This window comes from Dipodomys spectabilis, unplaced genomic scaffold (genome assembly GCF_019054845.1).
Source record: "Dipodomys spectabilis isolate Male_0828 unplaced genomic scaffold, ASM1905484v1 ptg000165l, whole genome shotgun sequence".
NCBI lineage: Eukaryota > Metazoa > Chordata > Mammalia > Rodentia > Heteromyidae > Dipodomys > Dipodomys spectabilis.
The window spans coordinates 418749-562927 of record NW_024870842.1 but is presented as its reverse complement, the minus strand read 5'-3'; the positions used below and the strand labels follow the sequence as shown (position 1 = coordinate 562927).

Sequence of the window (144179 nt, the reverse complement as noted above, 5' to 3'; positions counted from 1 at the left end):
TAATGGAAATGAATTTGGTTTTCTCAGGCCCATATCATGGCAAAATGTAAATGGCTATTCCTACAAGGTGGCAGTTGTATTGTCTCTTTTTCTTGGATGGTTGGGAGCAGATCGATTTTATCTTGGATACTCTGACTTGGGTTTATTAAAGTTTTGCACCGTAAGATTTTGTGGAATTGGAAGCCTAATTGATTTTATTCTTATTTCAATGCAGATTGTTGGACCTTCAGATAGAATTAGTTACATTATAGACTACTATGGACCCAGACTTACAGAAAAACACAGTTAAATTCATAGATACTTTAAAAGAGAAAGAGAATTGAGCCTCCTTGATTTTAACAGAGAATACCCAGTGTATGGATTTCCAGATATTCCTTTTTGGGTTCAATGTGATCATTTTTTTCAGTGTGGGTTTTTGTTTTTGTTTTTGTTTTTGTCAGTCGTGGGGCTTGAACTCTGGGCCTAAGCACTATCACTGAGCCCTTTAGTTCAAGACTAGCACTCTACCACTTGAGCCACTTCTGGTTTTCTGATGGTTAATTGGAGAAAATAGACATGGACTTTCCTGCCTGGGCTGGCTTTGAACTGCGATCCTCAGATCTCAGCCTCCTGAGTAACTAGGATTACAGGCGTGAGCCACCAGTGTCCTTAGTTAAATGTATATTCTCTGGGCACTGGTGGCTCACATCTGTAATCCTAACTACTTAGGAGGCTAAGATCTGGAGGATTGTGATTCAAGACCAGCTTAGGCAGGCAACCTCAACACTCAATCTCCAGTTAAAACACACTAGCGGCGTGGCTCAAGTGGTAGAGTGTTAGCTGAGCAAGCACAAGGTCCTGAGTTCAAACCTTGGTGCCACCAAAAAAGAAGTAAATTATTCCTAGATTTATTTAATAATTCTTTGTTTATAAGCTGTATAATAGTCTTTCTGAGGCTTCTGTCTCTACAAGATGGATAGCTTTTTATTCCAATATTGTTCAATGTCTCTTACAAAGGCAAGTTGCTACTTGTCATTTTTTTCTCTTATGAAAAATAAAGGCAAAACCTATACAAAAACAAAAACAAACAAAAGACCAGAGGCTGGATTGATTCATAAGCAAAAGACATGTATTTCTTCCAGTTATGGAACCTAGTAGTTCAAACTCAAAGTGCTAGCACTCTTTCCAGGTTGTAGATTGCCAACTTTCCATTGTAGACTTACATGGCCACAAGAAATCAAGGTTTCTCCTGGGGCCGCTTTTGTAAGGGCACTAGCACCATTCCTGTGGTTTCTACCCAGGTGACCCTGTTGCCTCCTAAATGCCCCTCTTTCTGACACCATTGTGGGAAGCAGGGAGTGAGTACAAGAGGAAAAACATTCAGTCCATAGCCCTAGGCAATCCCCAGCACATCCTGACAGATCAACAGGATTATTCAGGATATTTCTGGCAAATCTCAACTATAACAGGAAGCCAACACTCTTCACTTTCAAAACATGAGCAGCCCTTACAACCAAGATCCACGTTCTTGGCAGATTCCCCGGTCCCCTCCCAATTCTCCAGCTTCATCTGGTACTTTCTCCCTCCAGTCACACTGCTTCCTCCCAACTTAGACATTTTGCATATGAGCTTCTTTTTCCTGATGTCTTTCCCTTCTCTGCCATTCTTCAAATCACATCCTAAACACAACTTTCTCAGGACAACTCACCAGAGCTACAGATCCACTCAAGTCTCTACCATTCTGAGGAATTCCACTACAAAGCATAGTTTATAATTACGTACTTTGTGTAACTATTGGGTTAATGATATGTCACTTCTGTCTTACGATAGCCTGAAATATAGGCCCCAATTCTTTCCACTTCCCTGTTTCTCCATCATTGCCATGGGATTTTGTGGTCGCCCCCTCCTAGCTTTGAGCTCAGAAATATTATTTTCTTTGGACAATGTAATGTGGGTAGAGGTGATGAACTGCCCATTCTAAATGAGACAAACCCACCCAGTTGGTTCACTGACACAAGTATATGGATGAGAACCAGACTTCATCTACCACTTAAAACTGTCCCATTGAGCCAAACCTCTAGGCAAACCACAGAGGCAAATAAAAATAAACATCTTATTCTGCATGCCACTGAGACATTGAGTTAATTATGTTTCAATAAATGACTAATGTACCCTCACTATCTGCTAAGCTTCTTTAAAGCAAGAATCAAATGTATTCAATATTGAATCCTTATGACTTTATACCTTAGTGGACCCTTAAGATGTTTGCTGAAGTCTGGAGGGTCCTTAGAAAGCTAAAGATTGACCTCCCTTACGACCCAGTCATACCACTTCTAGGCATCTACCCTGAACAAAAGGAACCAATATACAAGGACACGTGCACCTCCATGTTTATTGCAGCACTGTTCGCAATAGCTAGGATATGGAAACAACCTAGGTGCCCCACCACAGATGAATGGATCCAAAAATTGTGGTATCTATACACAATGGAATATTATGCAGCCATTAGAAATGACAAAATAATGGCATTTGCAGGGAAATGGATGGAGCTAGAAGGAATCATGTTGAGCGAGGTAAGCCAAGAACGAAGAGACAAACGGTACATGGTCTCCCTCATAAGTGGATGCTAAATCCAAAAGGTTAGGTGATACGACAAAACTAACAGGACTTAAGAAACAAAGAACTCCCGCTCATCTGGTTGAACCACTACTAAATATCCTCATGCTGCTGATCACAAATATGGTATATAACATGTGAACACTGTTATATATTACAGACTGTGGTAGACAATTTGCTCCAGGGAAGTTAGAATGAACTTGTGACTTTGAAATTATGTAATCATTTAATCACAATCAAAAAAAAAAAAAGAACCTCGGGGAAGGGAGGGAGGGAGGGGATGGTAGGGGGAAAACAATGGAGGGGGTAACAATGTTCAAGAGGAAGTGTACTCATAACCTCACTCATGTAACTGTAACCCTCTGTATAGTAGCTTTACAATAAAAAAAAAAACAAAAATAAAAAAAAAAAAAAGATGTTTGCTGATGAATAAGCAATTTGTGAATTAGGTCATGGAAGCAGTAACCTGCAGCCTACCAAAGCATCACCTGCACTACCAAAGCATCACTGGATTTCACCAAGTCCCATAACCTTCAGCCAAGTAGAGGGGCCTGAGCTTCTAGGAAACAAGCAAAGATGAAAGTAGGTACATTAGAATTTCCCTGTGCCTCTTTTCTCTGAGCCCTCTGCTCCAGAACACCAAAGTTTAGAGCCAAGGACTATGACAGAATGAGTATGTAACCCCTCCCAAGTATCAGAAGATTCCCTACCATCATTTTTATAATCATCAGCCTGAGTCTGATTTAATACCTAGAAGTATCTTCCCCCTTTGGCTTATCCTTATTTGGATCAAGTCAGCAAGGCCAGGAATAAACTGATGATATTAATGATAATGGACACATTCAATAAAAGAATACAAAATGTATGCCAGCAAGCACCAGTGGCACACACCTATAATCCTAGCTACTTAGGAGGCTGAGATCTGAGGATTCCAGTTCAAAGCCAGCCCAGGTAGGAAAGTCTGTGAGACACTTATTTCCAATTAACCACCAAAAAGCTCAACGTGGAGCTGTGGTTCAGGTAGTAGAGTGCTAGCCTTAAGCAAAAAGTTCAGGCCCTGAGTTCAAGCCCCAGCACTTGCAGAAAAAAAAATATGTGTGCCAGCCACAGGAGTTACAATACACTACCTATTAGTTCCTGACATTTAAATAAGGTACATCTGGTTTGACAGATAAGGAATCTGAGCTTTAAAGTACCTCTAACATGTTCCAACACATGCAACTAGGAAGGATCTGAGAAAATTCAAAAACAAGCAGTCTGAATTCAGAGCCCATCCTCCTAGCCACTGACCTACGCTGTCAGGACAGTGGCTGAGGAGCCCTGAGATTCAGCCCCAGTCCCAGCCCACATGATCCACGTAAGCTCAGACAAGTCTTCCTCTTGTTGAGTGTGTTTCCCCTCCAACCTATATATAAGCTATACTTCCTCTCCTCTCTCCTACACCTGCTGCCATCTCCTGAATATTCTCTCAGGAATATCAGACAAAAACCCTCCTCAGAGACAGCCATTGACAGTGGGCACAGTTTTTCTCATTGCCCATGTGCAATGTTAATGAGAGGCAGATGTATAACATGTAAAGTTCTTAGGAATGTTCATAACAAAGCAGGCATGGTAATACATACCTGTATACCAGTACTTGGAAGGCAAAGGCAAAAAAGATCATGAATTCTAACCTGGCCTATAAAGCAAGACCCTGGCCAGGCGCCGGTGTCTCACACCTGTAATCCTAGCTACTCAGGAGGCTGAGATCTGAGGATCGTGGTTCAAAGCCAGCCTGGGCAGGAAAGTCCATGAGACTCTTATCACCAATAAACTACTAGAAAACCGGAAGTGGTGCGTGGCTCAAGTGGTAGATCACTCACCTTGAGCTGAAGAGCATAGGGACAGCGCCCAAGCCCATAGTTCAAGCCCACGACCGATAAAAAAAAAAGCAGGACCCTGTCTCAAAAACAAGTGCTTGGGGGCGGGGATGGGAGGGCAGGGATGGGAAGGGGAAACAAAGGAGGAGGCAACAATGCTTGATAAGAAATGTACTCATTATCTTGCTCATGTAATTGTAACCCCTCTGTACAGTATTTTCACAATTTAAAAAACTTATTAATTTTTTTAAAGTGCTTATTACATTTCCCTGAGAGAAAGATCAAAAGTGAGGGCAGATGGGCTAGAGAGTACTAACTACCATATACAAGGCCCAGGGCTCAATACCAAGCAGCACAAGAAAAAAAAATGCTTAAAAAAAGTGAGCACACAGGACTTAAGAAACAAAGAACTTCCACTCATCTGGTCGAACCACTACTAAATAACCCCACTGCTGATCACATGTATGGTGTATATGTGTACGCCATTATATGTTATAGACCATGATAGACAATTTGCTCCAGGAAAGTTAGAATGAGTTTGTGACTTTAAATGAGCATCACTATCCCACAATACTGTGAAATTTGGGAAATTATGTAATCACTTAATCACAATAAAAAAAAAAAAAAAAACACCAGAAAACTAGAAGTGGTACTATGGCTCAAGTGGTAGAGCATGAGCCCTGAGCTGAATTGCTCAGGGACAGCTCCCAGGCCTAGAGCTCAAGCCCCACAACTGACAAAAAAAAAAAAGAGAGAGAGAGAGAGATCTTTCATGCGATTGTTTCTAACATATTTATAAGATCATGTCTTTGTTGCTTTGTATGTCCCTCCCCCATGGTCTAACCCCTGCTTTCACTATTTGATGTTAGTATATGTGGAGGGGAAGGGAAAAAACAAATCGTTAAAACAGATACAGGAGGACCCATTGCAACAATGAGATGTACAAGTTGTTATGTCGAAAAATGAACTTTACAACTTTGGTTGGGGGGGACGGGAGGATGATGCAAAGGGATGGTAAGGGGAAACAAAGGAGAAGGCTACAATGCTTGATAAGAAATGTACTCATTATCTTGCCCATGTAATTGTAACCCCTCTGTACAGTATTTTCACAATAAAAAAAAGTGAGCACAAACAATGTTTACAGAAGCATTATCGTAAAGAAAGCCCAAACAACTCAGTGAGACATAACAGATTGTTTTAGCGGATAAAAGTACATCACTGAAAAGGAATACCATGCAACCTTTAAAAATGCAAAATGGCTCATAGTTGATGCTATTTATCACAGCATGATTCAAAGAGAAAAATATTGAGAAAAACATTTTAACATCCATTGCTATTGAGCTGGTTGTAGATTGGATGACTGTAAAGTGGCCAAAGGAAATGAGGAAATATTCTATCTTCTTGCTATAGCAAGCTTCACAAATCCGTTGTGACGTATGAGGTAGCCTGTCTGGCCCTTCACTTCACTTTGAGGACATCCTCACTGTGGGAACTTGTCAGCAACTGTTGCGGTCACCGGGCTGACCTCACACTTCATTTTTTAGCCTGTTAAGTTTAATGCCCCTCTGCTTAGTGAAGTAAATGGAACAGCCTCTCCTTGGGGCTGTCCAGTGGTTTAAACCTCTCCAAGATTCTGCCCAGACACTCAGAGCTCATGTTTATTCACTGCATGCAGCAGGGGCTGGGGTCAGTCTGCATGGCTTAACTTGGGGGCTGGGGAACTATCAGGACAAAGGATCCTTCACACCTGAACATCTTTCATAAAAGATTCCCACTCCCCCCGTACTCCACCCCATTAGCCCACACCAGGAATCAAGAATTCAAGGCTTTTGGCAGAGCGTCGGTGGCTCAAGCCTGTAATCCTAGTTGAGATCTGACGATCACTGTTCATAGACACCGGGGCAGGAAAGTCAGTGAGACTCTTATCTCCAATAAATCACCAGAAAACCAGAAGTGGGCTGTGGCTCAAGTGGTAGGGCTCTAGCCTTGAGCTGAAGAGCTGGGGGACAGCCCTTAGACCCAGAGTTCAAGCCCCATGACCAACAAAAAAAAAATTTTTTTTCAAGACTTCGTCTGTGATTCCTCCTCCCTTGTCCTCACAGTCCTTGGACAGGACATCCCATTCCACAGATTTATCCTTCATGCACATTCGCTGTGACAGCTTTCATCAGCTCTCCCTGCACTGCCATGTCTTCTTTTTTTGCGGGGGAGGCCCCGGTCGTGGGGCCTGAACTCTAGGCCTGGGCGCTGTCCCTCAACTCTTCAACTCAAGGCTAGTGCTCTACCACTTGAGCCACAGCGCCACTTCTGGCTTTTTTCTTTTTGCTTATGTGGTGCTAAGGAATCGAACCCAAGGCTTCATGCATGCAAGGCTAGTGCTCTACCACTGAGCCACCTTCCCAGCCCCTGCCATGTCTTCTATCTCCATGCCCATCCCATCCATTCTACAAACGGAAACCAGAGAAACTTTGTAAGCAATAAAATAGATCATGGGATACCTCTTCCCTGCTTAAAACCCTTCAGGAGCTTCCTACGCACTTAAAATAAAACCCAAGCTCCTTGTCCTGGTCTACAGACCCTCACATAACCAGGTCCTATCCAGTGTTCTGGCCTCCCCTGCTACTGAAGACTTTCTGCTCCTCCTAACCTAGCAGTCCTCTCCATTGGAGCCTCCTTCAGGCAGACAAGGATTGAAGCATGCGTAAATGTGAGCATGATGAGGGAGTGGGGAAGTGGAACAGAGAACAGAGGAAAGCCAGTAACTGGCATATTAGAGAGTCAAATGGAACCAGGTACCGGTGGCTCACACCTACAATCCTAGCTTCTCAGGAGGTTGAAATCTAAGGATCAAGGCTCAGAGCCAGCCTGGGCAGACAAATTGATGAAACTGTTATCTCCAATTAAGCTGCAAAATACTGGAAGTGGATGTGTGGCTCAAATGGTGGATCCTTAGCCATGAGCAAAAAAAAAAATTCAAACCCCAATACCAGCACAAAAAATAAAATAGAATAAAATAAACCTCTATGGACAACTAGAGATCATTTCTACTGAAGATTCTCCATGTTGTCCCAGCAGGGAATCTGGAGACTTCATCTACCCTGTGTCATCCTTCAATGTAGTGTCATTCTGGGGATGCAACTTCCCAGAACTCTGTAGAGAACAATCTGAGTCTAGAAAACACTCAAGAGGCAGAAGGGTACAGGAGACCCTGGCTCCCACCAAGAGAGATGGCAGCAATGTAAGGGGAACACCACCTCTATGACTTCAACACTACTCACTGTGTGATTCCCCCAGCAGCTGCCACACACACACACATTGTAACCAGAGTGTGAGGATGAGCTGAGGTGTACAAGCAAGGATGCCAATAAATGACATCACTAAGCACACTGATGGCTCTGCCTACCAGGTTTTCACAGCAAAACTTTTACAAGGAAGGACACCATGCATTTATTTCTATGACATGATCTCTGTGAAGTTATTTTCCCCTTCCCATTCTTCCCATGGTTTACATGGCCCTGCCTTGGGGAAAAGTTTCCCTGCTTCTTATTATGATTTGGATCTGAAATGTCCCCCAAAAGTTCATGGACTTGATCTCCAATGCAGCAGTGTTCAGAAGTGAAGCCTTTGGGAATTCCTGGATCATCAGGGCTCTGGCCGGGAATGAATTAATGCATTGACAGACTCACAGCTAAATGGGTCTGGAGAAGGGGTTTTGTTGTAACATTTGAGCTCTATCTTTGCTTCTTAGTTGCCTTCAGGTGAGCAGTCTACTCTCCAGCTTTTTGATGGTTAATTAGAGAAAAGAGCCTCACAATCTTCCCTGTCCCGACTGGCTTTTCCAAGATCCTCAGATCTGTCTCCTGAGTAGCTTGGATTTTAGGCATGAGCCACCAGCACTCCAGCTCCTATTCATTTTCTTTAAGGTGCTGTTCCCAACCCATGCTTATTCTAAGAATTTGTTAGTTTATCTGTTTTCCATCTTTGCCAGTTTCAGTGCATGCATGTTGAGGTGCTCATGTGCATGCTCCACAGGGACAGGAAATGCCCCTAGTCATCATATCATAGCACCAAGCTCAGAGCTGATCCTGAACAAACACTGCTAGGGTGACTACATTTGCAACTCACATCCATTTCAACCTCCTTATGATACCCTCCTCCCACCAAAAGGTGCCCAGTCCTGATGTCCTTCCCCTAGCGTCAAGCTAGAGCTCAACTCCCCATCTCTATCATAATGCTCCCAAGATATGCCCCCAAAGCCCAGATCACCTCCTGTGGTACCCACATCTTCCTAACAATATTTCAACAGTTGATGTCCCAGGCCAGGTCTTTTCTCCATCCCTTAAATTGGATGTCAGCTCCTTTGGAGCTAGGGAACTAGAGATACAGCACTCTAGCCCTCAGCCCTGACACTCACCATTTGTGTGACCTTGAACAGAGGACTTCATCCCCAAAAGCCTCAATTTCCTTTTCAGAGTTGTAAGAATTCAATTCAATTCAATTGAATACCTTGGCTAGGGCAGGGTTTCTAAACTGGCACTATAGACATTTTGAGCTAGATACTTCTTTGGTGGGGAGAGAGCTGTTCTATGCCTTGTACACTGTTAGGCATCTCCCTGTTCTGACCCACTTAGTACCATTAAACTCCACTGCTTCCATGTGGTCACCAAAAACATATGTCTCCAGATTGTCAAATGTCATTACTGATTGTTAGCCCTTGGTACAGAGGTGTGTGTGTGTGTGTGTGTGTGTGTGTGTGTGTTGGTTCTAGAGGTTGAACGAAGGCTTGGGTACTGTCCCTTAGCTTTTTCACTCAAGACTAGCTCATGATCATTGAGCCACATCTCCACTTCTGGGCTTCTGCTGGTTAGTTAGAGATAAGAGGCTCATGGAGCAGAGGGGAGGGATGGTCAGGGGAAAACAAAGGAGGAGGTAACAATGCTCTATAGGAAATGTACTCATTACCTTACTCATGTAATTGTAACCCCTCTGTACAGTATTTCTACAATAAAAAACATTTTTAAAAAAGAGTCTCATGGATTTTTTTTGGGGGGGGGTCCAGTTATGGGGCCTGAACTCTGGGCCTGGGCACTGTCCCTCAGCTCTTCAGCTCAAGGCTAGTGCTCTACCAATTGAGCCACAGCGCCACTTCCAGCTATTTTTTTCTTTTTGCTTATGTGGTGCTGAGGAATCAAACCCAGGGCCTCATGCATGCAAGGCAAGCGCTCTACCACTGAGCCACCTTCCCAGTCCAGTCTCATGGATTTTTATGCCCATGCTGTCTTCAAACCATGATCCTCAGATCTGTCTCCTGAGTTACAAGTAAAGAGCCACTGGCACCTAGCAGTCTAGAGTTGTTAACACAGTACCTGGAACATGATTGAACCATAATTTACTTTAATTTTTTTACATGTAAAATAGGTATATGTAGATGATGTCCAAAGTACAGTTTAGTAAAGTCATTAAGTAAAATAATGTTTGTAAAAGACTTAATAGAATACACACCATTGCAGAGTGTTTTTTTTAATTCTTAGAAAAGCAATCTTTATCATTAAAGCTTAGTTATCACTTGCAATTATTACTATTTTATTGGATCCCTGTTTGACCATTACTTTGTTTTCAAACCAATCACACACACACACACACACACACACACACACAATCATTTTCCCAAAAGGCCACATTTGGAGCTGGGAAGGTGGCTCAGTGGTAGAGCGCTTGCCTTGCATGCAGGAGGCCCTGGGTTTGATTATCCAGTACCACATAAGCAAAAAGAAAAAAAGCCAGAAGTGGCACTGTGGCTCAAGTGGTAGAGCGCTAGCCTTGAGCTGAAGAGCTGAGGGACAGTGCCCAGGCCCAGAGTTCAGGCCCCACAACCGGACCCAAAAAAAAAAAGAAAACTAAAAGGCCACATTTACATCACATCCCCAGTTGCCCTAGGTACTGTGGTTTGTATGTATGTTTTTATCCAAACACATTTCTCCACTTAATCCCAGTGCAGCAGCACTGGAGGAGGTGATTGAGCCATGAGGCTCTACCCTTATAAATGGGGTTCAAAGTCCATAATTTCATAGAGGGCCTGGTACCTTTTCTCCCTCCTGCCCCCTGCTCCCAAGGATACTGCATTCTTCCCCTCCATAATTCAGCACTTGAGGCTTCACTTTAGAAGCAGGGACTGAACTCTGTCTCAGCAGACAATGGTCCTGCTATCACTCTGATCTCAGACTTCCCAGTCTCCAGAATGTAAGAAAGAAAACTCTGTTCCTTGTAAATGTTCCAGTCAATGGTATTTTGTTATAGCCGCATAAATTGATGCTGAGGAGTCCCTGATGTCACGATACCAGCTCACCCTCTAAACCCATATAGTTGTTTGTACTGGGAGCCTCGTGTCTACCTACCGCTGAAGCACTTACTTCTTTCATTTTGGCAACTAATCTGACAGTCTGTATTGCATCTGAGTATTAAAAATTAGTGGTCAGGCTGTGCACTGGAGGCTCGGGAGGCTACTCAGGAGGATGAGGTCTAAGGATCACAGGTCCAAGTCATCTTGGGCAAGAAAGTCTATGAGACTCTTATCTCCAACTAGCTACCCAAAAAAGCCAGAAGTGGAGCTATGGTTCAAGTGGTAGAGCACTAGCTTTCAGCAAAAAAAAAAAAAAAGAAAGAAAGAAAAAGAAAAACCACCTCAGAGAAAATGCCCAGGCCCTGAGTTCAAACCCCAGGATCAACACACACACACACACACACACACACACACACAGAGATTAGTGATAAAGGTTCCAGAATAGCTTGATTTGTCTTCCCAGTTGAAACTTGTTCACTAGTAAAGCCTACATTGGGCATCATACCCTGCTCTCATTAAAGTATTAAAAATTAATTAATTAGAAAACATTGCAGACTAAGCATGATGGTCATTTCTATAATCCCGGTACTGCTGGTCTAGGGGCTAGTCAGGGAGTTGGGAAACCTGATGGATGACAGTGATAGACGAGAGTGGTGATAGGAAAATCCTATCCTGGACTTCGGTTAACAGTGATTCATGACATGCAACAAGGTCTGGCTGACCCACAGCCCTCACACATGACAGCCCCAGTCTGACCACTGAAGGCCAAAACATGTAGGAGGAGTTTGTTACTCATAACCAACTCTCCATAAGTTAGTCGCACATTACCCAGTTTTCCAGGAATGACCATCCCCAAGTCCACAGACCCCAGGAAAAGCTTGAGATCTTGGGAGATCAGAACAATACTCCCTCTTGAGCCTGTCCACACTTCTGTTGCAGGATGCACTTGCTTTCACTCTGCTGTGCATTAATAAACTTCTTTCTGTTGAAGTCTCCTCTGTGTCTATCTTTAAATTCTTTTTCTGGTGAGATCAGAATTTCTAGCCCCTGGACCTAGTGATCCAAATACAGTGACATATTTTGGTGAACCAAACCAAAAAACTTGAAGACAACTTTACTCAGAAGCAGATCTTTATTTTTCTCTGATTTTAACAAGCCTACCTGATTTCTTACTGATATGGGTACCACCTTTTCAGTTTTACTTCTAGCCTTCTGGACTATTATCTTGCTAAAGTTGCCCAACAATGGAGACTTACCAAGATTACTTTGTCTGGGAAGAAAATCAATTTGCCTCTTGAATCCTAAACTGCAACTACAGGGTTACCATACAGAGATTTGGGGGTCTGTCTATGTATTTTCCCTCTCCTCTGCCTTGTTTTGCTTGTACTTAGACCATTTTGTAGTTCAAGTTTGTTTGGAAGTTTTGTTATCTTAGCCAGCCTTAGCTAAAATGCAACATTCTAAAACTCCTAAATTCCTATCATGGCAAAAGGGGAAAACAATGTAAAGGCACTTTTTAAAAACCCAAGCATCAATAACATCTACATAATACCTATAGCTATGTGTGAACAGGTGTACACAGGTATCATAGAGCTGCTTGACTATAGCTAAATCTAGGTAGTTGTAAAGTTTTAGGACAATCACCCTGGACCATCCACAAATGTTTCCTGAGCACTTGGGTCTGTCAAGGATGTGTAAGAGTGGATCAAAGCTTTGGAGAGCTCGCATTGAGAACATGGCTAGGAGACATTACCAGTTGGACTATCAGAAAATGCATAAAAGGTTCAGAGTACACACTTTATCAGGGCTGGACAGCTTCAACTGAAGGTTTTAGTTTTTATCTGGAACACGTTGCCAGCTCTGAGGCAGAATCCCTGAATAGGGGGAGGAGTAGGGAGGGCCGGTAATGATCTACCTGTCAACCAGGTTGTTCCAACACGATAGGAGTTAGAGGTGGGAAGAGGAGGTGATTGGCTTCAACCATTCTTGCATCCATGCGATTAATATTGAAGGATAATTTAATATGTACAATGCACTGGGCTAGGCACATTTGTAGAGATAGATGGAGGTCGCTGCTCTATGGACTTGAATTCTAGTAAGTAAGAAGTCTACAGTTAAATAAAGCAGATAATTAGGAACAGTGAGAAGCAGATGGGAAAGAAGCGTCTTCAGATTGGAAAAGAAGGGATAGTCTTTCCAAAGAAGTGGCATGAGAGGACATAAAAGGCTGAGGAGGAGTGATGTAAAAAGAAGATTGTCCCAAGCTTGAGGAGTAGTGTGTGAGAAGATGCTGAGGAGCTCCAGGCTGACAAAAGCTATTTTACACCTGGCAGGATGTTCAGCAGAGCTGTCCAGGAGAAGCACTACAAAAGAGACTTGATAAGTAATTAAGACCCAAGAGTAATTAGGCAGCGGCCTCCCATGTGGCTTTGGTGCTAATAGCTGAGAAGGGAAGAAAGATGGAAGTAAAGGGAAGTTCCAAAGGACCTGCTATGACTAGATGATTCTAAAAATTTGTTGATAAACATTGATATAGTAATTGATAATGAGGGCATGATAAAAAAAAAAAAAAGAACAAGACACTAAGCTGTCAGAGAACAATGCTGCCCCTGGTCAAAGTATGTAGTCTTTCTCATCATTGAATAAAAGACAAAGGGACCAATTGCAGGTGGTTCACACCTGTAATCTTAGCTACTCAGAAAGCTGAAATTTAAGAGTCATGGTTCAAAGCCAGCCTGGGCAAGAAATTCTATGAGCCTCTCATCTCCAATTAACCACCAAACAAGAAATGGAGCTTTGGCTAGGGTAGAGCCCCAGCCTTGAGAAAAAAAAGCTGAGGGACAGTACCAAATCTTTGAGTTCAAGCTCTAGTACTGACACATATGCACTCACACAATACACACACACACACACACACACACACACACACACACACACACACGCACGCGCACGCACACACACACACACACACACACACGCCAAAGGGGATGTTCTACACCTTATTCTCTTCCTCCTGACTGAGAAAGGACTGAGACCCCCAAAGGTATTCCTGTTGGATGCCACAGTCTCTGCTGGGACCAGAGGCATCATGATGCTCAAGGCTTCCCTGACTCTGACGCAACTGTTGTAGTCCAGCCCAGTGGCAAGCAGATTGCATGCCTGCTTCCCTCTTGACTATGAGCTTCTTGAAAGCAGAGCCAGGTGTAAGCCATCACCGCAGTTCTAGCACCTCTCTGGAGGAGTCTAGAGGTGCAGTAAATATTGCTGGTGGGAGAAGTGAAGGAATGCATGGACAGAGAAATACATCAAACACCCATCTCAAGATAGGTCTAAGTACTCAGCTAAGTCATCGATAAATAGCTGATTTATTTTGACAGACAGGGCTAGGGATGTGGCTCAGTGGTAGAGTGCTTGCCTAGCATGCATGAAGCCCTGGGTTCAATTCCTCAGTAGCACATAAACAGAAAAAGTTGGACATGGCACTGTGGTTCAAGTAGTACAGTGCTAGTCTTGTGCAAAAGAAGTTCAGGGACAGAGCCTAGGCCCTGAGTTCAAGCCCCAGGACTGGCAAAAAAAAAAAAAAAAAAAGTATTTGACAGACAAATTATAGGCTTCAATAAAATAGGCTAGACTTTGAATAACTGTCTCTAAGATATTGGTTAAGAATAGCCTAGAACTGCTCCTCAACATTTTTTTATCAAATGCCAGGAGCTGGTATCTCACACCTGTAATCCTAGCTACTCAGGAGGCTGAGATCTGAGGATCATAATTCAAAGCTGGCCTAGACAGGAAAGTCCGTGAGACTCTTATCTCCAATTAACCACCAGAAAACCAGAAGTGGTGCTGTGGCTCATGTTGTAGAATGCCCAAGCCCAGAGTTCAAGCCCCATGACCAAATCTAGATAGATAGATAGATAGATAGATAGATAGATAGATAGATAGATAGATAGATAGATAGATAGATAGATAGATATAGAGATATAAAATAAATGTAATATAGTGCTATTATGATCTGGATCTTGAATATCCCCCAAAGCCACATAATAAAGGCCTGTCCTCCAACCCATGGTACTGTCAGGAGATAGTAGAACCTTTAGTAGATAGGGTCTAGAGGGAGTTAGGTCATGTGAGCTCTGGCCAATGGGTGTGTGCTCTCTCTCTCTCTCCCCCTCTCTCCCTCTCTCTCTCTCTCTCTCTCTTTCTCTCTCTCTCCCCCCTCTCTTTCTCCCTGCCTTCCTCCATGAAAAGAGCAGTTTTACATTACCATGTGTTCTACACCCTAATGTTCTACTTCACCATAGGTCCCCAAACAATAGAGCTTACCTCTGGAACCGTAAGACAAAATGTATCTTTCCTCCTTCAGATTGAGTTAACGCTGGGATTTTGTCACAGCAATGGCAAGCTAAACTAACACAAATGTAACAGGTAAAGACCACTAAAGACCACAGGTGGTAGCCCAGTGCTGCCACCTTCTAGGTTCACAATCTTCTTTTAAGATTGTTTTGTTGCTATTATAAAGGTGATATACAGAGGAGTTACAGTTAGGGAAGTCAGATAAACAGTATGTTTCTTTCTGGACAGCAATACCTCTTCCCTCGCTCTCTCCCAGTTTTCCCCTCCCATCTCACCCACAAGTTGTATGGTTCATTGACAACATAGTGTCTAGTGAGCACCACTGCCGCATTTGTTCACCCTTTGTCCCTCCATTCCTTTCCCCCACTCTTACCTTCCCAAAGACAGATAAATGAACAAACAAGACAAAAAGAAAAGAAAAATAGCAACAAAGGAAAAAACTTCTTGTTTTCATTTCCTTTACTTCATTTCATTAAATATTCTTTTATACGATCAGATGCACATAGGCATTGTGCCTTTGTGTTCCTCTCCTAAGAATAGAACTCCTTTGGTCTCCTGTGTGTGCTAGGTTCACAATGTTAAGTTTCCTTATAGAAGTCAAGATGAGGACACCTGTCTCACACAGGTATAGTAGGTGATTCTTTCTTAAAGAACTTTGTAATAATGTTTATTTTGCTTGTTTATTGTTTTTTTTGTTTCAGTACATTTTTATACTTGTTTAGAAAGAAATCAAAGATAGTAACCTTGCTCTGTAGAGCCACATGGTCTAGCTGTTAAGATAGACTGAGGACCGGAATGTGACTGCTAACTATATGACTACTTGGCTGGGGTCTCAGTGTCCTAATTTAGTCCAACATTGTTCTAGATGCTTCTCCAAAAGTTTTTTTTTTGGGGGGGGGGTGGTTATTGGATGAGAATTAACATTGAAATCAATTGAAGTTTTTGTACAGGGAATTGAATACAGGGTCTTATGCCTGCTTGGCCAGCACTCTATCATTAACTTATGCCTCCAGCCCTTTTAAGAGATTTTTGTTTTGTTTTAAAACAGAATCATACTATTTTTGCCAAAGCTGGCCTCAACCTCATGATTCTCATACCTCTGCCTCACCAGTTAAATAGAATTCAAGATGTGCCCACTATGTCCAGCTAAATTCAATGGATTTTGAGTAAAGCTTATTATCCTCTGTAATATAGGTGGACCTCATCCAACTAGTTGAATGCCTGAATAAAGCAAAGAATGATCTCCCCTATTGTATGAGAAAAAAGTAATAGAGGACTGAATTTGATCAAGGTAAACTGTATGTATATGTAGAGATATGACAATAAAGTCCTTTTACAATTATTATTGTAATTGAGAGGGGGGGACGAGGGAGGGGGGTAGAAACTAGAACAAAGAATGACCTCCCTTAAGCAAAAGATAATTCTTTCACTACATGGTCATGGGGTCCGGTCCTAAGTGCACCATCTCCCTGGGTTGCAAGCCTGCCAGCTCCCTTCAGATTTTGGACTTAGTTTCCACAATCATATGAGCCAATTTCTTAAAAATCAGTCTTTCTAGGTGGGTTCTAGTGGTTGATGACTGTAATTCTAGCTGCTCAGCAGGCTAAGATCTGAGGATTATGGTCCAAAGCCACCCTACTCAAGAAAGTCTGTGATATTCTTATCTCCAATAAACCACCAAAAAAGCTGGAAGTGGCGCTATGGCTCAAGTAGTAGAGCAATAGTCTTGAGCACAAACCAGCTCAGGACAGCACCCAGGCCCCAAGTTCAAGTTCCAGAACTGGCAAAAAAAAAATCAATTTTTGTTGTTGTTGTCTGTCATGGGGATCGAACTTAAGGTCTAAATGCTGTCCCTGAACTTTTTCACTCACTCTATCCAGTTTTCTAGAAGTTAATTGGAGGTAAGAGTCTCATGAACTTTCCTGCCTGGGCTGGCTTTGAACCACAATCACAGATTTCAACTTCCTGAGTAGTTAGGATTATAGGTGTGAGCTACAAGTGCCTGGCTCAAAAATCAGTCTTTCTATGTTCACACAGTCCATTGGCTTCTCTGGAGAAGCCTGACTTACATGGATGCAATAACACCTTAACAAGCAGTATGGTTTCAGGATGGCGCCTGAAGAGAGCAGCTCCAGTTGGAGAAATATGATGGGAGATTTAGGGTATAGGAGCTAAGTTCATAATAAGATATAAGAAAAGATCTCTAAGCATCACTCATAAGATCAGCTCACTTTCTTCTTTTTCTAGCAGTTGTACAGGTTTTAACCTCAATTCTTCCTCAAAGATTGGCTCACTCTTGTAATTGAGATTCAAATCTAACCAACCGGCAGAAAGTCAGAAGTAGTGTGGCTCAATCAGTAGAGCACTAGACTTGAGCGAACGAGCTCCAGGCCCTGAATTCAAGCTTAGTACAGCACACATATCAAAAAAAAATGTTTCCTTTTCCAGCTATTCATCCTGTGACAGGAACTCAGCATTGTGACCCAAGGACATACACTAACTGATCTGAGCTTCAACTTCCTCTATGCTCAAAGCCTACTTCATGAGGTGCAGGAAAGCACTTGGCATACCTCCAAGGACCTTGCAATTCCCTTTTGTTACCAAAGTGTTTAGTAGACTCACACCCTTAGGGGCATCAGCGACTTTTCAGACCTGTGTCCCAGATGAGGACATGGGCCTCAGTCCAGCAAGCACTATTTAAACTGCCAATGGATAAAGGCAATTATTCAACAAAGTTAAAGAATCTAATGAAATTGTAAAAATTAAGGAATTTTGTGTCCTGGAGTCCTTTAAATAGATGTGTCTTTTTACGTGTGTGTTTGTGCCAGTACTGGGGCTTGAACTCAGTCTGTACACTTACTGTTCCTTAGCTTTTTCACTCAAAGCTGGCACCATTTGAGTCACAGTTCTGGCATTTGGCTGGTTAATTGAACATAAGAATCTCATGGACTTTCCTGCCTGGGATGACTTTGAACTTTGATCCTCAGATCTCAGCCTCCTGAGTACCTAGGATTATAGCCATGAGCCACCATCACCCAGCTAAACAGGTGCATCTTACATCCCTCAAAATGTACAATTGGATGTACAGCCCAGATGTCTGAGCCCAAAACCAGTGTCAGAGAGAGGCTTGCCAGGCCAGCTGTGCTCTAATATTAGGAAAGCATTAGCCATGGAAGGATGGGGTCTTCTGAACCACTCTTCCCACTGTGCAGAAAAGCAAGAATTAATGAGGATGCATCTTCCTGGCCAGAGACCAGGATAACCTGGGAGAGCTGGGTAACTGCAGAAAGCCCCATGCTGTCATTAGGTCTACAGAAGCCAACTGCAGACTCCTAAGTATTAGGAGACCATGCTGATGCAAGCCAGTCATTTCAGGAATAAACATCCTTACTTGTGCTCCTTGCTTACCCCAGACCCTGCTGAACCAGAGCTCTCTTTCAATAACCAGTTTTATTGTTTACGGATGAGAAAGAAAGCCCTGTGGACAAGAGAAGCTAAATCCCTGCAGAATTCAATTGGCTGCTGCCTCCATTTAGAAGATTAAAAATATACCGAGCACATATTGTTTCCCTCTTATGAGGAGCAAGCTACTAACTAGACTACTCCAGGGACATTCTTTAAGTCTCAGGCCAAATTAAAGGCCAGACACACATTCCAGAATTGAAAAATGCATGCATCTACAGCCTTGTACTAGAAAAGGAGAAAACACATATAAAGAAAAAAAGAGAAAGAAAAGCAAGACATCCTCACAAATAGTCAGAGATCAAAGTTATATTATGGCAAGAGTAAGGGTCTTTTGAGTCCTTTTTGAGTTTCAAGGCCTGAGTTCAAATCTTAGTTCTACCCTCTGCCTCTCCTTACCCTCCCTTTGCTTAACAAGTCTAGTAATAGCTACTTTTTAGGAATATCATGAAGCCAATGGTAGCTCATGATGGTAAATCCAGCTCCTCAGGAGGCTGATATCTAAGGATCAAGGTTTAAAGCCAACTTGGTCAAATGAATCTGTGAGATTTTTATCTCCTATTAACCAGGAAAAAGCCAGAAGTGTCTCCACTTCTAGCTTCTGGTGTGACTCAAGTGGTAAAGCATCAACCTTGAATGAAAAAGCCAACTAAGAGTATGAGACCCTGAGTTCAAGCACCATTACTATCACAGGTACACACATGCATGAGCACACACCGCACGCGCACACGCACGCACACACACACAAGATTACAAAATAGCTAGAAGAAGCTGGGTACTGATGGCTCACACCTATAAACCTACATACAGGAAAGCGCATGAGATTCTTCTCTCCAATGAATCAGCAAAAAGCCAGAAATGGAGCTGTAGCTAAATTGGTAGCATACTAGCCTTGAGGAAAAAAAACAAACAAACAAACGTCCAGAACAGCCTCTAAGCCCTGAGTTCAAGCTCCCCAGACATGTAAGAAAGAAAGAAAATGAGGGGGGGAAGAAAAGAAAGAAGGAAAAAAGGAAAGGAAGAAAGAAAGGAGAGAGAGAAAGGGAAGGAAGGAAGGAAAGAAGGGAGGAAGGGAAGGGAAGGGAAAGAAAAGAAAAGAATAGCCGGGGGCTGGTGGCTCACACCTGTAATCCTAGCTACTCAGGAGGCTGAGATCTGAGGATCATAGTTCAAAGCCAGCCTGGGCTTGAAAGTCTGTGAGACTCTTATCTCTAATAAGCCACTCAGAAAACTGGAAGTGGCACTGTGGCTCGAGTGGTAGAGCCCTAGCCTTGAGCTAAAGAGCTGAGGGACAGCGCCCAAGCCCAGAGTTCAAGCCACACAACTGATGAAAGAAAGAAAGAGAGAGAGAGAGAAAGAAAGAGAGAGAGAGAGAAAGAAAGAGAGAGAGAGAGAAAGAAAGAGAGAGCTAGATGAGTGTATGATGAATAGTAATATTTCAATAAATAATCATATTCTATTTTGCAAAAAGAAAAAATGGTTTTTTATGTTATATTCCAACACATTGGATAATAGTCTTGTAACACAAACAGCAACTAAATTGTAATGGAAGGAACAACACAGCATGCACCAGGCAGAACCTCTCATTCCGTGCTACCACTTGGTTTAAAATGCAATATTTTCATCTTTATTTTATGCCCAATGCAGAAATGCCTCAAGTTTATTTACCAACTTGACACTAATGTACCTTCTAAAGAAAATGACCCTCACCAGGGCCCAACTATGGTTGTAAAGCATTAAATAACGAATCAATTCATGTACGAATTCTTTTGCTCTTAAATAAAGATTACAGGGATAGTGTTCATAAAATAAGTCAGTTTCGGATCTGTGCTTTGCTCTCTCCAGCCCATCTCTACAAACATGGGTCCTCCTGTCCCCATAAATCCTAAACTTGTCCAAGGCACCCAACTCTTGGAAAGAGACTACAAATGATCGATTACATCTCCGTACATAAAGGCAAAGGCTAAATGTATTATTGCTCACCACAGGCTGACCCTAACCTCAGGATTAATGCCATAAATAAAAAAAAAAAAAAAAGGTGAAAATAGAGTGAAGTCTATGGAGGGATCAGTTTGAGTCTCCAAAGAATTATGAAAGAGAAATGATGACCCCTACCGTTAGAAGCAAGAACAGCCAGCCTGGCTTGGGAATAAGCGAAAGGCAGGTATAGTAGGAGTTGCTTGCTCTGACAGCTGAGGTGAAGTTGAGCAGGACCCCAGGGCTGTCCCTGCTGACTGATCCCTGAGCAACAAGGAATCTCCGGTAGTATTTGTGTTTGTATGGCATTTTTATGGGATGGCATTTGTATTTGCAAAACAGAGGCTGGATGGGAGAGGATGCTTGGGTCCTATGTGGAAAGCCTAGAGTCAAAAAGGTTCCTTTCATCTTCATATCCCCAAACAGGGTGAGGTGTGAGGACTGTGCCACCCACCTCCCTTTCCATTACAAATTGGCCACTCTTGACCTCTCAGTCCATAGTCATCTCCCACTTCAGAGGCTCCAGTCTCCAGTTGTAGATCCCACAGCAATGGAGAGGGACTCAACGTCCCTCAAAGGAGGAACAGTTAACAATCCAGTGATCCAGTCTCTGGACAGTGCTTAAAGGAGCCATGTGCAATGCCATGGACAATATTATAACAGCCATCAACAGGGCCACACAAAAAAAAACACCTGTGGTAGTCAGTGGTGCTATTGGCCAAGTAACCCTGGCCCTCCCTGTCTGGGCACATGCCGGGACTATGCTTTGTGGCCTTTGTGATCACCCTGTGGCTGTGTAGGACTGCAGCAACAGCTCCAGTCAGTGCTTTCTGAGTAGAATGAGCACTGTTTAATTATGGTGAGAGGCTTTCCAGAGCTCTTCGACCATCATGAGTGTCTCCAACCCCAACCCACAAGTAGAAACAATCATTTGATTTGAGGCACATTTGTGATGATTCTTCACTCATTTCAACTCTTTATTCAAGGTCACAGGGTGGAGAACCTTGTCCTCAGGAGAATTTTGAAAGCCAAAGAGGATTTATGGGGATGCATCAGGTAAGCCAGCCCTTAGCTTCTTCAGGAACTGTGAACTATAGTCACATTGATGCTGGTGCTAGCCTACTAGGGCAGGTCCCTGCTCCCACAGTGACACCTGTAGAAAATATTTACAGAGAGAGAAGATAGGAGGGGAGAGGGGAGTGAAGGAGAGAAGGGAGAGAAAGGGGAGAGGAGGGAGAGGAGGAAGAAAAGAGAGGAAAGGAGGGGAGGGCAGAGGAGAGGAAAGCAGAGGAGGGGAGGGAAGGGGAGGGGAAAGGAGGGGAGAGGATGGGAGGGGAAAAGAAAGGAGAGGACAAAAGGGGAGAGGGGGAGAATGGATGATGGATAGATAGGATATAGATTAGATTATAGAGATATGATAGAAGGTAGATATGATAAAGATAGATTAGCCAGAGATTAAAGAGATAATAAAGGACAGATAGGCAGATAGATTACACTGGAGATAAACTAAAAGGGAATAGAGAGTATTTATATAGGATTTGGTGAAAACCTTATTTAATTTACTTAAGGTTATGTTATTATATATTATAATAGTCCATTCTCTCAGTAATGCCTGGGTAAAGATACTTTACAAAAGGATATTTTGGTTCACAGTTCTGGAGACCAGGGGTGCAAGAACACATCAGCATCTGCTCACATCCAGTGAAGGCCTTGTGCTTCATTATAACATGGCATCCAAGGGGGAAAACAGAGCGGTGCTGCAGAGGAGAGGAAACTAGAGGGAAGCTTTGCTCCATAACCATCCTTCCGGGTGCTAACAAATCCCCGGCTGTTAGCTGGGCACCAGCGGCTCACACCTGTAATCCTAGCTACTCAGGAGACTGAAATCTAAGGAGCACAGTTCAACGCTAGCCTCAGTAGAAAAGTCCCCATGAGACTCATATCTAATTAACCACTCAAAAACTGGTAGTGGACCAAAGTAGTAGAGAGCTAGCCCTGAACAAAAGACAACACTCAGGAAGTAGTAGAGAGCTAGCCCTGAACAAAAGACCACACTCAGGAACAGCACCCAGGCCCTGAGTTCAAGCCCCATGACCAACAAAAATAAATCCTAAGCTGAGACCTGAGAACTGAGTCTTGTAACAATTAACCTAGAGAAAGACATCCGTTCTTTCTGGTGAAGCTTCAGCTCTCAATCCAATGGCAATTACCTTTCAATATGAGTTTCAGAGAGGACAACCCATCTTCAAGCCCTAACTCTGCATGTACAAATCTCTTCTTTCTTGTTTTTTGTCAGTTGTGAGACTTGTACTGGGCCTGGACACTGTTCCTGAGCTCTTCAGCTCAAGGCAAGTGCTCTACAACTTGAGCCATAATGCCATTTCTAGTTTTCTGGTTTTCTCATGGATTCTCCTGTCCAGGCTGGCATTAACCATGATCCTCATCTCTCAGCCTCCTGAAGAGCTAGGATTACAGGCATGTAGGATTACAGGCATGAGTCACCAGCTCCGGCATCTTAATTCTTTAAACAAGGAACTTACACTTGCTTTGGTGAATATAACTTTATACCTCATGCTTAAAATAGCCATCATTTGACTGTGCTAGGGATTGAACCCATGGACTTGTGCATGCTAGGCCAAGTAGTCTGCTACTTGAGCCATGCCTCCAAGTGATAAAATATTTTTAATATTTTATTACAATTCCAAAATTGTGGAAATTATTTAATGGTTATTTTGAATATTCAAACGTCATTTTGTTGTTGCTGTTTTCCCTTATGCTCTGTCCCATAGCTTTTTCATTCAAAGCCAACATTCTACCCACTTCAGCCACAGCTCCACTTCTGGCTTTTTGATGGTTACATGGAGAATTTTTTTAAGTCTACAGACTTTCTGCCTGGGCTGGCTTCAACCTTCAATCCTCAGATCTCAGCCTTCTGAGTAACTAGGATTATAGGCATTGATTACAGCCATCAGCATCTGCCTGTTGAAATATTTTGCAATCATGATTTTTTTTTGCAGATTCTTTATTGTGATTAAGTGATTACATAATTTCACAAATTTCACAGTATTGTGGGATAGTGATGCTTAAAGTCACAAACACATTCTAACTTTCATGGGACAAATTGTCTCTTGTGGTCTACAAAGTTTATGAGTTCTATGAGCTTTGACAATAGTTATTTCTTTTACATTGGGTGATAGTAATTATGAATTTTTAATTCAATATAATTTCTCATATTTCACAATGATGAAACTCTGGCTTCCAAATCGCATATAAAGTATAAGAGTAACCATTTGGGGGGGAGGGGGGAGGCTGGGAAGGGATGTGAAGGATAAACAAAGGAGGAGGCTGCAATGCTTGGTAAGAAATGTACGCATTATCCTGCCCATGTAACTGTAACTCCTCTGTACAGTATGTTCACAAATAAAATTAAATTAAATTTAAAAAAAAAAAAGAGTAACCATTTGGCTAACTTGGATAGCAGTGAGAGAGTTCATCAGACAGAAATAGGCAAAAATAGCCAGGGCAAGTGGCTCACGCCTGTAATCCTAGCTACCCAGGAGGCTGAGATCTGAGGATCTCGGTTCAAAGCCAGCCCAGGCAGGAAAGTCCGTGAGACTCTTATCTCCAATAAACCACTAGAAAACCGGAAGTTGCGCTGTGGCTTAAGCGGTAGAGCGCTCACCTTGAGCTGAAGAGTGCAGGGACAGCACCCAAGCTCAGAGTTCAAGCCCCATGACAGACCAAAAAAAAAAAAAGAAAGAAATAGACAAAAATATCTAAATCTCATAATATTTTCATCTCAGGGTTTTGGCCTAGAGCTCTTCCCTGCTAATTAAAACTCCTCAGTGCCATCCCATCCTTCTAATGAGTACTTAGCTTCTTCTCAACCTAAAAGGCCCTCCAATGCCAGCCCTGGCCATGGCCCATTGTCTGTGTCCACTCCTCTCCATGCTCCATCCTTGCTGGCTGACTTAGACTTCCTCCTTGGCTCTTCTCTGGCCCCGGACATGCCCACACTCTAGTAATTCTTCCTGGAACATCACTCCCTCTAGTTTTCACCTAACTAACCCCTGCATGGATGTGTTTCTCAGCAAGATCTCTCTGCCCCTCCTAATCAAAATATGATGATTTTTGTTCATTGTTTTGCCTTTTTATTTCCCAATAGAATATGGCAGCTATATACACCTAGAACAATAAGTCATGGTGGAGCAGTGATTCTTTCTTAATAACAACTTTGTTTCATTCTGTGCCAATCCTAGGGCTTGAATTTAGGGCCAGGGCCACTGTCCCTTAGCTTTTTGGCTAAAGGTTGGTGCTCTACTACTTGACTTGAGCCAGAGCTCCACTTCTGGTTTTTTGGTGGTCAATTAGAGATAAGAGTCTCACTTTTCTGCCTAAACTGGCTTTGAACCTCAGTTCTCAGATGTCAGTCTCCTGAGTAGCTAGGATAACATATGTGAACCATTGGTCCTTGGCAGGATCCTCTAAGATTTTTTTTTTTGCCAGGCTGGGGCTTGAACGCAGAGCCTGGACACTGTCCCTGAGCTTCTTTTGCACAAGGCTAGTGCTCTACCAGTTGAGCCACAGTGCCACTCCCAGCTTTTTCTGTTCATGTGGTAGTGAGGAATTGAGCCCAGGGCTTCATGCATGCTAGACAAGCACTCTACCACTAAGCCACATTCCCAGTCCCCTCTGAGATTCTTTCCATCATTATAAATACCGATCAGGTCAGGTCACTGGTACCATTGAATAAATAAATAAATGCATCCAAAAATAATACACTTGGACAAGGAAAATCTACACAGTAGGAAATCTACAAATTTATACCAAGTTTTATAGGGTAAATGTGAATGAGCTTAAAATGCCATTTGATCTGTTTCTTCTTGCTACCCACATTCCTGACCCCACCCTGCCATTGTGCCTTTCCCTCAATTTCTTTTTATCATTTTCTAGCCTGAACCTGCTTCTGTGTGTTTCTCTACCCTCTGTATAATACACATATAGGATCCAGTACAAAGTAAGTATACAATGCATTGTTGTTGGTTTTGTTGATCATGGGGGTTGAACTTAGGGCCTGGGTACTGTTTCTGAGAACTTTTGTTCCAGGCTAGTGCTCTACCACTTTGAGTCACAGCACCACTTCCAGTTTTGGGGTGGTTAACTGAAGATACGAGTCTCAGGGACTTTCCTGCCCAGACTGGCTTTGAACCTTGCTTCTCAGATCTCAGCCTCCTGAGAAGGTAGGATTACAGGCATGAGCCACTGGTGCCTAGCTACAATGTATTTTAATGAATAAAATGCTGGGTTAGATGGATGGTTACATAAATGGATGGATGGACACATAAATGGATGGATGGCTCAATGATCAACATATGATGGAGGGAAGCATGAATAAATGTATCTATGAATAGATGGCTCAGTTAATTAGGTGAATGAGAGGATGGTATTTTCCTCCATTAGTAGAAGAAATTTCTTCTGTGACTTCTTGATTACCCCTAAATCTCTACCCTGACACTCATGTAATCCAGTGAAGCCAGATTTGGTCCCTCTCCTTGAAGTTCATTGAAAAGCTGATCATGACTGGGGTATGATGAGCAGTGACACTCAAGGCTCAGTCAGGGCAGCTCCTCTATTACTCTTAATAGCTAGCCTTGGAATGGAATTACTTCATTCTTCAGAGGAAAGAGCAGGGAGTTTTTCCCTCTCTGAGCAGCAAGCACACACTGAAAAGACATTCAGCTTCTATAAATATGCTTTTCTAAATGTTAAAGGGTTAGAGCAATTTCCAAAGGTCTCTGCCTCGAAGGAGCCCTCGGATGATATTTAATTGAACTACTTTTGCTTTGAGAAGTGAGGAAACTAAAATGTAAAAAGTGGAAATGCTTCTTGGTTTTATGTCAAAATACAGGCTTCTAGATAAAATAATGGAAAGAGAATTTCCTGTTATTAAACTCAGGAAAATGAACATAAACAGCTCAACCAAGGAGAGGCAAGTATAGAATTTTGTAGGATGGTTGGAGGAAAAATGATCTTCTTTTAAACTCTACTCTTAAGCCTTTAATAACTGTTGAAGTCACTTTGTTGATTAGAAATCTCTCTCCCTCTTTCGACATTGAAAATTGAACATTAAATATAATAAATATAACCTATCTACTACAAGTTTAAATATTAACTTCTTTCATAAGATCCCCATGGTGTTTTCTGAGCAAACTCCTTTAAATAAAGGAAAGTGGGTTTTTTTTTTTAAGATTTGAGAGAAGTGGGGAAAAGGAGTGGGTGAGAGGAAGAAGAAGGGAGAGGGAAGGAGAGAGGCAGGCACCTGAGAAATGCAACCTCTGAAAAACCAACAAATGATCAATTTGTCACTTTGTATTTGTGAGAACATCAGAATGAAAATTGGCATACTTTCACCCTAAGTCACATCAAGAAGCCAGTGATTAAATCCTTGCTCCTGTTCAATGTGTCCAGAATATTGGTGTGATTTGGAATTTGATGTGATGTCCTTTGAAGAAAGAGAGAGCCAGGGACCGCAAAGCCAACATCCACAGAATACTGAGAAGAGAAACTGAATGCATGAACATATTTCCAGTACTATGTCTAGCACACCACAATGTGGTACATTTTGTAGTGGTGTTGTTTTTTTGTTAGGCTGCCAAGAAAGAAAATGTCCTTCCTTCCAAATCAAAGAAGGGCATTATCTCAAATCCCACTAGTAGCCAAAGGGGATATACATTCCTCTTCCTCACTCTGGTATAAGATCAGTCAAAGAAAGTCAAGCCAGATCTCTCCCCAGAGCTTTTAATCAAAAGGGGCAATACAAAAGTATAAGTACAAGCTGGGAGCCAATGCCTCCTGCTTATAATCCTAGCTACTCAGGAGGCTGAGATCTAAGGACCACAGTTCAAAGCCACTCAGCCAAAGCAGAAAAGTCTGTGAGACTTTTATCTTCAATTAGCCAGCAAAAAAAAAAAAAAAAACAGAAGTGGCTAGTGCTAGTGGCTCAAAGCCAGCCCTGTTAGGAAAATCCATGGTACCCTTTTGTTGTTGTTATTGTTTTGGTTTTTTTGTTGGTCATGGGGCTTGAACTCTGGGCCTGAGCATTATCCCTCAGCTCTCACCACTTCCAGTTTTCTGAGTGGTTTATTGGAGATAAGAGTTTCATGGCTTTTCCTGCCCGGGCTGGCTTTGAACCAGGATCCTCACATCTCAGCCTCCTTAGTAGCTAGGATTAAAGGTGTAAGCCACCAGCGCCCAGCTCTATGATACTCTTATCACCAATAAACTACAAAAGAGGTGGAAGTGGAGTGGTGGCTCAAATGTTAGAGCACTAGCGTTGAGCTAAAGAAGCACAGGGACAGTGCCCAAGCCCTGAGTTCAAGCCCCAGTACTGGCACATACACACACACACACACACACACACACACACACACACACACACACACACACACACACACACTAATAGTGATGTAGGCACAGAGAGGAAGGTCACTAAGGCAAGAACAGCAATAGTGGCATTGACAGTCCTTGATAGCTGGGTGACGATGGGGTGGGGCAGGGCTGCCACCTCCCCCTCTCTCCTATGCCTGGGTGGGGAGGAGCAGACCCCATGCATGTTGCTGGCCCAGCTCACACACAGGTGTGTCCTTCTAATTCACATCAATGACTGGTAGTCATCCTGAGCTAGTGCTCAGGTTGGGTCATCTGCAGCAGCCATTAAACCAAAGTGCTGATGGTCTTCAGTTATATACCTTCCATAGTCCCATTCTCCAGCCTTGCTCTCAACTCAATTTCCTGTCTGCTACTGTTGTTTGCAGAGAAGCCCAACAGAGCCCTGGTTGTGTGTCCCCTCCTGCCAGATAATCCCACTTAGCTTGTCACCAAAGAGCAAAGGACAGATTTAATAGGCTGAGATGAAAAGCGTTGCAGGAAAATTAGCATCATATGTGTTAGGTTTTTAAAAAGAGGTAGCCGAGTAAGAACTGCACCACGCACGTGGTATTCAGGTAAGGGGTAAGTTTATTCATCATTCTGGCTGGCACCAGGCCATCTTGGTCCTCCACGCAGTGGAGAAAGGCCTGGGAAAGAGAGCTAGGAGAGCTGGGAAAGAGAGAGAGCTGGGAAAGAGAGAGAAAAGAGCTAGAAAAGAGAGAAAAGAGCTAGAAAAGAGAAAAGACCTAGAAAAGAGAGACCTAAAAAAGGTGGGAAAGAGAGAGCTAGGAAAGAGAAGGGAGCTGGGAAAGAGAAGAGAAGGAAAGAGCTGAGAAAGAGCTAGAAAAGAGCAGAGAGAGCAGAGAGAGGGCGTCTGGGCCTTATCTAGGGTATGGGCGGAGAAAGGTACGGCAACATCAAATTCAGATGGGTCCTCAGTGGATGCAGATGTGACCTCTCCCAGGTGTGCCAGTTGACTAAGTAATCAGGTACTGGGTGGAGACTTTGCTGTGAGGAGGGTGGAGTCTGCTAGCCATCCAGGAGCAGACCTTACATTATGTACCTGGGTCCTTGCATCCAGCCAGCAAGGAATTCAGGCAGGGATAGTAAGTAACAGGAAGGCTTATTAGGAAAGGAATACTTTCAATAGACTGAACCTGGGTCATCTCTAGGGACAGAAAGACAATTTTTCCACAGCACAAAGTTTGTGGGGGGTGGTGGGGTGTAAAATTAATTGGAGATGAGTCTAATGGATTTTCCTACCTGGTCTGGCTTCAACCTGTGCTGCTCAGATCTCAGCCTCCTGAGTAGCTAGGATTGTACTCATAAACCATCTGTACCCAATCTTAAAATCCCATCTTTTGACATTCCATGGCCTTGGTGGGCCACATAGGCTGGTAGGAAAGTTAAGTTACAATTTTCTCTGTCAGAGATGTTGTGATTTCATCATTTATTTATTTATGTTTCCCTCTGCATTTCCCTATGACTTGTAGCTGCAAGAACGGAGCATGCCGGATAAGACTTGTTACTCCACTGCCCAGGTAACAGGACTCAGTTCCCACATATGGAATCTCCCTAGCAAAGGGGATGTTAGAAACCATCCATCCCCTAACCATTCATTTGGCAGATGAAGAAATAAGAAGAACCAAGTGACTTGTTTAAGGTCATCTAGCTATAGGTAAGAACAATTTCTAAAAGACATGTTATTCAGTTACATTAGTTATGTGGGCACCATGATATAGCTGGAAATCAACATGATATAGCTGGAAATAAAGAAGAGCACCCATTCAGCTCTACATGCTGTGCACTGTAAGAATCAGCTTGGCAACTCTAGCTTATGAAATCTTAAGAACAACATTGTGAGCTGTTTGGGACATATAAAAGGTAGTAAAAGCTTGGCACCAGTGGCTCAGACCTATAATCCTAGCTACTTATGAAGCTGAGAACTGAGTTTGAAGCCAGCCTGGGCAGAAAAGTCCATGAGCCTCTTTCTCCAATCAAGCAGCAAAAAGACAGAAGTAGATCTGTGGCTGAAATGTGAGAGCACCACCTCTGACCAGAAAAAAATAAGAGCATGATATCCTAAGCTCAAGCCCCAGGAATGGTATGTGCATGTGCGCGCGCGCACACACACACTTACTTTTTAATTAACATTTACATGTTGGAAACACCTCCTCTTAAGAAACACAAGAGAGATTCCTTGGGTATCTTGAAGGCAGAACTAGGAGACACAGAATAAAGTTCCTTTGCACATTCCAAATGAGTCTTTGTCCTATAAATACAGAAAATTTAGTGAGTATGAAGCAGGACTTTCCTGTTCCTAATCCAAGTAACATTTTGTTTCAATGAGTCCCTCAGTCTTCCTTTATGGTGCAGAGAACATGAAGCAAAGAATGAAAATGTACCTTCCTCTTTTTTTCTATTACAAAAACAGAAACACACACACATACACACACACACACAAATTGATTGCAAAATTTTTCTACCTGTCTCCACACAGTACAAAGAGTAGGAAATCTCAACTTCAATTTACAGATCTAGAAATAGAGCCACACATACCCTCTCCTTCCTCCAGCTTGGTCTGACTGATCACTGTGTCCCTTTCATTCAAAGGTTACCAATTTCTAGGTGTTCTTTGGGATTTTAGGGTTTGTTTGTTTGTTTTGCCAGTCCAGAGCCTTAAACTCTGGACCTGGGCACTGTCCTTAAGCTTCTTTTGTGCAAGGCTAGCACTCTGTCACTTGAGCCACGACACCATTTCCAGATTTTTCTGATTAATTGGAGATAAGAGTCTTATGAACTAGCTTAGAACTGTAATCCTCATATCTTAGTCTCTTGAGAAGCTAGAATTACAGGTGTGAGCCACCAATACCCAGCCTTACCAATGTTTTCTGTAGAACTAGATGATAAATAGAGCCACAGCTACTCAGCACCATGTGCCAAAAGGGCCAAAGGCAATAGGGAAACACTGGAGGATATATGAACCTAAGGGAAAAAAAGAAAACAGAAAGTAAGCCAGGCACCAGTAGCTCATGCTTATAGTCTTAGCTACTAAGGAGGCTGAGATCTGAGGACCAAGGTTCAAAGCCAACTAAGCAGGAAAGTCTAAGAGACTCTTCAATCAACCTTCAAAAAAGTCAAAAGTGAAGCTGTGGTGCACCAGCCTTGAGTAAAAAAAAAAACCTAAGTAACAATATCCAGTTCAAGCTCCCCTACTGACACCACAAAAAGCAAGAAAGGAGAAAAGAAATAAGCCATGAGACAGATTTGGCCCTAGTCCTATAGCTAAGCCGCCCTTCTCTGCCCACATTCTAACACCCCAATGTTAAATCACCACAGATGCCTGAACATCTTTCAAATCATAACATCGTCACTGAAACCCAGGGGTGATAATTACTATGGTAAGAGGCAAGGACCCATGTTTTCATAAGCTTGACACAGGGAAGGAAGCCTTTCTGACTCATCACATTAAGACAATCTTCACTTGCCAGAGGACAAACCCTCTTTCCACCAGTCCTTCTACCTAACATGGATCACACCACAATTCAATCTACAGAATTAGTATGCAACATCTCATCTCCCTTGCAAGCATTTTTGCCTGAAAATCCGGGCAGCAATCTTCACAGTGACAACATGAGAATAACTTGTCATTCTGGTAATGGTCTAACAGCATATAAGTGTCTGTCATCATGAAAATTGGTCTCCTCCATTTCAATTTATTTTGTCAACAATCCAAATGAAGCCTGAATATATCTTCCAACACCACTACACACCAAACAGGAAAAGAGAAGTTTAAAATGAGTCTCATCATCATATGACTAAATATTTACATTAAAAAAGATTCTCTCTTTTGGAAAACATCCCAGCTCTACTGTTCTCCCCTGCCAGTACACCTGCAGCTTTTTGTAACTAATTAAGAAACTCCAAAAAACACAATCCAAAGGGCCTCCACAAACACATGCACACTCCATTAATTAAACAAGCCAGAGCAATCACCCAGACTGTAATTGGAAAATGTGTTTCTGTCTTCCATTTTAAGGCAATCACAGTTATTTGTAAATGCTTTTTGATAGTTTCTCAAAGAGGAAGCCGGCTAGCAGCAGGATCTGGCTTCTTCTACAGGCCAGGCAGATGTTTAGGAAAGGTTGGAGGTAAGCGGAAAGGAGCTCTAATTAGCTCCTCTGTCCCCTTCTTCTGCCTCTAGAAGCCCACACTAATGAGAAAAGGAAGTTCAAAAGCTTAAAAAAAGAAGTAAAAAGAAAAGAAAGACTGCTAATAGCAGAAACAATCCCACACAGTGGACAGTGCATTCCTAAGGGTTTAATTGGCGTATGCCCTGGTCCAAGTGGGCACAGAGCTAGCCAGCAGCTGAGTATCCTCATTGCCTTTAGCTGAGTTTACACTGCAAACCAGAGCTGAGAGCAGGTCAGTAGTGGAAAAGATCATTGAAAGGGGGAGTAGGGAAACAGCCTGGAGCCTTTCCTATACTCTTGGGGGAGAGGGGGGAGGGGAATATTGGGTCTTGAATTCAGAGCATCGAGCTTCACTTAGCTTTTTCTCGCAACACTGGTGTTCTACCACTTGAGCCACACCTCTACTTCTGGCTTTTTGCTTGATGGTCAAGTATTTGACACCAGTTAGGCAGGTAGGGATAGAAGGCAATTGTAACAAAGGCTCACATGGTAGGACACAAAGGAAGGACATAGATCACGTTTCTGGTTCCTTCCCAGGATGGCAGATTCCGAATCCCAGTCCATGTGCTTACGCCAAACACAAGCAGAGGGCAAGCCCTCCCACTTTCATCCAGGGGTCCAACCAGACAAAAATTCACATCCAATCAAGAAGACTTTCCATAATGAGTGATCATTGCTTAACAAATCCAACCAAGGATACATTCCCCAAGGTGGAGGGGACTAAGAATCAAATACCAAGCAGCAGGAGCTGACAAGGAAGCTGGGAACTTTCCCTCATAGGCTTACAGGGGGTCCACTCCCTACTAACAGAGTCGGCTGATTCTTTCTATTTATCTTCATGGCTCTCCTTTCACCTTCACCTTACTCTTTTTTATCTTAAACACCTTCCTGCTTTCTTATTCTTTAAAGGGCAGAGAAAAGGAGGCAAAGTATCTTTAGACCGTATCAGCTCGTTATTGAAGATAAGGGTCTCCGGGATTTGTCAGCTCAGGCTGACTTTGAACTTTGATCCTCAGATCTCAGCTTCCTAAGTAGCTAGGATTACAGGAGTGCACCACTACATCCTGCTTATCTTTCTTTACTTTTGTTCCTGGGTTCCTGACAATGTTTTAAGGAACTTCGGTATCCTCATAATTCACTATCAGTTACAGCTAACAGACACCATTATTCAGACTGCTAAACTATTGAGTTTTTGTTTTTTGGTTTAGGTTTTTTATTTTTTTTGTTGTTGTTGTTGTTTTGTTTGTTTTTTGTAGGTCATGGTTCTCTGGGCCTGGGCACTGTCCCTGAACTCTACAGCTCAAGGCAAGCACTCTACCACTTGAGCCACAGCACCACTTCCATTTTCTAATGGTTACTTGGAGATAAGAGTCTCATAGACTTTGCTGCCCAGGTTGGCTTTGAACCATGATCCTCAGATCTCAGCCTCCTGAGTAGCTAGGATTACAGGCATGAGTCAACCAGTGCACGGCTTGTTTTTTAATAATACATCCACTCTTCCCCATTTTCTCCAACCCAGAAAACTGAACTTGCCCTAGTCATCAGGCTTAATAGGTGCTGTGGATGGGGTACCAGCAAGAGGCTGGAAAGCCAGGGGATAAGAAAAGACTAGCTGTTTCCCATTCTGTTGCCTGTCCACAACATTAGTGATAGCCTTTCACCGCAACAGCAATAATTGGTCCCATGTTTCAGCTTTTTCCAATGGCCCCTGAAATAACACATGATACATCTTCCACTTAGATGTGCCATGCTGAAGTTGCTAGAGGCCACGCCTTCATGGAGTTCTGAGGTCCAATTCTAGGGAGCTCCTCCTCTGAGAATCTAGGTCCCAATAACTTCATCTTTTCAACTTTGTTTCTCAAGCCCTAGCAACAATGTTTCTGCACTGACTACCTTTTGACACTTAGCATTCTTCTCAGCTTGCTAAGTCCCTTCGAAAGGCTTTCTTAATAGAAAACTAGTGTGATTCCTCCCCTAGCTTGATTCTGATTGATCGAACATATGATTCCAGGACTGATCCCAAGAAATGAGTCCTGAAAGATGCAATTCTATAATTGGTTTGTCACTGGATGAGGTGATGGAGTCCTTGAAAAATGTGGATGTTAGCAACAAAACCCATCAGCAGCAGTGGCATTATGATTAATCAAATTATCCCCTGAAATTGATCATGATGAGCTCCTACTAAAGCAATTTCCTTGGGGAGCAAGTAGTTGCTGGACTTGACTGTTAGAGGAACGACCATGACTTCCAGGTTTACCCAGTGGAATGGCTGCCTCTGAACAAATGAAGAAAATGAGAGCTGGCCTCGAGTGGACCATGCCTGAAATCCTAGCTACTCAGGAGGCTGAGATCTGTGGATAGAGGTACAAAGCCAGCCTGGACAGGAAAGTCTGTGAGACTCCTATCTCTAATTAACCACCAAAAAGCCATTAGTGAAACTATGGCTCAAGTAGTAGAGCTCTAGCCTTAATCACAAAAGCTCAGATACAGTACCCAGGCCCTGAGTTCAAGCCCCAGGACCCACACAAAGGGAAGATCAGAGGCATGGCTCAGGCACAAGTCAATGAGCAAAAGTGTCAGATACTGAATTTCCCAGTCTTGGGAAAAAAACAAATTTGTACAAAATACAACCTTAAATTGTGAGTTTCAAGCTATAATTTATTGAGTTGTCTGACTCACCAAGTCTCATGTATAAAAAGTTTAAGTAGTCAGGTGTTGGTGGCTCACATTTATAATCCTAGCTACTCAGGAGGATGAGATCTGAGGATCGTGGTTCAAAGCCACCCTGGGCAGGGAAGTCCATGAGATTCTTAGCCCCAATTAACCACCAGAAAACCAGAAGTGGCGCTGTGACTCAAGTGGTAGAGCTCTCACCTTGAGCTGAAGAGCTCAGGGACAGGGCCCAGGCCCAGAGTTCAAGCCCTACAACTGACAAAAAAAAAAAAGTTTAAGTAATGGTGGAAGGAAAAGACCCAACAAGAAAAAAGAACTACAGACTAATCTCCTTGGTGAACACAGATGCAAAGATCCTTAACAAAATTCTAGCTAACAGAATCCAGAAACATATAAAAAAAATCATATACTACGACCAGGTAGGCTTCATCCCACAGATGCAGGGATGGTTTAACATACGAAAATCAATAAATGTAATCCAACACATCAACAGATCCAAGGTTCAAGAACCACATGATTGGCTGAGAAGGTGGCTCAGTGGTAGAGCACTTGCCTTGCATGCCTGAGGCCTTGGGTTCGATTCCTCAGCACCACATAAGCAAAAAGAAAAAAGCCGGAAGTGGCGCTGTGGCTCAAGTGGTAGAGTGCTAGCCTTGAGCTGAAGAGCTGAGGGACAGCACCCAGGCCCAGAGTTCAGACCCCATGACCGGACCCCCCCCTCCCAAAAAAAAAAAGAACCACATGATTATCTCCACTGATGCAGAAAAGGCTTTTGATAAAAATACAACATTCATTCATTTTAAAAGCTCTGGAGAAAATAGGAATAGAAGCAACATTCCTTAAAACAATAAAAGCTGGGCTGGGGAGGTGGCTCAGTGGTAGAGCACTTGCCTTGCATGCCTGAGGCCCTGGGTTCGATTCCTCAGCACCACATAAGCAAAAAGAAAAAAGCCAGAAGTGGTGCTATGGCTCAAGTGGTAGAGCACTAGCCTTGAGCTGAAGAGCTGAGGGACAGCGCCCAGGCCCAGAGTTCAGGCCCCACGACTGGACCCAAAAAAACAACAACAACAAAAGCCATATACAACAAACCAACAGCCAATATTATATTTAATGGGGAAAACTACAACCAGTTCTCCTAAAATCAGGAACAAGGCAAGGATGCCCACTGTCTCCACTCCTCTTCAATATAGTCTTGGAACCCTTAGCCAGGGCAATAAGACAAGAAAAAGACATTAAAGGGATCCACATAGGGAAAGAAGAAGTTAAACTATCCCTTTTTGCAGATGACATGATACTATACCTTCATGATCCCAAAAACTGCATCCCCAAACTCTTAGAAATTATAAATCATTTCAGCAATGTAGCAGGATACAAAATCAACCCACAAAAATCAGTCACCTTCCTGTGCACTGACAATGTACAAGCAGAGAGGGAAATAAAGGAAGCAACCCCATTCACAATAACCACCCCCCAAAAAAATAAAATATTTAGGAATTAACCTAACCAAAGATGTAAAAGAACTATTTAACGAAAACTATAAAAACTTAAAGAAAGAAATTACAGAAGAGGGGCTGGGGAGGTGGCTCAGTGGTAGAGTGCTTGCTTTGCATGCCTGAGGGCCTGGGTTCAATTCCTCAGCACCACATAAGCAAAAAGAAAAAAGCCAGAAGTGGCGCTGTGGCTCAAGTGGTAGAGCGCTAGCCTTGAGCTGAAGAGCTGAGGGACAGTGCCCAGGCCCAGAGTTCAAGCCCCACGACTGGACCCAAAAAAAAAAGAAATTACAGAAGACACCAGGAAAGGAAAGAACTTCCATGCTCTTGGATAGGCAGACAATACAGTAAAAATGGCAATACTGCCAAAATTAATATACAAATTCAATGCAATTCCTATTAAAATCCCAATGACGTACATTTCTGAAATATAGAAAATGGTTCAAAAATTCATATGGAACAACAAAAGACCTAGAATAGCCAAAACAATTCTAGGAAAAAAGACAACATGGGGGAATCTCGATGCTGGACTTCATACTCTACTATAGAGCTATAATAACAAAGACAGCATGGTACTGGCACAAAAACAGACCCGGAGACCAATGGAATAGAATAGAAGATTCAGAAATAAAACCACATATCTACAGTCAACTGATATTTGACAAAGGAGCCAAAGACATACAGTGGAAGAAACACAGCCTCTTCAACTACTGGTGCTGGAAAAACTGGGAGGCCACATGCAGAAAACTAAAAGAGGACCCCAGCCTATCACCATGAACCAACATCTACTCAAAATGGATTAAAGACCTTAACATCAAACCTGAATCTCTGAAACTACTTCAGGACAGAGTAGGAGAGAGACTTGAACTTATAGGCACAGGCAGGAACTTCCTGAACAGAGTCCCAGGGTCACAAAAAATTGGAGAGAGACTCAACAAATGGGACTACCTTAAAATAAAAAGTTTCTGCACAGCTAAAGCTATAGCAACCAACTAGAAAGACAACCAACTAACTGGGAAGAAATATTTACCAGCAATATATCAGACAAGGGGTTAATATCCAGTATATACAGGGAACTCAAGAAACTAATCCCCCTCCCAAAAAAATAAATAAATAATAATAAAAAAAGAAACTAATCCCTCCCAAACCTAACAAACCAATTACTAAATGGGAAAAGGAACTAAAGAGAGACTTTCCAGAAGAAGAGATAAAAATGGCAAAGAAACACATGAGGAAATGTTCACCATCCCTGGTTGTGAAGGAAATGCAAATAAAGACAACCCTGAAATACCACCTTACCCCAGTCAGAATGGCCCACATCCTCAAGTCAGCCAATGACAAATGCTGGAGGGGATGCGGAGAAAGAGGAACCCTATTACACTGCTGGTGGGAACGTACACTTATACAACCACTTTGGAAAGCAGTCTGAAGGGTCCTCAGAAAGCTACACATTGACCTCCCTTATGACCCAGTCATACCACTTCTAGGCATCTATCTTGAACAACAGGAACCAGTATACAAGGACACATGCACCTCCATGTTTATTGCAGCACTGTTCACAATAGTGAGGATATGGAAACAACCCAGATGTCCCACCACAGATGAATGGATCCAAAAATTGTGGTATCTATACACAATGGGATATTATGCAGCCATTAGAAAGGACAAAATAATGGCATTTGCAGGGAAATGGATGGAGCTAGAAGAAAGCTTGTTGAGCGAGGTAAGCCAAGAGCAAAGAGATAAATGGCACATGGTCTCCCTGATAAGTGGATGTTAAATCCAAAACTTAAGGTGATATGACAAAGTTAACAAGACTTGAGAAACAAAGGACCTCTACTCATCTGGTCGAATCACTACTAAATAACCCCATGCTGCTGATCACATATATGGTATATATGTGCACACTGGAGGGAAACCAGGAGAACACAGAACTAGAGGGAATCAGGGAAAAACAACAGCAGAACCCATCAGCTACACTGGGCATTGATCAAAATGAACTAAGCCACTCAATGGCAGTGATGGGAGGGAGGGAACAGCTGATGCTATACAAAACAAAGGAAATGTACATATTACCCAATGTGGAAGAAATAACTATATTGCAAAGCTCATAGAACTCATAACTGTTATAGACCATGATAGACAATTTGCCCCATGAAAGTTAGAATATGTTTGTGACTTTAACTAAGCATCACTATCCCACAATACTGTGAAATTTGGGAAATTATGTAACCACTTAATCACAATAAAGAATTTGAAAGAAAATGTTCAGACTTTATTAGGGTGATGAAACTGGTAGGTTGCATGAATGTGGGCTTTTGTTGACATCCAAGGTGAGCAGCATTCAGGTGGTGCCTACTAGTGTTGTGGCTTTGCTTCCACTTGCTTTTCTGGCTTCTTGTCCCACATTTTGGGTTCTTGTCTCACAAACTCAAGAGGAGAAAGATGTGAGTGAAGACTTTAGCCAGGAGTGAAGTGTCGGTCAAAGATGCAACTATCTGCCATTAGGTGACTGAGTCTAATGGTTTTTAGATTCCAAGTTGTGTTCTGATTGGTCATCCCTGCAAATGAGGCATAGGACAACTGACCAGATGAGTCACTTCCTACTTGCAGACCTGAAACTAGTTCTCAGTCTGTCTCCTGTATCTTCCTCCCTCCTCAACTAAGATTATGCAAAACTAAGAAGGATGAGGAGGCTGATGGGAATTTTGGAACTATTTTGCTTTGTTCATAGTCTAGTCTCCTGCTAGCAAAGTCAACAATTCCTTCTACCCTAAACTGCTCTCCAGAGGCCCTAACTAGCCTACTTAACTTTTTTTAACTAAATCTACCCTTTTAACATCATTGGATACTTGTTGTCTGCTCCACCCTTGATCTGGCCACTGTGAGGCATTCCTGGTCCAAGGAAGCTCAAAGAAAGTTTTTGTAATTTGTGTGTCTGTGTATGTGTCTGTATGTGTCTGTATGTCTCTGTGTGTCTGTCTGTATGTCTCTGTGTACTGGAACTAGGGCTTGAACTCAGGGCCAGGCACTGTCCCTGAGTTGTTTTTTTTTTTTTCAATCAAGGCTCATGCTCTACTACTTGAGCCACAGCTCCTCTTTCCTGACTTTTGGTGGTTACTTGGAGATAACAGTGATCTTCAGATCTCAGCCTCCTGAGAAGCTAGGATTCCAGGCATGAGTCTACAAATTTGTTGATTTTAATTAATTCACTAAAAAATTAATTCACTAATTCATTTGAAGGAAAAATATTGAAAGCTACTCTCTTTTCTGTTACATCCCTCCCCCCCCACTTACTCCTCAGAGCCAACCTGGGCAGATAAAGGACTTCCCCAATAAGTGTCCATAGACTGATCTCATCTGTTGGACTGATGAGTAGAGTTGGACTGATGAGTAGAGGCCCTGTGTTGGGAAGCCTATGCACATTGAGTGGGGAGTAAGGAGTCCAGGGCTAAGTGTTTGATGGGATCAACCCAGCCCCCCCTCACCTCTCACCCTACATGTCACCAGACCCCATGCAGGTCTAAGCTGGCCTAAGACCAGGCTCTGGACACCAGAAGTCTTTCATATAGCCCCTGATTAAAGTCCACTGGCTCTAGATAAAGTGGAATGAATCAGGGTGTGTGTGTGTGTGTGTGTGTGTGTGTCAGGGTGTGTCAGGGTGTGTGTCAGGGTGTGTGTGTGTGTGTGTGTGTGTTCCTCCATCTTGGGGCTTGAACTAAAGATCTGGGCACTGTCCCTAAGATTTTGTGCTCAATAAAACAATAGAATGGAAGAAAGACAGCCTCTTTAGTAAATGGTGCTGGCAAAATTGGTTAACTACATGTAGAAAACTAAAGCTAGATCCTTATATATCACCCTGCACCAGAATCAACTCCAAATGGATCAAAGACCTTGAAGTCAAAGCAGACACTCTGAAAACATTACAGGATGGAATAGGAGAAACCCTAGGTCTCCTTGGCTCAGGCCGAAATTTTTTGAATAGAGACCCGGAAACACAACAAATCAAAGAAAGGTTGGACAAATGGGATTGCATAAAGTTGCAGAGCTTCAGCAGGGCAAATGACATAGCTAGCAAGATCAATAGAAAGCCCACGGATTGGGAGAAGATCTTTACTAGCCATACAACGGACAAGGGTCTCATATCTAAAATATACTTGGAACTCAAAAAATTAAACGCCCCCAACAACAAATCCTCAAAGAAACAACTGCCCAATAAATAAGTGGGCGAAAGACTTAAAGAGAAACTTCTCTGAAGAAGAAAGAAGGATGGCCAATAGACACATGAAGAAATGTTCAACATCCCTAGCCATAAAAGAAATGCAAATCAAACAACATTGAGATATCACCTCAGCCCAGTTAGAACGGCAAAAATCAAGAACTCTAACAACAACAGATGCTGGAGGGGATGTGGACAGAAAGGAACCTTACTTCATTGTTGGTGGGAATGTAAACTTGTTCAACCACTTTGGAAAGTAGTATGGAGGTTCCTCAAAAGACTTCACATAGAACTCCCCTATGACCCAGCAATCCCACTTTTGGGCATTTACCCAAATGTTTACAAACAAGACCACACTAAAGCTACCAGCACAACTATGTTTATTGCAGCATTATTTACCATAGCTAAGACATGGAACCAACCCAGATGCCCCTCAGTAGATGAATGGATCAAGAAGATGTGGTATATATACACAATGGAATTCTATGCCTCCATCAGAAAGAATGACATTGCCCCATTTGTTAGGAAATGGAAAGGCTTGGAAAAAATTATATTAAGTGAAGTAAGCCAGGCCCAAAGAAACATAGGTCCCATGGTTTCCCTTATTTGCAATATCTAGTATAGGTATGAGTCAAGCGGAAAAAGTCAGATAATGTGATGTTAGGAAAACAAAACCTCAAATATGTATTTTAATGTTTTTGTTTCTTTCATGCATGTGTTTCTAATGCATTTATAAGATTATTTCTTTGTTGCTTTGTGTGTCCCTCCCCCACAGTGTAACCCCTGCTTTCACTATATTTGATGTCAGTATAACATGTGGAGGAGACGGGGACAAACAAGTCGTTTAAGGATTCAGGTGGACCTGTTGCAACAATGAGAAGTACAAAATGTCATGTCAAAACCAGCTTTACAATGTCGGTGGGGGGGGGGAGGGGGGGGTATGATTGGGTGGGAGGGAGGGGGGAGGCTGGGAAGGGAGGTGAAGGGTAAACAAAGGAGGAGGATGCAATGCTTGGTAAGAAATGTATGCATTATCCTGCCCATGTAATTGTAACCCCTCTGTACAGTATGTTCTCAAATAAAATAAAATAAAATTTAAAAAAAAAAAAAAAAAGACTTCACATAGAACTCCCCTATGACCCAGCAATCCCACTTTTGGGCATTTACCCAAATGTTTACAAACAAGACCACACTAAAGCTACCAGCACAACAATGTTTATTGCAGCATTATTTACCATAGCTAAGATATGGAACCAACCCAGATGCCCCTCAGTAGATGAATGGATCAAGAAAATGTGGTATATATACACAATGCAATTCTATGCCTCCATCAGAAAGAATGACATTGCCCCATTTGTTAGGAAATGGAAAGGCTTGGAAAAAATTATATTAAGTGAAGTAAGCCAGGCCCAAAGAAACATAGGCCCCATGGTTTCCCTTATTTGCAATATCTAGTATATGTATGAGTCAAGCGGAAAAGGTCAGATAATGTGATGTCAGGAAAATGAACCCTTAGATATGTATTTTAATGTTTTTTTCTTTCATGCATGTGTTTCTAACGCATTTATAAGATTATCTCTTTGTTGCTTTGTATGTCCCTCCCCCACAGTATAACCCCTGCTTTCACTATATTTGATGTCAGTATAACTTGTGGAGGAGATGGGGAAAAACCAGTTGTTTAAGGATACAGGTGGACCTGTTGCAACAATGAGAAGTACAAGTTGTCATGTCCAAAACGAGCTTTACAACGTCGGTGCGGGGGAGGGGGGGGAAAGGGGGGGAAGGAGCAGGATTGGGATTGGGGGGGAGGGGGGAGGCTGGGAAGGGAGGTGAAGGGTAAACAAAGGAGGAGGCTGCAATGCTTGGTAAGAAATGTACGCATTATCCTGCCCATGTAATTGTAACTCCTCTGTACAGTATGTTCACAAATAAAATTAAATTAAATTAAAAAAAAAAAAAAAGATTTTGTGCTCAAGACTAGTACTCTACCACTTGAACCATAGCTCCCCTTTTGGATTCTTGGTAATTAATTGGAGATAAGAGTCTCATGAATAGCTGGACACCAGTGGCTCATCCCTGTAATTCTAGCTACTCAGGAGGCTGAGATCTGAGGATCATGGTTCAAAGCTAGCCCAAGCAGAAAATCTGTGAAATTAATATCTCCAATTAACCACCAAAAATCCAGAAGTGGAAGTATATATCAAATGACAGAATGCCAGCCTTGAATTAAAAATAAAATTTTACAGAGCTCAGAAATAGTGCCTAGGCCCTGAGTTCAAACCCCAGGACAGTCACAAAGGGAGAGAGTATATGTGTCATGGACACTCCTGCCCAGGCTGTCTGAGATCTTCAGATCTCAGCCTTAAGCATGATCTCCATGTATTCCTTGTACTAGCTGGTTATCTTTTGGCATAACTCTATATGTTTGTCATGGATAACCCCCGATGGCTTCACTCATCTCCTACAAATCACCAGTAGCTGCTTTATGCAGATCTATTTTGAAGTCCTGAGCAATTTCTCATACCAGATTCTGGAAGAGGAGCTTATAACTCAGTTCAGTGGACTTCTGGTAGTATCTAATGTCACAAAACACCACAGTTCCAGGCTGTACAATGGCGTTTCTTCATAGTTCCGGAAGAGGGCACACCTTGCCAGTGGCATTTGCAGTCAGTTGTTTCCGGGTGCTTTCTTCACCGCCAGGGGATTTGTGGGCAGTCTGCTTTGTATAAGCCATACTACAGAAACTGCACTCACCGTCTCTCCTCTGCCTGAAGCTCAGAAGAAAAAGGTGGTGATGGAGAACAGCAATGGAACAGTGGTGACTGTGAACACAAAGAAGGTTTCAGCCCGTGGTAGTAGGAAGGAAGTAGTAGAGCACACAACTTGCCTCCTGGTGCACAGGAGTGAGACAGAGAGACAATATCTATAGGAGCTGGCTTCTTCTTTCTCCCTTTTTATTCCATCAAGACACATGCCTGTTGAATGGTGCTGCCCACATTCAGGGTTGGGCTTCCTACTTACTTAGTCCTTACTGACACTCAAAGGTACATTTTACTGCCGGGTGCCAGTGGCTCACGCCTGTAATCCTAGCTACTCAGGAGGCTGAGATCTGAAGATCATGGTTCAAAGCCAGCCGGGGCAGGAAAGTCCGTGAGACTCTTATCTCCAATAAACCACTAGAAAACTGGAAGTGGCACCGTGGCTCAAGCAGTAGAGCGCTCGCCTTGAGCTGAAGAGCGTAGGGACAGCGCCCAAGCACAGAGTTCAAGCCCCACAACCAACCAAAGAAAAGGTACATTTTACTTATCTTCCAGACATCTCTCAGTACAATCAAGTTGACAATCAATATTAACCATCATAAAACAGCATGGTGACACATACCTATCATTACAGCATTTGAGAATATGAGGGAGAAGGGTCATGAATTTGAAGGTAGCTGGGTCTACTATCTCAAACACAATTAAAAAAAAAGATTGAGCATACTAGGCAAGGATCCTACTACTGAGCACAGTCTCACCCTCAGATATTTTTAAGTATACCCAATTGTACTCTGAATCAGAAAAATCATTTTAAATATTAAAACCCAAATAAGTTAAGAAAAAAATAGAGAGAGCCAGGCTCCAGTGGCTCATGCCTGTAATCCTAGCTATGCAGGAGATCTGCCAACCCAGGCAGGAAAGGCTGTGAGATTCTTATCTCCAATATACCACTCAGAAAATCAGAAGTGGCTCTGTGGCTGAAGTGGTAGAGTGATAGCCTTGAGCTGGAGCTGAGGGACAGTGCACAGGCACAGAGTTCAAGCCCCATCACCAACAACAACAAAAGTATAGAAAAAGATATCTAGCCTGGCACAGTGGCTCATGCCTATAATCTTAGCAATTCATAAGGCTGAGATCCGAGAATTACAGTTAACTTGTTAGGCAGACAAATCTGAGAGAGTCTCATCCCCAACTAACCAGCAAAAAACTGGAAGAAGAAATGTCATTCAAGTGGTAGAGCACCAGCCTTGAAGCAAAAAAAAGCTAAGGAATAGTGCCCAGACCTGAGTTTAAGCCCCAGAAGAACCAACAGAGAGAGGGGAGGAGGGAGGGAGAGAGAGAGAGAGAGAGAGAGAGAGAGAGAGAGAGAGAGAGAGAGAGAGAGAGAGAGAGAGAACTGGGATCTAGAGGCTCATACCTCTAAGCCTAGCTATTGGGAGGCTGAGATGGGGAAAATAAGGTTTGAGGTCAGCCTGGTAAGAAAAGTTCAAAAGACTACTTCTCAACTCAGCATGCACCTGTCATCCCAAGCTACATAAGAAGCTGAGGCCAACTTGGGCAGAGAAGTACAAATGAGATTCTATCTGCATAAAGGGAAGCAAGACTCGGCGGTTTATACCTGTGATTCCAGCAACAGTGATAAGCCTGAAGTTGGCAGATCATGGCTCAGGCACATTCTTGGGTGGGAAGTAAGACTCTATCAAAAATAACCACCAAGCCAGGTGCCAGTGGCTCACACCTATAATCCTAGCTCCTGAGGAGGTTGAGATCTGACAACTGCAGTTTAAAGGCAGCCTGGCCAGGAAAGTCCATGAGACTCTCTTATCTCCAATTAACCACCAAAAAAAGCCAAAAGTTAAGCTCAAGTGGTAGAATGTTAACCTTAAGCACAAAAGCCCAGGGACAGCACCCAGGCCCTGAATTCATGCCCCTAGACCAGCATCAAAAATAAATAAATAACCAGCAAAAAATAAAAATAGGACTGGGAGGCATAGTTCAAGTAGTAGACCACCTGCCTAGCAAGGACAAGGCCTTAAGTTCAAACTCCAATATTGCCAAAAGAAAGAAAAGGTAAGAGGAAAGGGGGGGGGGGGGGGGGAGGAGGAAGGGAGGGAAAGACAAGAAAAGAAAAAATCAGAATACTAAACTATCAAAAGTAATATATCCCAGGCAGGGAAGGTGGCTCAGTGGTAGAGCGCTTGCCTTGCTTGCATGAGGCCCTGGGTTCGATTCCTCAGCACCACATAAGCAAAAAGAAAAAAGCCAGAAGTGGCGCTATGGCTCAAGTGGTAGAGCGCTAGCCTTGAGCTGAAGAGCTGAGGGACAGCGCCCAGACCCAGAATTCAGGCCCATGACCAGACTCAAAAAAAAAAAAAAAAGTAATATTTCCCAATAATAATTCTATCAAAATTCTAAACTTCTATTCAATTGATAATAGAGCTACAAAATACACAAAGTATGAGCTAACAGAATTGAAAAGAAAACAGAGTGGGGCACCAGGGGCTCACATCTATAATTGTAGCTACTCAGAAGGCTAAGATCTGAAAGATCATTGCCCAAACCTTGTCAAGGCAGAAAAGGAAGAAAAGTCCTTACGATCTGTAACCCAAACAACCAGCTAAAAGCTATGCTGGAGATGGGGCTCAAGTGGTAGAGTGACAGCCAAGCAAATAAGACAAGTAAGTTTGAGGGTCTGAGTTCAAACCCCAGTTACATCAATAATGAAATAAACTACAATTGTAGTCAATAGTTCAACTGTGGGTGTGTGTGTGTGTGTGTGTGTGTGTGTGTGTGTGTGTGTGTGTGTGTGTGTGTGTGTGTGTGTGTGTGTGTGTGTGTGTGTGTGTGTGTGTGTGTGTGTGTGTGTGTGTCCAGCTCAACACTCTTATCTTAATAACTAGAATAAGTAGATAGTAAAACAGTAGGGATATAGAACACAAACTTTTAGTCAACTGGATGTAATTGGCACTTATAGATTATTCCACACAATGATACAATACAGATTCTATTTAAAGTATGTGGAACTTTTAATAAGACAGACAAACCATATGCTATGCCACAGCGTTTCAATAAGCTTTAAAAGATTAAGTTGTTAATTTCACCAAAATGAAATTAAATTTAAAAAAAACAATGATAATAAAATATCTGGAAAATACCCAAATGTTCCCAAAAAGCACATTTCTGAATAAAATATGATAAAGGATAAAGAAGCACAATAAGGAGAAGAAAATAATATAAAGTTAATTAAAATGAAACTGCAAGATATAAAATTTTAGGTAGTACAGTTAAGAATACTTAGAAATATATAGTCTAAATGTTTTAAAATCAACAATCTAAGATTTTGCTGGTGCCAGCAGCTCCTAGCTTCTCGGGAGGCCAATATCTGAGGATCATGGCTTGAAATGAGCTGGGCAAGAAACCCCGTAAGACTCTTATCTCTAATTAACCACCAAAAAAGCCATAAATGGAGCTGTGGCTCACAGGGTAAAGTGCTATCCCGGACCAGGACAGCACCTAGGCCCTGAGTTCAAGCCCAAGGACAGGAGCCATAAATAAATAAATCTTAAGCTCTCACGAATATGAAACTTCACTTCTTATTTGCTGCATGATTTAAAACACCAGTACATTAAAATAACCATAAATATATGATAATAGATACAAAATACAAAGGCATAATAAGTGTTATAAATGAGATGAGTGGAGGTAGAGCTGCAAAGGAATAGTCTTTTTTCATTAAGTTGATATCAATTCAAAATAGATTGTTAGAAAGTTATATGTATCTCTATAGTAACCACAAAAAACTGAAATAATCACAAGGAATAAAAATATGCCATTATCAAAATAAAATGAACATGTAAGAAAGCAAATGAAAAACTTAAGCACAGAGAAAGAGACATGAAAAACTGTAAGCCACAGAGAAAACAAACTAGCAAAAGTCTACAATCAGTAACTCCTTTAAATATAAATGGATTAAAATCTCCTATCTAGCCAAGTACTGGTGGCTTGTACCTGTAATCCTAGCTACTCAGGAGGCTGAACTCTGAAGATCACAGTTCTAAGGCAGCCCAAACAGGAAAATCCATGAGACTCTGATCTCCAATTAACCACTAAAAAGCCAGAAGTGGATCTGTGGCTCAAGTGGAGGAGTGTTAGCCTTGAGCAATAGAGCTTAGGGATAGCATCCAGGCCCTGAGTACCAATTGCAGGACTAGAAAAAAACAATCTCCAATCAAAAGGCATAGATGTGTAGAATTTTTTTTCATTTTTAAAATTGTATTATTATTATAAGTAGTTATACAAAGGGATACACTTTCCTTTCTTTCTTTTTTATTTATTTTTTTGGGAGGTCCGGTCATGGGGCCTGGGCACTGTCCCTCAGCTCTTCAGCTCAAGGCTAGTGCTCTACCACTTGAGCCACAGCGCCACTTCTGGGCTTTTTTCTGTTTGCTTATATGATGCTGAGGAATCGAACCCAGGGTCTCATGCATGCAAGGCAAGCGCTCTGCCACTGAGCCACCTTCCCAGCCCTATTTTTTTTTTGTGTGTGTTGTCCTCAGGGCCTGGGCACTCTCCTGACTTCCAACCAGGATCCTCAGATGGCAACTTCCTGAGTAGCTAGGATCTCAGGCATGAGCCACCAGCACCTGGAATGAATTTTCTTTTAAACCATAATTCAACTATATATTTTGGGAGACTTTCTTTTCTCTCCTCTCTCTCTCCTCTGTCTCTCTCTTCTTTCTCCTTTCTCTCTCTTTCCTCTCTCTCTCTGTAGGTCATGGGGTCTGAACTCTGGGCGCTGTCCCTCAGCTCTTCAGCTCAAGGCTAGCACCCCACCACTTGAGCCACAGCGCCACTTCCAGCTTTTTCTGCTTATGTGGTGCTGAGGAATCGGACCCAGGGCCTCATGCATGCAAGGCAAGAACTCTACCACTGAGCCACCTTCCCTGCTTTTCTCTTTTCTTTCTTCTTTCTTTCTTCCTTTCTTTCTTTCCTTCTTTCTTTCTTTCCTTTCCTTTCCTTTTCTTTCTCTTTCTCTGTTTTTTGACAGAGTCCTACTGGTAGTCCAGGTAGGCCTGAAACTCTCTACATAGATTATGCTGGAATTTACAGTCCTCCTACTTCAACCACTGGGATCACAGGCTTGCACTACCTTACCTTATCAAGACTCACTTTAAATCTAAGGAGTTTACAAGCTCAACAAGGAAAGACCATCTGTACGAAAGAGGGCAGGGAGGAGTAGGAACGTGGCTCAGAGGTAGACTGCTGGTATATACAAAGGTCCTGGATTTCAGTTCTAGCAACAAAAGGAGGGAGCTATAGAGGTGGTTACACAATCAGCACATAACTATATAAGATTATGTCACCTAATAGCAATGTAACATTGTAACAAAGTTTATGCTTTATGATGTTTTCAAGTTTTTAATTGCCTATCTCAGAATACATCCCTGTATTCCATGTAAAGGCAGACAAAATAGATTTTAACAACGTTGTAAGAAACAAAGAAGGATATTATATACTAATCAAAGGTGTAAGAGCCCAAAAGCTGAGCTGTGAGGCATAGAGAGGCTCAGGCACAGCACCCAGACCTGAGCTCAAGCCCCAGGACCAGCAAAAAAAAAGCCAAACTGGGAATGTTTCCCAAACGGTATAGTGCTAGCCAAGCAAATAAGCTGAACTGAGTAAGTGGAAGACACTATGTCCAAACACCAGTGCCACTGAAAGTGACAGAAGAAAAGATGCCCTGAGAGCTTCTCAGGCATTAGCAGTCCCCATCCAGTCACCCATTACTGGCTCCAGGGTATAAAACGGTGAACTCTTGAGAAGAGGATGTTTCTAGGCACCTAGGGAAGCTTTTTCCCAGGTTCAGCCACCAGGCACTCAGAGGCTATACTACAGCCATGGGGGTGGGGGAAGGGGGGGAGCCTGGACACTGACTGCTCAAGTTGTGGTAGGTCTTTGCATTATCCACATGACACTGGTTTTCCAGCCACACAGAATGCAAGTCATGAGACTTCCATACAAATTTCAAAGGTGGCCCTGGGAGGCCAGGCAATGTGTAGCAGCGTGGGTCAGGATCCCAGCCTACAGCCACAGAGAGGGCAGTGCATGAGTCTGTGACAATGAAGCTGAAGCTCTAGAGAGACTTCAGGATGTTGGAGACGCCAGGAATGTGCAAGGAAAGCTGTGGCTGGCTAGTGAAGCCAGCCCAGGGGAGAGCCAACATAGTGAGACACTGTCACACCATAAGAAGGAAGTAGAATTCTCTGCTTGTAAATTACACTTACATTCTGAGACACTTGAGGATTGGACATCAACACAGGAGCTGTGGTATGGACAAAATCATCCCATAATAGAGTTTAAGTACAAGATGAGAAGACAGGATCTTTAAAATGAAGAACATGGTTGGGTGAATCACATCAGAAAGAAAAGCAAAACTTTGAAAATAAAAGTATGAAGGGCATACCTATAATCACAGCATTTAAGGGACTGAAGTAATAGGACCATAAATTTGAGGTCAGCTTGGGCTACATAGTAAAGTGAAAAGAACCAGATGCTGGTGGCTCATGCCTATAATCCTAGATACTCTGGAGGCTGAGATTTGATGATCAAGGTTCAAAGCCAGAGAAGTCTGAGAGAGAGGGGTGGGGAGGGAGGGAAGGAGGGAGGGAGGGAGGGAGGGAGGGAGGGAAGGAAGGAAGGAGAATAGAGAGAGAATGTGTTAGTCTTTAACTTCCATTTCCTGCAGGAAACATTGTTCTCTTTTTCTATTTTCTCCATACTTCAACCATGCTGTATTCTCCCTACACCAGTCATGTTATAATAAAATAAATCTTTGCTAGCACTGAAATAAATAAATAAATGAAAGGAGTAGAAGGAGGGAGGGAGGAGGAGGAGGAGGAGGAGACAACAATCTTTTGGTCACACACGTTCTTTCTGGGCACATAGTGAGGATTCACTCTCCACCCACTAGAGCTCATGCACAACCTGTTGCCTGCTTTGGCTCAGGAAGTACAAGCAAAGTTGACATCTGTGGCCTCCATGCAGAATCTGGTCTCCAGCTTGCCACTGTCTGCGGGGGCATGCAAGTGAATGCTTGAATGGGGTCTCTATTGCAGGGACTCTAAGTGACTAACACAAGCAGGGCCTGGCCACCAGTAGAAAGTGTGCAGCACTGACTTAGAAAGACACAACTCTGCCTGGTACTAGTGGTTCATGCCTATAATCCTACTCAGGAGGTAAGATCTGGGGATCACATTCCAAAGCCTGCCTGGGCAGGAAAGTCCATGAAAGTCCTATCTCCAATAAACTACTCAGAAAAGACTGTGGCTGAAGTAGATTGTTAGCCTTGAGCAAAAGAAGCAGTCCTGGGACAGTGCCCAGGACCAGAGTTCAAGCCCCAGGACTAGTGATACCCACAAGATCTGTACAATTTGGGAGGGGTTGGGGAGGGAGGGAAAATAGGAGAAAAATGAAGGAAGGGGGAACAAGTGTGACAAGAAATGTACTTATTACCTTCCTTATATAACTGTTACCCCTCTATACATCACCTTGACAATTCAAAAAAGAGAGCCAGGTGCGAATGGCTCACACCTGTAATCCTAACTACTCAGGAGACTGAGATCTGAGATCACTGTTCAATGCCAGCCCCGGCAGAAAAGTCTGTGAGACTCTTATCTTCAATTAACCACCAGAAAACCGGAAGTGGCACTGTGGCTCAAGTGGTAAAGCACTCGCCTTGAGCTGAAGAAGTGAGGGACAGCTCCCAGACTCAGGTCCAGAGCTCAAGCCACACAACCAACCAAAAAAAAAAAAAAAGGAGAGAGAGAGAGAGAAAGAAAAAAGAAAGACACAGCTCTGCCTTGCATAATCACATAGTTCTGATGGATTCACTTGTAGGTAAAATCCCATCTGGTTGACTTCTCATTGAGACTCAAGAACACTTGGTTTTCTCACTGCTGTATGTACAATTTTTATGTTTTTATTGTAAAAATACTGTATAGATGGGTTACAGTTGTATGAGTAAGTTAATGAGTACATTTCCTATGGATGTATGTACAATTTTAAATCCAAATTTAAGTTTTCCTTGGAGCCTTGCAAAGAGACTGTAAGATAAAGGTTATATATTATCCACTTGCCCAAAAATTCAATAAAAGGATATGCAATGCTCTTAGAAAGAGTCCACGTATCCTAGCACATAAAATAGTACAAATCTGGAAAAAAAAAAAAAAGTCTTCTTCTTGAGACAGAGGAAATACATCAAAATCATTAGATATGTGGAGTTTGGAACCAGACTGCCCTGAGGTTGGTCCTAACTCCAGTCTTTCCTAATCAGTAACTGTGACTTAAATAGCTTAATCTCTTAACCTCCACTCCCCAGCCCTGTAGGGGGGTAATGAAAATACCTACTTCATACTCTGTCTAGAGTCAAATAATTTCATGAGGAGAATGTGGCATGCTGTCTGGCATATAAAATTTGGTTCTTTACTGCAACCAATATATTACTTCCAAAACAGTAATACCAGATTCCTGCCACAAAGTGGCACTGCTATCTCTAATCACCCTTTCTGAGTTACTAAAACTTTCTCAAAATGCCAAATTAGGTAAGGATAAAAGCATTAATTAAAATGAGAAAATAGGCTGGGAGGGCAGCCTTAGTGGGTAGAGTGCTTGTTTAGCATGCATCAAGCCCTGGGTTCAATACCTCACTACCACATAAACAGAAAAAGCGGAAGTGGCTCTGTGACTCAAGTGGTGGAGTACTGGCCTTGAGCAAAAGAAATGCAGGGACAGTGCCTAGGCCCTGAGTTCAAGCCCCAGGTTTGGCAAAAAAAACAAAACAAAATCTGGGTACTAAGGCAAAGGGTTTTCCCTGTCACATCAATAGTACTGTTCCCTGTCACATCAATAGTACTGAGACTATCACAAATTCCTTTTTGCCATTTCTACTTTCTATCTCTACTTATCATTAAGAATTCTCAGATTAGGGCTGGGAAAGTGGCTCAGTGGTAGAGTGCTTGCCTTGCATGCCTGAGGCCCTGGGTTCGATTCCTCAGCACCACATAAGCAAAAAGAAAAAAGCTGGAAGTGGCGCTGTGGCTCAAGTGGTAGAGCGCTAGCCTTGAGCTGAAGAGCTGAGGGACAGCGCCCAGGCCCAGAGTTCAGGCCCCATGACCGGACCCAAAAAAAAAAAAAAAAAAGAATTTTAAGATTAGCCTGGTGGCTTGGCGGTAAAAGGGCTTAATTAGCACGCTTGAGGCCCTGAGTTTGATTCTTGGTATCATGAAATAAAATTAGAAAAAAAAAAACATTAAAAATTATTTTTTTAAAAAGTGGCACTGTCGGGCTGGGAAGGTGACTCAGTGGTAGAGTGCTTGCCTTGCATGCATGAAGCCCTGGGTTCAACTCCTCAGCACCACATAAGTAGAAAAAAACGGAAGTGGTGCTGTGACTCAAGTGGTAGAGCGCTAACCTTGAGCTGAAGAGTTCAGGGACAGTGCCCAAGCAGAGTTCAGGACCCACGAATAAACCAAAAAAAAAAAAAAAGTGGCACTGTGACTCAAAGTGGTAGAGTGCTAGCCTTGAGTGTAAGCCCTGAGTTCAAGCCCCACAAGTGGAAAAAAAAAGTTCTCAAATTATGCCAGTTACAAGTAGTGGCTCAGGCATATAATAATAGCTACTCAGGAGGCTAAGATCTGGGGATCCCAGTTCAAAGCCAGCCCAGGCAGGGAAGTCCATGAGATTCCAGTTAATCACCAAAAAGCCAGAAATAAAGCTGTGGCTCAAGTGATAGAGCACTAGCCTCAAGCACAAAAGCAAAGGAGTAGTGCCAGGCTCGGAGTTCAAGGCCCAGAACAAACACCAAAAATTCCTCTGATTAACAGGGTGCCAGTGGATCATACCTGTAATCCTAGTTATTCAGGAGGCACAGATCTAAGAATCACAATCAAAGCTAGCAAGAATAAGGAAGTCTGTGAGATCTCCACTTAAGTACCAAAAAGAGATAGGGCTAGAATGGCACAGCACTAGCCTTGAGCAAGAAATGGCCATGGACAGCACCCAGATCCTGAGTTCCAGCCCCAGTACTGGCAAAAAAAAAAAAAAAGTATTCATTTCAAATAATAAGACAAGGCCCTGGGTTCTATTCCTCAGCACCACATAAGCAGTCCCCATGACAAGAAGAAGAAAGGAGGAGGAGGAAGAAAGAAGGAGGAAGGAGGGAGGAGGGAGGGAGGAGGAGGAGGAGGAGGAGGAGGAGGAGGAGGAGGAGGAGGAGGAAGGAGAAGGAAGAACAACAACAACTGAGGCAGTATTGTAGAGCGCAGAGACAGAAGTGGTGCACACCTGTGTGATTCACAGGAGCTGCTCGAGCTCTCCGAGCCTTACCGTTTACAACCTCAACCTGAGAACAATAGCAACTACATCACAAGGCCACACGTTCAGACGCCGCAGAGAACGCGAGCGGGAGGCGAGGGCCGCGGAGGGCCCCCCCGCGCCTCCCCGCACGCCCCCGCACGCCCCCGCGGCCCCCCGCGCCTCCCCGCGGCCCCCCCCGCGCCTCCCCGCGGCCCCCCGCACGCCCCCCGCGGCCCCTCACACACACCCCCCGCCCCCCCCGCGGCCCCCCGCGGCCCCTCACACACACCCCCCGCCCCCCCCCCGCGCCTCCCCGCACGCCCCCCGCGCCTCCCCGCGGCCCCCCGCACGCCCCCGCGGCCCCTCACACACACCCCCGCCCCCCCCGCGGCCCCCCGCGGCCCCTCACACACACCCCCCGCCCCCCCACACGGCCCCCCGCACCCCCCACGCGCCTCCCCGCACGCCCCCGCACGCCCCCGCGGCCCCCCGCGCCTCCCCGCGGCCCCCCGCACGCCCCCGCGGCCCCTCACACACACCCCCCGCCCCCCCCGCGGCCCCCGCACCCCCCACGCGCCTCCCCGCGGCCCCCCGCGCCCCCCCCGCGGCCCCTGCACCCCCCCACGCCCCCCCCCCCCGGCTGCGGCCGCCCCCTCGCGGGCGCCGCAGAGGCGCGGAGCGCGGGGAGGTGGCAGGCGGCGGCGGCTCCGGTGGGGGTGCGCGCGGCCGGGACGCCGCAGGAGGCTCCGAAGGACCGCGGAGGACCGGGTCCCCGGGCTTGGAGGAGAGGGAGGCGCCGCCCTGACTACCAGCCCCGACTCGCTCCCACCAGTAGATTCACCGAGCCCGGGGCCGCCCTGGCCCCACCCCGCGGAGACCGCCAGAGGGAAAGGTGTGGCTGCGGGAGCCCCGCCGCCCACCCCGCCCGCCCTCCCTCCCTCCCTCCCTCCCACCCCGGCCCCGGCCCTCCCTCCCACCCACCCACCCCACTCCGGCCCCCGTCCTCCCACCCCCGGCCCCCGCCCTCCCACCCACCCACCCCACCCCCGGCCCCCGCCCTCCTGCCCTGCCCCCGGCCCCGTCGGGGCCTGTGGAAGACCCGCCTCGCGGCGGCGCCGGGCGGAGACTGCACTGGCGCCCCAGGAACGGCAGGTGGCGCTGAGGGCTTCGGAACCCAGCGGCCCCGGCGGAGGCGCTTAAAGCTAGGGCATGTCCTAGAACCCCTACCTTTCCACGGATCTTAGCACCGCGGTGGCCGGGGGTGAAGGAGAGAGGAGGCCCGGAATGGCCTCCTTGCAGAATTGGGGAACTCGGCCCCGAGGACAGAGAGCTGGCACAGCCACCCACGGGACCACAGGACCAGGCCTCCTCTAAGCAAGGCCTTTGACCAGCTCTCCGCCAGCCCTGCACCGGATTTTCTTTCTTTTTTTTTTTTTTAATTTTTTATTGTAAAGATACTATACAGAGGATTACAGTTACATGAGCAAGGTAATGAGTACACTTCCTATTCAGCATTGTTACCCCCTCCATTGTTTATCCCCTACCATCCCTTCCATCCTTACCTTTCCCGAGGTTCTTTTTTTTTTTTAATTGTGATTAAGTGATTACATAATTTCCGGAATTTCACAGTATTGTGGAATAACAAGTTCATTCTAACTTTCCTGGAGCAAATTGTCTATCACAGTCTATAACATATAACGGTGTACACATGTACACCATACATGTGATCAGCAGCATGGGGATATTTAGTAGTGGTTCGACCTGATGAGTGGGAGTTCTTTGTTTCTTAAGTCCTGTTAATTTTGTCCTATCACCTAACATTTTGGATTTAGTATCCACTTATCAGGGAGAGACCATGTACCGATTGTCTCTTTGCTTTTGGCTTATCTCGCTCAACATGATTTCTTCTAGCTCCATCCATTTCCTTGCAAATGCCATTATTTTGTCATTTCCAATGGCCTGCAAGGATTTTAAAGATCTGAACATGAGAGACAAGGGACTTGGTCCTGAAGTACCTGCTAGGATGACCTTGCCCACGCTGGGTTCATTTGTATCCCCCTTCTGGACCCTGGACATAGCTACATGACACCAAATTATGTTTCAATTTCCATTGTTCTTAAAAGTAACTCAGGCACCGGTGGCTCATGCCTGTAATCCTAGCTACTCAGGAGGCTGAGATCTGAAAATCACGGTTCAAAGCCAGCCTGGGCAGGAAAGTCCTCGAGACTCTTATCTCCAATAAACCAACAGAAAACCAGAAGTGGCGCAGTGGCTCAAGCCACTGAGTGCTCGCCTTGAGCTGAAGAGCGCAGGGAAAGCGCCAGGCCCAGAGTTCAAGCCCCATGACCAACAACAACAACAAAAAAAAGTAACTTGGTTCTGTCAGGACAGTGCAGTCCTGTAATGCCAGCATTCAGCCTCCTGAGGTTACAGGTGTGCAACACCAGGATGCTTCAATTTACTCATTTAGGGTTAAATGCAATCATAAGGGAAACGGTTTGTTGCTATAACTAGAAGCCCAGCAGTGCTCACCAAGCAGAAGAGAAATGTAAAAGTAATGTAATCCTAGCCTGTAATCCTAGCTACTCAACAGGCTGAGATCTGAGGATCATGGTTCAAAGCCATCCTGTGAAGGAAAGTCCCTAGGAGACCCTTATCTCCAATTAACTCTCAGAAAACTGGAAGTGGAGCTGTGGCTCAAAGTAAGAGAGTGCTAGCCTTAAGCAAAAAGAGCTTAGCGACAGTACTTAGGGACAAAACAGATATAGAGCCCTGGCTCAAAGTGGTAGAACACTATCCTACAGTTAAAAAAAAAAAAATCAAGCCGGGCACCAGTGGCTCACACCTGTAATCCTAGCTACTCAGGAGGTCGAGATCTAAAGATCACAGTTCAAAGCCAGCCTGGGCAGGAAAGTCTGTGAGATTCTTATCTCCAATTAACCACCAGAAAACCAGAAGTGGTACTGTGGCTCCAGTGGTATAGTACTCACCTTGAGCTGAAGAGCTGGGGGACAGCACCCAGGCCCAGAGTTCAAGCCCCACCACTGACAAAGTAAACAAATAACAATCAGGGACAGTTCTCAAGCCCTCAGTTTAAGCCTCAGGACAGGCACAAAAAAAAGAAGCAAGTAAATGCCTAACAGGTGCTCTCCAAGGGGATGCTAGCACTGAAAAATTCTATGACTTGTTAATAGTAGATCTGGGATTCCACTGACCTAGGAATTGTGAGTGAAAGGAAGCCACAGGCAGTGAAGAGGGAGAAGGGGAAGGTGAGACAGAGGTAGAGCCACTTCTTAGCCCTGGGTAAAACAACAGGCACCCTGCTGGTACTGAGCATGGCCACTCCTGCCGGATGTGTACATCCGGGGAACTTCCAGTTGTTTTTCACTAGGCAGCTGGAGGGGAAGGGTGAGGCTCCTCTGCTTCCTGCAATCTACCCCACCCTGGAGCTCTTTTGGCAAGTATACTGACAGCTCAGGAAAGATGGTCCTTACAGCTCCCACCACCACCATCAATCTGATGACTGACTTCCTCTTCTACATCCTTCTTGCCTTAGTCCTAGCCCACTGCTGCTGTGGGTGGGGGTAGACAAGACAGCAGTCTCAATGACTTCAGGAAGCCTTGGGCTCATCTGAGTCGGGTTGTAGGGAAAGAACCACTGGTTGTATGCCTTCTCTTATAGTTCTGGTTTTCTAAACTAAGAAACAGGCTAGACCTCATAGGACCCTACACCACAGACCAGAACAGCCCTTCTCCAGCCCAACTCATGGCTGTTAGAAGACAAATGCAGGTCTGCCCTGTGCACACTGGGGTTTACATGCCCATAAGCTCTTCCAGGTCTTCTGAGAATGACCAGGATCCTGGCCAAGTGTGAGGACCTTCCTCTTCCTCTCTGCATCCTATGGTACTGAGCTACCTTGATATTCTAGAAATCTTTCAGTTAGAATATCTTTGGCTATCCCTGATTTAGCCTGGTATAACCTGGCCATGAGAATGTTCTAGGGGAACCAAGGAGCCCCTCTGGTGCCCCAGGGAAGTCATCAATACTGCAGACCTGCTGTGCCAGTCTGCTTCTGTCCTTCCTGATGGCAGGCACTTCAGACAACTTGAGTAACTTTCATTTCCTAACCTGTAACATAGGCACAGTATCACTTTCCTAGAATGGTTTGTGGGGGTTTAGAGGAGACTCTGTGGAGTCAGCTAATCAGCCCCGACTGAACACCTACTGCACAAGAGCATAATCTAGCTCCTTGTAGACAGGAAGTATTAGCATCCATCACGACCATCCCAGGAGACCACCTGGAGAGGGGCCATATCTCCCCCCTCCCCAAAGGGAACAATATGGCATCTGCCCCTATCCAGGTGGGTAGTGCTGGGGGTAGTATCAAGGTAAGGGCACAGGTAGGTCTTGGCAGTAGGAGGGAGTGGCCAGCTATACAGTGGGAGGAGCTGAGGTTAGGATCTGGGGATAATGCTAACAGGAAGTAGCCCAGAAAAGTGGGGGAGGGGGTTGTTCATTTTCTGTTTATTTGTTTGAAGCATCTAACCCTCCCCCTCCATCCTTCTCTTCCCCCACTTTGTGGTGCCTGGGTTTGAACTCAGGGCCTGACAGTTGCTAGGCAAGTGCTCCACCATTTAAGCCATGCCTCAATGCCTGTGGGCATTTATGTAGCCAATCTCCCACCAGGGCAGTTCCATCCAGTCCTTTTCCTGATGCATGCTCTCTGCATCTTCTGGCTTTGTGTCAATACTTGGAGGCATGACACTCTTTTTTGTTGTTATTGTTCTGAGACTGGGACTCCAACTCAGCATCTGATTATCTGCTCATTGACTGATACTCTACCAACTGAGCCATGCTTCCAACCCCGGGGATGGTATTCTTACAGGAGCCATACAGCCCTTCCATCCTTGGTTCTACCCCGCTTTTCCCCTATTACATGAAAATTATGGGAGGCAATTTATTATCCACTCAGCTTCTCTCCTGGACCCCCAAAGACAAGGTTAAAAATAAAAATGGAGCCCAGCGGCAGTGGCTCATGCCTGTAATCCTAGTTACACAGGAGGCTAAGATCTGAGGATAACAATTCAAAGTCAGCCCAGACAAGAAAGTCCTTGAGACCCCTCTTATCTCCAATTAACTACCAAAAAGCCAGAAATGATGCTGTGGCTCAAAGTGGTAAAGCACTAGCCTTGAGCACAAATGCTCAGGAATAGCAACTAGGCCCTAGACTGCACCAAAAAAAAAAAAAAAAATCAAAATAGAGTCAGTCATACCAAGATTCTACATCCCCAAATAACCTTCCGAGAAATCACAATAAGAAAGAAAATAGCCCAATTTCACACCCAGGCCAGTTTCAGTTGGCATGATAATGCACTTTTCTCTGCCTTAAGCCTTACACAGACAGCAACCAGAAATTACCTGATTATTTTCCTATTGTTTTGTCTCCTTCTTCCTACCTTATGAGGAAAGTAACTTTTTGTTGTTGTTGTTGGTTGTGAGGTTTGAACTCAGGGCCTGGGCTGTCTCTGAGCCTCTTTGTGCTCAAGGCTAGCACTCTACCACTTGAGCCAAAGCACCACTTCCAGATTTTTTTGTTTTTTTTAGGAAAGTAATATTGAAACAACCAATTTACTGCTGGCAGCTCATGCTTCTAATTCTAACTATTCAGGAGATTAAGATCTGAGGATCACAATACAAAGCCGTTTGTCTGCCAAACTCTCTCCAATTAACTGTTATGTGGTAAGAAAACAGAGAAGCCACATTTTAAGAGGTAAGATCAGGACTCTTTATAAGATGGACTCTCGTCACAAAGTGCTGCAGCCCTGCAAATACACTTAACACCGTCAGAAAACTGAGCCATAAGAGCAGGAGAAGAAAGACAGAGCCAAGAAACAAAGCAGAAAAACAATACCAACAACCCAGATCAGCTCCAATGGAGAGCTGAAATAAGACACCATGTTGACTGGGAGAAGCACCAAGAGACAGGACACAAGCAGACAGGAGACACACGGCATGGCATACCCACATTTGAGCTGGTCTGGGCCTTATAGGGTCAGGTTAGGGGGCAGGGTCGCAGGGAGCTTGAGAGCTCATGACCTGAGGCTGGCAAGTCCAGTAACCTACTGTCCAAGACCCTGCCCCTGCCTCTAGGAATTCAGGCACACTCATCACCTGGAAGTGGGACTTCCCTGCCTCCACTATGAAAACAAGATGGTACCAGTTAAACCCAGTCAGTACCTTATCATCCATCATGTGGGCAAGATGGTATCAGTTAGATTCAGGATCCCTACTTCACAACCATTATGAAAATAAATATGGAGATTCTTCAAAAAAATTGAACATTTGGGCTGGGAAGGTGACTCAGTGGTAGAGTGTTTGCCTTGCATGCAGGAAGCCCTGGGTTCAATTCCTCAGCATCACTTAAGCAGAAAAACCTGGAAGTAGCTCAAGTGGTTGAGTGCTAGCCTTGAGCTGAAAAGCTGAGGGACAGTGCCCAGGCCCAGAGTTCAAGCTCCAAAACCAAAACCAAACAAACAAACAAACAGCACTTATCTGAAAGATGGCAGAACTAGCCAGGTGCCAGTGGCTCACACCTGTCATCCTGGTTACTTAGGAGGCTGAGATCTGAGGATCACTGTTCAAAGCCAGGCAAGGCAGAGAAGTCCATGAGACTCTCATCTCCAATAAACTACTCAAGAAAAGCCAAAAGTAGGGCTGTAGCTCAAGTGATAGAGTGCTATCCTTGAGCAAAAGAAGCTCAGGGACAGCTCCTAGGTCCTGAGTTCAAGCCCCAGGACCAGCCAAAAAGAAAAAGAAAATTAAAGATTACAGGACTGGATATTATAAAGGCATCAGGACACCCATGCTCATGGCAGTACAGTTCACAATAGCTAACAACAGACAAACAGACCAGTCAAGAAAATGTGGTATTACCAGGCACTGGTGGCTCATGCTTATAAACTTAGCTCCTCAGGAGGCTAAGATCTGAGAATCTCAGTTTAGAGGGCATACAAATGTAAGTGACTCCTATCTTCAAATTGTTAGGTCTGCCTGAGAAAAATGGTTCCTTCCCCATTGTTCTCCCTTGGTGTAGGTGTGGCTCCCTCCCTAGAAGCCCAGTATTCATAACCTAATTAAGTGCTGCACTGGGGGCAGTGGGAGGTTCCCCCAGGCTCTGAAGTCTTCCCTGTGGCCACACCTCCTCCCCACCCTCTCCCTAAAAATCAGTTTCCATCCTTGGTCCACCCCTTGTTTTGCCCCTTTCCCCCCTTTGCTTCCTTTTCCCTTCCCCCTGCATCCCTCGCACCCCCTGCATGCCTCCATCTTGTGCAGGCTGGCAGTGTTGTAAGGTGAACTATCCCAGAAGCCACTTTTTGGCATATGGAATTTTGGAATCTTTATTACACGTTTAGCAGGCCACAGATAGCCAGTTGTTACAAAGGCCTGCAGCCCCCAAATACACTTAACACGGTAAGGAAACAGGCCAATAATCCCAATAAACAATACCAACAAACTAATTCAGCCCCAATAGAGAGTGGAATTGGTATGCCATAATGACCAGAGATGAGCTAGGAGACTGGAGACTGAACAGGATGACAGAGACACACGTGGCACGGCGTCTATGATGCCTAAGCTGTTCCAGGCCTAAATAGGGTCTGGGCAGGGGGGTAGGGTCACCAGCCCCAGGCACTGGACTGACAGGTTCAGCAATCTAACAGCCAAGTCCCTGCCCCGGTCTCCAGGGATCCAGTTTGCCTATCACCTGGGAGGAGGGAAATCATCTTCCCCCACTGTGAAGACAAGAGGCCAGACTTTAAATGGACATACTCAGGTACCAGCAAACTTTCCATCTAGGGAAGATAGGCCTTAACCTTCCATCTAGGGTATGCTTAGAGGCTACTCAGAGGCTGGTGATTCAAGCCATTTAGGGAGTTAATCAATACAGAATCAGAGCATTCTCTATCTGCAAAGCTCTCCCATGGCTATTACATCAGCAATGCTCTAAAGCAGAGCCCTCAAGATCATCCCATTGAGCCAGGCATCTGCACTTCAAAGGATGGTTATCTCATCTCTAGGCCTTGGAGCTGAGTGAACAGCTCCCCCATCTCCTACCTAGGCACCCGAATGGCTGCAAGAAATTATTTATTTAGGCTCAGCCACCTTACTTGAGTAGTATGCTCTCCCCCACAATAAATTCTAATGCCTGAACCATGTGGTGGTCTCCTTCAGGCCAAACCTCATATGATAGGGCCAAGACCCAGAAAGGGGGAAGTATCAAGAGTCGCTCGACCCCCTCTCCTCTTTCCTTCTGAGGGTCAGTTCGCCTCCTCCCCTGCCCCAAACCCAAACTACCAAACCTTACATAAATAACCTGTAAAAAAGCCAGAAGTAGAGGCATAAATGCAGGTAGTAGAGTCTGGTCTTTAGCGAAAAAGCTAAGGAGCATTGTCCAGTCCCTGATTTTAAGCCGAGTACTGAAAATAAAAAAGAAGAAAATGTGATATATAACATTATTATGCTGAGTGCAAGTGGCTCACACCTGTAATCCTAGGAGACTGAGAAGTGAGGATCATGCCCAGGAAGAAAAGTCCTTGAGACTCTTATCTCCAATAAGCTGAAGTGAAGAGGCTGAGTTAAAGTAACTTCTCACAGACATCCTGGTGCCTTGCTGGGTGGAGAGGCCTTTCCACCCAGCTCTGAAAAGCCTACAGGTGAGAGAGGCTATTCAGAGAACTTTGCCACAGAGAATGCTCTGATTCTGCCTTGGTTACCTCCCTAAATGGTTTAATCTCTGGGTAGCCCTAAATCACCCCTATATGGAAAATTTAAGCTGACCCCTGAGCTACTTTCTTAGTTGGAAAGTTCTATTGGTACCTGAACTACTTCCTAATATGGTCTGCTTTTGTTAGGGCTGGGTCTCCACTCAAGCATTTGGTTTTTGTCTTTAAAAGCTTGGTTCAAGGCTGGGAAAGTGGCTTAGTGGTAGAATGCTTGCCTAGCATGCTTGAAGCCCTAAGTTCAATCCCTCATTACCACATACACAAAAATAGCCAGGAGAGGTGCTATCCTTAAGCCAAAAAAGCTGAGACACAGTGTCGAGGCCCTGAGTCCAAGCCCCAGGACTGGCAAAACAAAACAAAACAAAACCTTGGTTCAAGCTCTGTTCTGGGCTACAGGTCTTTGAGACAGGAGTTTACCTGCCGACACTGGCTCTCCAATAAAGACTCCCAATTTGACCTCTCAAAATGTAGCTTCTCTGTTTCTCACAGACTGAGTTACCTTACAATAAAACCACTCGGAAAAAGCCCAGGAATGGTGCTGTGGCTCAAGTAGCACCCAGACCCTGAACTCAAGCCTCAAGACAGGCAAAATAAATAAATAAATAAAATAAAAATAAAATATAATATTTAAGGTAAATTAAACAGGTAGGTTTAATTGGGTAGCCAATAAAGAGAACACTGAAGGAGGATCCCACACATCCATCCCAGAGGACCACAAAGAGTCAAGCAGACACAGGAGAAAGATTATTACAAGGTTTATCAGAGGAGCCATATTTCCCCAAGAGAGAGCACATGGCACCTGTCCCTATCCAGGTAGCAGGAGGGTCTGGGGGATAGGAAGTGAGGTAGATGGGAGTTCAGGTGGGTCTGTGCGGAGAGAGGGAGGGGCCAGCTGTTTGGAGGGAACTCGAGGAATGGGAGAGGGGCCCAGGACTGGGAGGAGTTGAGGACCAATAATACTAACAAACACCACATGGCATTTAGGTATTCAATAGATTAAATGATGAAATAAGCAGCATATTCTGTCTTATAGGCCCATGGGCTAATTGGATGGTTCTTTTTTTCAGGTAGTATCAACTGTTATACTGGACCCATTGCATTGTCCAAAATGGCTTTATTCCCATGTCTGGCAGTTCATGCTGTCCACTAATTGGGAGTTTTTTAATCTGAGTCCAGGACGCAAACATGGTACCAGATGCTTTCATTGTTCATGAATTAGTGCTCTACCAATTGAACCATACCTCCAAATCCAAGCTGGGAGCTCAGTTGAGGTTTTTTTCTTTCGTTTTTTTTTTTTTTTGTCAGTTGTGGGGCTTGGACTCTGGGCCTGGGCGCTGTCCCTCAGCTCTTCAGCTCAAGGCGAGCGCTCTACCACTTGAGCTACAGCGCCACTTTGGGTTTTCTGGTGGTTTATTGGAGATAGGAGTCTCACGGTCTCTCCTGCCCGGGCTGGCTTTGAACCGCGATCCTCAGATCTCAGCCTCCTGAGTAGCTAGGATTACAGGCATGAGCCACCAGCGCCCGGCTTCAGTTGAGGTTGTTAATTGGAGGTCTTGGTACTCCTCCACATTATGGTTCCCAATGCAACTGTTCCATGAGTAAGTGTCTAAAGAAGGAAAAGTTAGGTACCAGTGGCTCACAGCTGTAATCCTAGTTACTCAAGAGGCTGAGCTATGAGGATTACAGTTCAAAGCCAGCCTGGGCAGGAAAGTCCATGAGACTCTTATCCCCAATTAACAACCAGAAAACCAGAAGTGGTGCTGTGGCTCAAGTGATAGAGCACTTGCCTTGAACTGAAGAGCTGAGGGACAGCACCCAGGCCCAGAGTTCCAGCCCCAAGACTGACAAAAAAAAAAATTAATAAAAATAAAAATAAAGAAAAAGGAAGTAGTCAGTTGTTTTTCTAAAAGGAAGTAGTCAGTGTTGGAAGTCCTAAGAGAGACTTCAACTGAATTTGCAGTCACAGTACTGCATTGATGTAAAGAGCAGTAAGTAGCAGGGTATGATAGCACATGCTGGTAATTCCAGAACTCCGGGGCTGAGGCAAGAGAATTTGAAGTCAGCTTGGACAATAGGAAACAAAACAAAAACTTCAAAGCCAAATAGTATGCCCATACTGAAAAGGAAGTAATCGGAGTCCACCTTTGGAAGTTACCTAACATGAGTTAAATAAATCTCTACAGAAACTCATCAACACTAGATATATTCATTCACTAACTCATGAAGAGACTTACTGCATTTGCTACTGCATTCAGCTCTTATAACAAGGCATGACACATAGAAGTGCTCAGCAAATACTTGATAAATGAATGAATGAAATAATCACTCAACCATACTAACCAGCCACTGGTATATAAGCAGGCTGAGATGATTTCATAACAACCTGAGATTTCAGCTGGGCTTTCAAGACAGTAGGCTTGGGCTGGGAAGGTGGCTCAGTGGTAAAGCGCTTGCCTTGCATGCATGAGGCCCTGGGTTCGATTCCTCAGCACCACATAAGCAGGAAAAAAAAGCCAGAAGTGGCGCTATGGCTCAAGTGGTAGAGTGCTAGCCTTGAACTGAAGAGCTGAAGGACAGTGCCCAGGCCCAGAGTTCAAGCCCCGCAACTGGACCTCCCCCCCCCAAAAAAAAAGACAGTAGGCTTGGAAGTGTATGCTGAGGAGAAGTTGGTAAGAAATAGTGACCAGTGATGAGCAACTTGTCCCATCTCTTGTTCTGCATACACATGACTGACCAATACCCTCTCAATTCCTGCTGTCTCAAACTGAATAGGGCCAAATGCCAGTAGTTCATACCTACAATCCTAGCTTCTTTGAAGGCTGAGATCTGAGGATCATGATCCAAAGCCAGCCAGAGAAGAAAACTCTTAGCTCCAATTAACCATCAACAAGCCAGAGGTGGAGCTATGGCTCAAATGTTAGGCATGTTAGTCATGAGTGAAAAAGGTAAGGGAGCTGGATCTCGGTGGTTCATACCTATAATCCTAGCTACTCAGGAGGCTGAGATCTGAGGATCATGGCTCAAAGTCACCCTGGGCAGAAAAGTTTGTGAGACTCTTATCTCCAATTAACCACTCGAAAACCCTAAGTAAAGCTGTGGCTCAAAGTTCTAGAGTACTCGCCTTGAGCACAACAGCTCAGGGACAATATTCAAGCCCTGAGTTCAAGCCCCATAACTGACCCAAAAACAAAAAGCTAAGGGACAGGACCCCATGCCAGAGCTCAAGTACTAGTACCAGGGAACACACACACACACACACACACACACACACACACACACACACACACACACACACACACACACACACACACACTAAAAACCTCACTGGATGCTGGTAGCTCACGCTTTTAATCGTAGCTATTCAGAAGGCTGAGATTGTTAGAACCAGGTTAAATTAAACAAAAGAGTGTTAATTAGATCAAGGAAAGATGAAATTTAACTGGACAAACAAGTACCTAGGAATGGAACAAACTGAGGCCTGGCATTTGCAAAGTGTGTAAGAATAGAGCCAAACCTGAAAGGCAGGATCTCCCTGTAGAGAAAAACTCCACTATAATCATTATAAGGAAAAATTCCATAGATAAAGGCTTGAAGTAAATCGGTGAGTTAAACACCAGGTTACTGGAATTTGGTAAATAACAGTGAAACTCAGAAAGATCCAGAAAACCTGGAGAGTGGTTTGATTTTGGGGTGTGATAAGTAAAAAATTTGGAATGTGGTTTTTGCTTCAAGGACTTATTACTTTGCTTATGGAGACTGTAATTGCTATTTCACTAACTTGCTTCTTTGATGGGAATATTTGGGATAAGGACTTTGCCTTGTGACTTATTGCCTTGGCTATAACTTTGCCTTGTGACTTATGGCCTTGGTTATTGGAATGACTGGAATTATAATCACCATTTTGTAGTCACTAACTGCTAGTTCTGCTTCTGTAACTTGCTTCTTTGCCCATCGTGAAACTACCACTGGCCACCTGTGAGTGGCACCTTCCTCCTCCCCCATGGATCTTGCCTTTAAATATCCTGAGCTATTTGACTTTATTGCTGGTCTTGGTATAGTGGAGGTCAGCCACGATGGCTAATAAACAATTCCTAGCCCTATTGACTGAGTATTGGTGATTATGGGTTTGAATCCCACCAGCCCCAGGAAAGCTGGAATATTTCAAGATCTGGGGATCTCAGTTCAAAGCCAGGTGGGGCAGGAAAGTCCATGAGACTCATTTCTCCAATTAACTTCCAAAAAGCTAGATGTATAGTGATAGTTCAAGTGGACACAGTGCTAACCTTGAGCAAAAAAGCTCAAGGACTCATCTGAGTCAAGCCCCAGAAATGTCATGCACACAAAATAAAAATCTCAATGGGGCAGGACAGTTATCAGAGGAAACTCAGGGAGATTTCATTAGAGTGTATGTGTGTATACATGTATGTGTGTCACTTAAAGACACACAGAAACTCTTCAGTAGTCTGCAGAAAAAAAGGAAACCACCAGGTTCAAATTAGCTTTTCTCTATAGACAGGGCTCTCCCTTATTTGAATAGGCAATGTCTGAGGATATTTTCGATGTTGTCCCACTAGGGGATGATTGTTGCTGGTGTCTAGTAAGGGAGTCCTGGAGTATGGCTAAAGGTTCTACACTTCATAGGATGGGTCCCTGCACAACAAGGAATTAGCTGGCCCAAACTGTCAATAGTGCACATTGAGGAACTATTGGAGAAGTAACAGGAATTGCTGTGAATTAGAGGCACCCAGGAGCTGGTAGGCAAGTCTCTGTGGTTATACTTGGCCAAGAAGCTGTGTTCCCACCTACAATGGCTGGGTTTTACAAATCATATAATATTGTAGTTATTTTTGAAATCTGCATTAATTTCAGAGGGGCTTTGCTAACATGGGTAATAAACACAAACAGAAATACACAATAAGAGAAATAAAAAGATAAGAAGTTGACCAGGTTAGCTATAGGGAAAGTGATAGCTTAAAAAAGATTAATTAGACTTTGCCAGAGAACCACTCAGACATCCAGGTACAGAGAACAAAGAAAGGTTTATTGTAGGGAAATGGGGCCGGCAAGACTCCTTCTCACAAGGGAGGAAAGCGAAGAAGCACCGGCTGTTGTCTGAGGTGACCTATAGAACCTAGGAGGTTTAGGAGGGGCTAGAAGGGACTAGGAGGCAGAGAACCTGGTGTGGATGTGTGGGCCAGGGGCTTATTAATGGCCGACTAGGATTTATGGCTGCTATCCAAATAGTAGATAAGGGATTCTGCAATTACCCAGACCTGAAGGTCACTCTAAGGAGCTCTTGTTACCTTATATGGTGGAAGCTGCCCCAGAGAAATGCCATCCCAAGGTAAAGGGGGCTGGAAGTTGATTATTTACTGCCTTTACTACATGGGCCTGGCGTTGCCTAGGAAGGGGGCATCCTAAACTGTGGAGAAGGGAAGGAGTGGACTAAGGGATGGGAAGAGACTCATTTTGCTAACAGAAAGAATGGTGAAACTTCTGGGCACCTGTAGCTCATGCCTTAGTCCTAGCTACTCAGCAGGCTAAGATTTAAGGATCATGGTTCAAAACCAGCTCAGGCAAAAAAGAAAAGTTGTTGAAGCCATGCGCCAGTGGCTCATGTCTGTATTTCTAGCTTCTCAGGAAGATGGGAATCTGAGGATTGCAGTTCAAAGCCAGCCCAGGCAGGAAAGTCTGTGAGACTCTCCAATAAACCATTCAGAAAACTGAAAGTGGCACAGTGGCTCAAGTAGTAGAGCGCTAGTCTTGAGCTGAGCTGAAGAGCTGAGGGACAGCGCCCAGGCCCAGAGTTCAAGCCCCATAACCGACAAAAAATAAAAATAAAAAAAGGTTGTTGAGACTCTCATCACCGACTAACTACCAAAACAGTCAGAACTAGAGATGTGGTGTGTTAGGAAACTGATTCATGAGAGTATTAGATTAAGGAAAGAGCAGAAAATAATCTCAGCAGACCAGATCAACTTTAATGGAAAGTTGAAGAGGGATACCACAGTGACTTGAGAAGAGTCAGGAGACATGAGGCTTGGCATAGTGGAGGTAGGGGTAGGAGACTTAAGTAAGGGGTAATTGGTATAGACCAGGGTCTCAGCTAGCTGCAAGGTTCAACGAGTTTCTTGAGTTTATGGTACAACCCTATTGTCTGAGCAGGATTCTTGGGGCACCTATCACCTGAGAGGGTGAGAGAGTGGGCTTTCATATTTAGATTAAGATTCCCAGGAAGGGTGGTCATGGGCCAAGCCTAGGACCAATATTGAGTTGTGAGAATAAAGCAGATTCCCATTACTTGTTACTTCTGTATCAGTTGAATTTGTGACACCTGGCGCTTGGATGCTTACCTCCTCCTCTGGGGATTCAGTCAGTAGCTATTAACTTTTTTGTTTTGGTTTGGTTTTTTGTCCATTGTGAGGCTTGAACTTGGGTCTGGACACTGTTCCTGAGCTCTTTTCCTCAAGACTAGTGCTGTACCACTTTGAGTCACGGCACCGCTTCCAGTTTTCTTGTAGTTAATTGGAGATAAGAGTTTCACTGGCTGGGAATGTGGCTTTGGGGTAGAGTATTTACCTGCATGCATGAAGCCCTGGCTTTGATTCCTCAGTACTACATAAACAGAAAAAGCCAGAAGTGGCACTGTGGCTCAAGTGGTAGAGTGCTAGCTTTGAACACAAGAAGCTCAGGGACAGAGCCCAAGCCCTGAGTTCAAGCCCCAGGACTGGCACAAAAAAAAAAAAAAAAAAGTGGCTTCTCTGTGTTCTTGTGACTGGATTTGTATCTGATTTACCATACAACACATATGCATGTAATTCCATAAAGTGGGAGGCTCCAAAATGCAGCCAGATAACTAAGTTTTACTGCATCCTGAGCTATAGAACACAATATGGGCTTGGGGCTTCTGGAGAGGTCATAACAGGAAATGAGTGGTGGAAAAGACTGTCTTGTTAAATTGAGGCACTGAAGACTGAACCAGTCTGGGGTTTGAACTCAGGGCTTTGGTGCTGTCACTGAGCTTCTTTTGTTCAAGGCTAGCACTCTACCACTAGAGCCACAGTGCCACTTCTGGCTTTTTCTGAGTAGTGTATTGGAGATAAGAGTCTCACAGACTTTCCTGCCTGAGCTGGCTTCCAATCCCAGTGACAGGAGTTTATTAGCCTCCTGAGTAGCTAGGATTACAGGCATGAGCCACTGGCACCTGGCCCAGAATTCCTTGCTTGTTTGGTAAGCATACTACCCTTAGGAGCTCAATCCTTAGCCCAGGTTGTCTTCTTATGCAGAGAAACTTGGGTAATGTGTCTCAGAGCAACTCATCCAAAGAATTGATTATAAACTGACAGTGTCTTAAGTTGTTCTGTCCTGGTTGACAACTGATACATGACACTAAATTCTTTGCAACCTCAGCATTCCAGAAGCTAAGGCAAGAGGACTATGAGTTTGAGTGTCTCGACACACACATACACACACACACACACACACACACACACACTTGGGAAAATGGAGAATGGAAAAGGAATAGGCTAGACTCTATAATCAACAGGCAAGGACTATTTATTGAGGAACAGTGAGGGTCACAGACCTTCCCGTGGGTTTGAAGGTTGTTCAAGGGACTGGATTTTGGGGTGGGCTTATATAGGGCTTAATAAGGAAGCATAGAATAAAAAATGGGCTATGGTCTTCTTGGGATCAAGGGTGATGTCCTTGCCAAGGCCCACAGTGGAAGCTGGGTGTGGGGGGCTATTGTTTCCTGGGGACCACGGTTGGAATGACCTGCCTGTTGACAAGCATGTGAGCACACATCTTGTGCTTTGCTTGACCCTGGGAAAGAAGGCAGGACACAATCCTTCACACACAATCCAACTGAGTTTCTTTTTTGAGAATTTATCTTTAGTCAGACAAAATAACTTCAAAGAAAGTCCTTCCAGATTGCTTCTAGGGATGAGAACAGGAGGGAAGAAGTTGGTCATACTAGGTGGCAGTGACTCATGTCTATAATCATAGCTGCTCAATAGGCTGAGATCTAAGGATCACAGTTAAAGTCAGCCCAAGTAGGAAAACTCTGTGAGACTCTTGTCTCCAATTAACCACCAAAAAGCCAGAAGTGGACTGTGACTCAACTGAGAAAGCAAAAAAGCTACAGCACCCAATCCCTGACTTCAAACCCTAGTGCTGGCACTAAAAAAAAAATTAAAAAGAAAAGATGAGGGGCTGGGAAGGTGGCTCAGCGGTAGAGCGCTTGCCTTGCATGCATGAGGCCCTGGCTTTGATTCCTCAGCACCACATAAGCAGAAAAAGCCAGAAGTGGTGTTGTGGCTCAAGTGGTGAGCGCTAGCCTTGAGCTGAAGAGCTGAGGAACAGTGCCCCGGCCCAGAGTTCAGGCCCCACAACTGACAAAAAAAAGAAAGAAGATGGTCAGAATCCTTGATTCTTCTTGGTTTAAAGAATTTAATGCACCAGACAGTATACTTTGTTACTTTTTGCGCTAGTTTATTAAAACTATTACATTATCAAAGCATGACTGCATTTTGGTTTCTTATCCAAAGTCCTACTTATGATTACACTAGAAACACAAATCCCAGGAAGCCACACTTACCCATACTACACATAGCTGGCAGGGGAGCATCTAGACTGTTTATGGGATGGGTTGGTATGCACAGTGCCATCCTACGTGCAGGTCCACCAGTTTGTGTGTTCACTCAGTAGAGAGTCAGACTGTCTGAATTCAAACTCCTAATGATTCACTGGCTCTGGAAGGTTCTAGAACCTATTTGTCCATATCATCATCTTTCAAATATCCACTGTTGAAGCTTTAATGTCATACGGCAAGAAAACAGAGAAGCCACATTTTGAGAGGTAGAACCAGGAGTCTTTAAAATCCAGTCCCTTGCACAATCTCCAAACCCGTAGGAAGGTCTGTGAAAGAGGAGGATCCCACACATCCATCCCAGGGGACCACACAGAGGCAGGCAGGCACAGGAGAAAGATTATAAGGTTTATTAGAGGAGCCATACTTCCCCCAAAAAGGAGCACATGGCCTCTGTCCCCATCCAGGTAGCAGGAGGATCTGGGGGATAGGAAGTGAGGTAGATGGGAGTTCAGGTGAGTCTGTGCAGAGAGAGGGAGGGGCCAGCTCTATGGAGGGAACTTCAGGACTGGGAGGGGGCCCAGGTGTGGGTAGAGCTGAGGACCAAAGGTGAACATAATACTAACAGTCTGTGTCCCTCTCTGTTCCTCAATAAACAGTTATTGCCTGTTGACACTCAAATCTGGCCTATTCCTTTTCCATTCTCCTCCATTTTCGCAGCATATGGTGCCAAAGACCTAGGTGAGGAAAAGTGCCCGGAATAACTGGATCCCCTCAGCCGGCCTCCTGATGGCCTCTCATTGAACCCTTTATCTTCTCTTTCCAAGGCCTTCTCCAACGTGAGCACGGAGGTCTCCCAGCTTACTTTGGGCTAAACAGTAACCTGAAACAACCTCGTGACCTTTTTCTTATGTAAGCAATGCATGTCTTATGGATGGCCTCCTGGCATGGCTTCAGGTATTATTAGCCCCCTGTGTAAACCCAGAAAAGGCCTTATCTCTCCCCCTATTCTCTCTCCCTCACCCTGTCCCCAGACTCTGGATCTCAAGCACTTTGCCTTTTGACCGACTCTACCCACCACCTAAAAGCTTCAGGACAAGGTAACCAGCCCAACATGGGGACTCCAGGAGTCCCTTCCTTCTTTTTTTTTTTTTTTTTGGTCCAGTCGTGGGGCTTGAACTCTGGGCCTGGGCACTGTCCCTCAGCTCTTCAGCTCAAGGCTAGCGCTCTACCACTTGAGCCACAGCACCACTTCCGGCTTTTTTCTTTTTGCTTATGTGGTGCTGAGGAATCAAACCCAGGGCCTCAGGCATGCAAGGCAAGCGCTCTACCACTGAGCCACCTTCCCAGCCCCAAAGGGTTGTTGTTTTTTTTTGTTGTTTGGGGTTTTTCTTTTTAACTGTATTTTTTTTGTCTTTTCTTTTTTGGTACTGGGGATCGAACCCAGGACGTTGCACTTGCTAGGCAAGCGCTTTGCCACTGAGCTACATCCCAGCCCTCCTTCCTTCTTTCTTTCTGTGGGGTCCCCAGAGAGTCCAGGAGTCTCTTCCTTGCTGACCCCCCTGACACCCTTTAATTAGGACCTTTAGGGACACCCTCTCCTAATTATTGAGATCCATTCATTTGCTTTCCCAAAGCCCCAGGGACACCTGGAGCAATGGGACAGGTTCCTGTAGTGCTACCAAATTTTCTACTTTGTCTCCCAGAGACATCCCCTTGGCTTCTCTGGGATCTAATTTTTTTTGGGGGGGTCCGGTCGTGGGGCCTGAACTCTGGGCCTGGGTGCTGTCCTCAGCTCTTCAGTTCAAGGCTAGCGCTCTACCACTTGAGCCACAGCGCCACTTCCGGCTTTTTTCTTTTTGCTTATGTGGTGCTGAGGAATCGAACCCAGGGCCTCATGCATGCAAAGCAAGCACTCTACCACTGAGCCACCTTCCCAGCCCCTCTGGGATCTAATTTTGAGACTCTCAGGGTGACTGATTTACAGTCAAAGAAAACTGACTTGTTTGCCTGTCGAAGTTGTCCTGAATTTAGAACCTTGGATTTTACTCTTACCGATGTAAAAAATCCTCCAATGAAACAGCAAGGGGTCCAAGGTCCCCTACACCCAAGCCCTCCTCTACCTCCACCCAGAGACACCCCCCCCCCCATTATCCTGTTCTGCCCACCAAGTCCTCCTCTACCTCCACTCCAGCGGGCCACCTGCCCCTGCCTCCTGCCTGGCTCACCAAGTCCTTCCCTGCCATAAACCTCTCAGCTATCTCCTCTAGAAAGGGAAATGTCCATAGCCTCTCTCCTTTCCCCCTTCTCTCTGACAACCTCCAGGCCAGAGATCATTTACTATTACATCACCTGCATTTCCACTGACAGCCCTTGGGCTTGTGCTCTTGAGAGTGAGATGCAGGCAGAGAAGCCCCTCTAGGTTCCCTCTTAAAGGCTAACCATCCTGGATCAGTGGTTCCATGAGCCCAAGTCTTTTCTTCATCCTTGGTGTTGTAACTACGTGCCTCCTCTCTGTAGCCAGTCTGGATTCTCTAAATGAAAACTGTCTGCCTACTGGGAGCAGTTAGACAGATAGCATACTCCAAACAAGCCTTCATTCTTTTCTATGTCTAGTTACTTCAACATCTGGATTCTTAATTTCTTCCTAAGGCAAAACTACTCTATGACGTTGCTATAGCCCCGTCCCCCGCTCCCCTGAGAAACCCCTTTCTCCCTCAATTCTTTCTTTTTTTTTTGTCCGTTGTGGGGCTTGAACTCTGGGCTTGGGCATTGTCCCTCCGCTCTTCAGCTCAAGGCCAGCACCCTGCCTCTTGAGTCACAGCACCACTTCTAGTTTTCTAGTGATTTATTGGAGGTAAGAGTCTCATGGACTCTCCTGCCCGGGCTGGCTTTGAACTGCGATCCTCAGATCACAGCCTCCTGAGTAGTTAGGATTACAGGTGTGAGCCACCGGCACCAGGCTCTCCCCTCAATTCTTAAGTCCTGAAGATTGACACTGATAGGGTAAAATAGACGTTGCCAGGGAACCATGCAGACATCCAGGTACAGAGAACAAAGAAAGGTTTATTGCCAGGAAAGGGCTGGCAAGACCCCTTCTCTCAAGGGAGAAGTGAGAAGAAGTGCTGGTTGTTGTCTGAGATGATTTATATAACCTGAGGTTTAGGGGGAGGGACTAGAAGGGGATAGGAGGTGGAGACCCTGGTATGGATGTGTGGGTCAGGGGCTTCATCATGGCAGACTAGGATTTTCATTTAAAAAAAAAAAAAAAAAAACCCTCTAAGTGCTCCTTAAAATTTTTGTGCAGAAGTGTATGTGTGTGTGAACATATTCAAAGTTATTTCAATGTAAACTGTCATCATGGTGTAAAAATTACTTGCTTTTGGACTGTATTTTTTGTTGTTGTTGGTCATGGGTCTTGAACTCTGGGCCTGGAGGCTGTCCCTTAGCTCTTCACAGCTCAAGGCTAGAACTCTACCACTTGAGCCTCAGCACCACTTCCAGTTTTCTGGTGGTTAATTGAAGATAAGAGTTTCACAGATTTTCTTGCTCAGGCTGGTTTGAACCATGATCCTCAGAGCTCAGCTTCCTCAATAGCTAGAATACAGGCATGAGCCACCAGTGCCCGGTTAGGACTATAATTGTTAAAAGGAAAAATCTTTATCAATGGAAGTAGCAAAAGGAATGACAACCATCCCTGCTCTTAGCCAGCTTTAAGTCTGAAATCTAACAAACTGCTCTGTGCCCCAGCAACTTGCTGGATAGAAGTAGGGAAGAGGCAGGGAGACGGTGTGGCCAGGTGAGGGAGGTATGGCCATACCAGATTCAGATGTGACTTTAGGGCCTGGGACCCTCCCTTGGTCTTTTGTTTTGTTTTGTTTTTTTGGTTGGTCGTGGGGCCTGAACTCTGGGCCTGGGCGCTGTCCCTCAGCTCTTCAGCTCAAGGCTAGCGCTCTACCACTTGAGCCACAGTGCCACTTCCAGTTTTTCTGCTTATGTGATGCTGAGGAATCGAACCCAGGGCTTCATGCATGCAAGGCAAGCGCTCTACCACTGAGCCACCTTCCCAGCCCCCTTCCTTCAGTCTTATGGGTGGCATGACTAGGGGCAGCACAGGACGTATCCTCTGAGGGGGAGGTGATTACCTCCAGGTATGCGTTACCCAGGTGATGCAGGTACTTACTGGGAAGAGACTTAGCCAAGAGAAGGGAGGAGTCTGCTCCACCTTCCCGGGATGCACCTTATATCCTCCTTCCCTTCCCTGTAATGAGACACAACTGGGCTTCTGCTCCAAATGGAACTTTTTGGGCTCGTGGCCAGGGTTTGTTCTCCTGAGTTATTCATATTAACTGGTCCTGCCACCTTGTCAGCCTTCTGCTGGATCTCACCTGTTCAAAAGGTTCTCTTTAGAAGATAACAACCCTCACTTAGGACACTATCTGGGAACAACCAGAGGCTTTCCTTATACCACCCTGCACTGCCCAGTGCAGACCTGGACCCTGAAGACCCCAGCCCTAGTGATTCCTCAATGCCCCCATGTGAACAGGAAGTAGCCAGAAAAGACAACAATGTCCTTCAACCTTTTCTTTTTTCTTTTTTTTTGTTGGTCGTGGGGCTTGAACTCTGAAGCCGGGCACTGTCCCTGTGCTCTTCAGCTCAAAGCGAATGCTCTACTGTTTGAGCCACAGCGCCACTTCCAGTTTACTAATGGTTTATTGGAGATAAGAGTCTCATGGACTTTCCTGCCCGGGCTGGCTTTGAACCATGATCCTCAGATCTCAGCCTCCTGAGTAGCTAGGATTACAGGCCTGAGCCACCAGCACCTGGCTCCTCAAATTCCTTACCTAGGTCCTTACTGTGTTTACTAAATGCTAGCCATTGATTGTGTCTATAGCCAAAATGCACACAGTGACCACTTCAACTCTACCTCTTCTGAGTTCAGAAATGAGGAATAAAAGTAGAAGGAAGAAGCTAGAACTGTAGCTCAATGGCATAGCACTTGTTGAACTTAAGTGAAACCTTTGGTTTCTTAAGTTGGGTTAGAGCCTCAGTCGATATAGATTAGAAAAACAGTCAATTGGGGAATTACAATTAGATCAGATGTGAGGATGGCTAATTAACCAAAATTAGTTGCCTGATAATGAAATGGGGGCAGGAGACATCAAAGAATAAGGATCTAAGGACAAAAGAATGAGGAAATAAAGACTGGACAGTAAGTCTTTGGTGTCACAATTACAGGAAACAGAAAGGAGCCCTGCCAATCAGAAAGCCAACCAGTTTTCCATATTTAACCCAAGGCCAAGCTCTTCCCACAGTTCTATGCCAAGTGCTTTTTTTCTGCCACTTGAAAGGAATCCTTCACATCCATCCCAGGGGACCATGCAGAGGCAGGCACAGGAGAAAGATTATTATAAGGTTCATTAGAGAGGCCATATTTCCCAGGAGAGGGAGCACATGGCATCCATCCCTATCCAGGCAGCAGGAGGATCTGGGGGCCGGAGGTGAGGTAGGTATGTACTAAGGTGATCTGGGTGAAGAGAGGGAGCAGCTAGTAGGGAGGGAACTCCAGGGCAGGGAGGAGCTCAGGTATGGGTGGAGCTGAGGATCAAAGGTGAGCATAGTGCTCACAGGAACAACTCCAAAGCCATCTCATGAATGTCCTGGGCTGGTAAGGCTGGTCAGACAAGTGAGGATGATCAGTCTAGGGAAGTGTGGCCCAGAAACTGCAAGGCAGTTTCTTTTTTGTCACTGGAGGACACCTGAGAGGTTCCCTCAGCTTCCCACAAAGTTGCAGTTCCTTGAGATCCAATCATGTAAAGCATTTGAGGTTGTCTCACAAAAAGATGAAAATTTTAGCCAGGATTTATTTTAGTAAAACAGGGTTAAAGTGCTTGATCTTCAAGCAAGAAATGGGAGTTCAAGACTAAAAATGTGACTCAGCTTATTTCGGCTGGTCCTGGGATTTGAACTCAGGGCTTGGGTGCTGTCCCTGAGCCTCTTTGTATTCAATGCTAGTACTATATATTCAATGCTAGTACTCTACCACTGGAGCCACAGTACTACTTCAGGCTTTTCCTGAGTAGTTTATTGTACATAAGAGTCTCATGGCCTTTACTGCTTGGGCTGACTTCAAACTGCAATCTTCAGACCTCAGCCTCCTGAGTAGCTAGGATTACAGGCGTAAGCCACTGGTGCTCAGCTTTATCTATAGCTTTTATACTGAGATTCCTTACAGTGAAATTGGGTAGATTAAATGTGTAAGGTTCATTCAAAAGTCAGGTGACACTCAGGACTTTGTTGTTGCCAAATATGTCTTTCATTCTTTATGTCTCTATCCATTTAGGAAAACTTTCCAGATTTCTAGTTTAATTTATGAGTCTGGCCCTTTTAATATTTGCTAAAAATAGTTTTCTTGTTTCCTCATCTATCTTTTTTTTTCCTTTTCTTTTTTGTCAGTTGTGGGTCTTGAACTCAGGGCCTGGGTGCTGTCCCTGAGCTTCTTTGTGCTCCAGGATAGTGGTCTACCACTTGAGCCACAGCACCACTTCCAGTGTTTGAGTGGTTAAATGGAGATAAGAGTCTCTTTGGGGCTGGGAACGTGGCTCAGTGGAGAGTGCTTGCCTTGAACGCATGAGACCCTAGGTTCGATTCCTCAGCACCACCTGAGCAGAGAAAGCCGGCAGTGGCTCTATGGCTTAAGTGGTAGTGCTAGCCTTGAGCTGAAGAACTGAGGGACAGCGCCCAGGCCCAGAGTTCAGTCCCCATGACTGGCAAAAAAAAAAAAATCTCTTTGAGACTTTTCTGCCTGGTTTGAACTGTGAGGCTCAGATCTCAGCCTCCTGAGCAGTTAGGATTACAGGTGTGAGACACTGGCACCTGACTTCATCTATTCTGGTTTATATTCTTATTTGTTTTTTGAGTAAGGTGATATCTCCACATTTTTCCTATTCCTACCACATTTCTCCTTGTTTCCAATAGTTAGAAACGCTTGAGAGTTCCTTAAAGGGAAATTCTGACCAATAAATAGTAAGAACACAAAGCTGTTTATCTTTGGTGGTATGTCAACTCGGAACACAGTTTATTGTCCCAGTCTATTTTTATGGATGTGTGCATATACTACTGCTGATTTTCTAACTTGTTTCTTTTATTTTTTCCCCTTTTAGACAGGCTCTTGCTATTTTGCCTATTCTCATCTCAAACTTTTTTTTTTTTTTTTGCCAGTCTTGGGGCTTGAACTCAGGGTCTGAGTGTTGTCCCTGAGCTTCTTTTGCTCAAGCTAGTGCTTTACCTGTTGAGCCACAGTTCCTCTTCCACCTTTGCAGTTGTTAACTGGAGATGAATCTCACAGTTTCTTCGCCCCGCCCACCCGCCCTGCCTGCCCCTGGCCTCTTATTCTTTCTTTTGTTGGTCATGGGGCTTGAGCTCTGGGCCTGGTTGCTGTCCCTCAGCTCTGCTGCTCAAGGCTAGCACTCTACCACTTGAGCCACAGTGCCACTTACGGTTTTTTCTATTTATGTGGTGCTGAGTATTGAACCCAGGGTTTCATGCATGCAAGGCAGGCACTCTACCACTGAGCCACCTTCCCAGCCTGAGTCTCACAGTTTCCTTCCTGAGCTTGCTTCAACCCGTGATCCTCAGATCTCAGCCTCCTGAATAGCTAGGATTACGGGCATGAGCCATAGGTGCCTAGCTTGGTCTCAAACTTTTGATCATCCCAATTCAGTTTATCCAGTGTCAGGATTATAGATATGGGCTACCATGTCTGGTGTACTTTGAGTTTTAGAAGGTCGGGGGAAGCTTTTCAGTGTGGTATTCTTTCTCATCCCTTACAATTATACAATTACAGACTCGCTACCAGGGAAGTTACTGGGAACAACTGGTTCCCAGGAACCAGTCATGGGAAAGCCCTGCCCAATTACTAAACAATAGCAATTCTGTTGTGTACAAGAAGACAGGAAATAACTAGTTGTGCTGACAACATGCCTAATGTATCCACTGTGATTCTGTGTGCACTCTGTCAGCAAGGCCACACTTACCACGTGATCTGCCTTAGCCAATCACAGGTGATACACCTGTTGGAGCAAAGCTGCTGGTTATATGAACATGAAGGGAAGGCCCATGGGAAGAGGAAGCTGATGATTTGTGAACTTAAAGGAGAGATCCTTTGTGCTGACTCATATCTTCGTAGGTACCAGTAGAACATGTGCCCAGTTTTTGAAACATATGGAAAACCCCTGCTGTCTGGATCCCTGGTAGGTTTTACCTGGGGTAATCCCTATTACCAAGACATTCCCCCTTGGCATTTCCAACTGAGACATCATCTTTTTCCTCTTGTAGGCTTATACAGATGGTGCAGGTTCACAGTTCAGTGTGGTTATAAAACCAAAATACTTTCTAAGAAAGTCGAGGCTCATCTATATTTCTGAGTAACAGCTAGTATTTAAGGAGAGCTTAGTATGTCTGCTGGTAAATCCTCAGCCCCTCCCAACACATTTCAGTAAGGTGAATGATTACAGGTGTGAGCCAACAGTGCCCGACTAATAATAAGCCTTCTTATAAACCTTCTTCTGGGAAGTGGCGCTGTAGCTCAAGTGGTAGAGCACTTGCCTTGAGCTGAAGAGCTGAGGGACAGCACCCAAGCCCAAAGTTCAAGCCCCACGACCGACCAAAAAAAAAAAAAAAACCTTCTTCTGTGCATGAAGAGTACGTCCCACCACTAGCCCCTGAGTTAAACTACTTTCCCCCTCCTCTCCCTCTTCCTTTTTTGTGGGGCTTGGGGGCTTGAACTCTGGGCCTGGGGCTGTTCCTCAGCTCTTCAGCTCAAGCTAGCACTCTACCACTTGAGCCACAGTGCCACTCCAGTTTTCTGGTAGCTTATTGGAGATAAGAGTCTCCTGGACTTCCCTGCCCACATTGGCTTTGAACCATGATCCTCAGATCTGTCTCCTGAGTAGCTAGGATTACAGGTGTGAGCCACCGGCACCCAGCTAATAATAAACCTTCTTATGAACCTTCTCCTGTGCATGATTTGTCTCTGCGTGGTCCCCTGGGATGCATTCTTACACCCACAATGATCAATTCAGAGAAATTAACACTTTATATTTCACAATTTGTTTTCATGAACTCAGAACACATAGAATTAGAGGTGAGTGGAGTGAAACCTTTTATCTTTACAGATGGGAAACAGACCTGGAGAGGGATTTTTGGTTTATTTTTTAATTTGCTCAAGGTCCAGTCTTACTAGTGAACTTCTAAACTCTCACTTTGTACCTGTCACACAACACATATAACTTTATTTCACATATAACTTTTTCTCACAAAGAATCATTTCCCCAAATTGTATTTATTTATCTATTGATTCATGGTTAATTTTTTTTTGAGACACGTCTTGTAAGTAAGTAATGTAGCTCAAGCTTGCCTTGAACTCAGGATTCTCTTGCTTTAGCCTCCATTGTGCTGGGACTAAAGCTGCACACACCATGCCTGGCTTTATTTTTATAATTGCTTTTCAATTTCTCACATGCATTGCCATTTTCTTTCTTTTTCTTTTTTTCACCCCTGAAAGAGGGTGAAGAAAAGGAAAGAGAAAGAAAAGAACGGGTGTGTGGGGGAGGGGGAAAGCTGGGCAGGTGGCTCAGTGGTAGAGTTGCTTGCCTTGCCTGCATGAGGCCTGGGTTCGATTCCTCGGCACCACAGAAACAGCAAAAGGCGGAAGTGGCGCTGTGGCTCACGTGGTAGAGGCTGGCCTTGCGCTGAAGAGCCGAGGGACAGCGCCCAGGCCGAGTTCCGGGTCCAGGACCAGACCCAAAACACAAAAGAACGGCGGAGGTCGGGAAGGCGGAGACAGGAGGATCGCGAGCCTGAGGCCGGACCACGCAGTGACCCCAGCTCGCCAACGAAACTGACGAAGCAGGGCTGGGGGCGCGGCTCGGGCGGCGGGAGCGCTGGCCCTGTGCGCGTGAAGCGCGGAGGTCAGACCGCAGAGCTGCCACGCAAAGGCCCGGAGCGGGCGGACGGTTAAAAGCGTCACGAGAAACTCGCTTCCTTTGGAGCACCTAGAAAGCGCGCGGGCCTCACCGAAGGCCGCCACAGAGGCCTCCGGAACTGTCGCCCTGACCCACACGGCGACTGCGCGTGACGCAACTTCCGCTATCACGATCTCTCCCCTTCCCCCTCCCTTGCCCGCGGGCCGCTGGCTTCAATGACGGCGGCGGGCGGGGCGCATGCGCGAGCCCCGCGGCGGTGAACGAGCGTCGGGGATTTCGGTCCGCAGTTGCATCGCCGGAGCGGCCGTGGCGGGATGGTGTAGCCGGTTCTGCGGGCGGGCGGGCCGAAGCGAGGCGGCCGGGGACGGCGGACGCCACCTGACGGACGTGAGCGCCGCGGCCGCACGCTGAGGGGGCGTCGCCGCCGCCGGTCCCCGGCGCTGCCGCGGGAGGCCGCACCCGCCATGGCGGCCCGGGCCGTGCTGGACGAGTTCACGGCGCCCGCCGAGAAGGCGGCGCTGCTGGAGAGGAGCCGCGGCCGCATCGAGGGCCTGTTCGGCGTGAGCCTGGCGGTGCTGGGCGCGCTCGGGGCCGAGGAGCCGCTGCCCGCGCGCATCTGGCTGCAGCTCCGCGGGGCGCAGGAGGCGGTGCACAGCGCCAAGGTGAGTCGGTCGCCCCCGCTCGCCCCCCGGGGTCCCCGGCGCCCGGGACGGCCACGCGCGCGCCCCGAGGTGCGCTCCCCGCCCGTAGCCCAGCCTGGTGCCTCGCGAAGCGGTTTCATCTCCGGGCCTCAGTGTCTCCATACGCAAAGTGGCGCTGACAAAAGCACTTTTGGGGACAGTCTCGGGGATGGCGTTTGGAGGGCGCAGGGTCTGGTGGGGCTCAGCGTCGCGATTGTCGCCTGCTATCTGTCCCCCCGCGAATGCTCCCCACGAAGTGCGCAAGACCCGCAGCTCCTGGGTCTCAGCCCTCCTCTGTAAGGGTTCTGAATGAACCCTTGGGGAGATAGGATGTTTGATCTCTTGTTTAAAACAACTCCTTGTATGGATACTAGTTACGACGTTTACATAATACCTGTAGCACCTCACTTCAGATGTTACCCCAAATAATTGAGAAGGAATAATGTCCTTAAAAATCCGACGCGGTGCTTCTCGCTCTTCCTTTTCTGATGAACAGCTGGGGAAACTGAAACTCAAAGTGTGACTCACCTAGTGTCTTATCCGCATTTTAGACTTTACACCTTCAGCTGTTTATTTCCTTCCCAGGCCAAACAACAAAATGTGTCTTTCGAGGAGAGAGAAGCATTATGTCTTCTGAAGGTTTTTCAATTGAACCTACGAAATAAATCCATGAATTGAGTTTGCAGTGAACTTGAGGTGGGCTTTTTTTTTTTTTGTCCTGGGCTTGAACTCGGGGCCTGGGCGCTGTCCGTGAGTCTCTGAGCTCAAAGCTAGCATTCTACCACTTGAGCCATAGCGCCACTTCCGCTTTTTTCAGAGGAGTTTATTGGAGATAAGAGTTTCACGGACTTTTCTGCCCTTTCTACCTGGTCTGGCTTCCAACTGTGATCCTCAGATCTCAGCCTCCTGAGTAGGTAGGATTACCAGTGTGAGCCATGGGCGCTAGGCTAGGCTAGCCATTTGTATAACATCTGTGTGCAAGGAAGACTCACAAAACATAATAGGGAAGGGCCAGGTTTGTAGGGGCTGGAAGTGAGACCCTCTATTGGTGTTGGGAGAGTCTCCCCATCCTATGATCAGGAACTTCAGAGGAAGCCCCTCCCTGCACTTGATGTGCCCAGTTTGCTGCATACAAAAGCCCAGTGCTGTTTTGAAGAGGCATTTCCTGAACTTCAGGCTTTCCCCAGATTCACAATTTTTCCGGGTTTTCCCAGGTCTTAGTAGGACATCAGGATTCTGAGATAGGGACTTTGTTTGCAAAGCCCATGTCCTTAATATCTGCCTCCCAAATAAGGAGGTTCTGTATCCTTTTGGGCAAATTTCACTGCCCTTTGAGAATCGTAAGTAGTTGGAGCCTCTGACTTTCTTAGATTTAATAAGTAAAAAGTCTGGATGCTTGGGTTGTTCTACCCCACAGCTTAAACTTAAAACATGTAAATGTTGCATCTTGCCCTTCCCCCGCCCCCTTAATTCATTAAATCAGTTATCTCATTTTAGTCAGCTCATCTTCCTTCTTTCTCTCTGTCTACTACTTTCTCTTATTACCTAGGGTCAACTAAATTGAAATATTCTTACATTTTCTTTCTTTCTTTCTTTCTGCCATGGGGCTTGAACTCTGGGCCTGTCCTCAGCTCTTCAGCTCAAGGCTAGTGTTCTACCACTTGAGCCACAGCGCCACTTCCAGCTTTTCCTGCTTATGTGATGCTGAGGAATCGAACCCAGTTTCTCATGCATGCAAGGCAAGAATTCTACCACTGAGCCACCTTCCTATCCCCTCTCACAAATTCATCCCTCTCCTTTCTGTTTCCTTTTTTCTTTAATTGAGATCTTGGTGTTTGTGTGTGCGCTCCTGCTTCATTACTGCATTGCTTTCTGCTCTCTCTGTCAAGAGTAATCTTTGTTAGAGTAATCACAACCCTGCCTGGAACCTTTTAGGGACAGGTGTTACCTACCTTCTCTAGTCTTACAGGACACCTACTATACCAACTCCATCTCTCTCTTCTTTTCTTTGCCAATTCTGGCACTTGAACTCAGGGCCTGGGCACTGCCCCGAGCTTCTTTGGCTTGAGGCTAGCACTCTACCACTTGAGCCACAGTGCCACTTCCAGCTTTTTCTGTTTATGTGGTACTGGGGAATCGAACCCCGGGCTTCATGCATACCAGGCAAGCACTCTTATCACTAAGTCACATTCCCAGTCCTCCATCCTATTTTCTGTTTTAGCAGCTTTCAACTTAAACTTCTACTCTAGGCTAGTTTACCTTTGCTGGGTGTTGGCCTATTGGTTCTGCTTTTTCTCATTACACCACAGGAGTGGACAGTACTTTACAGAAAAGCCCTACTCCTTCCACCAGGCTCTTCTATTCCAATTCATCGTCTATCCCAGCCAAGAATTTAGTATAGCATGAGATAATTGGAAAAGGTGTATCTTACAGTATCTTAGTAGTTATGTCATCTGCTGGGTTATCTTTTTAACATATAAAATTACTCATACTCTGATCATCTATACATTTATAAGAAATCTTTTTTTTTTTTTTTTTTAATTTTGGGTCCGGTCGTGGGGCCTGAACTCTGGGCCTGGGCACTGTCCCTCAGCTCTTCAGCTCAAGGCTAGCCACTCTACCACTTGAGCCACAGCGCCACTTCCGGCTTTTTTTTCTTTTTGCTTATGTGGTGCTGAGGAATCGAACCCAGGGCCTCAGGCATACAAGGCAAGTGCTCTACCACTGAGCCACCTTCCCAGCCCAGAAATCTTTCTTTATCCTTTTTTTTTTTTTTTTGCCAGTTCTGGGGCTTGAACTGAGGCCCTCGGCACTGTCCCTAAGCTTCTTTTTGCTCAAGGCTAGCATTCTACCACTTGAGCCACAGCACCACTTCTGGCCTTTTCTGTTTATGTGGTAGTGAGGAATTGAACCCAGTGCTTCATGCATGGTAGGCAAGCACTCTATATTACTAAGCCATGTTCCCAGCCCCAAGAAATCCTTTTTTTAGTGGGGGGGGGTCTCAAAGACTCCTGGGTAAAGGTTGAATGCAACCCTCCAGGACTTTGACAATTATTATGTTACATTATTTTTATTTATTTTTTGTCGGTTGTGGGGCTTGAACTCTGGGCTAGGGCCTTGTCCCTGAGCTCTTCAGCTCAAGGCTAGTGCTCTACCACGTGAGCCACATCACCACTTCCAGTTTTCTGGTGGTTAATTGGAGATAAGAGTCTCTTGGACCTTCCTGCCCAGCCTGGCTTTGAACCACAATCCTCAGATCTCAGCCTCTTGAGTAGCTAGGATTACAGGCTTGAGCCACTGGCTTTGTTACATTATTTATAGAAGAGGGAGGTTTTATTTTTATATTTAAGGTGTTTTTTTTTAAATTCTGGACCTTTTTTCTTTTTGAAATTTTACCTTTTTTTGGAGGAACTTGAAACAGGAAATGGGTTTGGAGGAAATATTTAGAGCAAAGAAGAATTGAGCTGGGATTTCTGGTGTGTTCTTATAACCCTGGAACTCTAGAAGCTGAAAGCTGGAGGATCTAGAATTCCAAGCCAGGCTGAACTATATTGTAAGAAAACTGACTCATGAGGGTATCAGAATAAAGGTCTGAAAGCAAACTCACAAACCAACGCTTTATTCTGGAGTGAACCTGGGAAGGGCGACTGAGTCTCCCCTACAGCGTGGATGAAGGGGAAATGGTGCCGCCCCGCCCCTTTACAACTAGGACTCTTTAAATATTAGGCAGAAAGAGTGAAGTGAGGATAGAAGAGGGGGTGGATGGAAGAGAGGTGAGATGGAGGTGGGAGTGGGTGAGCAATGTTATTTTGACTGAAGAATTTCAAGGTTTCAGCAGCATCTGTGCTTGTGGGCGTCAGATGTTACCTTGGTCTCAGCCTCTCTTCGAAGACTGGTACATTAGTTCTAGGGTAAGGGGGAGATTGTTTAGCAGGGTCTGCAGCAAGGACAGTTCTAAGATATGGCTGTTGGGGGCAGGAGTGCTTTAGGTTAAGTCATTTTCCATCATATATAATGAGACCCTGTCTCCAAAACATTCAGATTTCAAACTAGAGTCCTTGCTCTTGCTAGGCAAGTACTTACTACTGAGTTGTGTTCTCAACCCAATGATTTTAAATGGTTTCCACTATGGCTTGTTTTTTTCTTTTAAAATGTTAATTCAGTACACCTTCACCACTAGAGATTTGATTTATTGGGTCTTTGTTTACTGGTGGGTTACAAATCGGGAGCTACTGGAGGGAAGTGACAGTGCTTAGGGAGATTGAAGGAAGGCTGAGTGCATATTTTGTTACAGAGGAAATTTGTTGGGAGGAGCAACATTTTAGCTAGACTTTGAAGAGCCAGGAAGCTTGCTAGGTACTTGGCATTTTTGAGAGGAGGTAACTATGAGCAAAGGTTTGTGGTAGAAAGTTTCAAAATGGGAAATGAAGGCTTAGGTCCCGGCCCTGTTCAGTAGAGTAAGGGAAGGTTTTGAGAGGAAAAGAATTTGTCAGAAACTCTGGGTTGGATAAGGTGGAGTGGCATGTAGGTTTTAAGTCTTGGTGGCAGGACAGCTAATATGGTTGATTTGACATGTTGATTGGTTGGACCACCAGGTAGTCAACTTTTTGTTTTTTATATTTTGAGGCAGAATCTCACTGTCAGCCCAAGCTGGCCTGGAACTTAAATCCTCTTGCTTCAGCCTCCGCAGTGGTGGAATTGCAGGTGTTCATCAGGTAGCTGGCTGGTGGTCAACATTTAAGGAATACATATTTGTCAGGAAGTGCATTCAGGGTTGTCCATAACTCAGTATTGCAGTCTGGTAGGGGAGCAAAACAGAAAGGATGGTTTGATACCTGTAGAAGATGAAGTTTGTGAAGGACATTAGCACATAAGATAGATTCTAAATGTTTTCCGGAGACAGTTTCTGGTGGAGGGAAGCGCCATGTGCAAAACCATGGGGATAGGAATGTGATTCTATTAGCTTCCTCAAGTATAGGGACAGTTTGGAGGAAGTTGTCTGAGGTGGAAAGGGATGGGTTACAAAGTGCAGCCTACTGAAGAACATGGATTTTACCTTGCTGGTGGGCAGCTGAGAGTTTTAAATGTGAATGATGTTTATATCTGGGCTGATGTGCCATTGTTAACTAAAACCAAACGTTCCTTTTGTTTTTATTCAGTGCTGCGTGTTGAATCCAGGGCCTTGGTATTCCTAGACAAGTACTCCACCATTAGCTGCAAGCTACAATCCTAATCCCAGTCAAGACTTTCTTTGTTTTTTGTTTTTTTTTGGTTGGTGGGGCTTGAACTCTGGGCCTGGGCACTGTCCCTGAGCTGCTCAGTTCAAGGTAAGGGCTCTACCACTTGAGCCATAGCATCACTTCTGGTTTTCTGGTGGTTAATTAGAGATAAGAGTCTCATGGAAGCTGGGTGCCTGTGGCTCATGCCTGTAATCCTAGCTACTCAGGAGGCTGAGATTTGAGGTTTGGAGTTCAAAGCCAGCCTGGGCAAGAAAGTCTGTGAGACTCTTATTTCCAGTTAAGTACCAGAAAACCGGAAGTGGTGCTGTGGCTCAAGTGGTAAAGCGTGCTCACCTTGAGCTGAAGAGCTGAGGGACAGCGCCCACAACCAAAAAACAAAGTCTCATGGACTTTCCTGCCCAGGCTGCCTTTGAACCCCAGTCCTCAGATCTCAGCCCCCTGAATAGCTAGGATTACAGGTGTGAGCCACTGTCCCCTGGTTCCAAACAAGACTTTTTTGAAGTTTCATCTGAAATATCTTATTCAATGACATATGATTGAAAATTAGGTTTCTAGTTGGGGTAAATTACCAGCTACACATAGACCATGTATACAAAGAATGCTGTTTAGATTTGCCTAGTCATCTCTGTCCACTGGTCCCTGGGCAGTGGAAAGGGAGTTCTGTAATCCAACAAGCAGGAGGCTTAGGCAGGAGCCCCAGGAGTTTAAGACTAGCTTGGGAAACTGCAAGATACCCTTTCCCTCTCGAAGAATGAGAAAGTGTTTAGAAGCCTAAAATAACAGTATCAGAAGAAAGCAACTGATACACGGTAGAAGTAACTTTTTTTTTTTTTTTTTGGCTGCTTTGGCTCTGAAAGCCAAAATGAGACACACTTGGACTTAAGCAGCAGATGCAGGTGCCCTGAGGCTGCTAAGCTAATAGCTGTAACAGGTAATTGTACTTGGGCACCTCACTAGATCTTACAGAGCTGCCAAACAAACTGTAGAATTTTCTAGAAAGTTAGAAGCATACTTTCAAGGAACTCATGAATGAGGGAACCAACAAAAATATAAAAATGGCTGAGTGAAGATCTAAGTTTTTAATCTGCACTTCAAAAGGATGTTGAAATAAATTGCTCATTTAGTTGACAGGTTAGCTAATGTTTTACCAAGCAATGAAAGTCATTACCTTTGTTTTCTTTCTTTCCTTTTTTGGTCCAGTCATGGGGCCTGAACTCTGGGCCTGGGCACTGTCCCTCTTCAGCTCAAGGTTAGCGCTCAACTACTTGAGCCACAGCGCCACTTCTGGCTTTTTTCTTTTTGCTTATGTGGTGCTGAGGAATCGAACCCAGGGCCTCATGCATGCAAGGCAAGCAAGCACTCTACCACTGAGCCACCTTCCCAGCCCATTTACCTTTGTTTTCTACCAGCTGAGACAGCTGACATCTTTGCTGGAAAAAAATCCCCTACATCTTAGCTTGTAACTTTATAGTGATCAGGAATAACTGGTGAAGATGGGCTCTGGTGGCTCACCCTGTCATCTTACCTAATCAGGAGGCTGAGATCTGAGGATGGCAGGTTGAAGCCAGCCCAGACAGGAAAGTCCAAGAGACTTTTTAATTAACTTCCCCCCCCCCCCAAAAAAAAAACCCAAAACAACAACAACAAAAAAAAAAAGCATGGAAGTGGAGCTGTGGCTCAAGTGGTAGAGAGCTAGCCTTGAGCAAAATCTGAAGGACAATGCCCTAGCTCTGAGTTCAAGCCCCAGGACTGTTGTGTTTGCATGTGCACATGCATGTGCACACACATGCAAGTAACTGGTGTAACTGGGCACTAGTGGCTTATACCTATAACACTAGCGACTCATGAACCTGAGCTCTCAGTTCAAAGCTAGCCCTGGCAGGAAAGTCTGAAGTAAGACTTCAGTTAATTAGGAAAAAAAAAAGCAGGAAGTGGAGTTGTTATTCAAGTGGCAGAGTGCTAGTCTTGAGCAAAGAAAGCTCAGGGGCAGTAGTGCCCAGGCGCCAGGACTGGTGAGTGCTCATGTGTATACGGGCATGGAATAATGAGTATGTCAGGCAGAAGTACAATGCTTAGAGAAATAATTTTGGGGTGGGCCCGAGAGAGTGGTCAGTTATGACTGTTATCTGATAATTTTCTTCTTTATTATTTCTTCTCCTTCTCCTTCTCCTCCTTCTCCTTCTCCTTCTTCTTCTTCTTTCTTCTTTTTCTTTTTTTTTCTTTTCTTTGTCAGTCGTGGGGCTTGAACTGTAGACCTGGTTACTGTCACTGAGCTCTTCAGCTCAAGGCTAGAACACTACCACCAGAGCCATAGCGCCACTTCTGGCCTTTCTTTTTTTTTTTTTTTTTAACTGTTTATGTGGTGCTGAGGAATCGAACCCAGGGCCTCATGCATTGGAGACAAGTACTCTATCACTCTGAGCCACCTTCCCGGCCTCTCTTGTTTTTCTTCTTTTTTTTTTTTGTCGGTCGTGGGGCTTGAACTCTGGGCCTGGGTGCTGTCCCTCAGCTCTTCAGCTCAAGGCGAGTGCTCTACCACTTGAGCTACAGCGCCACTTCTTTCTGGTGGTTTATTGGAGATAGGAGTCTCACAGTCTCTCCTGCCCGGGCTGGCTTTGAACCGCGATCCTCAGATCTCAGCCTCCTAAGTAGCTAGGATTACAGGCGTGAGCCACCAGCGCCCGGCACTCTTCTTTTTCTTTTTGCTAGACGTTGACTCCAGGGCCTTGCACAAGTGCTCTATTACTTGAGCTGTATTCTGGCCTAAGTGTTTGAGAATTTTTCTTACTGTTATACAGATTATTAAAATGGGAAATACACTTGTCATTCTTGCTGTACATTTTAATTTTTTTTTTCTTTTTATACTGGGGTTTGAACCCAGGAGCCTGAAGCTTCTTCAGCTGGTGCTCTGCCACTTGCCCTGCCTCTAGCCTCACTTATTTGCTGGATAATAGAAACACTGTCTCAGGACTTTTCTACCAGAGATAGCTTCCAACCATGGCTGGCTTTCCAGATTGCAGCCTTCCTAGTGACTAGGGTTACAGGTGTGGCTGTACCACTTTTTTTTTTTTTTTTTAATGCAACAATGCTGTTTTATGAATTGGAAGAGACAGAACTGAAATGTTTCCCACCCATCTGCTGCTGCCTTTTTAAAAAAAAAATCTTTAAGTAGTTGTACAAAGAAGTTTCTATTCTACAAAATAGTATATGAGTACAAAGTGTCTGACAACATTGTCAATCATCTCTCTTAACCCATCCCTTCTCTCACTTTCTTTAATTGAGATTAGGTGATTACATAAATTTCACATGTTTCACAGTATTGTAGAATAGTGATACTTAGAGTCACAAACAAATTTTAACTTTCACAAGGCCAGTTGGTGTCATCATGGTCTATACAGTTTGGCCACACACTCTTAACTAGTGTTTTAACCACATGATTGATAGACGCTATTTTGTTGGAGTTCTAAAATCTTCTAATTACCGCCTCAGGAAGTATTTGTTAAAACATCGATTCATTCAGGGTTTCCCAACAGTGATGCTGTTGGCTTTGGGACTAGATAATTCACTTTTGGGGAATGGGGCCTGTACTGTGTATTGTAGGATGTTTAGCACATCTCTGGCTTACCCATCAGATGCCAGAAGCATCTGCTGAGTTGTAACAACCAGAAATGTCTGTTGACATTGCCAGATGCCTCTAGGATGGGCAGAGAAATTCTTCCTCCACTGGAAGAGTTAAAGAACTATAATAAATATATAGTCTGATAGAGCTGTAGTATTATAGTTTAATAAGACATTGCTGTGAAAGACAGATTAATATATATCCTCTTGGATTTGTCTGCAGGTGCTTTTGGACAAGAGAAGAAGTAAGGTTAAGCCAGGCAGCAAAAGTCAGTGAGCATATTAGTTCAAATGATAGGGAATTGGTTCTGAGGATTGTGAATATTAACTCTGTGTAATGAGGACCTTTGAGAAACTTTTAGAAAGGTTTTTTTGAGCAAGGAAGTGAAACATATGTGCTTTCAGAAATCACTTTGATCTTGAAACACAGGAGTGGAGTGTGATGGCAGTAGAATTTAAAGTGGATTGCCATATTCACATGACTTCTAAGTAACTCATCGAAAGGGAACTTGGATGAAGTAGAAGGAGCATAGGCTATGACTCAGACCTGAGTTTCAGATTCAGATCACTAGTGGGATGGTGAGCCTAACAAAATATTGAAGGATGGGGTAAAGATTTATAATTATCACCAGAACAGTAAAAATTAGGCTTGGGAAACAGGGCATGATGGGTTATAGCTATTTGGGAGGCAAAAATCTGGAGGATCACTAAGGCCAGCCTGGGCAAAAGGTAGCAAGACCCCTTTAAATCAACAAGTCACTTATCTGGGTCAGGCTTGGAATACAAGCTACTAGTGAGCATAAGTAGGAAGATCGTGGTCTGAGGCCCCCAGGCAAGTGCAGTAGACCTATAGGGGGAGGGGGGCAATCAAGATGTGCTGGGCTGGGGTGTTGTAATCCTAGCTATTCAGGAAGCAGGAAAGTCTGTGAGACTCTTATCTCCAATTAACCACCCAAGAGCTGAAAGTGGAGTTGTGATCCAAGTGGTAGAGCAGCAGCCTTGAGCAAAAAAGCTCAGGAACAGTGCTCAGGCCCTGAGTTCAAGCCCCAGTACAGGTATACATAAAACCTGAAAAAAAGGGGCTGGTATGGCCCAAGTACAGTACCTGCCTTGCAAGACCCTAACTTCAAAATCTAGTACCACCAAAAACTTTGCTACTTTATGAGAAGAAAGTTGAAGGGAAGGACCAGGAGAGAATTTACGGTAACATGTACATTTAAAGAGCAGAGGAACATAACAGCAGAGGATTTGGGTTGGGGGACAAGTCAGTAAAAAAAAGAAGCCAGGATACAACCCAATCTTAGTGTATAAGGACTGGTTATGAGAACAGAGAGGCAGACTTGTATGTTAGTACAGAATATAATTTACTGGGGGTCTTGATACAGAAGTATAGTCTACAATTTATGTCACGAAGGGATGAATTTATGGGTTAGGACAGAAGTGACTTCATCCCAGCTAGAATGTATCTAATTTGTATCTTAAGACAGTATCAGAATCAGGCATATCTTGGAGGCAGGATCTGATTGTAGAGCTTCATCTATTACTCTCATGGTTTTGTCTATTCTAATTTGCTGGGAAACTATATAGAAAAAACCAGCTAGGGAAAACTGGGCGGCCACATGCAGAAAACTAAAAGTGGACCTATCACCATGCACCAGCATCAACTCAAAATGGATTAAAGACCTTAACATTAAACCTGAATCTCTGAAACTACTGCAGGACAGAGTAGGAGAAACACTTGAACTAATAGGCACAGGAAGGAACTTCCAGAACAGAGTCCCAGGGTCACAGCAAGTCGGAGAGAGACTCGACAAATGGGACTACCTTAAAATAAAAAGCTTCTGCACAGCTAAATCTATTGCAACCAAGCTAGAAAGACAACCAACTAATTGGAAAAAAAATATTTACCAGCAATATATCAGACAAGGGGTTAACATCCTGTATATACAGGGAACTCAAGAAACGAATCCCTCCCAAACCTAACAAACCAATTACTAAATGGGCAAGGGAACTAAAGAGGGACTTCTCAAATGAAGAAATAAAAATGGCAAAGAAACACATGAGGAAATCTTCATCATCCCTGGTGGTGAAGGAAATGCAAATAAGGATAACCCTGAGATACCACCTTACCCCAGTCAGAATGTCCCACATCCACAAATCAGCCAACGACAAATGCTGGAGGGTGTGTGGAGAAAGAGGAACCCTATTACACTGCTGGTGGGAATGTACATTTATACAACCACTTTGGAAAGCAGTCTGGAGGGTCCTTAGAAAGCTAAAGATTGACCTCCCTTACGACCCAGTCATACCACTTCTAGGCATCTACCCTGAACAACAGGAACCAATGTACAAGGACACGTGCACCTCCATGTTTATTGCAGCACTGTTCACAATAGCTAGGATATGGAAACTCAATCTAAATGCCCCACCACAGATGAATGGATCCAAAAATTGTGGTATCTATACACAATGGAATATTATGCAGCCATTAGAAATGACAAAATAATGGCATTTGCAGGGAAATGGATGGAGCTAGAAGGAATCATGTTGAGCGAGGTAAGCCAAGAGCGAAGAGACAAACGGTACATGATCTCCCTGATAAGTGGATGCTAAATCCAAAATGTTAGGTGATACGACAAAACTAACAGGACTTAAGAAACAAAGAACTCCCACTCATCTGGTCGAACCACTACTAAATATCCCCATGCTGCTGATCACATGTATGGTGTATAATATGTGAACACCATTATATGTTACAGACTGTGATAGACAATTTGCTCCAGGAAAGTTAGAATGAACTTGTGACTTTAAATGAGCATCATTATTCCACAATACTGTGAAATTCCGGAAATTATGTAATCACTTAATCACAATTAAAAAAAAAAAAAAGCCGGGCGCCGGTGGCTCACGCCTGTAATCCTAGCTACTCAGGAGGCTGAGATCTGAGAATCGCGGTTCAAAGCCAGCCCGGGCAGGAGAGACCGTGAGACTCCTATCTCCAATAAACCACTAGAAAACCGGAAGTGGCGCTGTAGCTCAAGTGGTAGAGCGCTCGCCTTGAGCTGAAGAGCTGAGGGACAGCGCCCAGGCCCAGAGTTCAAGCCCCATGACCAACCAAAAAAAAAAAAAAGAACCTCTGGTAAGGTAGGGAGGGAGGGGATGGTAGGGGGAAAACAATGGAGAGGGTAACAATGTTCAAGAGGAAGTGTACTCATTACCTCACTCATGTAACTGTAACCCTCTGTATAGTATCTTTACAATAAAAAAAAAAAAGGAAAAAAAAACCAAAACAAAATAATAGCCTGATAACCACAACCCGGGAAGGTGACTTTCCACTTCATGACAAATGAAAATGAATAGCCTGAGCCGGGCGCCAGTGGCTCACACCTGAAAAAAAAAAAAAAGAAAAAATCAGCTAGTGTTACTCAGGGGCAGTCCTAGTGACTCAAGATGGCTGCAGCCATGTCAAGCTGAGACCATACATGTTACCTGACAAGTGTGAAGAGGAAAGAACTTACTGTGGACAAGTTGCTTGAAAGTGTCCTACTCCAAGCCAGGCGCCGGTGGCTTTCTCCTGTAATCCTAGCTACTCAGGAGACAGAGATCTGAGGATCGCAGTTCAAAGCCAGCCTGGGCAAGAAAGTCTGTGAGACTCTCATGTCCAGTAAACCAGTAGAAAACCGAAGTGGCGCTGTAGCTCAAGCAGTAGAGCGCTCGCCTTGAGCTGAAGAGCCCAAGGACAGTGCCCAAGCCCAGGGTTCAACCCCATGACCAAAAAAAAAAAAAAGTGTCCTACTCCAAACAGCCCAAATGAAGGGAGACAAAGGGTCTTTGGGTTTGGCATTATTTGTCATTGTTGGCATGCAGGTACTTTCATTCTGCCAGATATCAAGGGGATGACTAAAATACGGCCTAGGCTGTTTTTTAGCCATTCTGATTGTTACCTAAACAATTATAAATAGCATACTGATGTTTCTTATCAAGATTAGGAATTACCTTTTTTTTAAAAAAAGTTAAAAGGTAGGAGCTGAGAAGGTGGCTCAGTGGTAGAGTGCTTGCCTTAGATGCATGATGCCTGGGTTTGATTTCTCAGCACCACATAAGCAAAAAGAAAAAAGCCGGAAGTGGTGCTGTGGCTCAAGTGGCAGAGCGCTAGCCTTGAGCTGAAGAGCTGAGGGACAGCACCCAGGCCCAGAGTTCAGGCCCCACGACTGGACCCCAAAAAAAAAAACAAACAAAAAACAGGGAAAGGTAGCTAGGATTATACGTGTAAGCCACTGGTTCCCAGCTGTAAATCATATGTCTAACATAAAGAATTCTCAAAAACTCACCAGTGGGAAAAAAAAATCTAGTTAGGAAATGGATATAGAGCACATTGAAAGGTAGTCAACATCACAAACTGGGAGGGAAATATAATCCAAGTTAAGTGCATAACACACTTGCAAGAATGACTAAAATAAAAATACAGTGGCAGTATTAAAAGCTGGAATTGTTGGAGGAATGTAAAATACTGTAGCTATTCTGGAAAATAGTTTGGTAGTCTTCAAAAACAGAGTACTTATATAAATTAACAGCTGTATTCCTGAGCATTTGTCCTAGAGAAATGAAAGATTGAATTCACATAAAAACCTGAACATGATTGTAACAACTTTATTTGATGGATTGATTGTGCATGTGCTGACACTAACGTAAGCCATACCGCTACTTCTAGCTTTTTCCAATAAACTGGAGTTAGGAGTCTCGTGGACTTTTCTGGCTAGGCTGGCTTTGAACTGTGATTTCAGCCTTCTGAGTATCTAGTATTCCAGGTGTGAACTACAAGCACTGAGCACAACTTTATAGTACCACACAGGAACTAAAATGTCCTCTCAGTAGGTAGATGTTGAAAATCTGGTTCATTGATATTGTGACATTCCACTAAGAGGAAAAAAATAATGATTTATTGGTACATGTGACATTGAATAAAGTGTCAAGAGAATCATGTTTAACTGAAAAGTCAATCTCAAAAGTCTCATTGTTTAGATTGTTTGTATAACATTCCTGAGGTCACAAAGTGATGCAGATAAAATCAAGAGTGGCTGCCAGGGAATGGAAGGTAGTAGATGTGGTAGGTATGACTAAGGGGATAATATGAAGGAATCTACATATTAATGGAATAATTTTAAATGTTGAACAAGATGGTAGTTTCACAGAACATCATGTGATAAATTAGAATGGAGCTATATATACATATATGGTACGTGTCCTGGTTTTGGTATTATACTTAAGCAGTGATTAAGGGAAATGATGCAGGGGCCACACTATCTTGTGAAGTTCTACTGAACTTATTAGTAGTTAAAGATAAAGACACTTGTTTCAGAGCAGATATTTGTACATGTTTATTAAAACATTGTTCATAGTAATCTAGATAAAAATAGCTTAACATGTCCAATGGGATTGATATAAGATAATCAAAATAGGATCTATACAGAGAACTATAACAGCTGAAAAAGGAAGAAAATTCTGACAAATAATAGAAGAGGAATAAGCCATGGAGATACTATGCTAAGCAAAATAAGTCAGTCACAAATGACAAATATTGAATGATTGTTTTGTGTGTTCTACACATTATTAAAATTCTTTAGACATTGTAGGCCTGCAATGGGGAGTAGTTTTTTTTAGTGTTTATAGTTTTGCAAGACAGCATAAAAATAAGACATAGACTTAAGGTGATACATTTTATGCCATATTTAACCATACTTAAAAATATACTATTGGGGCTGGGAAGGTGGCTCAGTGGTACGGTGCTTGCCTAGCATGTATGAAGCCCTGGGTTCGATTCCTCAGTACCACATATACAGAAAAAGCCAGAAGTGGAGCTGTGGTTCAAGTGGTAGAATGCTAGCCTTGAGCAAAAGAAGCTCAGGGAGAGTGCCCAGGCCCTGAGTCGAAGCCCCAGGACTGGCAAAACAAACAAACAAAAACAAAAAAAATTATCAAGTTGAATAAATGGATAAAATAATTAAAAGTTCTACAGTGCCAGGCACTGGTGGCTCATGCCTATAATCCTAGCTACTTAGGAGGCTGGGAATCTGAAGGTTGCAGTTCAAAGCCAGCCCAGACAAGGAAAGTCTGTGAGACTATCTCCAATTAATCACCAGAAAAGCAGAAGTGATACTGTGGTGAAGTGGTAGAGCTCTCAACTTGAGCTGAAGAGCTCAGGGACAGTGCCCAGGCCCAGAGTTCAAGCCCATGACTGACAAAAAAAAAAAAAAAAAGTTCAACAATGACAGGAACCTTCCATAGCCTGAAAATAAAATCCTCATAATTAAAATTATATGAATGTTGGAAGGGGTAATATTAAGATGCATTGTATTCACAAATTTGATAACATGGAAATCCCCAATTTATAATTACAATAAAATAAATGTTATATATTATCACATTGACAGTTTTATGAACATGACTACTTTCCGTAGTTGTTATATATAATATAAATTTTTAGCTTAAATATCTTTTAAGTTTCAGATAGAATTTAATGAATTATATACTGTATTGTTCTAAAGATTGGTTTTCTTAAAATCATTTAACTTTGTGGTACAAGTTTGAGCAAAATCCTCAACTATATGAAAACATGATTTACCTATATGCTATTTATGAGTTTTAAATACAGCAAATATTTGTATTATCTTAGAGAAATTCAGTTCCTGGACTCTTGCTTTCAATAGTAAGAATAGCCTAATATTTTCTTTTAAACTATTTGGGGAAAGTTGTTGCTTAGAAATTCATGTGCCAATATATTTTTTTCTCCAATTTACTTTATTTTTATTTTTTATTTTTGTGGGTCACGGGGCTTGAACTCTGGGGTTGGGCGCTGTCCCTCAGCTCTTCAGTTCAAGACTAGCACTCTACCACTTGAGCTACAGCACCACTTCTGGTTTTCTGGTGGTTTATTGGAAATAAGAGTTTCACGGACTTGCCTGCCCTGGCTGGCTTTGAACCGCGATCCTCAGATCTGAGTAGCCAGGATTACAGGTGTGAGCCACCAGCACCTGGCTTTATTGTTGTTTTAGAGGTGTTATACAGTGAGGTTACCTTTACATACATCAGGTAATAAATACATTTCCTTTTACATAGTATCTTCTGTTTCCTCTTTCTCTCCCATTCCCTCTTTCCATCTCTACTCACAAGTTGCATAGTTCACTTTCATCAATGTCTGGTGCAGCCAGTATATTCCACTGCCTCACTTTTTTCACTCATTTTCTTTTTTTTTTTGGTCCAGTCCTGGGGCTCGAACTCTGGGCCTGGGCGCTGTCCCTCAGCTCTTCAGCTCAAGGTTAGCGCTCTACCACTTGAGCCACAGCGCCACTTCCGGCTTTTTTCTTTTTGCTTATGTGGGGCTGAGGAATCGAACCCAGGGCCTCGAGCATGCAAGGCGAGCGCTCTACCACTGAGCCACCTTCCCAGCCCCTTCACTCATTTTCCTCTGATTCTGTGCCCTTCTTCCACCCTCCCACAGATGTGGATATGAATACACTGTATATAAGAAAAATAATATAAAGTCGACAAAAAGAAAACAAATTTAAGAAAAATGTCCTTTGTTTTCATACCTTTGGAGTTTGTTTCAGAAGTTTGTTTGTATCTAGAATTCTGTGTATTTTGTCATATCCCAGTGTTTTTTAGATCTAATTTCCTCATCTCAGGGAGAACATTCACTGATTGTCTCGCTGATCTTGGCTTATCTCATTTAACATGATTTGTACTAGTCCCATCTATTTCCCTGAAATTGACATTATTTTATTCTTTCTTATGGCTGTGTAAAATTCCATTGTACAACATTTTTTGGACTCACTCATCTATTGTGGGGCATCTGAATTGTTTCCATATCTTGGCTATTGTGAATAGTGTGGCAGTGAACATAGATGTGCAGGTATCCTTATTATATCCTGGCTTGTAATGCTCAGGGTAGATGCCAAGCATGTCTTAATATATTAATATAGAATATATTAAAACTAAGCTGGAATTTTGAACTGAATCACCAAGATAAAATTTTAAAGTACATTAAAACTCCAGTTTCCATGTTTAGATATCTTCTTTTTGATACTATGAATATTCTTATAGTTTCATTACTTACAATCAGAAAAGAAAACTAGCTACCCCCCCCCCCCCCGCCTCGTTATGGGGGCTTGAACTCAGGGCCTGGGTACTGTCCCTGAGTCTCTTTGTGCTCAAAGCTTCTTAGCACTCTACCACTTGAGCCACACACCACTTCTGGCTTTTGTTTATGTGGTATTGAGGAATTGAACCCAGGGCTTCATGCATGCTAGGTAAGCACTCTACCTCTAAGCCACATTACCAGCCCAAGAAAACTAGCTTTATAAAAGTGATAATTCCATTTTATGAGCATAGACAATGTGCCATCACAAATCACCACAAATTTTCTCAATAGAAAATTATTCTGTCTTAATTTTTTTTTTACATTGTGCCATAAAAGAAAGAAAAGGGGCTGGGAATATGTCTTAGTGGTAGAGTACTTGCCTATGCATGAAGCCCTGGGTTCGATTCCTCAGTACCACATACACAGAAAAAGTTGGAAGTGACACTGTGTCCCCCCAAGTGTTAGAGAGCTAGCCTTGACTAAAAGAAGCTCAGGGACAGTGCCTAGACCCAGAGGAGGAGGGGGAGGGGGAGAGGGAGAGGGAATCGAAGGAAGAAGGGAAGGGGAGGGGGAGGAGAAAAGGAAGAAAATTATTTCTTCAATTATATTTGATTTTTCAACTTTCCACTTGACTTAGATTTTGAACGATATAGGAGGTACCATTTAGGATATCCTGTACATGTTGTCATGGGTTGCCAATATATTTGGCTATACATTATTTCTAGGAGCATTTCTTCAAATGTTGTTTGATAGAAAGTGCATTTAAACTAGTGAGCTTAATAATGCAGATTGCCCTCTTTAAAGTGAAGGAGATGGACACAGAATCCACAAAAGCATATACAGAACAAAGGCAGAGGAGGGGTGAACATGTTTTTCTTGTCTCATTAAGCTGTGGTATAGGTCTTTCTAGTTTGAAATCTGAGATCTAATTCAGTATCTCCCTTAGTTAACCAGACTATAGATTAAATTGAAGTTTGATCTGGTTTTCCTAGCTCTTGCCTGTAATCCTAGCTACTCAGGAGGTTGAGATCTAAGGATCGTGGTTCAGCCCCAGCAGAAAAGTCCCTGTGAGATTGTTTTTGTCATGGGTCTTGAACTGTGAGCTTGGGCGCTGTCCCTGAGCTCTTCAGCTCAAGGCTAGCACTCTACCACCTGAGCCACAGTACCACTTCCTGTTTTCTGGTAGTTAATTGGAGATAAAAGTCTCACAGACTCACTAGCCTTGAGCAAAAAGAGCTGAGGGACTACACCCAGGCTCTGAATTCATGCCCCAAGACTGAAAAACAACTGCAACAAAAAAGACAAAAACTGCTGATTGTAGGACTTCTCAGCCTTTCTAATCACTTAAATTTTATTCATGTTTGTGTATATGTGTATATTTGTGTGTGGATGCAAATAAAGAACTACTTAATGAAAAGTTTATGTTACTATACATGTTTATGTGCATTAAGTACATGAATGTTTACAGTCTCCTGTTCCAATCTGTTTCTCTTCAGAACACTGATGGCAAACAAGAAACATTACCACACATAAGATGTTAGTAAAATCCATGAGTCACAATTACTTAATTTCTTTTGGTACAATGAGTTTTGCAATTTTATTTCTTATGATAGATCATTTTGTCAGATACTGTGTATTCAAAGCTCTAAATTCTTTATAATACAGCAAATATTTCTTTAAGAAGATAAGAAATATTTAACCATCCTTTTTTTTTGCCGGTCATGGGTCCTGAACTCTGGGCCTGGGCACTGTCCCTCAGCAGTTCAGCTCAAGGATAGAGCTCTACCACTTGAGCCATAGCACCACTTCAGGCATTTTCTGCTAATGTGGTGCTGAGGAATCGAACCCAGGGCCTTATGGATGCGAGGCAAGCACTCTGCCACTGAGCCACCTTCCCAGCCCCCCCCATCCATTATTGAAATACAAATATAAAATACACATTTTCTAATTGTTGATAATGTGTATTAATTATTTACTTATTTTTAGAGGGTCTAAAACTTGGAGATTTATTGGAGTCTGAGAACATGGGGGTGGCTAATCCTGGAAAACTGTCATCAATTCAGAGGGAGTTTGGGGCATTGATGGTCGAGTGTTAATTTCTTTTTTTATATATAATCCTATTGTTATCATTAAGGTATTGATCAGAGGAGCTACCATTTCATAAGTCAGATAATGAATACATTTCTTATGATAATGTCAACCTTTACTTCAGAAGATAAAAAGCTTTAAAAATACCCTAAAAGTTAGGCATAATGGCTCACACTTGTCATTATAGCTACTGAAGAGGCTAAGACTAAGGATTTCAGTTCAAAGCCAGCCCAGGCAGAAAAATTTGTGATTCTCATCTCCAATTAGTCACTAAAAAGTCAGAAGTAGAGCTAGGGCTCAAGTGGTAGAGCGCTAGCCTTGCATAAAAAGCTCAGGGACAGTTCCCAGGCCTTGTTCAAGCCCCAGGACCAGCCAAATTTAAAAACAAACAAACAAAACCACTGAAGACATTCCCTAGTAGATGACAGTCAAATGTCTCTCATTTGGAGATTCTCAAGGATACCAAAGTCATTATTTAACATTTCCTGTTCAGAAAGAGGGATGATGAGTTACTCTAGTTTTACTAAAATGCTATGGTAATCAAAATAATTTGTTCTATTGATTCTGTATCCAACACCAGTTTCCTCCATGCTTCACTACTGAGGCTACCAACACAGCAGGTGCTTTCAAAAGTACCTAAGAGAACAAGAAAAACAAATCATACTGTTTATGTCAACCATGCCTGTGTGGGCATAACATAAATTATATATTTTTTCTCACATCCCTGTGTGGGATGAAACTTAGTACTACTAATTTTTTTTTTTTTTTTTTTTGTCGGTCGTGGGGCTTAGTACTACTAATTTTGAATTACAGATGTGCATAAGGATTTTGTCCACATTGGAATATAAATTCAAAGTGAAGATGCTTACCTATCAAAAACAAGTGTATGGGGCTGGGAAGGTGGCTCAGTGGTAGAGCGCTTGCCTTGCATGCCTGAGACCCTGGGTTCGATTCCTCAGCACCACATAAGCAAAAAGAAAAAACCCGGAAGTGGTGCTGTGGCTCAAGTGGTAGAGCGCTAGCCTTGAGCTGAAGAGCTGAGGGACAGCGCCCAGGCCCAGAGTTCAGGCCCCACGACCGGACACAAAAACAAAACAAAAACAAGTGTATGTTAGTGCAAGCTTTCTTACTGGTGTAACACAATTTGGGAACCCCCACCCCACTCCCAATCCTGGGGCTTGAACTCAGGGCCTAGGCACTGTCCCTGAGATTTTTTTGTTCAAAGCTAGCACTCTACCATTTGAGCCACAGTGCCACTTCAGGCTTTTTGTGTGTATGTGGTACTGAGGAATTGAACCCAGGGCTTCATGCTAGGCAAGCACTCTACCACTAAGCCACATTCTCAGCCCACAATTTGAATTGGTTTTTTTTTTTTTTTGGGGGGGGGGGGGTCTGGTCGTGGGGCCTGAACTCTGGGCCTGGGCACTGTCCCTCAGCTCTAGGCTAGCGCTCTACCACTTGAGTCACAGCACCACTTCCGGCTTCTTTCTTTTTGCTTATGTGGTGCTGAGGAATCAAACCCAGGGTCTCAGGCATGCAAGGCAAGCACTCTACCACTGAGCCACCTTCCCAGCCCCTACACAATGTGAATTTTTTAGTAGCACTATTTTGGTAATACCATTTTAATTTTAGTTGAAAGTGTAGATAAAGTATCAGCCAGGCTCATTTTCCACAAATGTGTAGCCAGAAAGTTTTCACTTATAATTTAACTAACATTGTTGCAATTTGTAATTATTTACTATGTACAGGGCACTATTCAGTAGTCATTTCTATTGTTTCTATGAATTCCTCTAACTTCCAAGATTATATTACTAACTTCTACCATTGAAGAAACTGGGCTTAGAATAAATTGAGTAAGATCACACCAGAGGTATTACCAAATCTAGAACCAAAGTAATATGTGTTCTACCATGTGTGCACATAAGCGTATTTTTAGCATTCTTCATTTCTTTATGTACTTAGGTCTATGCTTAATTTAAACAATCTGGTCTTAGAAAAAAGACACAGAGTTATATAGGATATAGATTGTTCCAACTATCTAGTTGTTTTCTTTATTTTTCTTTTTTGGTCGGTGGTGGGTCTTGAACTCTGGGCTTGGGTGCTGTCTCTCAGCTCTTCAGCGCAAGGCGAGCTCTCTACTGCTTGAGGTACAGTGCCACTTCTGGTTTTCGAGTGGTTTACTGGAGATAAGAGTCTCAGGGACTTTCCTGCCCAGGCTGGCTTTGAACCGAGATCCTCAGCTCTCAGCCTCCTGAGTAGCTAGGATTATAGGTGTGAGCCACCGGTGCCTGGCCCATCTAGTTATTTTCTAAATGCTTTCAAGGAATCTGTTTTGTTAGATGTGGAAACCATGGGCAGTGGTGACAAAGTAAAAGTCAAGGTTTGTATGTAATAAATCATTTGGTTTGATTATCTTTTATTTCTGGATTATGTATTGGCAGTAATAACTATCAGCAAGCATATATTTGTCTTTAGATGTAAATAAATAGAGCATTGGGATTCTTATACAAGCTAGGCAGACAGACCCCTTAGTTGACACACCAAGATGGACAATTAATTAGCTATATCTGCCTATTAGATAGGAGATGCAAAGCTTTCAATTCCTCTAGATGATTAAACCGTTTGGCATTGTCAGTTTTCCATTAAAATTGTGGCATTTTACACTAAAACAAATATGCTTACATTAAAAACAAATTAGCTTGACTTTTGTTTAAGTACCTGTAGAACTTAATATAATTTTCTGTAAGCTGCTTTTGTGACTTGATCTAATTTTTTTCTCTTCACAGGAGTATGTGAAAGGAATCTGTGAACCTGAGCTAGAAGAAAGAGAATGTTATCCTATAGCCATGCATTGCATTTTTGTTGGGGCAGAGAACCTGTTTCTGAAGAGCTTGATTCAGGATACTTGTGCTGACCTCTGTGTCTTAGACATTGGTCTTCTTGGCATCAGAGGAAGTGCCGAAGCTGTGGTCATGGCCAGGAGCCATATTCAGCAATTTGTAAAGCTCTTTGAGAATAATGAGAATATACCCAGCAGTCAGAAAGAATCAGAGATAAAAAGGGAATTCAGACAATTTGTTGAAGCCCATGCAGACAATTATACAATGGATTTGTTAATTTTGCCCACTTCCTTGAAGAAAGAACTTTTAACACTCACACAAGGTGAAGAGAATCTATTTCAAACAGGTGATGATGTTATTGAAGTTAGAGATGACCAACAACCAGGGTTTACACAGAGTACTGACACAGAGATGAATATTACTAGAGATGAAATTGTTATGCAGGAAGATGCAAGAGATAAAGCTGGGACTCCTATTTCTGAGCTTACAAAACAAATGGACACAGTCTTTTCTAGTTCACCAGATATGCTTAAAGTTCCAGTAAATGGGGCTAGTCCAGATGAAGAGGCACTTTCCAAAGAGAGAGCTTGTTACAAAAGGAGATATTCTGATTCGGAGGAAAGGCATACCAAGAAGCAATTTTCTTTAGAAAATGTTCAAGAAGAAGAGCTCTTACATGGTGATAAGGCATCGGCTGGAAATGTAATTATTGATTTATCTGATTCTTCTACTGAGGGAAATTTAAGTCCAGATATAAAAGACACTACTGAGGAAATGGAATACAACATCCTTGTAAACTTTTTTAAAACTATGGGCTATTCCCAAGAAATTGTTGAAAAGGTCATTAAGGAGTATGGGCCTTCTACTGAACCATTATTACTCTTAGAGGAAATTGAAAAGGAAAATAAAAAGTTTCAAGAAGACAGTGAACTTTCACCTGATACTGCATATCCAGATACCAACAAAAATAAAAGTATTAGCAGCACAAATGAGTTTACAACAGATTCCATTCAGAAGAAAACACAGAATCACACACAGCAAAATATGGTAGAAAATTTTACTGTGTTAACATCTAAACCATGTACCTCAAATTGCAAAATTAGTACTTTCAGAACTGTGCCAAGAGAACAGAAACATGAAATCTGGGGTCCAAACCAGAATTATAGTTGTAACATAGACCTTGAAACTGATGGCCTTTCACCCTCTGTTGCCCCTTCAAGCCCCAAAGAAATTAATCTTGTCTCCAGAGGAGTCTCAAGTCACCAGCAAAGAAGTCCAGTTTTTCCTGAAAATGGTTTACAACAGCATTCAGAACCCTTGCTTCCAAATAATAGGAAGTCTCCCTGTGAGAAACATTCAGGATGTTGTACCTCTCCTCAGTCTAAGCCAAATTGCCTGTCCATTTCTCCATCAATGCCACAGTCCCAGATGTTACCTTCGGTTTCTGATGCAAGGTTTGCAGGACCTTCTGATTATATCGATTCCTCAGTTACAGGGGTTCAAAGATTTCGAGATACCCTAAAAGTGCCCTACAAGTTGGAATTAAAAAACGAACCAGGAAGAATGGATTTGAAGCATATTGTTATAGATGGGAGCAATGTTGCAATTACGTAAGTCCACTGCCATTATTTTATAGTTGTGTAGTTTTGTATTGTACCCTAAGTGATATCTCAGAATTATATGCGTAGCTTGGAACTACACTGGATCTGTAGTTAGGGTGGGATGGGAAAGGAGACTGGTTGGTTGGAAAGTTTTGTCATTTCATATTTTGGAGTTGTTAGCTTTGCTTAACCCTACTGAACTGTGATTCAGAAGTTGTAAAAGAAATTTCTTATTGAATATTGCTCAGTGATATACAAAATAAAATATTTTAAGCTATAAGGTTATTAATACTATGAGCATCATCATGTTCTGAATACAAGAATAGAGCTTAAGGCAAAAAATATTGTGTTGTCTTTGTGTTGGAATATGCCTAGTATTCAGTAGTATAGTAAGTATGTTGTATTTCTGTTAGACCTTGGCTGAGAAATGAATCAAAACTTTCTTCCTAGGGAAATCAGTTTGAACTTTTAATTTGAGCCTGTGGTGTGGGATTAGGTTTCTTCTCTAAGGGGGCAGTTTAATGTAGTGGCTAAGATAATAATAGTCTCTACCATAGGGTGGACCAACTGTTAAATTTCCAACAGGTTGCTTAACCTTTCTGGCCTCATTTGCTATATTCTATTGCCTTTTCTCTTATTCTTTGTCATGCGATATAACCAAGTACTGAGTAAAGTTTCCCTTCAGTTTTCAAACCCAACTACTCCATTGTTAAAAAGTTTAGACATAGTAAATTTGGAAGAATTAAAGAAAGTGACATACAGAAACTACCAGAGTAGTTACAGCAATAATGCATTTGCTATAGCTAATAGCAGTGTGTTCAACTTAAGTGGAAATATACCAGTTTACAATTTGTGATTCTCTGAGACAAAGCTTTTTTTTTTTTTTTTTTTTGTGGGGGGGGGGGGCGAAAGGTTGGTCTTGGGGCTTGAACTCTGGGTCTGGGCTCTGTCCCTGAGCATTTGAGCTCAAGTCGAGAGCTCTACCACTTGAGCCACAGCATCATTTCCTGTTTTCTGGTGATTAATTGGAGATAAGAGTCTCATGGACTTTCCTGTCCAGGCTGGCTTTGAACCATGATACTCAGATCTCTGCCTCCTGAATAGCTAGGATTACATGTGTGAGCCACCGGCGCCTGCCAGACATAGCTATGTTTAAAAATATATGCTTAAAAGTATGTTGCCATTGGGGCTGGGAAGGTGGCTCAGTGGTAGAGCGCTTGCCTTGCATGCATGAGGCCCTGGGTTCGATTCCTCAGCACCACATAAGCAAAAAAAAAAAAATCCAGAAGTGGCGCTTTGGCTCAAGTGGTAGAGCGCTAGCCTTGAGCTGAAAAGCTGAGGGACAGCACCCAGGCCCAGAGTTAAGGCCCATGACCGGATCCAAAAATAAAAGTATGTTGCCATTTGCTTCCCATCTGTAAGTTAGATTGCAGTTCACTACATACAGATTCTGTAAGACCCAGTGTTAGGTTGCAGTTTATCACATACAGACTCTAGACCCAGAGAAAGCTGTAGAACAAATTTATTTTTTTATTAATTTACTTTATTCTTATTATAGTGGTGATGTGCAGAGGGATTGCAATTACATGAGTCAGGTAATGAGTACATTTGCTTTTGTAGTGTCTTCTGTTCCCTTACTCTCTCCCAGTCCCTGTCTCCTGCCTCCACACATGAGTTGTATAGTTTACTTTCATCATTGTCTAGTGAGCTCCACTGCTGCACTTTTTCCCTCGAGTTCTATACTTTCCCCCCAACCCTTCTGAAGATATACACTTAAATGCACCATACAGAAGGTAAAGAAGACAGAATCATCAGAAACTTAAAAAAAGAGAGAGGTCTCGTTTCTATGGAGTTCATGGAATTGGAGTTCACCCCAGTATGTGTATTGCTTTTTATAAGTATGAGGAGGCACTTAGGCATTGCTGCGCCTTTGTGTTTCTCTTCTAAGTATCCTCTTTTGTCTCACTTTGTGTAAATATCTAGAATCCTGTGTAATTTATCATATCCCAGTGTATTTTAGATCCAATATCCGCACATCAGGGAGAATATGCACTGTTTGTCTCTCTGAGCTTGGTTTACCTCACTTACTGTGATTTGTTCTAGTTCCATCTATTTCCCTGAAAATGACATTATTTTATTCTTCTAATGGTTATGTAAAATTCCTTGCATATAGGTACTCCCTTTTTTGGATCCACTCATCTATTGTGGGGCATCTGGGTTGTTTCCATATCTTGGCTATTGTGAGTATGTGCAGTGAATATGGATGTGCAGTTCTCTCTCTTTTTTTTTTTTTGCTAGTCCTGGGATTTGAACTCAGTGGCTAGGCGCTGTCCCTGAGCTTCTTTTTCAAGGCTAGCACTCATCCATTTGAACCATAGCACCACTTTCCTTGCCGGGGCTGACTTTGAACCATGATCCTTTGATCTCAGCCTCCTGAGTAGCTAGGATTACAGGCATGAGCCACTGGCACCCAGCAAGGCTTCTGTTTTTTGTGCTGGTACTAGGGCTTGAACTCAGGGCCTTGTGCTCTCTTGGCTCAAGGTTAGCACTCTACCACTTAAGCCTCAGTGCCATTTCTGGCTTTTTCCCAGTAGTTTATTGGATTGGAGATAAGAAGCGCATGGACTTTCCTGCTTGAGCTAGCTTGGAACTACAACTTCATATCTCAGCCTTCTGCATAGGTAGGATTATAGGTGTGAGCCACCAGTTCCTAGCTTCTCTTGACTTTTTCACAAGGCTGAAGCTTTACCACTTTTAGCCCAGTGCCACTTCCAGTTTTTACTGGTCAATTGGAGATAAGAATCAAGTTTCTTGGACTTTGCTGCTTAGAACCTTGGTCCTCATATTTCAGCCTCCTGCTAGCATGACAGCATCAGTGTTGGGCTTGTATAATATTTTTCTGTTAATTTTTTAAAATTAGCATTTTCAAACAAATATAAAGCAAGAAAATATGACTACCATGGATTGATAGCTCAACTTTCACAGTTATCTCATAGCCAGTCTTGTTTCATCTGTAGTTTCTGCCTTAACACCTATTTTCTTTTCCCTTCTTCCTGGATAGAACTCAGAGCCTTCTGTATGCTATGCAGATGTTCTTGTTGAGCCATACACTAGCCTTCCTATGATGTGTGTGTGTGTGTGTGTGTGTGTGTGCATGCACTCGCTGCTCCTGGGTCTTGAACTCATGGCCTAGGTGCTGTTCTTTAGCTTTTTTCCCCTTTCAACTCTAATACTGAACCACATGAGCCATAGCTCTACTTCTACTGTTTATTGGTGGTTAATTGGAGATAAAAAAATCTCATGGACTTTCTGCCTGAACTGGCTTGTAATCATGATCCTCAGATGTCAGCCTCCTGAGTAGGATTGTAGGCCACTAGCACCACACCTTCATACTACTTTTAAGGAGGTGTCAGGTCATCCATAAATATTTCAGTATGTTTTTTTTTTTTTTGGGTCCAGTCATGGGGCCTGAACTCTGGGCCTGGGCGCTGTCCCTCAGCTCTTCAGCTCAAGGCTAGCGCTCTACCACTTGAGCCATAGGCCACTTCCGGCTTTTTTCTTTTTGCTTATGTGGTGCTGGGGAATTGAACCCAGGGCCTCAGGCATGCAAGGCAAGCGCTCTACCGCTGAGCCACCTTCCCAGCCCCTTCAGTATGTTTTATAGTTGTTTTCTGTATAGGTTTCATTACTCACAAGTTCAGTCCTTCATGGCCGCTTAGCCCTTTTCCTTTTCTTTTAGCCTAGATATGTTTGTGTTACCCTTTCCTTGATGAACTTGAGGACCTGCTTGTCCTTGGGCAACCTGAGCAGGGGCAATGAACACTGTTTATTCAGAGCAAAGGCACATACCTCTGGGATCATGTCTCATATGAATTTGCTTGGTGAGACATGGCTTGCTCAAGTTCTTGGCCACCTTGCCCTTGTTCCAAGGCAGTAAGCGGGGTAGCACAGAGCCAGGGCCTCAGACATTGGACATTGGTATAGAGCTGGGTGGAGGTAAGGTCCAGGTAGGTCCCCACCCGTTAGAACCCTCAGACTTGGTCACTTCATAGTCATTCTCCAACCCACCTAGTGGACCTAAGCTGGATGGCGTTTACTATGTACTTTTATAAATAGAAGGATTGTTTTGCCCTTTTTTGTGCCTGTCCTGGTGCTTGAACTCAGGGCCTGGGTAGTGAGCCTTTTTGCTCAAGGAGTCTTCTACTGCTTAAGCCACAGCTCCACTTCCTGCATTTTTGGAGATAAGAATCTCATAGACTTTCCTGCCTTTGAATTGTGAGTAGCTAGGTATACAGGTGTGAGCCAGTGGCACCTGGATTGCTATTCATTTTTAAAATAAATTACTAACAGTGTGTTTGTGTTTTGCTGTCCCAGAAAGAAAAGGTAGCACTTCAGATGTTTAAGTCTGAAGATAGTAAGTAAAAACACCTAGCATATTTTCATTTTCAATTAATACTCTTCATTTTTTGGTAACTCTACTGGGGAAACCCAGCAAATGACCCACAGCTGTATAGCTATCTAAGTAAAAATGTAAAATGTAATTTCAGTCATCCATAGTCCAAGCATAGCATCAGTTCCTCATTGTTAGGAGCTTGAGCCAAGTGATGACATAAAATGTAGGTCATGATCATGAGTAATACTAGCTTTTTTTTTCAGAAACTTCTGTATATGGAAAGATTTCCCACTAATGTTCAAAGAATAAGAATGCAAATTAGCATAGACTGAGCAGTGATAAAATGGTGCCTTAAACATACACAAACTTGAAGTATTAATTAGAATGTAGAATGGTCCTGTCTGAGAGGAAGTTTTATATATCTCATCCCTCTCACACTGCAGATGGTGCCTCTCCTCAGTCCTTGTGACTCCCCAGAACACTGGATTTACTAATGCCCTTAGTGCATTGTTGTTTCTTGGAAGCAACCAGTTAGTACTTCAGGGAAAGTTATAGGCTTTCAATATACTGTGGGTTATTAATTTTTGAGATAGGTTCCCCCTATATAGGTAGCCCAAACTGACCTCAAGTCAAGACCCTCCTGCGTCAACCTCCTCTGTGCTGAGGTCATAGGCATGTACTACCACATCCAAGAAGTTATATTCTTTTGAAAACCAGTTTGAGAGGATTTGTGTTTTATTTGGGTTTAGAGATATTTTAAGAACAACAGTTTTGCAAAAGGATGTGTTGCTTTAAGAAGACATAGGCATAATGTCTAACTTGTTCTGAAAAAAAGCCAGTAATTTGACACTTTTTCTAGGTAAGAACCTTTTTATTTGGTACAGGGCTTATTTTTTAGTTTGGAAAATACTTCGGAACATACCAAATGTCATTGTATCAGTTACTTTGGAATTTTTTTTTTTTTTTTTTTTGGTCAGTTATGAGGCTTCAACTCTGGGCCTGAGTGCTCTTCCTCAGTTCTTCTGCTCAAGGCTGGCACTCTACCACTTGAGCCACAGTGCCATTTCTGGTTTTCTGGTGGTTATTGGAGATAAGAGTTTCACAGCCTTTCCTGCCCAGGCTGGCTTTGAACCACGATCCTCAGATCTCAGCTTCCTGAGTAGCTAGGATTACAAGCGTGAGCCATCAGCGTCCAGCTGGATCAGTCACTTTGAAATTATTCTATTAAGTAAATTCTACCTCATCCACTCTACATTATATGTGGCAGTGGCGGGGGACGGGGGTGGAGAGATGTCAATCCTTAGACTAAATCAGTCTCCTCCATATTGTGAGTTGGATTAGAATAAGTTCCGTGTGGGCTGGGATATAGCACAGTGGCAAAGCACTTGCCTAGCAAGTGCAACATCCTGGGTTCGATCCCCAGTACTAAAAAAGAAAAGATAAAATACAGTTAAAGAATAAGTTCCGTGAAGGGGGCTTGTTTGTGTTTTCTCTATATAGAAACTACAACAGCCATGTCCCTGGCACATAGCATGCACACAGTAAAATTTGTTGATGAGCCAAATGCTGGGGGCTCTCATTTATAGTCCTAAACTACTCAAGGAGACTAAAATTTAAGAATCAAAGTTCAAAGCCAACCCAGGCAGGAAAGTCTGAGACTTACCTCAAGCCCCAAAAGAGCTGGAAGTAGAGCTGCCACTCAAGTGCTAGAGTGTTAGTCTTGATCACAAAAGCTCAGGGATAGATTCCAGCAGGTTTTTTTTTTTTGATGAATGGAAGTTGTTTTTTAACTGGCTTTTCACCAAGCAATTGTCAATTTGTGGTTGCCATGGTAATGATCAGTTTACATTGAATTTTAACTGTGACCATATTTAAATATTTTGAATCTTCAAGCTGAAATACTTGGTTTGTATCAGGTGCTATGCTTTATTTAGTTTTATTTTTGTAGTGCTGCGGATCGAACCCAAGGTTTCACACATGCTAGACAAAGTACTTTACCACTGGGCTACATCCCCTGCCATGTATTTTATTTTAGTAATGTAATCTTCACAGCCATTTTGTGTGGTAAAATTACATGTAACTTAATCAGGCACCAATAGCTCATGTCTGTAATCTTAGCTATTCAAAGCTAGAAAGTCCTGGAGACTCTTATCTCCAGTGAACTACCAAAAAGCTGGTAATAGAGTTGTGGCTCAAGTCGGTAGAATGCTAGCCTTGAGCAAAAAAAGCTCAAGAACAGTGTGCCCAGATCCTGAAATTAAGTCTAAGTACTGACACGCACACAAAATTACATGTAACTTAGAATAATATGAAATCACTGTGTCCAGAGATACATGTAGAAGATTTGGGCCAATGGTCTCTCCTCAGTAACCACATACTCTCGTCTCCTCCCACAAAAGATATGGTTGGGATTTTAAGGCTTTGGCATCATTGGAGAGTCACCATTGTAGATTGTGTAAGGATTGCTGAGTAAACCTCACCCATTTGACCCAACTAGTTGGGGGAAGTAGTTTAAGGGAAATTATTAAGCAATATGGAATCTGTTGGTGTGAACTATACACTAAAGCAGCCCTGGCTTACCTTTCCTTGGATTTTTGCAAAGCCTTTTCTTTATTTGGTCCCACATGATGTCTGCAGCTCAATACATATTTGGGAGAAACTCTGAATACCTTGCTTTATGCTGTTAGCTATGTATTTTGGCTTTGTTTTGTTTTCCAGTGCCCATTCTAGGGTTTGAACTCGAGGCTTAAGCACTGTCCCTAAGCTTTTTTTTCCCCCCTCAAGGCCAGCACTCCTTGTGCCAAGGTTCTACTTCCAGCTTTTTGATGGTTAATTGGAGATTAATGTAGGCTGACTTCTAACAAATACCCTCAGATCTCAGTCTCCTCAGTATCTAGATTTATAGGTGTGAACCATGGGATCTCAGTTTGATTCTGTTCATCTTTACTTCATTTTTCCTCTTGTCATCATGAATGAGTCAAATGATGAGTCAATGGAAATGATTTGCGGTAAATGGCTAGACATCAGAGTGGTGGCCGAAACAACAGTGTAAGAACACCTGACTTGTCTGGGTTGATAATTTTCTGAGTAGATGAGGTTTTCCCCTTTGTTAGAACTGTGCATTCTAACCACTTTTCATGTTAGTCGTTGTATAACAGGTTTGGTTCTATGGTTATTTTTAAGTGAGAGCTACAGGAGGAAGTCTCTCTTAACTGGGTTTCTCAAAGGCTTTCCACTATTTCCCCACACTGCCCTGTCTAGTTGTATGACTGCTGTGAATTTTTTTCAGCTTTTGTCTCTGCTTCGGGTGTGCTTCCTTCTACTTGACTGCCGGTTATATGGAAACCAACCTGATAACAATTGTTTCCTATGACATGGTACAGCAGTACAAACCTTCTTGAGAGCCCTCAGCCCTGACCTCCCAGGCCTGAGAGGTAGCTGTTCAGCCTGCTTTTGAAACTAGAGTAGTTTTGGCTTACTCCAAAGTGGAGAATGTACTTTGAATATACACTTTCTCTAGGTTAAAATAGATAGCTGGTCTGGATCTACCTATACATCTTGAGTTTGATTATAGAGAAGCTGTAGAAGCAGTGAGGAGTATGCACATTGCCTAGTTGAGCATAGAACTTGGAACTAGAGAAAGTTCTTAGTACGTTTTCTACAGTATTTTGAGGACAATAATTGGGCTCCACTTGATAACTAACTCACCCATTACATCCCTGTACTAGGGACCAAACCCAAGGCCTCATCCAAGCTAGGCAAGTGCTCTTATCACTGAGCTATATGCCTTACCCTCCATCTGACTTTCTGTAGCTTTATTTTCTGGGCAACTCTGTTTTCCAACCAGAATTTTGAATCATTGTTTTAATTCACCTGAGGGAATTTTTCAGAATACTAAAAGTGGTATGTGATCTGATCACAGAGAGCAATACTGTAACTTCAGTTGAACAACCCAAGTGTAGAGTTGTTGTTTCTAGTTTTTTATTTATTTTGCCTCCAAGCCTGTGAAGAGCCCAAGATAGCAGAATTCCTCCATCTGCATTGGCCCCATTTCTTCAATGACCCAGTAAAATGGGACTGGGCACTCCATTTCCATTCAGTTTGTACTATTGTGGTCATTAGAAGCATTAAGTTGAGAGGATGAAAAGCAAATGGTGCACATTTGAGTCTGTTGGAAAACACTGGGTTGTTTACAGCCTTTTTAGTGCATTTAAGGTCAATCTTTTGAGGACTGAACTTGCCTACCTCTTGGTTTTTCTAAGAAATAGTAAACTGTTGTGTTTTGGATGTTCATGTTAGAACTAGTTGTTGTTAACTCAAGGCCTATTTTTTTTTTAGCTATTATTATTAGAATGATTTATTGGACTTTAGCATTTAGAAAGAGGAGTGTGTAGGGGAACAGCTTTTCTAAATCTCTCACCTCATTAGTTGTTTGTTCCCTTCTACTCTCAAGAATTACTGATGTAGCTGGGCGCTGGTGGCTCACGCCTGTAATCCTAGCTACTCAGGAGGCTGAGATCTGAGGATCGCGGTTCAAAGCCAGCCCAGGCAGGAAAGACCGTGAGACTCCTATCTCCAATAAACCACCAGAAAACCAGAAGTGACGCTGTAGCTCAAGTGGTAGAGCGCTCGCCTTGAGCTGAAGAGCTGAGGGACAGCACTCAGGCCCAGAGTTCAAGCCCCACAACCGACAAAAAAAAAAGAATTACTGATGTAGTTGGGATGACAACACCAATATGGGTATGGATGGCATCTTGGAAAAGTGATTGGACAGGAGTGAGGAGGCCTGTGTGACCCCACACGTCTACCTCCTGGTCACGCAACAACACACATCACACTAACAGGAATCTAAATTCCACTCTGATTCTCTTGCTCCATAGAAGATGCGAAGAGGAGGGGTCTGATTAAAAGGTCTATGCCTAGAACTAGAAGAAAGATTAGATTGGAGCTCTGAAGAGAGCTCTTTGAAGAATGGGCAAATAGGGAAGGTATGAGAGCTTTGCATGCTAAGAAAGCAGTTAAGGGCTGGGCACCTGTGGCTCATACCTATAATCCTAGCTACTCGGGAGGCTGAGATCTGAGGATCCCAGTTCAAAGCCAGGCCAGGCAGGAAAGTATGTGAGACTCTTACCTCCAATAAACCACTCAGAAAACTGGAAGTGGTGCTGTGGCTAGAGTGGTAGAGTGCTAGCCTTGAGCTGAAGAGCTGAGGGACAGTGACCATGCCCAGAATTCAAGACCCTTGACTGACACACATGCAAACACGCACGCACGCGTGCACGCAATTAAGGAAAACTGGAGACCAGGAAGAATGGGGATTGAAGACCAGTTGGCCAAAGCCAAGAGTGCCATTAACACATGATGGCGAGGTTCATGTTGCCAATACCTGTGGATATTCAGTTGTGAAAGGGACCTCAAAATGAAGAGGATTTGTGTAGAAGGAAGGACTTTTCTCCTCCCACTTCACTGACTAGTAACAGATAGAGGGTGTGCATTTGAGTTCTCTGCTGTGCCAGGGATAATTGCACCCTTTGGGTCTGGTCCAGGCACCATCTTTTTTTGTGAACTTGGAATGAGCTATATTTGTGCATTTGATCTGTCTCTTGCTGTTTTCACACTGTTAGGGTAGAGTTGGGAGGTGAGACAGGTTGTTTTGCTCTTTATAGAAAAGTGTGTTGGCCCATATTCTGTCCTGTTTATTGTTTATTTACCTTTTTTCTCTTCTTTGTGCCTCTTTGAACAAAGTCTTCTTCCACAGTCCCCAGTTAGGTAGATTTTGTAGTCTTCCAAAGAGCACTTCTGGAGCCAGAGCAACATCAGCCTTGGAAATTGTAGTGATGACTACAATTATCACTTTGCTGCATTATCGTAGACACATGAGGCCTAGGCATTGCCACAGCTGCTAAAGTGTCTCTGCATTTTTTTTTTCTTTTTTGTATCTGTTCTGGGTCTTGAACTCAGGGCCTGGAGGCTGTTTTGGGGGCTTTTGTGCTCAAGACTAGGACTCTCCCATTTGAGCTCTGCTCTTGAGCTTTTTGGTGGTTAATTGAAGGAAGAGTCCCATGGACTTTTCTGCCCAAGCTGGCTTTGAATTGTGATCTCTGTCTCCTGAGTAGCTAGGATTATAGGCTTTGAGCCACCAGCATCTGGCTTACAACACATTTTCTTAATATAACTTATAAGAGATTCTTAGAGGGCAGTGGATTAGGCAGAACTTTCAATAGTATTTTTTCCTCCAGTAAAATGAACTGTTGAAAAAAAAAATCCGCAATGATAAATAAGTACTACCAAAACAGTACACCCAAATAATAACTAAGTAAAAGAAAAAGAAAAAAGTACTAGCAAGAAATACAACTATTTCAATGGGTCTTATCTTGTCTTTTCACAGTTGTAAACTTTATAAATGCTAAAACATATAAACACACTAAAGAAAATCCAGTTTTTCTTATTTTTGTTGTTGATGTATTTTGTGGGGAACTTACGCTTTTAAGCGTGCTTTAGGGCTGGGAAGGTGGCTCAGAGGTAGAGTGTTGCCTTGCATGCATGAGGCCCTGGGTTCAATTCCTCAGCACCACATAAGCAGAAAAAGCTGGAAGTGGTGCTGTGGCTCAAGTGGTAAAACACTAGCCTTGAGCTGAAGAGCTGAGGGACAGCACGCAGGCCCAGAGTTCAGGTCCCATGACTGACAAAAATAAATAAATAAGACATGCTTTAATCTGAAAGTTTTATTTTCTTACAGCCATGGCCTGAAAAAGTTCTTTTCTTGTCGTGGAATTGCAATTGCAGTTGAATATTTTTGGAAGCTTGGCAACAGAAACATCACGGTATTTGTCCCTCAGTGGAGAACAAGGCGTGACCCTAATATCACAGGTGAGACTAAATGATTTTTTTCAGATTTCTAATCAGATATTTCATGATGCTTTATATTTGCAACATGTGATACTTATCTGGTAAAATATCAATTGAGAGTGTCACAGTATACAAAAGAGGAGCTGATTTCACGGGAGGATAGAAAGCTAACATGGTTGTTAGAAAATTAGAGCTCAAATTGTAAGTAATTTTTTTGTTTTTATGCAAATTATATGTTCTTTTATTAGGCTGGGTAAATAGTGATTTTCACACTGCTCAGTTAAATTTTTCACTTTAAAATACATTATTTTTAGAACAGCTGGTTTAATAGTTCAGTATGAAACTATTTGTCATGGAGTAATTTGTGGCAGACTTGCAAACCATACATAAGAGGTTTGAACTTTCTATGAATTGTAAAATATTTTAGAGGATCTTAGCTGTTTTTTGTCATAGCTGATGGTGGGAAAACAAGTGAACAAGGCTATGCAGGAACTTAACACATCAAAGTACTAGAACAAAAAGGTAGATAAGGGCAGGGGCTAAGATTTGCCCAGTATATTAACCAGCAAGTGAAACTGAGTCACTAGTGAAGTATATGGGAAATAATGTAGACACACTTTTTGTTTGTTTGTTTGTTGTTTTGTCCCCCCCCCCCCCTTTGTTTTTTTTTGGTCATAAGGCTTGAATTCTGGGCCTGGCCACTGTTCCTCAGCTCTTCAGCTCAAGCCAAACGCTCTACAACTTAAGCCACAGTGCCACTTCTGGTTTTCTGAGTGGTTTATTGGAGATAAGAGTCTTCATGGGGGACTGGGAAGATGGCTTAGTGGTAGAGTGCTTGCCTTGCATGCATGAGGCCCTGGGTTCGATTCCTCAGCACCACATAAGCAGAAAGAAAAAAAGCCGGAAGTGGCGCTGTGGCTCAAGTGGTAGAGCGCTAGCCTTGAGCTGAAGAGCTGAGGGACAGTGCCCAGGCCCAGAGTTCAGGCCCCACGACCAGACCAAAAAAAAAAAAAAAGTCTCATGGCCTTTCCTGCCAGGCTGGCTTTGCACCATGATCCTCATGTTCAGCCTCCTGAGTAGCTAGGATTACAGGCTTGAGCCACCAATGCCCAGCTAGACACACTCATTTTGTAGCTATTTTTGCAACTGGTTCCTTAAAAGTTTTTTGTGGTGCTGAAGATCAAACCTAGGGCCTCGTGTATGCTGACCTATACCTCCAAACTCTACTCTGCAGTTCTAGAATAATGAGTTACTCCATTCAGGTCAGTGGTGAGTTCTAGTACAGGAAATAGAAAAACAGGCTATCTTTAGACCCTAGTCTTAACAGCTTTTTGCCATTGCTGATTTTCTGCAATGTGACTCTGGCCCTTCATTCTCCTCTTTTACCACCCACCTAACCTATGAGAATCAGTGAATACTTGCAGAGACCGTAAGTAAAATGAGAAAAGAAAAGAAATAACCAACCCTTTAGGGGTTGGAAATGTGGTACAGTTGGTAGAGTGCCTCACCCATGAGCAAAAATGTCTAATACCAAGTTTGAGTTCTGGTTTAGGACCAAAAAAACAAGAACAAAAAAAGCAAGATAGGAAATCAGCTAGAGAGGATGTCTGACAGACTCCTGGATGAGGGAAGGGAGTAAGCTACCTTTCTTGAAATTGGGACAAGGCAGCTTGCTCTAGGCGGCCTCTGTACCTAGCTTGTCACTCTTTTGTTCTCTGTTGCACATATCTCCTCAGTGTCTGAGCTAAGCAGCTACTTTTTAAACACAAGGTGCTTCATTTTTCTTGCTTCCTTAGAATAAACCATAAACTTGTTAATAAATCCTAACATAGCATTAAAAATAGCTGCTTAGTTCATACATTGCATTTGTCTTAGTTTGGGTCTCCCTTTCCTGCCCCGCCCCCCCCCACCCCCCACCCCCATGATTTAGTAGAAATGACTGACTAGAAAAACGGTTTTTAGCTGGGCACCGGTGGCTCATGCCTGTAATCCTAACTACTCAGTAGGCTGAGATCTGAGAATCACGGTTCAAAGCCAGCCCAGGCAAGAAAGTCCGGGAGACTCTTTATCTCCAGTTAACCACCAGAAAACTGGAAGTGGTGCAGTGACTCAAGTGGTAGAGCGCTAGCCTTGAGCTGAAGAGCTGAGGGACAGAGCCCAGGCCCAGAGTTCAAGACCCATGACCAAAGGGGAAAAGAAAAGGCAAAAAAAAAGTTTCTACAGGGCTGGGAAGGTGGCTCAGTGGTAGAGTGCTTGCCTTGCATGCCTGAGGCCCTGGGTTCAATTCCTCAGCACCACATAAGCAAAAAGAAAAAAGCCGGAAGTGGCACTGTGGCTCAAGTGGTAGAGCGCTAGCCTTGAGCTGAAGAGCTGAGGGACAGCGTCCAGGCCCAGAGTTCAGGCCCCACGACCGGACCCCCCACCCCCCCCCCCCCCCCAAAAAAAAGTTTCTATAACTCTTGAGTGAACATATGGGTAAATGTTCATTTATTTTCACATCTGGGAATATAGCCCTTTGCTGAATGTGTATTCAACTTATTCCATGAACAGAGCAGCACTTCTTAACCCAGCTCCAGGAGCTTGGAATATTATCTTTAACTCCTGCACGGATGGTCTTTGGAGAAAGAATTGCTTCTCATGATGACAGGTAGGAAAGGCTGTTTTCCTTTTTAAGGTTTGGGTGGGGTGGTAAGGTTGCCACCTGCTCCACTGCACAGATGCATACTGAAAGCACTTATGTTTGAGAGCTTTAATATTCGTGATCACTACTCAGCAGTCTTTGTTGTATGGGTTTAGGAACATCACAAAAGGAGTAATTTGAGTGACTGTTTTTGCCAGTCCTGGGGTTTGAACTTGGCCTGGGCACTGTCTTGAGTTTTTTTGCTCAAGGCTATCACTCTTACCCCTTGAGCCACAGTTCTATTTCCGTTTCTATTTTAATTTACTAAAACATGTTTGAGCCTATTGCCAGTGCCTCATGTCTGTAATCGTAGCTACACTCGGGAGTCTGAGATCTGAGGTTGCAGTTTGAAGCCAATCTAGGCAGGAAAGTCTTTGAGACTTTTTTGTTTTCTTTTTTCTTTTTTTAAAGTTGTAGGGCTTGAACTCAGGGCCTAGGCACTGTCCCTGAGTTCTTTCACTCAAGTATAGCACTCTACCACTTTGAGCTACAGCACCACTTCCAGTTTCTGGTGGTTAACTGGAAATAAGAATCTCACAGAGTTTCCTACCAGGGCTGGCTTCAAACTTTAGTCCTCAGATCTCAGCCCCCTGAGTAGCTAGGATTACAGGTGTGAGTCACAGGTGCCTGGCTCAAGTTTTTGATCCTCTTATCTTCAACTAAACAACATGAAAGTCGTAAGTGGAACTGTAGCTCAAATGGTAGAGCAGTAGCTTTGAGCAAAAAAAACTTAGAGCCAGTGCCCAGGCCCTAAGTTCAAGTCCCAGGACCAGCATGCATACACACACAGACACACACACACACAATGTCTGAGATGTTAAAGAAAAGCAGATATTTATTATTATTTTTGTTGTATGTTAAAAAGAATTGTCTTCACTTGGAAGTCTCAAGTGGTTTTTGTCCAGGCATACAAGTAGTACATGCCTACAGTCTCAGCTACTAAGAGACTAAGATAGAGGGAATCAATTAAGCCAAGAGCTAGAAATCAGCCTGAGCAGTGTAGTGAGACTAATTTTAAATGGGGACGAGAGGAAGATATTTACTATTACCTACTTCTGGTCTGTTTCTGGTTAGTGATTTCTGATTGACCCCTAGGCTTTGGGGTTATCCCCATAAAATAGATCTTCAAGTAATGGAAGTAAGCTGCATCTTTGAGAATGCTGGGTCAAGAAGTAGGTTTTAGTGTATCTGGACAAGTAAAATTTAGTTCACATATTTTAAATTGTTTTCTAGAAAGTTCAGTGAGGTCCTTGGCTCTGACTGGCTCAGGCCTATAATCCTAGTTACTCAGAAGGCTGAGATCTAAGGATCGCAGTTCAAAGCCAGTCCAGGAAAAAAGCCCATGAAACTCTTATCTCCAATTAACTACCAAGAAGCCAGAAGTAGAACTGTGGCTTGAGTGGTAGTGTGCCAGCCTTGAGCACAAAAGCTCCTAGGACCTGAGCTTAAGCCCCAGGATCAGCAAACATACAAAAAAGTTTCACTGAATGCTGGCCAAGTGCATTGTGCAGAGCTAGGTTCCAGGAAACATATTACTTAGCTGTCTCTCTTATCCTCAGCTTGTCAACTAGAAGAAGAGGTTCACATAAATTTTTTCTAAATTTTTAAACTTTTTTTTTTATTGTTATAAAGGTGATATACAGAGGGCTTACAGTTTCATAGGTCAGGTAATGAGTATATTTCTTTTCTGACATGTTACCCCTTGTTACCTCCCTCTCTCCCAGTTTTTTTTCCCTTGGTGAACAGATAAGTTAAGAAGGGAGTTTTGCTCTGGTTGAACCTCATGGGATGTTTCCAAGCTTAACCAGTGGCAAGTAGATTTTAAACTCATTATGTGGAATCAGTAGTAACAAGGCTGTTGTCTGGGAACCTAAGTGGTGGCTGCTTTTTTCTTTCCTCCTGCATTTATCCTATTTCTTTTTTATACGTTCCCCATTAATTAAAGAGAGGGTACAGCTTGCAATCCAAGCTAGTGAACGATTGATTTGATGAGAGATGAAAAGGAGGGTTTATGTGACAAAAGGGACAGTTCTTCTCTAAAAGGACCTTCTTACAGGCAGCCCCTTTCTCTGCTCCAGGCTGTGGGATGGCAGCTAAGATGGGGAGAATTTGAGTTGCTATAAAAGAATGTGGTGGGGGGCTGGGAAGGTGGCTCAGTGGTAGAGCGCTTGCCTTGCATGCCTGAGGCCCTGGGTTCGATTCCTCAGCACCAGATAAGCAAAAAGCCAGAAGTGGTGCTGTGGCTCAAGCTAGCTTTGAGCTGAAGAGCTGAGGGACAGTGTCCAGGCCCAGAGTTCAGGCCACACGACCGGCCAAAAAAAAAGAATGTTGTAGGAAGAACTGAAAGTAGTGCGACAGGTAAGAAGTCCTGGGAGACTGTCTGTCTGTGCTTTTAGCCCTGTGTTGGAGACAGGAGTGCAGTTGTGCTCAAGTTAGGAAGCAGGTTGGACTTCTGGGCTCAGGAAAAACCCTCGAGTCCTCCAACATTGTAGCTCCTCTAATCCACCCCTACAGAATATAAACCAGTCACAAATACACAGGTTAAACTTTTGCTTGATTTATTTGGGTCATTGCGCTTTAGAAGACATACTCGTGCATCATAACTAATAGTGCATGCACTTAGAGCTGTATCACCTACTTTACTAACCTACTTTATTAATACCTGGGCAAATATCCCATCGCTTAAACCCAGAGCAGTTAGAAAAATCTGGAAAATGTTTATTAATAAGCCAAGAATGGTGGTACCTACCTATAATCCTAGCACTAGGGAAAAACTGAGACAGGAAGATTATGGAGGCCAGCCAAGATGAACAATTAAAAACAAAAGAATCTCTATTAATATCTACTTCAAAGGTTTTGGTTTTTTTAATTTTCATTACTAAAAAGAGCAGTTGTTTTGCATGTCTAATTCCAGTGATTCTTAGTTTTGGTTCATTATCTTTGAGTGCATTCTGTTGAACATATGAGGCAATCCTGATAGAAGAGATAGAATTCTTTTTTTCTCTTTCTCTTTTTTTTAGAAGTTTTTTTTAATTGTGAAAATACCATACAGAGGTTACAATTACATGAGCAAGATAATGAGTACATTTTTTATCAAGCATTGTTGCCTCCTCCTTTGTTTCCCCTTCCCATCCCTGCCCTCTCATCCCCACCCCCCACCCCCCTCCTAGAATTCATTTTCTTTTCTTTTTTTTTTTGGGTCCGGTTATGGGGCCTGAACTCTGGGCCTGGGCGCTGTCCCTCAGCTCTTCAGCTCAAGGCTAGCGCTCTACCACTTGAGTCACAGCGCCACTTCCGGCTTTTTTCTTTTTGCTTATGTGGTGCTGAGGAATTGAACCCAGGGCCTCAGGCATGCAAGGCAAGCGCTCTACCACTGAGCCAACTTCCCAGCCCCTAGAATTTATTTTTATCCTCATTATTTTACCCTCTTATTAAGAGGGCTTGAATAGGAATAATTGCCTGCAGTGAAACAAATTAGTCTTTATTTTTTTTGTTGTTGTTACTGGTTGTGGGGCTTGAACTCAGGGCCTGGGCACTATCCCTGAGCTCTTTTGTTCAAAGCTAGCAGCACTCTACCATTTGAGCTATAGCACCACTTCTAGTTTTCTAGTGATTATTGGAGACAAGAGTCTTACAGACTTTCCTGCCAAGGCTGGCTTGGTACCATGATCCTCAGATCTCAGCCTCTTATGTAGCTAGGATTACAGTCATTAACCATCAATGCCCAGCTATTCTTATTTTTTTGTTACCATGTATCCTTTCTTAACCTCATTTGAATGGATCTGTAATTTAGGCATCTCTTCTTAAATGAGAGAAAACATGAGCCTATAAATTAAAAACACAAGCAGAGTTGCAAAGCTGACTACAAAGCAGCCACTCTTGCGCCACAATATGGTCACTGAGCAGCCAACAAACAACTGGCCGTTATTTAAATCGTGTCACCTCTACGCCATCTCTGCTCTGGTCATCTCGCTCAATTATTACTATTTATTTCTAGGAAAAAAGTATGTATCGTAGGTAAACTCACTTTAGAAAATTAAGCTGTATGAAAACAGTTACTTTATCATTATACTAATAATTTTAGTGATGTGTCTATTATTTCTAGTTTATCTGTGGTTGACAAGAGTTTTACTTCTGTCTGGCTTTGTCTAAATTCTTAGTGATTTTCCTAAAAAGAAATGCTTTTATTTTCTTGTAGCACACTCTAATAAGCTAGAGATACTTGCTTGCTCATTTTCAATTCTTTTATTGCCATAGGTTTTTACTACACTTAGCGGACAAAACTGGTGGCATAATTGTAACAAATGATAACTTCAGAGAATTTGTGACTGAGTCAATCTCCTGGCGAGAAATTATTACAAAAAGGTAATATTCACTTCGTCTTTGGTTAGAAAGTTTTCTTTCTTTTTTAAAAAACTTTTTTTGTTTGTTTTCATCTGTCCTTATAAAAGACTGCTATATCCCCAGTCTCTAGGCAATTTGTCTCTGCTAGGAGGAACCTGCACAAAGCAGGAGAGCCAATAAGTGGCGTGGGTAGGCTTGTGTGTCCACCACTACGTTAGGTGGAACACTGGAACACTGTTAGTAGCAAGAGGGGGAAAAACAGAGATAATATTCTGACTGGGGGTTCAGATTTTTGGAGTGCTAAAAAAAAGTTACACTTTTAATACATGATACTTTTCATGACTTACTGTTGTTATTATTAAGTAGATATACAAAGGGGTTACAATTCCATAAGTCAGATTATGAGTACATTGCTTCTTTTTTTGGGGGGGGGGGTCCGGTTGTGGGGCCTGAACTCTGGGCCTGGGCGCTGTTCCTCAGCTCTTCAGCTCAAGGCTAGCATACTACCACTTGAGCAATACCACCACTTCTGGCTTTTTTTTCCGCTTATGTGGTGCTGAGGAATCGAACACAGGGCCTCATGAATGCAAGGCAAGCGCTCTACCACTGAGCCACCTTCCCAGCCCCAAGAGTACATTGCTTTTTAATCAGTGTCATCACTTCCTTCATGACTTTTTTTTTGTCGGTCATGGGGCCTGAACTCTGGGCCTGAGCACTGTCCCTCAGCTCTTCAGCTCAAGACTAGCACTCTACCACTTGAGCCACAGCAGTACATCTGGTTTTTTCTGTTTATTTGGTTCTGAGGAATCCAAGGCTAGCCCTCTACCACTTGAGCCATAGCACCACTTCCCATTCATGACCTTTTAAAACTTACAATTTATTGCCTATATTGAGAATAGGCTTAGATGTCATCTACATGCTCACACCTGCAATCTAAGCTACTCTGGGGGTGGAGATCTGAGGATCTTGGTTTCAGCCTGGGCAGTCTATGAGACTCTATCTCCAACAGACTACTTAGAAAAAGCTGGAAGTAGCACTGTGGTTCAAGAGGTAGAGTACTAACTTTGAGCAAAGAAGCTCACAGACATTGCGTAAGCCCTGAATTCAAGTCCCAGGACCAACAGCAAAACCAAAACAAAAAAAAAAAAGGAAAAAGAAAAGCAATTCATTGGCATTCCCTTTTTATTTGTGGTTTTATGAATGTATCCAGTCTGGGAAACAGTAAAAACCCCATCTTCTAGGACTTCCTCAGGAGCAGCATACCTGATCAGGAAGCACCTACCACAAAAAAAACAAGGCAAGAACCGGAGACAAGTCATGTGCCACAGATCTTAAAACATGAAATGATATACTGGTACCCAGTATGTGTCTAACAAGTCTGTAACTAGTACCACTAGACATTTATCTCAGATGAGGTTTCACAGTTGCCCCTTGTCTGGCGTTTATAGTTTACTGAATCATTATAGCATTTTAGAAACAGCTTGTCTGTGAATGACCCTTGTGTTACTAAAAAGTTACAGGTGAGAGTTGGTCTTTCAGCGTGGTTTCTGAGACATTTGGTCAGAAACATCTGTTATGTCTCTGCCCCTCAGCTTATTTGTCAGTCTTTATTAGATTCTTATCTATCATACACAGAGGTCTTATCTATGCATATGCAGAAAACTTTTACTGCATTGAGACTCAAGCCAACCCACTTCATTGAGAATTTGTAAAAGCAAAGCAGAAAGCTAGATTTGGACAGCCAACACAGGTACTAGAATTTTTTTCTTCTTTCTTTGATTCCAACCCTTGCAAAGAAGGATTGTAGATGGAGTCTCATGTACTTTTTCTGCTTGGGTTGACCTCAGTTGTGATTCTCTGGATCTCAGCCTCCTGAGCAGCTAGGATTATATGTATATGCCACTGGCACTCAGCTATTTTTTATTTTTATTTTTGTTTTTGTTTGTTTGTTTTGCCAGTCCTGGGGCTTGAACTCAGGGCCTGGACACTGTCCCTGAGCTTCTTTTTACTCAAGGAGACTAGTAAGTACTCTACCACTTGACCCACAGCGCCACTTCTGGCCTTTTCTGTTTATGTGGTACTGAAGAATCAAACCCAGGGCTTCATGCATGCTAGGCAAGCACTCTACCACTGGGCCACATTCCCAGCCTTGTTTTTATTTTTGCATGGTGCTTGAGATTGAACCCAGGAGATAGGAACTACATGCTATACTTCATAATTATTTTTTCACTGATCTCAGTATATATATTCCCCCTCCTTGGGGAAATATATTTTTAGGTTCGTCTGAAAATTAAACCTTCATTGGATACCTGCTGAATTCTAGCCAAACATCTTACAAGTACTGCGTGCTTAACCAATTGTGCCACTGGAACTCCTAGCAGAACATCTTTAGTTTTGTTTTTATCCATTAGAACAAGTGCTGCTTCGCAAGAGGAGAGAAGGATATCAAAGTCATGTTGAGAAATGGGATGCCCACCAGCAGGTTTCCTGAAGTACTTTAGTTGTGTCCAGAATAGAGAAATTAAAATGGTTTTACCAGGTTTTCTTCCCCATTTGGCAATTTAGGATTTATAGGCTGATCATCACTTTGGAATGGAGTGGCTGCTTAAGACCTCACTAGCATTTGTGTAGCAGTAGAGAGTTAGCATTTTTCTCTATTGTAGATTGCTTCAGTATACATTTGTGGGGGACATATTTATGGTTCCTGATGATCCTTTGGGAAGAAGTGGACCTCGACTAGAAGAATTTCTTCGGAAGGATGTCTTTTCAAGGTATTTCTTCAGATTAACTTAAATTATCTTAATTAGGTTCTTGTGTGTTAGTTGAAAGACACAATGGTGGCTTTTTTTTCAAGTCTTAAATTCATTGATGCACAATGTATATAGAAGCATATACATTGTGGCAATCTTCAGTTGTGGGCCTTATTTTAATTCACAAAGCAGATTTCCCATACTGATGTCATTTATTAATACCACTTAGGTTCATTATGTATGTGTAAATATCTTAATTTTTGTTCTTTGTCATCCTATGAGCCTGTTCTGGATTGCTCTCTGTCCGAAGGAGGCCCCTCTAATTCCTGTCAGCAAGGGCCCTACCCGGAGCCAGAATCCCCAGAATAGTACACGTTTCATATCTTTTTTTTTTTCTTTTTTGTTGATTGTGGGGCTTGAACTCGGGCCTGGACCTGTCCTTAAGCCTCTTTGTATTCAAGGCTAATGCTCTACCACTTGAGCCGCAGCACCACTTCCAGTTTTTCAAGTGGTTAATTGGAGATGAGTCTTTATGGAGATTTTTCTGTCTGGGCTGGCTTCAAACTGTGTAGTTCTCAGCCTCCTGAGTAGTTAGGATTACAGGCGTGAGTTACTGGCACCTGGCTGTTTCATGTCTTTTAAAACATACCCTGGTTTAGAGCCCAAACAGGTGAATGGGGCTGACCTGGGAAGGTAATGCCAGCTCAAAAGGTGCTGAATCCCTATTCTGACTCATCTAGAGATGGTGTCAGCAGGCTTGTGTATGTGCTGACACCACACTTCCATGACAAGCTAGCATCTTATCTTTAGAAGCAGCATATTGAGCTGCATATGCTTTAAAGGGGTTCTTGTTTTATAACCCAGCTTACCAACTTTCTTCACCCACAGAGACATGCAGCCGCTGTTCAGTGCTCTGCCCAGTGTGGGCATGTTTGACCCCAGTTTCAGGGTCTCTGGTACCCAGGTAGCCAGCACCAGCCACCAGCCTCTGCCCCGGATTCAGGGAGCCTCTTCCAGCCCCTGGCTCCCTCAGCAATCCCACTTCCCCCTCCTACCAAACCTTCCTGCTGTGCAACACAATCTGCCCATGCCAGCACAGAGGTCTTCTGCGGAAACCAGTGAATTGAGGGAGGCCCTGCTAAAGATCTTCCCCGACTCCGAGCAGAGACTGAAAATCGACCAGATCTTGATGGCCCATCCATACATGAAAGATCTGAATGCCCTCTCTGCCATGGTGTTGGACTGAAGGTTATGCTACAAAGCTTGAGCTCAGGGCCCACTGATCACACTCGAGCTGACTGCTGTCTGCAATGGGAAAAATAATGTGAAGAAACCTTTTCTCCAGTGTGAACATTGTTATATTGTACAGAGAAAAGAAAAATGTTTTTGTTGTATACAAAAATCTGGGTTTTCAAAGCCAGCTTTTTTCTATATATACATTATGCTGCTATTACAGATTTAACATTTTCTGTAAAAGGAAAGTCTACATTTTCTGCCTGTTCAGAGCTGTTTAATAGCAGTTACTCTTGAGTGTATTTACATTTTTATGTTTTTTAAACTATTTTCCTTAAAGCTGAAGATATTGATAAATGGATATGGTTAGCCTTTCTAAAATAATAATTAAAGAGTCATTTTCTTAAGGAAAGCAAGACCTCTTAAAGTATATTTTCTTGAGATGAATATGTCCTGTCCACTAACAGGAAGTTTGCTCCTCTCACATCCTCTCCCTCCCTGGTTTGGGATCAGTTTGTTCCAATGGGGGTCTTTTGTTGGAGCCATTTAAGAGTGGACAATAAGAGCCACTAGATGGCACTTTGTGCCTAGTCATTGGTAATGACCAGGACAAAGTTAGACCCAGATGGCCAGGGCTAGAAAGAAGTTCTAGAGATCCTAAGAGTCCTGTTCCTCCCTTTCCACACTGCAAAAGAGGTCAGAACCCAGCCAGAGTGCTCACTGTACAGACATGCCTGCAGGTAGTAGCTGGGCAGACCAGACTGTACACCCTGTGCTTCGTGCACTGACTAGGTTGGGTCCCTGGGCACCTGACCAGATTCTGCCTCAGAAGGCTGAGACAAAGTGTGAGTTTTGTGAAGAGTTCCTTTGTTGTGATGAGCTTATTTCCACAGCCTATAGCTATGGGAGATGCCCTGATGTAGAATTTGTACTGCTTTGCCAAAAACAAAAACAAAACAAAAACCAGCCTTTTTCTATTCTCTAGTGACCCAAGCCAATAAATAGCATTAGTAGCTTCTGTGGGGTAGAGTGGGGTCCTGGAGCCCCTTTGTTTTCCTGTTTGTCTCCTAGGAGTTTCCTAAGCAGCTCTTCTGTGAATCTTTCTCAGATCTAATTCTTAGTATTGTCTTTATTCAGTGTTGCTCTAATTCTGTGTCAGTGAAATCCTTTTCCTGGTAATTCTTAGAATATTCTTATCTGGACCTTCAAAGGGCTTTGTATTTTATGCCTGTGCCCTCCCAGGTTGTTCACAGTCTTACATCTGCCCTGTGGATCATGTCTCTCCTGTCTCCCCAGAATAGTAACTGAAGAGTCAGTGTCAATTTGTTTTTCGTGGTGCAGGGACTGGATGGCACCCCAGAATGGTCCCACTAGGCATGTGTCTTCTTTGATTTTGCTTGATGTCTGCATTAGAATGGTAAATCTAGAGGAATCTAGAGCCCTCCAGGTACCCAGGCTTGTATTTCAATCCTTTTCCCTAAGTGTTGCGATGACATTCTACTATGGGACTGGTAATCAGCTATCTCTTTGGGCTAGGTTGCCAGCCTGGACAGCTGTGGAAGTAGGAGCTTCCACAGAAAACTTGAGGCAAGCCACAGAGGTGGCCAAGTCTCAGCACCCTGTGCTCAGCTTCACAGCTGGCTGTTGTCCAAATGCACTGAGGCAGAGGTGTGAAGGATGTCTCACAAGGACTCCCCTCCTGTCTCAGATTCAGCGCAGTAGTTGTCTGGAGTCTGAGAGGAAATTATTTTTCTCCTATTGCCAGGGTAGTCAGGAATTTTCAAGGTTCTGGAAATACTTTGAACATGGCTTTAGAATTCTATAAGCCTGTATTTTTGTGTTGTTCCTGAAAGATAATCTCCTCCTTTCTCCTCATGGGAGGGGAGAACAGAAAGTGAGAGAACAAGAAACATTAATTACTTTGTAAATTATACCATGAAACATAATTCACCATCTTTTTGAAATCTGTTTAGTTAGCCTGTGAGTTTAAAACTCCAGTTGCCCAACCATTAAGGATAATTTGTGATTTGTCTCCAGCTACCTCCTCTCCTCTACTAGATGTATGTAGATTGTTAGCCTCCATCTGTGGCTGTCCGTGGGAAGTTGGCTATAACTCTGCCTTGTGTTGAAACTCCCGGTTTAGGAGTTTCAAAGCATAGCTTTGCCTCCTTTGTGTCATGATACTTGTGAGAGGTGGTTGTTGAGGCAGAAAGTGTCACATTTCCTCAGCTGACAAGGTACTGCTCACAGGTTTGTCCAGGTCAGAGGACAAGTGAGCTGGATTTCCTGAGACCCCAGGCTGCCCCTCTAGAAGTTAAAGTCTTGTTTCATCCGTCTAGTAACCTGTGTTTGAGACCCTAGAGGCTCCCAGTTAGAACAGTTAGAAGATGCTTCTATTTTTTTGGGTGATGGGTAGCATTGTTAATAGGCTTGGCTGTCAGGGCCTATGGTGTTGGTGCGAGTTATACTTATGTAAACTTGCTGTGTTTCTTGTGTAATGTGAAGAACTCCAGGATTGACACAGGGAATTCCAAGTCCTCTGCTATTCCCTCAGCCTACTCCTGCCCCAACGCCTTGGGGCAACTGCTGCCAACCCTGGGCCCACTGCATCAGACTCGCCTTAGCCCACCTCCACACCTCTGAGTTGTTGCCACCTCTGTCTCCATCTCCTCAGTTCAGCTTCCTTCTTGTTTGTCTTTCCTGCAATATCCCTGAGCCCTCTCTCCTCTGTCTTCTCTCTTCTCTTCCTCTCCTCCTCTCTTCCTCTCCTTCTTCCTCCCCCTTCCTCTCCCCTCTCTTCTCCCTTGCCCTCCCTCTTTGTCCCATCCCCTCCTCCCTGTAACTTATTTAGTTAGGTTGCTCTCTTCCATATTTTCATTAGTTACCTCCCCACTGCTCACAGGTTTCTGATCCTTTTGATAAAATAAGCTGACCTCCTCCCCCATGATCATGTCTGTTCATTGCTAGTACTTACCCTGACTCCCTACTCTCAGTTTGCAAACTAGGCTTTCTCCCCACCACATGCAAGTAATATAGCCAGCGACCAAGATTGGTGGCTTCTTCTCAGTGTGCATACTCAACAGCCAAAGTTCCATGCCATTGACCTTATTCTCCCCATCTTTTCTTTCTTCCCTATTTTTTTTTTCCTTTTTCCTGAAGGTTAGTCCCTAATACCTTCTTTCTCAATAGGTAGTCCCTAAACTTTGGTCACCCACAGGATTCAAGGTGGCTCTTAAAGCCTGGAGATCTACCACCTCCATGCTCCCCGGGTGACCCACAGGTAGATGGTCCACAGGCCATATTTGAGAAGTTCTATGCTCAGGTGAGGGTCAGCACTCTTTGCTCTCCCCACTGGCCTCTTTGAGGTGCTGTGTAAACTGTTGCTAGCTTTGAGGAACCCTCCTCAGACTTACAGCCTGCCTCTGTTATCCTTCTCCTTGCCCATCTACCCTTGGAAGGTTCTCTTTATCTTCCTGTTCCAGGTTATCCTCTCCCTCTTATGTGATCTCCAGTGGCTATGGGACCAGAGCATCAAGTTCAGGCTCCCTGGACTGTCCATGGCTGTCTAGCCTTCATTGTTTGCTCTGTTTCCTCTTCATGCTCGACCCATACCTGTGGGCCCCTGTCTACCTATATACCCCTTCTCTGTTAGAAATGCCCTTTTCCCTTTTCAGAGACCTAGCAGGGAGTCCTCAGTCTGCCCTTGCCCTGTGCTCTGACCAGAAGCAGCCCCATGGTGTTCTATAGCCCCACAGCACTTTTGTGTTTTGCTTCTGGCATTTGCTGCCCTGGCTGGTGTCACTGCAGCTGATTGTGTGGTTATGTACTGTTACTATGTCTTGCCTCTCTAGACTGTGAGCTCCTCGTGGGCAGGGACTTCAATGTTCACTTTGTATTTTCCATGGCACCTAGCACAGTGCCTTGCACTTGATAGGTGCTCAATAAATGTCTGCTCAAGTGACCTGGAAAATGGTGCCTTTTCTTTCTTTTTTTTTTTTTTTTGGTCGGTCATGGGGCTTGAACTCTGGGCCTGGGCACTGTCCCTGAGCTCAAGGTGAGGGCCCTACCACTTGAGCCATGGCACCACTTCTGATTTTCTGGTGGTTAATTGGAGATAAGAGTCTCATGGACTTTCCTGCCTGGGCTGGCTTTGAACCATGATCCTCAGATCTCAGCCTCCTAGGATTACAGGTGTGAGCCACCATGTGCCCAGCACATGGTGCCTTCTTGATTGTACTGTCTGGCAGCAGGCCCCAGGGAACTTTGGAAATCAAGTTTTCAGAGGTCAGGGACCCATTTGTTGCTGTGGTAGGAGTGAGGAAAGGAGGAATGCATCTGCCTGGTTTGCTTCATTCCTCCATCTCCTCAAAGAGTTCCAGATTCCATCCTGGGCACACTGGTCCAGACAATAGCCTCTGACCCAGACATAGCCAACCAGAATCAGTCATTGGGATGTTCCCCTTCTGGAGATAGCACCTTGGAGTGCCATGCTCACATCCCTTAGAGGCCATTGGAGTAGCTGCCTGGGTAGGAACGAAATGAGGCTCCTGATGCTGAGTTCATGGCTTCCCCTGTCAGAGAAGCCCTCTGTTAGATGTCACCATGTCGGTCCATTTATTAACTTGAACTAACACTTGGAAATCAAGAATAGATCTTGAAAGCTGAGCACTAGTGGCTCATGTCTCTAGTCCTAGCCACTCAGGAGGTTTGAGCTCTGAGGATACTGGTTTGGAGCCAGCTTAGATGGGAAAGTCAATACCAGCCTAAGGTACAGCAACCTGATTCAGTGATCAGAACCAGCACACACACACTCACGAAATACCTTGAGTAAAACCTATTTGGACAGGTTCCAAAGACAAACAGTGCTTTAAGGGTGGCAACTCTAGTCTGACAATGATGGCATAACCCAACAGTCTAATGTAGAAGAGACCTTCACTACACCACAGAGTAAGCTGTTTGCTGCTGTTACCTCTCCAGGCTGTACTTTAAACTCCCTAAGCAGCAAACCAGCCTGTTTATGTGGAGTTGGACCTTCCTGTACACCTCACTTTCCCCATCTGTAAAGTAGACATAAAATAATGCTAAGCTGTAGGTGAAGCTACTCCACATTTGTGCCAGCCAAAGCCTGGAGACAAATCTTATCCTCCAGGCTGGCCACTGTAAGTGTCCTTCCTGGCCATCTCAGGGGGACCATGTGGAGGCAGGCACACACAGAATGTTTGTAAGATTTATTTATTTTTACTTATTTATTTTTGGGTCCAGTTGTGGGGCCTGAACTCTGGGCGTGGGCGCTGACCCTCAGCTCTTCAGCTCAAGGCTAGCGCTCTACCATTTGAGCCACAGCGCCACTTCCGGCTTTTTTCTTTTTGCTTATGTGGTGCCGAGGAATCGAACCCAGGGCCTCAGGCATGCAAGGCAAGCGCTCTACCACTGAGCCACCTTCCCAGCCCAGGTTTGTAAGATTTATTAAAGGGGGCCATGGTTTTCCCAGGAGAAGGAGCAATATGGTTTCACCCCTATTCAGGTGGTAGCTCTGGTCTAGTAGAGAGGTTTGGGTGGAGAATGGGCAGGGAGGAGCTTCAAGTCTGGGTAGAGCCAAGGACTGGAGGTGGGGAAAATACCAACAGTCACCGGGAGTGGACTGGGTTGGAACACCTAGGTTTGGGCTTGCTGTAACTGAAAGCTTCAGCCTAGAGAGCCCTTCCTCCAAGTAGGCAGGTCCCAAAAGAGCCCCTCAGAGTTATCAGGGTGGAGGATGTCAGGCATTGCTGAAGGGAGCTGAGAAAGCCAAGCCTTCATCTACCACCTAGGTGCAGGCCGAGTTGAGGTTCAGTTCTCAGCCTCAGCAGTGCTATGTATGGTATGGGGCTATAGAGAGGGAAACTGAGGTACTGAGATGCTGAGGAGCTGCTCAAGGCTACATGTTCAGCATTAAGGGTTTGGATTCTGAGGGGCCCTTGCACCTCCCCACAGGGCTAAGTCCCCCAGGGGTGACGACAGGATAGCATCTGAGATGAATCCCCCACCTCTGCCTGGAGAGGGAGAATGTAGAAAGAAGCTGTCTCCCACTGTTCCACACAGCCTTGTTCTGAAGGGAGGAGCTGTCCCCAAAGCACATTTTTACCAGGAGTTCACCTGCATGGAGGAGCAGCAGCCATTCTGGAATAATCCCAGCATGTTGTCACAACTCATTTCCAACAAGAGGGGCACAGATTAGGAAAAGCTCTTGATGGTTTGAAAAAAAAAAAGTCCCCTAAACCGACCCCCCCCCCCCCTCCTGCCCGCCCCATCTAAGATTCCTACCCTCTTGGCACCAGGTCCAAGAGCATTTTACTAGGGCAGGGCACAAATCCCACAACCAAGACTGGGGCTGGAAGTTTAAGGGGACTGGAATGGGCCCATTGCCACCTCCTGCTTGGTGGCCTTTGGGCTTTCCTTTGCCCTTCTTGGAAGTCAAGCCTGGACACACCCTGCCTTGACCCCTTCCCACTCTCAGTAGAGGAGGACATGGCTTCCTTGAAAAGAATGTGCCTGTCTGGCTCCTGGATCAGTCTAAGGTTTCAGCTACCAAAAATGTACCAGGAAGGCCTCCTGCAGCTGGCCCAAGGAGCCTGGGAAGCCAGCAGCTTTGCTCACATGACATCCCTATTCACCCCCACCCCCACCCCAGGGCCTCTGCGTGAGAAGGGCTGGGCAGCCATACTTATGCATAGAGCTAGGGAAATAGGCCTGCCAAGAAGTGGAGGTAGGGCTGGAGTTGCCAAACACCCACCTCCACTCCAGATGTTCACACATCTCCCTTTCTGCCCAGCAGCTGTCCATGAGCAGCACCTGCAGGGGACTGCTGGGGAAGGGAAAAGACAGCCAGGGGATTGTTTCTGAAGGACCTGAGCTTACCCGCCTGGGGCTGAGCTCCAGTGTCTTGGACACACCTAGTGCTGTGTGATCTTGAAAAAGTTATTCTGAACAATCCATATCTGGATCCTCACCCAAAAGGGATGCTGCTTCCAGAGCTGGTGGCTTTCAGTCTTGGCTATGTGTTATATCATGTGGCAGGTAGAGCTTTTCCAATATTTGGAAACCCTGAGCCTGATCCAGTTAGAACTTCTGATACCTGTATTGTCAGTCCCCAGTGACCCAGTGTGCTCTCAACTTCGAAAACAGCCCACTTTGTCATACACTTGTGGCTCAGGCCTGTATTCCTAGCTACTTGGAGGCTGAGATCTAAGGATAACAGTTCAAAGCCAGCCAGGCATGGACCTGTGTGTGTGTGTGTGTGTGTGTGTGTGTGTGTGTGTGTGTGCGCGCGCGCGTGTGCGCGTGTGTTCCTTACCTCCTTTTTTCTCAAAGCAAGTGCTTTACCACTTAAGCTACAGCTCCACTTCTGGATTTTTCTGGCAGCTTAGTGACTTAGACTCAGATCTGTGAGACTGAGATCCTCAGATCTCTGCTTCTTGAGTAACTAGGATTACAGATGTGAGCCACTGGCACCCAGCTCACCATGAGACAAAAAACAAGACAAAAAAAATCGACTACAGCTTTTTTTTTTTTTGTCTGTTGTGGGGCTTGAACTCTGGGCCTGGGCGCTGTCCCTGCGCTCTTCAGCTCAAGGCAAGCGCTCTACCTATTGAGCCACAGTGCCACTTCCGGTTTTCTAGTGGTTTATTGGAGATAAGAGTCTCACGAACTTTCTTGCCTGGGCTGGCTTTGAACTGGAATCCTCAGATCTCAGCCTCCTGAGTAGCTAGGATTACAGGCATGAGCCATCGGTGCCTGGCTGACCACAGCTTTTGTGGCACTCAAACCAGCCCCAGAGAAATGAAGACTCACCCCCATGAGGTGTGACCTCTCTCCAAGGTAGCCCTAGGGGTATCAGGGAATCTGTCTACAGAAACTGAACAGCACTGCTTGCCACAGAAAAGAGTACTTTACTCTTGGCTTTTTAAATTTATGAGTTTTAGAACCACATGCTCTGTTGATAGACAAGAGAAAAGGAGCAACAGTCAGTGTGTGTGTGTGTGTGTGTGTGTGTGTGTGTGTGTGTAGGAGGCCCTGGGTTTACTTCCAGCAATGCCAAACATCTTTAAGTTGGAGCTGTGGGTCCAGCTAGCCTCAGTTCTAGGGCCCCTTTGCAGTGCCCTCTGGGCCAGCATGTTGGCTCCTGGCCTCCAGTCAGTCCTCTACCCTCTACCTTGCTGTCACCTGTCCCATAAATGGCTTCCAGGTCTCTGCTGCACCTCTGCTCTTTGGGTAAGAAGAGTCAGGTCCCTCCCCCCTGCAGTCCTCAGCCTGGTCCTCTTAGGTCAAGGATACTGCACTGGTCCTAGCTCTGCTCTAGATCCCTTTGAATTTGCCTCTTCTCCTTCCTGGTCCAAAACAAACACTGGAATTTAAAGGGGGGGGCGGAGAGCTGGAAGGAGGGTGGGTTCCTCCTCCTGCCACCCACCTATGTGGCATAAAATTGCCTGGAGTTCACTCCTGGTTTTAAGGAACTTACTACTGAGAGCTGTTTGTGGCCACCTGTACAACCACCTGTCTCAGTGCTCCTGAGGGCAGAGTGTACAGTGAGCAGGAGGGGACTGCTGTACCCTGCCGTAAGTGATTCTGTGAAGATTTTTGTGCCAAGAATAGACATTCTCTCGTGGCTGAAGGTAGAGCCAAGGATCATGAATGGACAATGCCTGTGGCAGCTCCTGCCCTATGATCCTCACTCAGCATCTGTCAATGGGCAAGCCCTGCCATTCGGGTCCAGGCACACCTCAGCATGGGATAGGGGCTGTCTTATGGGAACCTGGACAGCTCTAACCTGTCCTGATCTCCAGAATCTCTTCTTACCTAGAGCAGGCCAAGGCTTCTGTAGAGAAAGGTTCATCCACACTTGCCCCTCTGGCCCAGCCTTCCCATTCCTAGGTATTTATACTTAAGAGAAAGAAAATGTGTCTACATAAAAGACTTGTGCAGCCAGGTGCTGGTGGCTTACACTAATAATCCTAGCTACTCAGGAGGCAGATATCTGAGGATTGAGGATTGAAACCAAACCTGGAAAGGAAGGTTCATGAGACTCTTATCTCCAATTAACTACAGAAAGCCAGAAGTGAAGCTGTGGCTCAGGGACAGTGCAAATTTGTTTATTGAAGCTGTCTTCCTCACAGCCAAAGCAACACACATATCCAACAGGTTAGTGAAGTTAGTAATCGTGGTCACACACCATGGATCCCACTCAACAGGTACTCAGACAAGCACATCTGTGTATCCAGAGCATATAGATTGTCATGCAGGAACGTCCCTCATCAATCCCACATTATATTAGTGCTTGTGAGTAGTGCTGAAATAAACATGATACGCAAGTATTTTTCTTGGATATTGATTTATCCTTTGGATATATGCCCAATAATGATATGGCAGGGTTCTAAGAAAAGCCTGTCTTCTTTGTTGCTTTTTTGGGTGTATGTGCTAGTCCTGGGACTTGAACTCAGAGCCTAGGCACTGCTCCTGAGCTTTAATGCTTAAGGCTAGCGCTCTACCACTTGAGCCACAACTCTACTTTCAGCTTTTTGGTGGTTAATTGGAGATAAGAGTTTCATGGACTTTCCTGCCTAGGCTGGTTTTAAACTGCAATCCTCAGATCTCAGCCTCCTGAGTAGCTAGGATTACAGCTGTGAGCCACAGCGACTGGCAGAAATTCTATTTTTAAGGAAATCATTTTAGTGTGTGTCAGTCCTGGGGCCTAAACCCAGGAAACTCAGGGCCTGGGCGCTGTCCCTGAGCTTTATGCTCAAGGCTTGTGTTCTACCATGTGATCCACAGCTCCATTTCTGGCTTTTTGGTGGTTAATTGGCAATAAAAGTCTTCATGGACTTTCCTTTCCCAGGTTGGCTCCAAACTGCAATCTTCAGATCTCAGCCTCCTTAGCAGATAGGATTATAGATTCAGCCACCAGCACGTGATGTGGGGTAAGGGGGTGGGAGGGTGCTTCTCCTTCTTCTTCAATTTAGATTTTAAAATTGATTCTTCAGCTTCCGATAATCCAAACTTAGTTGATGGCCACAGAATCTTCTACCCACTTAAGCCATTCCATAATGAAAGAATGCTACAGTCATCCCTTGCTATATCACTGTTCACTAATTGTGGCTTCACTTTATTGTGGGTTAAAAAAAAAATGTGGCTTAGTGGTAGAGTGCTTGCCTAGCATGCATGAAGCCCTGGGTTTGATTCCTCAGTACCACATAAACAGAAAAGGCCAGAAGTGGTGCTGTGGCTCAAGTGGTAGAGCGCTAGCCTTGAGCACAGAGAGGCTCAGGGACAGATTCCAGGCCCTGAGTTCAAGCCCCAGGACTGGCAAAACAAAAACAACAACATATATATATATATATATATATATATATATATATATATATATATATATATATATATATTTTTCTGTATCGTGGAGTTTTTGCTACATCGTGGGATTGTGCAGTATATAGGTATTTATACAATATTTATGGTCTTATTTTTGACTAAAAATTTTAAGTCAATATAAAAATATAAAAAGGGTTGGGAAGGTAGCTCAGTGGTAATAGAGTGCTTTCCTTGCATGCATGAGCCCCTGGGTTTGATGCCTCAGCACCACATAAGCTGAAGAAGCTGGAAGTGGCAACCAACCACAGCATTGTGTTCTGTATCCTGGGAGCTGATTGGCTCAGTGACCATAGCATCCATCTGTTTGCTCTTCCACACTGTGCCCATTAGTTCAGCATCTCTCCTTGTCTACTTCACACTGATGTCTGATTGCTGCACATAGTGTTGCTCTATGGTATTGTTTTTGTGAAATTTTTGTAAAAATTTGAATTTATTTCAAGCCCTATGATGCCACCTTTTAGGGCTTCTGGCAGCAAACCCAAGTGCCAGAGGAACATGCTTAGTAGCATCAAAGAAAAGGTGGAACTTCGTGACATGTTAAAGGAAGGCAAAAGCTATGCATCTGTAGGCCACCATTGTGGGGGATCAACAAATTTACTGTTCACTACATAGAGAAGGACAAGATGAATATTAGGCCTACAGGAACAATGACTTTTAACAAGACTGCCAAGAGGCGGGTCATTCCCGCAATAAGGCCATTGTGAGGATGGAGTCTGCATTGGCCCTGTGGATAAATGACTGCAGGAAGAAGAATATCTTGCTGGATACCAACACCATCCGGACAAAGGCCAAGAAACTATGATGGTTTTGCAGAAAGCATAGACATTCTCAAAGGTCATGAGGAAGAAGACAAGTTGACAATGCGCAGGCATCCTATGCCTTCTTACTCAAGCTGCTGCTTCACCAGCACCCAGGTCACCTCCAGTTCCAAACACCCATTTGTCAATTCTTGTTTTTATTGCCTGAGAAATTGGAGACCTCTTCAAAAAATAGTTGTCTGTGTCTATCAGTTTCCACAGTTTTTTTATACATTTTCCTGTGACAGATTTTGTTTAAAGTCTTACATTGAGTGCTTTGGAGTTGATTTTTGTACAGGATGAGTGAGATAGGGCTCAAGCAGCAGCCCTGGCTCCAGGAACAGTGGTGACGCCTTTGATTCCCTTTTGTCTTCAACTCCCAGCTGCCCAGTCTCTACACACTCTTTAGTCTGACCCAAACCTCAGTAGTTAATTTTTTGTTCGTTTGTTTGTGATGGCTCAGGGGCTGGAACTCTGCAGTCCCTGAGCTTTTTTGCCCAAGGCTAGCACTCTACCATTTGAGGCAAAGCTCCATTTCCAAATCTTTGGAGGTTAATTGGAGATAAGATTCTCACTGCTTTTCCTGCCCATGATGGCTCTGAACCATGATTTTCAGATCTCAGCTTCCTGAGTGGTTAGAATTATTGGCATGAACCACTGGTGCACAACTCATGGGTTAATTTTTTAATGTGCTGGCACTGGTACTTGTCTCAAGGCCTGGGCACTGTCCATTAGGTTTTTCTCTCAAGGCTAACCCTATACCCTGAGTCACAGCTCTACTTCAGGCTTTTTGCTAATTAATTGCAGAAAGAGTTTCATAGATTTGCCTGCCTGGGGTGTCTTGAAACCACAATTCTTAGAGGCTTGCTTTCTGATTAGCTAGAATTACAGTCATGCACCACCAGTTCCAAGCTCTCTGGTTAATTCTATCTCACAAGTTAGAGTCCTTTGACCCAGGACCTTTCCAGAAATGTGTAGACCCTGGGTCAGTGGCCAGCTATGTATGATCAGTTTCTACCCTGGTACCTAGACCACCTCCCCAGCTGGGATGTCCCTTGGTGGTAGACAGCTTGTGTATAGTCCCCTCCTAGTCCAGGGTCATGAGAGAGGCACTAACAAGTTGGGAATAGTGAAAGACCCATCAGAAAATACTCCTCTCTGTGCCTCTGCTGCCAGCAAGGAGAGTGGCAACACAGGCTGGGGATCCTGTAGCCCTCGGAAGTTCCCATAAGAGCCTCTGCCGAGCTGCTGGGGCTGCATGCCTGGGCACACTGCACTGCCACTAAGCCCCATCTGAGAAGCCTGGAACAGAGGGCTGTGACTGGGCTCGCCCTTCTCTGAAAAGAGCCTTCAAGGAAGCAGGCAGATGGAACAAATTCTCAAGCACTGTGTGCATCAGGGAGGGGCTGAGACTAAGAGATAGGTTCTGCCAAAAAAAGAGAATGAATAAATACTGGCTTGTCACTCATCAGAACGCGACTGGGGCCTCGTAAGAGATATTCACGGTGGTGGGTGGGGGTGAGAGGAAGAAATATAAAAGAGTCCTCCTAGGCACATGATGAGAGCAAGCGCCATGGCTCAAGTGGTAGAGCACCTGCTTAGCAAGCATGAGACCCTGAGTTCAAATCTTAGCATGGTCAAAAAAATATGTGGAAGAGCAAGCTGGGCATCATGTTAAGAGAGGGCCACTTCCTTGGATGATCACAGCTTAGCCACTGACTCACCCTCAAACAAGCCCACTTGCATTTTTTTCATCTTTGGATTGAGCTGCCAGGGATCTGTACTCCTTCCATTCTTGGGCCTCTTTGCCTTCTCCTCCCAGGTTTGACTGACAGGGTTTCAATAATATCAGCCTAAGCATGCCCAGCACAGTTGAAGATTGGCTGGGAGTGGCAGCAGTGTGGAATGGGGACGTGATTCTAGAATGTTAGATGAATGAATGTTCAATGGAGCTCTTTCAAGAACTTCAAGATGAAGCCCAGACTCAATCTGAGGATCACCATGAAGCCTCAGCCTCCTGAGTTAGGATTACATGCATAAACCACCGGCACTGGCTTTCCAGGCTATCTTTTTCACAGAGATAGACATTGCCCCAGCTTGGGACAAAACAGTGGGCCCCGCAGAGAAGGCTGCCCTTGGCGCCTCAAGAGGAGAAGAAGTTGCTCAAATGTATCACCAAATGGGCATGATAATGATGGAAAATAGCAAAGCAGAAGCATTCAGCATGTGGTGAGGGGAAGGCAGGGATGGGTGGTTAGCTGTTTACTGCTGTGTAACAAACGATCCCCAAAGTAGTGGCTTAAGTAATAAAAACTATGGTTCTGATGGTCAACAATACAGAAGGGAATGATGGAACTAGCCTGTCTCTAGAATGCTGTGGACTGGATGAATATGTGAGGGCTGGTTGCTGTGATCACGTGAATGAACTCACCTGTAGGAGGACTTCAAGCAGAGGGCAGACACTGGGAAAACCTGAGCCCAGAAGGAGGCTTGCACCTTTATATACCCAAGGGAAGACCTGGGCTCTGGAATGAGAGTATACTGGGCTCTCTGCAGGCTGTGTTGTTGAGCCTAAAGGCACTATGAAATCATGAAGTGACTGATCAAACAGATGTTCTAAGAAGCTCCATGGGGTGGCTAATGGATTAGATTGGGATGGATGTGGTGGACAGAAGGCAGAGTTATGGTTTCAACCTGGACTGAGACCTTTAGAAGCTGGGGTACACATGAGGGACAACTGCTTCCTCCAGGAGAAATAGGAAAGGCTCAGGGGAAGCTGCAGAGCCTGAGCCCAGGTGAGCAAAGGTCTGGCTATGAGAAGCCCTGTGACTTGTTGAAGGAACTTGCAAAGTAATAGGTCGGGGTATGCCCAGGTGACTCATAGTTTTAAAAAAGGCTGCTGAGTGCTGGTCACTCACACCTATAATCTTAGCTACTCAGGAGGCTGAGATCTGAGGTGTCACGATTTGAAGTCCACCCCAACAGGAAAGTCTGTGAGAATTTTATCCCAATCAACCAATGAAAAGCCAAAAGTGGAGCTATGGTTCTGATGGTGACACACTAGCCTTGGGCAAAAAAAGCTCAGGGATAACACCTAGGCCCTGAGATAAAGACTCAGGACTTGCAAAAAATAAATGAACAATAGCAAAAATGCTATCGGGCTTCTAAATCAGTTCTTGCTTTAATGAAATCAAATTAAATCTGTTTAGCCAGAAGCCAATGGCTCATACCTGTAATCCTAGTGACTCAGGAGGCTGAGATCTGAGGATCATGATTTGAAGCCAGCCCCAATAGAAAAGTCCATGAGACTGTTATCTCCAGTCAACCACCAAAAATCTGAAAGTACAGCCCAAGTGGTAGAGCACCAACTTTGAGCAAAAAGCTCAAGAACAGCACCCTGGCATGAGTTCAAGCCCCAGGAACAGCACACAAACAAAATTAAATCTATTTAAAATCCGCATTTGTCAAAAGTACATGTTTCTGGTAATGGGTGGGGTTCCTGGAAGACTGAGAGGCCCATAGGAAGATGATATCTCTTCCACAGGGGCGTCATTGAGACTGCCAAATATAGGACACCCCACCACTGCCACCCATGGGCCAGTGACCTCCAATTCTGGTCATCTGGATCCCAAGTCTCCCCCATGGAAAATGCTGTCATCCTGGAGTCTGGCTCTTTGTTCAGGGCCCAACTTCTCCCAGCTGGCAGCCCACTGATGACCTGCCAACTGCTGCCATGCTCACAGACAGAGTCTCTGAGGATTTCTACCTGGAGAATGTGCTAACCACTCATTTCCTCTTGTGGGCTTCTGGGACATCGCAGGACTCCCTCTGCACCCCTTCTATTTTGAAGCAGTGGAAGCATCCTCAAGGTTCCACACTTGGATGAGTGAGTCAGCCATCACACGCTCTTAGCTGACAGTGAGTTGGAGCTCCAGTTTCTTCCAGCGTGGAGGGAAGGGTGGGCTTGCCTCAGAGGGTGCCTCCAGCACTGCTCTTCTGATCCCATACACAGCAGGCAAGAGAGACCCACCCAGATTTGCTGGATCGGGCTTGACAGTCCCATCAGCTGCTCCCAAAAGCCAAACAGTGAGAAACCTTACCTCATATGCTAACATCAGCTCCCAAACAAAGACTGTCTTTTCTTGTCTTCCCATATGTCCTTCTAAAACAAAACCTAGCACACCCTTCTCAGCACCCTGGCTGCCCTCATTTGCTGCCACTTTCCCTGCAGTCTTTAGTATTCCTTGCTGGTCTAAATCCAGCTGGGAACCATTGGCTGCTCTGGGGTATGGAGACATGGAAGCAAGGGATGAACTTTGTGACCCCCCTGGGGCTCCATGTCATCACAGACCTGGCAGGAGTCAGATTGAGGGCTTTCCCAATGCTGGTTTGATGGCTAGGGCCCTCTGATTATTTCCCTACTAAAGATAGGGGAGGCATTGGGCACTAGTGACTCAGGCCTATAATCCTAGCTACTCAGGAGGCTGAGAACTGAGGATTGTGGTTCAAAGCTAGCCAGGCAGGAAAGGCAATGAGATTCTGTAATTTGAGCTGTGGCTGCAGCTCAAATAGTAGAACACTAGCCTTGAGTGAAAAGCTCAGGGACAGCACCCAGACCCTGAGTTCAAGGCCCATGACTGAAACAAAACAAAACAAAGCAAAAAACCAAGATAGTCTAGAACCAGGAGCCCAGGTTGCACTCTCTGTTGACAGTTTTTCTTTAGCATTTGGGCCCTGGATTCTAATCCAGACTTCATGCCAAGTCTCATTTGGAGTACTTAATTGGGGTTCTGTGTCTACCCTATGGTTTGTTCTGGCCTCTTTTTTTTTTTTTTTTTTGCCAGTCCTAGGGCCTGGGTGCTGTCCCTGAGCTTCTTTTGCTCAAGGCTAGTGCTCTACCACTTGAGCCAGTGCCACTTTCAGCTTTTTCTGAGTAGTTTATTGGAGATAAGAAATTCTCATGGCCTTTCCTGCCTGGGCTAGCTTGGAACTGCAATCCTCGGATCTCAGACTCCTGAGTAGCTAGAATTACAGGTGTGAGCCACTGGTTCCTGGCGTGGCCTCTATTTTAGAGGCCAAATCCTCCCCCTCCTCTGCACTTCTCAATTTATGAATGAGACAGACCTCAATGACTTCTTCCTCTCCATGTCAACTACTGCCTCCAACTATCACTAAAGCCATCATTCCTCTTGTGTAGTTGTGGGGAGTCAGGAGGTTTTTACTGGGGGGACCCTGGAAGTGCTCAGGGCAATGCCAGCATTTTCCAACTCTGTCTTGAAGTCAGGTAATGGCTCCCTGCCTATCAAGCTCCTGCTATCACATGCCTGGTGATAAGCAAAGCCATTCCCGTGTATATCTTAATGAGCTTCCACCTTGCCAAGGACCAAGCCGGGGTTCAACTCAGGCCCACTGACCCCAAGGCAAATTCAATGTCCCTACAGCCTACCTTAGCTGACTCAGACCTTCACCT

General features: G+C 44.0%; 1 protein-coding gene across 1 annotated transcript; it reads left to right on the top strand.

The window, feature by feature from the left end:
* The first annotated feature begins 81483 nt into the window (after positions 1 to 81483).
* Positions 81484 to 131472, top strand: N4bp1 (NEDD4 binding protein 1). Its single transcript, XM_042693433.1, has 7 exons — positions 81484 to 81720; positions 103608 to 105271; positions 116395 to 116525; positions 119055 to 119151; positions 123442 to 123549; positions 126192 to 126299; positions 127167 to 131472. Exons 1-7 carry the CDS (start codon positions 81523 to 81525, stop codon positions 127522 to 127524), a joined length of 2664 nt encoding a protein of 887 aa, XP_042549367.1. The 5' UTR covers positions 81484 to 81522; the 3' UTR covers positions 127525 to 131472.
* Positions 131473 to 144179: the final 12707 nt, after the last annotated feature.

What these genes read in the sequence shown, in the direction of transcription:
- N4bp1 (XM_042693433.1), top strand. Translation starts at nt 81,523, where the DNA reads ATGGCGGCCCGGGCCGTGCTGGACGAGTTCACGGCGCCCGCCGAGAAG. An exon ending in AGGCGGTGCACAGCGCCAAG is followed by an intron (nt 81,721 to 103,607) that starts GTGAGTCGGTCG and finishes TTCTCTTCACAG; the next exon opens with GAGTATGTGAAAGGAATCTG. An exon ending in CGGAAGGATGTCTTTTCAAG is followed by an intron (nt 126,300 to 127,166) that starts GTATTTCTTCAG and finishes CTTCACCCACAG; the next exon opens with AGACATGCAGCCGCTGTTCA.